General features: G+C 40.8%; 1 protein-coding gene and 1 non-coding gene across 2 annotated transcripts; one reads left to right on the top strand and one right to left on the bottom strand.

Annotated features, from left to right (window-relative positions):
• Window positions 1–10,875: 10,875 nt before the first annotated feature.
• On the top strand, window positions 10,876–11,034 carry LOC122807870. The gene has a single exon (XR_006365734.1). It is a non-coding gene; the product is annotated as a U1 spliceosomal RNA (small nuclear RNA).
• Window positions 11,035–17,127: 6,093 nt separating this feature from the next.
• On the bottom strand, window positions 17,128–109,587 carry PDE12 (phosphodiesterase 12). Its single transcript, XM_044078770.1, has 3 exons — window positions 107,991–109,587; window positions 83,977–84,055; window positions 17,128–17,697 (listed from the first exon to the last, which is right to left on the bottom strand). Exons 1-3 carry the CDS (start codon window positions 109,209–109,211, stop codon window positions 17,249–17,251), a joined length of 1,749 nt encoding a protein of 582 aa, XP_043934705.1. The 5' UTR covers window positions 109,212–109,587; the 3' UTR covers window positions 17,128–17,248.
• Between the last annotated feature and the right edge of the window lie 22,888 nt (window positions 109,588–132,475).

The raw sequence follows: 132,475 nt of genomic DNA, 5'->3' as shown, positions 1-132,475 counted from the left end.
AAATAATATTATGACAAAAAGAAGGAATTATATAAAATAAATTACAAGAAAGATAAAGAAACTTTATATAAACAAAGGTATTTATTACAGGGTAAAAAAGAGGTATCAGCTTATTTAAGTAAAATAGTAAAGCTGGAGAGTAGCACAATGACAGAAATGAAAGATAAACAATGAGAAATAAAAATAATTCCATCTCAAATTATGAAAATTATAATAAAGAGATGTTTAAAACAAAGGAAAAATATAATAAAATATGGAGAATCAAGAATGTTTCAGGGCAAATGAACAAGGAAATTGAAAAAGAAATTACTTTAGATGAATTAGAGTATTTAAACACTTATTAAATACAGCCTCAGCAGCAGGCCCTGATGAAAATTACTTTGAAATATATAAAAATCTAGAGACGTGGCAAAGAAAATATTTATTAATGGTCTTAAAAGAATGGTTGAATGATGGATTTAAGCATAAAAGTTATATGAAAGTAATATAGATTATAAAATCTTTATGAAAATAATACAAAGAAGATTTAAAAACAAGGCAGAATACATTATGGAAGAAAGTTTATATGGTATAAAAGGAAAGGGATGCGAGGTGTTAATACAGCATTTGACTCAATTGAATATGAAATGTTATGAGACATAATGAAAGGATATAATTTCAGTAATAAAATCAAAAATGTTTGTATGTCAGCCTCTCGATTTAATAAAATAAAGGTTTTAGTAAATGAATGGATAAGTAAGGAAACAGAAATGGTAAAGAAATAAGACAAGGTTGCTCTAGCAATAGTATTTTGTTAGTTATGAATGTGATTGCAAGAAAAGTAAATACTAAACTGAAGAAAGTGAACTATACTATGTATAAAGATGTTGGGATACCAATATTCATGACATATGGCTATGATAACATTTTAATAGCTAAGCTTATTTTAGGGATGAGAGAAATGATAATTTGTGTAGTTGATTGCTTGAGAGATATAGGTCTAACATTAAACAAAGACAAAAACAAAGGAATGGGAGAAACAGAAGTAATATTAGACATTGAATATACAGCAAAAGGTCTTAATGTGTTTGGTATAAATTTTGGTAAAAATCCATATTACACACAATGGGGAAATATTATTGAAAAAATCAAATAAATTTGTCTGTTAAGGAAACCATATTGACTGGTATATAGGAAAAAAGTGAATTTGATAATCACAGTAATGGTGGATAGAATTGCTTATTTATTAACTGTGTTTATTATTCCAATAAAGTATGTGAAACATTTATTATAGATATTTTTTCATTTATTTGGGGTTTTAAATTAAATTTAGTGAAAATGGAAATACTATACATGAATAGAAAGGAAGGAGGTTTAGGACAGTTAAAACCATTACTTTATGCAGCTTCCTTGAAATTGTATAATTTATTGAAATAGATAAACGATAAAGAGAAAAAAATTGTTTCTAAAGAGTTTAAATATAAGATAAACTATGGAATAGAAAGACTGATCAGATAGAAGATAATTTGGGCATTGAAAGATCTAACTGGGAAGGTTTTTAAAATCTGCAACATCTGAAACTAGACTACCAATCACTGGAGATTGCTCCTCATGAGGGAAGGAGAAGAGGGACACTGATTCCTGCTGGTCTGTGACTGGGCAGTGTGTACAGTATTTACCTAAGTGGTCTGCTGCAATTCTGGGGAGAACCTCTTTACGGCCTTTGTGCAGCTTGGCTTTCTGCTGCATCCAGCTGCTACAGACTCTATCCAGGGTATTTACCATGAGAAGATAACAGCAAAATACTCAGCCTCAGCCCTCATAGGTGGTTCTCCCATTTCAGCCTACGTTAGTAAGCAGATGGAAACTTTCTAACTGCCTCTGTAGCCAGCTTAGTTGAAATAGGTATTCTGAGCAATTTTCTCATGTTTACTGATGCTGCCTACTACTTAAACAAATTGAAACAGTATGTGAGAGATGTAGTTATACAATGTTATTGGAGGCAACAATTTCACATAAAGCTACTGCAAACAGCAAACAAATTTATCAGTAACACACACAGTACCTATCACACACAATACAGACCAAACATATATATTTACAGATGGTGAGTTTTTTTAAAAGTAACTTACCTAAACTACAAAGGCCTCCTAAATGTAATCTAAGAAACAAGTAGCCTCAGCCACCTCTCACTCAGCTCAGGCAGCAACCCAATATGAAACAGACATCTAAGACACAGTGTCTCAACTCAAATGCCCATAAGACAAACCTCCACACCATCCAACAGCCTAGTTATTACTGACTCCATTGTGAGACACACTGATGCACCACTTACCAGACTTCATAAATAGAGGGTTACAGTTAACTGGCTATTGGGTGCCAGGATTCACCATATCATGCATCCACTCAAGTCCTTGCACCATAAGTATACTTGACACACTGACAGTACACATGGGAGTAAATGACTTGAGACATACCTCCCTGGAGTATATGAAGACAGATATGATGGAGCTCTTGGAAAGTGAACCAAAACAGATAAGAACCTAGTCTTGATCAAATTTTAAAACCACAAGAATGATTCCACAAAATAAACAAAAGATTATTGACTTCAAATTCATTTGGCTTCTGGTGTCATTCAAGGGGGTACAAAATATATCAGCATGGTAGGAGATGGTAGACATTTCTAACTGCTTTGCCAGGGCTGGTCTGCACTGATCTCTCCAAGGCTTTCATATAGTGGCTAAAACCTTGTCCACACATAATGCCTTTTTTAGGCAATATTGGTCTTTAAAAGCTTCCAACTTAACAAAACAGAATCTAATGGTATTGCCGCTCAACATAAGGAGCCTCAACAAAAACTGTACTCCCCAAAGGAACTGCTTACCCTGAAATGCATAGTCACTGTTACATGGTTCAAGAGCATTAAGATCACCTCATCAGTACAGGGTGTCAACACCTACCACGTTCAGAATCACAGCACTACATTAAGGTGGTGGTGTCTCTGTAATCAAAAAACAAAATCTAACCAACAGGAAAATGATCTGGAACACTTCCACATCCAACTCATCATTAGAAAAATCCCCAATTATGTCAGGACTTCCTCTATGTCCCCCTTAGCCCATAATTCTTAGTACAAAGTCATGCATTAGGCCAACACACTATTCTCAAAGGGAACTTCATCTACCCCTCCATCCCCTAACATGTATGCCCAGAGATTTCCAGATTTCATAAATACAGACTTTTGGAACAGTTAGTCTATAGCTCAACTAAGGAAAACAAACTCCTGGACTTGAACCTCAAAAATATGGTACAGCTTTGTTCCCCACCAGTTGCAACGTCCTCCCTAATCAAATCAGACCATAAATTATTCACACTAACCATATGACTGAAGCTGGAAGCATATTCAAATACCTCAGTATTCAGAGATTATGCAAAGACTAAGCTACTAAAACTAAGTGATGACCTGGCTAAATTCAACACCTCCTCCAGTCTGATGACCCAAATCTGTATGCAGAATCCCTTATTGTCAAATTTTATGCATGTGATTAGCCATACAAATCTATCTGCCCACCAAAAACCCCTGTGGTGGCATCCAAACATAAATGAGCTCAATAATAAAAGAAAAAACCTTACTGCATGCAATAATAAATGTAACGCTGAAGATGTTAAAAATGCACTAATAAGCTTAACAAGGAAATCTAGTCCCTGATCAAATCAACCACAGCCAGATATGAGATTAAAAAAACAGCCTCCCAGGAAAAAAACAACCAGCGACTTCTTTAAATGTATTAGAAACCTTAGAAACATTGCCCAGCACTGTACAGAGCTAAAAGTACATATCACATATTCAAACCAATCTACTAGCAGATAAATCTAGCTGTAACTTCAATCTCCTCTCTCTCTTCTAATATTCCCAGATTACATACACACATCTAGACCCCATTAAATCTCCCAATTACAAGTCCTCAAAATGCTTTCCAAGGTTAAGAATACTGCTTGTATGGGGCCAGCCTGAAATGAACTAACAGCAACAGTCATCCTCATGAACAAACATGGGGTGTCAGCAGACCCAGGTAATTACAGACCCATAAATCTGCTCAGACTCATTTGTGAGGCTATAGAGAAGATTATTATGGAATTAATAATACAAACTTTAGACCATGCCAGTTCAGTTTTGTCAATGGCAGATCCTGCCTGCGTAACTATTTTGATAAAGTTACTGAAGCAATGATTAAGGGAAAAAATATGTACACATCATATATCTGGACCTCACAAAGGTGTTCAGCACCAACCATATTCAGGTATTGCTGATAAACATTAATTCCTATGCAAGTCATTGGATAGCAAATTGGCTCACAAATAGAACCTAGGATATTAGGGTAGGTGGCTATCTCCACCAAAAGACCTGTCTTTAACTGGTGTATCTCAGGGTTCAGTGCTTGGGTCACTCCTCTTTAGCATTTACTTATCAGAGATCAAAGCTAATGTTGTGTTTATGGCTGAACATCATAAACTCTCCAGAAGATCCTCCAAGGCATCCTCCCTCCCCCCAAAAAAAGAAATAGCTGGTGGCATAACCAAACACCAAAAATTAAATGTCAAAAAACATAGTCTCCTTGAGCAAGAGTAAAATCACCTGTAAATATATTGTTGGCATTCCCTGAAAATCAATTTGGTAGTTAGAGACCTAGGAACCTTTTTGGACAACAAACTGTTCTTTGATCATCATGTATCCACTATTGTAAGAAAGGCTTTTTTCATTGTGCAGCTTGTTAGTAAGGATATGGCATGTAGGTCCATGGATGGGATCATTCCACTGTATTTGGAATTCATTACTCAGATCATTGAGTATAATGCTCCCTTTGGTATGCACCAGTCCAGAAACATAACACAACTTGAATGACCACAATGCTTTCTCATCATGAAAATCAAGAGCCTAAATCATAAAATCTACACTGACCATCTCAAAGCCTTGCACTCTTCTCAGTATTGTTGAAGCTTTTTTAATGATGATATAAATACCCACTCAACATTTCTTAATCCCTTCTAAAACACAAATATAAAATGCTTGAGGGACAGTTATGCATTAGAAAGAATATCACTTCTTTGGAATAGTATTCCTGTCCACATAAAGCAAAGTAATTCCCTTACTCCATTCAAATGTAATCTGAGCAAGCAAATGGGAAACCACAAATTTACTCCCGGTTTAGCACCCTTGTCCCTTATGGATAGATAACATGTAAATGTTCTGCCCAGCTCTCAGTTATTCATACTTAAATTACAAGGACTCAAAATTGAATAGAAATGCAGGGTTAGGATTCATAAGACTGTCAAGGATCAACAGTCTAGTAAGTACCTGTGAACCTAAAAAAAAATCTGCCAACAACTTTGTAAGCTACATTTATTCTGCTGTCTGGCATACAGGTATGAACACTGACTGCAGCACAGATGACCTAGGTTCAAGTCTGGACACTATAGGAGATGACTGGAGATGGAGGGGGGGGGGAGCAGGACAAGATGGAAAGCTCCTGGTAGATAGCAGGAGCTAATGGAAGCATCAACAGCTAAAAATAAGATGGGCCAGACAAAATTAATATATATTCATAGGATCATAAATTAATAGGCTAATAGCCGTAGGGCTCTTACAAGCCTAGCCAAGTTCCACGATCAGCACCAATTGCCCTCGTCTAAGAACACAGGTGGAACCCCCTCCCGGATGAATTTATGGTTACCCATCCAATCATCCAGATTGCATTGGAAGAGGGCCAATGAGGTGCTGGTTAAGTTCTTTAGAGTGAGTAACCTGTGTACCATTTGACTTGTGGATGTACAGCATTTTTCAATAAAGCAGGGTCAAAGTCTGCCCTATATGCAAGGCACAGATCACCTTCTAATAGACTGTATGAAACAGAATAAAGTGACAGTGATTTCAGATGATCCACACAGGACAGATGCTGAAGACCTTGAATTTTCCTTGTGAGGAACATTTGTGGTCTCTCCAATTGCTGCAGGTGCTTGGAAAGGTACATACCAAAAGGGGCGTTGCACTCAATTATTGGCCTGATGAGGGAAGAGTACAGAGAGGTTATAACTTATTTTTTTCTGGATTCAATGCACTTACTTATGAGATGAGTAGAATGCCCTTCTTACCACTGTGGAGACATGGTGATAAAAGGTAAAGTTGCTGTCAACCTGTGTGCCGAGGTCTTTCACTACTGAGTGCATACTTAGGGTGTTATGTGGCAGTTAGCAGGAACATTGCACTTACAGAAAGGGATGATAATACATTTTTTTGCATTGAGTTTAAGGTCATGACTTTGGCACCAATCATTTTCTAAAACCCTCTTGCAGGATGTTGACATATTTAGAGATTTTATAACCACTCCCAATTTGCAGTCATTCAACAAACTTTGTTAGTCACAGACCTTTAGTTTCAGCTTGTACTTCAGAGAAATAGATTCCAAACAGTAGAGGTCCCAAGACTGATCCCTATCGAACACCACTGATTACAGGTCTGCTGTTGGACGTGGATTCTCCTATTTTGACTATATGCATTCTATCAGAGAGCCAGTTAGTGACCCATCTAATGATATAAAGGTTGATGCTTAGCTCAGTGAGTTTGTCAATGATGTCTGAGTGGGGGCTAGTGTCAAAAGCCTTGGCTAAGTCTAGGTAGGTTGTATGCACAGATTTCTCTTTGTCCAGGGCCTTGGTGACTGTCTTGAAGTCCACCAGGATTAACAGGCATGATTCTCCCTTTGAGAAATTCAAACTGAGTAGGGTCAAGTGTTTGGAGGTTACCTATATTTTTGTTGATAGGGTCCATGATGATTCGCTCCATGGCCTTGCAGATAAGGCTAGTCAGGCTAATAGGGCTATAGTTCCTGGGATCAGTGGAAGCACCACCTTTGTGCAAGAGGATAATGATGGCTATTTTCCATTCAGCTGGGACAAAGCCAGTGGTTAGACTATGATTAAAAAGAGTACACACTGGTGTTGCTAATTCTTGTTTGAGCCCATGTAGGATGCAACCTGGCATATCAGGTCCCATAGATACTGTGCTTTTGGCCTTAGAGAGGACATTTAAGAACTGCTCTTAAAAGATACAAGGTAGAGGACAGGTGGTAGGGACAGGGGAGTGAAGTTTTCACATAATCTGTCGGCTAATGGGTTAGCTATGTCCACAGGCTCAGTATGTTTGGTATCAGTAACTACCAGTTTGGCACAAATCTGGGCCTTTCATTCCTTTTAGGTTATGGATGTAACTAAAGAATGCCTTATGGTTGTCCTTAGTTGAGGAAGATAATTTGGATTCAAAGTTTGCTTTGGAGGACTTCACAAGAAGTCTTATTTACTTGTTTAATTTCAGGTGGGAGTGTTTCTACTTTAGGGCTCACTCCTCCTTACTCTTACTCTTATTGTAAAGCCTAATGGTAGTTATCCACCAGGCAGGTTTGCTCTTCCTTGAGGAGCTTATTTAGGTCCAATCATGTATGGTCGAATCAATGCAGTTATTTGTATAAAGCATTGGTGTAAAACTCGGCATAGTTGCCAGTTCCATCTGAGGGGAGAGGTGCAGTAAAGCTATTTATACCATCCTGTAAGAGGTAATAATCTGCTTTGGAGACTTTTTTTTTTTACTTTAGTTGCTGCTTGGGGGGTGATAGTTACTTCGAAAGACACTGATTTGTGGTCAGATCTCACTAGGGAAGAGCTTATAGTGGGGGTGCTACAGCAGTCTCCTATATTGATAAGCACCAGATCCAGGATATTGGCACCCCTTGTGGGGGCATCAACCAGCTGGTCCAGGGCATTAGCATTACTACATGAAGGCAGAGATAATTTTCTTACGTCATTGTATGCACCCACCTGGCAATGACAATTAGCGTGCATGGGATACAAAGTATCTTAAGGGAAAAAAAAAGTATGTGTAGCATGAAAGATGCTTTAGGCATGTTCATCTCCTGTTCACCTTTCACCTTTCACCCTGCTATAAGAAATTAACACCATATATCAGTATGAGGGGAGTAACTAGAGAAGGAAACCTGTTAATTTAAGGGCAGCATGGGCAGTCAAAGGTCCCATGGTTAAGAAGGGGAAATGTGTCACAAAAGAAAAAAAAAAAAGCTGTTTATTGGTTCTAAATATCTGCATATCTGCTGCTAAGTCCCAGACTCAGAATCTCTCTCTCTCTCTCTCTCTCTCTATATATATATATATATATATATATACACACACACACACATTTATTTTATATAGAACTGCACAACTACAAAGGCAAGGCAAAATATATAACTGTACAACTACAAAGGCAAGGCAAAAAAAAGGTAACAGAACAGGCTTAATATAACAATATATGCAAATGTTGTATAACAAAGTAGAACAAGGTTATATTTAACTCACAAAATGAAATTAGGTAGAAGTACCAGTGATGATGTCCTTCCATATCACTGTTGCAGTATTCTTTACTAAAGGGATTCCCTGCCTAGGGTAGCCTAACATCTGGCAAATATACCAAAGCCTTAGGAATTTAAGGATGTCACATGTATGCTCCCCACTCATGGTGTAGGGCATAAAGGTGATGTATGTACATACAAACCTCAGAACTTTTGCCACCAGTCCAAACACCATCTTCAATCATCTGTCTGAACTCTCCTTTGTGCTAGTTGCCAAGACGTTTTTCAGATAAGTGCTCCATTGGGGTCTTCTTATCTCATTTTCTTTGGTTTTATGAAGTTAGGTCATCTAGAAAGGGAAAATGTCAGTATGGAATACAGATTCTCCATAAGTACCATCATGAGCAGTGTCTTTTTTGATTGGGTACATCTCACGACCATACTACGTGCTTGATTTGTCAAGCGTTTGTCCCCAAGACCCTTCATAGGTGTCTCTTCTCCTTGTCCATCTATCTGGAGAATCACCATCTTAAGTTGTTGGCACAGGGTGTGATGGTGGAATCATCTTGTCCCAACAGTCAGCCATCTGCCATGAAGGAGACCAAAACAGTTAGGTCAGATTCAGTTGCTGTACTACCCCTCCGACAGATCTATCTGTTGAGGCTGGTAAAAGCCTGGAGAATCATCCTGTTGTTCCATCAGATTCCTCTGCTGCGACTGCGTCAGAGGCAGGCATTGATCTGGCTTCTTGCACATCCTCAGAAGCTCTGCAGACATCTGTTGTGGATGATGAGGGGGCAACCTCGGCTGATAAAATCCAAGGGACCGAGGGGTGTTCTGCATATTCTTGTTTGGGAGGAGATTCCCACTACATTGAGTGTCTGCAAGGGTCCGAACCTACTCAAGTATTTAGGGCTGATATCCCTCAAAAGAAAAAGCAAAAAACTAAACTCATTTCCCCTGCTCCTAAGGATCCCCCAAGCATGAATGGCAAGATTTTACACAGGGATTGTTTATTGCACTTATGGCCTTGAAACCCTCCCCCCAGGGAGTTTCTGTTCCTGACCCCCCCCCCCCTTGGTCGTCTACTCCACTTAAGAGGCCTAGGGAGCAGGATTCTTCTGATGAGGAATTAGACTCTGGGGAATAGTCCTTGGCTTTGACTATGGTTCTGAAGACGACGACTCCATTAGATTCTACCTTCAAAGAAGCTTCTTTTATGGATAGTCCCTCTCATATGATGGATTTTTTTAATTGGGACTGTATTCAGGTTCCTGACATCCAGAAGTGGTATTATGAACTTCTCCAGCTGGAGTTCCCTAAGCCCTCTGCTGTCCTCCTAATCCTAGCTGCTCTGCTAGACACTATTTCAGTAGCTTCTCAGGCTCCTGATTCCCTACCTCCAAGCCCCTTAAAAGCCTGACAGATTTTATAAGGTGCCTGATGACTGTACGTTTTTCTACAAATGTCCTTCTGTTGACCCCTCAAGTTCTTCTCTTCTGACAAACCTTCCAAGCTCTTGCCTTGTACTAAATTGTGTCCTTCTGGTAAGTACAGCAGGCCCATGGAATAGATGGCCAAAAAATGTGTACACTGCTGCCACCCTGGACTTTTAGGCTATTAATAATCAGACCCATATGACCAGATGCATCTCATCTCTTCATTCTCAGGCCTATTAGGCTATCTCTGACCTTACTGAGTTTTGAGGGGAAGCTTCTGGACCTCTCCTTATTGGGATCCTTTTCTCAAGTGACTCACCATTGTACTAAATGTAGTTATGATGCAGCTGATGCTTCTTCTAGAGCTGCTACCTTTGGTTCTGTGTTGAGGCATTACTCTTGGCTTTGCCTCCATCCTTTGCCTTATGATAACAAGGCTAAATTGATTTTGCTCCTCTTGATAATAAAGATCTCTTTGGTTCTGCAGTGGCTGAGCATTTTAAGTCCCTGCAAGAAAAGGGCATCACCTTACAGGAATCAAAGCATATTTTTGCTTCCCCACTCCTAATTTTCAGAGTAATTATCCCTCTAAACCTGTCTTGTGTGTATAGATACTCTCACCCTTCTCCCAATGGTAAAAAATGTTCTAGATGAGCTCCTTCTGCTAAGTCTACTTAAGACTCCTACTACTCAGAAATCTCCTTTTCCATACAAGCCAGTTTTTGTCTAGTTTCTTCTCTCCAGCCTAAGTCAGGTTCCTTTGTCTCTTCATCTTTCCCTCTCGCTTCCAAATTGGTTAAGGATCACTCCAGATTCTTGGGTTCTGTCCATCATCCATCCAGATACTTCATGGTGTGGAAATCCCTTCCTCCTTTTCTGGACAATCCACAACCTCCCTCAGGATCAGCTGTAGTTTATTTCAGATGTAGTTCAGGGCATTTTTATCCAAGAAGTTTCTGTTCCTCACGGAGGGAAGGAGTTTTATTCCAGAATGCTTTTGGTTCCCAGGAAAGAAGGCACCTGGAGATCCATTCTGGACCTTTCTCAGCTCAACACCTTTGATACTTACTTGGCAGAGGAGAGGCCACTATCAAGAAAGTGGTTTTCCCAAGGTGAGGCTCTTCTATTGCACATCAGAAGGGTGGACCCCTGTGATTTCCCCAAATGCGGGAAACTTAGTTGCATAGTTCTGAAGATTCCTTCCTTTAGAATGCCATTCCTTTGGACTCTGTTTCCTCTTCTTCTACCTCAGGCTTTCCTGGTCTCTTTGGATCTCAAGGATGCCTATCTTCATATCCCTATATTCATCCCTGTTTCAGGAAATTAATGCAGGTTGGTTTCTTCCTTGCATTTTCAGTTCTCTGCTCTGCCCTTTGGCTTCTCTACTGCTCCAATGGTTTTCATCAAATGCCTTGCTTCTGTGATTGCCTTTTGTAGAATGAAGGGAATAGAAATCTTTCCTTACCTGGACAACCTGCTAATTCAGGCCTTCTTTCCCAGAGACCTTGCTTCAACACGTTCACTATGCTATTTGCTGCTTACAAAGCTTAGGGTTTACAATAAACTTACAGAAACCCATTCTGACTCCTTCTCAGGACCATGTTTTTCTCAGTTGCAGGGTCCTAAACATTTCTATGCTGGCTTCCCTGCCACCACCCAAGGCTCTTACTCTGACTGCCTTTTTTCAGTCTCTTCTTCCTCAGGTATCAATTGCAGCCAAAGAATTTCTAAGGGCTCTGGGATTCATGTCTTCCACCATTCCTATGCTACCCTCTTGCCAGATTCCATATCAGAAAGCTACAGTTGTTCCTAAAGTCTGTGTGGCTTCGACACCGCCATTCTTTAGGCTTTCTAGTTTCTCTTATTCCATGCATCAAACTAGAGGTTCAGCGGTGGATTCATCAGCTCTCTCTCAAGCGGGGGCTTCTTTTTCAGCCCCAAATCACCTTTCAGGTACTCCTTTTTGGATGCTTCAGACACTGGTTGGAGTGCTCCTTTCAGCCCTCTCAAGGTTCAGGGTCTTTAGCCCATTCATCAGAGGGCAGGCTATATCAACAAGGAGATGAGAGCTCTCCTTTGGCTTTTCAATCCTTTCATACTTTACTTCTTCCATGCCTCTCAAAAGCTTTACAGACAACACCACGGTGATGTGGTACATCAACAAACAAGGGGGGGGGGGTCTTACCCTCTGTGTATATTAGCTCTTCAAGTTTTGGATCTGGCTGTCCAATATCAGGTGGCTTTTGAGTCTGTTTATATTCCTTCGGAACAAAACATTGTGGAAAACTCTTTGAGCAGGTCCATTACACAGGCTCACAAATGGATGCTTCACAGAGATGCATTTGTGGTCATTGTCCACCAGTGGGGTACTCCTCGGGTAGATCTTTTTGCCTTCCCTCTGAACATACAACTTCCTCTTTTTTGCACCACAGTCCCTAGTCCTCTGACATGGAAGCTGGACCTTGGAAGGGGATACGTTTCTCTACACCTTCCGTCCTCTCTCCTTCCTCTCATACAGAGGATTCTGTTCAAGATAAAGCAGGACTTCCTTAAAATCTTGCTGGTGACTCCCTTTTCTCCCAGACAGCATTGGTTCCCTCTTTTTTTCTGCACCTAGCCAAGGGCAGTCAACACAAGTTACCTCAAAGGGTGGACCGATCACACAAGGCAAGGGATCTCTCATCTGTCCTCCTTGTCCTCTCTTCAGTTGACAATGTGGATGATAGGGTTTTGACCCTGTTTAGGCATCTTTTTTCCTGAGGATGCGCTTTGGATTTTAACTCATTCAATCCAGGGGAGCTTGGGAAGTTTACATTGCAACTTCCAATGGGTGGAGCCTAAGCCTTTTGATAGAATCAAATTGTGTCCTCAGATTTCAAACAAATGTTCATATCTCTAGAACCATAGGAGTTATGAAAGAAGTATAAATGGCAAACCCTTCAGCACAAACTATTCTTATTCTTATAGTGGTGGTATTCTTCAGGTTCTAGGTCTTAAAATCAGATTTTATAAGTCACAGTAAACACAGTAACTATTATGTTTGTAATATTTTGCAAACAACTTACAATATCTCAGCAACCTTCTGGTTGCACACATACTGTCAGCAGCATTTTGTTCATCTAGCTGAGAGCTTTCATATGAGGCTAAGGAGTTGTCTGTTAATTGGTTGTTGAGATATTTAGAAAAATATGAAAATTAGAGCTATATAAATTAATATAATAAAAACATTTTATCTCTCTTTACATGCACTAGACAGAGGTCAAATATTAATGCAGTTGAGCTTGCCATTGTGTAAGCTTTAAGATGAAATATGTTAAAACCTTGTACATAATATTTACATCAATAATTCCAAAACCATGCTAACAAGCAATATTTGATGTCTCTAGGCATCAGTAGGAGTTGCATCTGGAGGCGTCACTTGGATGTAATGAGTTAAAGGAGGCCATAAACCCATTACCAGGAAATCCTGCATGTGTAAATGGAACAGATTTTCTGTCTGGTGCCCTGCTTGTAACCAGGATCCACTTACTGTTGAGATTCCTCTGGTTCTGTCTTACTTGTGTGAATTGCTTCATGCTGGGCCGGAGTATTCTTCAGTTAAAGCTTACCTTTTAGCTATTTCTGCTTGTCTGCCTTTGTTTCCTCCTCTGAAAACAATTTCTTAAAGGCATCCTTTAGATTAAGACATCCCAGAAAATCCATTTCTCCTTCCTGAGACCTTAATTTTGTTCTTGAAAAATTGACTCTGGCTCCTTTTGAACCTGTGGCTTCTGCTTCCTTGTAGCATTTTACATGGAAGACTATTCTTCTTTTGGCCCTTACTTCTGCTAAGAGAGTATCTGAGCTTCAGGCCCTTATGGCTGTTCCTCCTTTTTTAATTTTTCAAAGGGACAGGGTGACTCCATACTAATCCTTCTTTTATGCTGAAGGTAGTTGATAAATTTACTCTATCAACCTATTAATTTATCCACATTTTTTCTTCTCCGTAGTCTGCTAGTGGGAAGGTTCTCCACACTTTAGATTTGTCTAGGCAACTCTGATATTATTTTGATAAGACTAGTGCCATTTATAAGTCATTGTAGCTTTTTGTTTCTTTTCATCCTAGATCTTTAGGTTTGGTTGTTTCCAAACAAACCATTTCTTCATGGAACTCTAAGGCCATCTCTTTTTGTTACTCCTTTCATGGGAAATGTCTTTCTGTCGCAGTAAAGACTATTTTATCAGGGCTGTAGCTTCCTGTGGTGCTTTTTTCATTGGATACCAATTCCATCCATGAAGTTGCTACTTGGACTTCTGTCCATATCTTCACTAAGCATTACAAATTTGATGTTGTTTACAGGGCAAGAGCTGGCTTTGCCAGGGCTATCCTGCATGGGTTTCTTGAGGGCTCTGCTGGGCCTTCCGCCTCTTAAGCTTGTTGTGTAAAATCTTACCATAACAGTAAATGTTCTTCTCCTCACTGTTGCAGTATTTGCTTTCTCTCCATTTTTTCTCTTATCCTTCCTCTTTGCTTCTTGATGCACATTCCTCCTTCTTTCCTTGGACTGTTGTTTCTCCTGCGGCTATTCAGTTCTGAGGTATGTACATATGTACATCACCTTTATGCCCCACTTTGCAAACGGGAGCATATGTGTGATGTACGACTTCCTTAAAATCCTAAGGCTTTGGTACACTGGCTGGACATTGGGCAACCCTAGGCAGGGAATCCCTTTAGTCAAGAATACTGCAACAGTGAAAATATTATCATCTACTGTTATGGTAAGACTTTACACAACCGTACTACATTTGTACTGATCACTGTTGTAGTCATGACATTTGGAAGCTCTGCCTTAGGTGAAGTGTGACGGCCACCTAGGCCTCAGGGTGGTGGTTCTGTTGGGACACTTGGTCAGACCCTTACTCAAATGCCTACTTTTGATATGGCCTCTTGCATTGCCCTTCTTAAGTCTGCTATGCCATTGAGCACATGCATGCCCTCTAGGGCTAAAATAGCTATCCTTTCATTTGGTCCGGATATTGGTTCCTAGACTTCCAAATCCAATACCAGATTCCATATTACTTTACTGAAGGAAAATGGCACATTATTTTTGTTAGCGAGACCACGTAAAACTGTATTAGGGCAGTACGACTCTCAGCCAAGTCTCAGCTCTGAAGGTGGAGCCCTTCGCTAAGTTAAGGACTCAGTCATCCAAAGAGTGGAGGTCTGACATTTTATTAGCCAAGTGGCATTCTAATGCAGTCCCAAGGTGTCTTGTTGGTCCTATCCACCATCCATATTTCCCTGCAACTAACAAAAAAAGGCATAGGACCAGCCGTCCTTCCAATCTCTTCAGGTCTGGCTAAACCAACCACCTGTTGGGGGAGGGGGACACACCAACTCAAAAGAAAAGGCAGTCCTCTCCTGAAAGAAGAAAGGATAATGAAACGGCTTACAGATTTTTTGATACCCTCCTTCACAGTTTTGAACAGAGATGTTTTAGTTGAGGTGGTTTGGGCATCTAGTGAGGATGTCCTTGGATGCTTCCCCACTGAGAAAGAACCAAGCACTGCCTATTGAGAGGGGGTCCCTGGGCAGACCTAGGACATGCTGAGAAAGATTACATTTGCTCAGTTTGTCTAGTAGTGTTTTGGGATTCTGCCTGATGAAGGAGCTGGGCGGGGTATATTTGTCAGTTTGCTTAGTACTGCATTGAGATCCTGTCTAATGAATGAGCTTTGGGGGGCATACTATTGCTGGGGACTAGAAAGTTTGGTCTTCCCTGTTCACCTTGCTACCAATGTGACTCTCACCAGGATAAGTGGTACAGACAGTTAATGGATAGATGGATTCTCAGACTCGCAATGTGGCAACTAACTCAACAGATTTTTTTAGGGTTTTTAACTTGCAATGGATTCAAAAGCCTAAAAAATAAAATCAAAGCAAATTTGTCATATATTTTACATAAAAATCTGTCATACTAGCGATGAGACTTAAGTGGTTAGAAAACAGGATTAGTTGAGTTTCAAGACTTTTAGAACAGGTACCCTTGCAAAATAACTTTCTTGGGTGGCGTAAGAGAGGGAACCTTGTTGGCTAGGCTTACTTACTTAGGCCCTTGGGCCGATAGCCTAGTACCTACCTATGTACTATGCAGCATGTGTTGGAGTTAATTAGATTCTGGTTCACTGCATCACGTGTCATGTGTAATCTTATTTACTGCCATCTTACAAATGTTACCTTGTATACCCATTCACTGATGATTCTCAACCTCAGTACAACTTAAACCCTGTACTACTACTACTACTACTCTAATCTGTCATCATGTAAGTATGTAATGTATATTCATCTATTTTGCTGTTACACTTTACTTAGCTCTACTATATAATATTAAATTTGCTTAATTGTACTATTTTTATTGTGTAATATGGAGCTTTTCACCCCGAGCCTCCACTGAAAATGGGCTCCTTCAGCCCAATGGACCTCCCCGGTCATCAAAGTGGAAATAAATAATGTGTGGCTGTCAAACCAAGGTTTCTGTTAAGATAAAAGAAACAAATACAGCAATGGTCAGACAAATTATAAATTCTGTCCATTTGCCTTAATCTTGGCTTCTACACTTTTCCTTAAAAATCTGCACATTTGAAGCTGTAGTTTTACTTGCACATTTCTAGAAATTGGGAATTCCCATTGAATTGAAGCACCTACAAAATTACTTGGAAAGTATAAATTTAACCTTAGAAACCAACCTGCAAACTGTTGGAAAGCTTTCCACAGCATGCTACCTTAGGCTGTAGTCTACCTACAAAAAAAGTTTAAGAAATGCAATGCACAAATGTGTTTAACACTGAAATAATCACAGATAACACAATTATGTAATCACCAGAAAATGAAACATGAAAAGAAACTTTTAGTGCATAAACTGATAATTTTTCTTACTTCCATCCTGAACCATGTGTATATGTTAATTATATTTTCTGCTCAACTGAATACATAAAATGGCTTATAAATGATTAAAATGGTATAGTGATTTCTGACCATAACCCATTTCCAAGATTCTCTCATTTCAACAAGGAGGAGGATATGTGTTTGATGCCCTTTGCTGTGACAATCAACACCATATAGTTAATTAAAAAAGGCAATCCATATATGATCATGATATAAAAAAAGTCTTTTGTTAGTGGATTATACTAGTACATTAAAGTAAAATGCCATTACAGCTTTGATAGGACTTTCTAAACTGCAACCACTTTTCTTATGAAAATAGCTGTATGCCCTTTGACTTTAAACACTGTGCTAAAAATTGGAAAGCTGTACCAAGAATACAATATACCCATTTTAATAATCATTTTTCATTAAATTCAATTTATTACAAGCACATTTTGCAATTCATTATTTTGTTTACTACAAAGTAAACAGCCATCAGATTAAGCAAAATGAATGTGCCCATAAAAATATTAGATAACATTCTTCCACTTTAAGTCACATACAAGTGCTATATGGTCAGATGGATGTGAAACACTAGGAAGTGCGTGGTGTGTGGTGACTTCATCATGACTTGGCAAAGGAACTACTTGGTCAACTTCAAAAGCATTGGAATCAATAAATATGTAGTCCAGACATCCATTAAAAGCTCCCACATAATTTGTGTATGCGGGCAGTCCACAGGCACTCTGTAGTGTCACATGATGATCAAGGGACATTTGACACTGTTCTTTTTCATTAGAAACCCAGTCTTCATGGTCAGCATCAATATATCCTCCTGTGAGAAAGGTGACAACTCCTGAAGCTGGCATGCTGTTTAAGTCACCACAGAAGATGACTGGTACATTGGGATAGATTTCAGTAATGATGTGGTGAATGTGCTGCCAGGCTATGGCTATCTGAAGGAGACGAATGTTTCCACCTAAAATAAAAGCACAATAGATCAGTAAATTTAGAAGTTCTTCAAAAAGCTGCTAGAATAAACTACTGTATTAAGTGAATCTTACTTTTCGTTTCAGTTTGTACAGGAAACAGTACTCTTCTTCCTGTGTTACTAGTTTTACTGCACTGTTCTTTCACTTACAACTTTTTAAAACTAAAGCAAAGCCATTCTACTCTAATTTTTTTTTTTTTAGGATTAGTGCAGGCTGATGACTGTGATATGTGTGAGGAGCTGGGCAACTCACTCACTTGAGTTAGACAAAAGTTGTCCAGTTCTAGGAGTTTTCCTAGAACTACTAAAGGACACCATTTTGTAGCTGAACTTTGAATTTCTCCATTTTACTCAGTGTGTTATTGAAGTACTATTAAACCCAATGGATCTTAGTCACCTGCCCCTTATGCTTAGTTTCATGTATCCTTCCAACACTCCTACTAATAATCTTTACAAGAGCATCTTAACAAAACCAGACTTTCAATCACCCATACCTTCAAGCCTACTAGCCATGCAGACCACTCTATCCAGAACATCAACTGTGATTAATCAAGACTTATCTTTAAAATGTCAAAACAAAACTCCCCACAAGGAATTAACTGTGCCTGATGTAACCAAACATTGCACAAAAAATAAAACCAACTCTGACACAGAGACTGCAGATATAAAATCACAAGAAATATGTTTATTAAAAGGGGTTAGTGCTTTCACATGGTTTGAAAAAACATCTGTGTGTGTCGGAATTGGTTTTATCTTTTATCTTTAAATTGTCCAGTTAGTACTTTTATGTAGTACTGTTTGATAAATTATCACCTGACCATTATGTCATTCACACTGATTTTATTTTTGGTCCCCTCGGACCTCATGTTTAACAGCCTGGTCCCCAGCACCCAATGCCCATGCCGGGTCTACCAACTACTCTCCACCCCCCCTCCCCACGATTTACTACATTTTCGCTGGGGCTGGTCATGAATCCTAATTGTGTCCTTCGAGGTTGGCTCATTTGTGCTTCCATCTGGGAGGATGTTTCTTAAGACCTACCCAACTCCCTTTCACCATCCCATGCTCGATTACGTCTCTGGGGCAACTCAACTCTTTGGACCATGCCTCCCGTTAGGGTGCGTATCAACAAGTGCCCTCCCAGCTTGGTTGGGCAAACCCATCCCTGCTGCTCCATCAGTTGCCTGAGCCACTAATTGAATCCAGATCTGCTGAGTCATAGTTTAGAGCTTTATCCCTCTGACACCAGAACGGCTTTCCTTCATTTGCTGATCATCCATCTAATCCAGTTCAGGGTCACAGAGAAGCAAAAGCCTATTCTTCCACTCATGGTACAAGGCAAGGAAATACATATCAGATAGGGTGCTGAACCATCACCAAATGCACATTCAAATGTGGCCCACACAACTACAGACTACTTGAGGAGTGGCAGGTCACCGAAGGCCCATTTTTGAGATAGACAAGAAAACAACAGTACTCAGTAAAAACTCAAGCAGACACAGGGTGGGTATGCACACTATGCACAGAAAATACACAGGTAAAAACTGAACTGGGAAAGTTAAATTCTGTGAGGCAGTCACAGTAACTGCTGAGATACTGTGTCCCCTACAGCAATTATGTAGTCAAAACAAATTAGAGGTAGACAGTAAGTCTGACGCTGGGCTGAACACTGTTAGGCCTCAGACAGGACAAGAGTGGGATATTAAAATCTAGCCAAGAACTGCACCACTGTGAGCAATGGTACATCAGGGAGCCAGAGAAAAGTTACCAAACCCTTATATAGGTTCATAGGTGATTACTAAGCTAATGGCTAATACCCAGGATATGACAATATTATGTCTCAATTCGGTCCAAACCAATGGTGTTCAATGCACTCAAAATATAACCGATTAACCAAAAAAAGCACAGCTTTGCGGGTTTTTATGTAATTTGTTCTGATGAAGTCATTCTGTTTGATGAAAGCGCTTAACCTGTGGTTTATTTTTGTTAATAAACTTCTCTCTGTGGACCCGCAACACTGTGCTCTTTTTGGTTAATTAATTATGTCTCAATTCCCCAGATATGGGATGGGAAGTATGAAGGTAGTGGGCCTTATATGTTATAGAGGAAGGATGAAGTAACCCCCTAGGAAGGATATCAGGAAAGAAAGGAAAGCAGACAAATTTACTTTACACATGATGACACAGAACTGGGGAAGATGGATCTTGACTGGACGCAAAATGATGCAGGTGGTGGGGGGAGAAGACTAGGCTGGAGGAGGAGGTGAAAAGGAGAGGAGGGTTAGGTGCTCAGGTCACAGGACAGGGATTTGTTTTATGGAGCTCACGGGGAAATAAAGAAGATATGAGGTATACTAGGAACTATGGAAGCTTCACAGAAGAGTTTGGAAGTTACAGAAAGTATGGCGGCCAGTCCCGACAGCAGGGATCAAAAGGGACTGACAGGACAGAGCAAGATGTACAATGAAGAGAGTAAGAATAAAAAAAAAATAAAACTTGGGGAGAGATAGAGGGCAGGGCAAAGGACACAGACAGGAGGGAGTAGAATGAGGTGAGTCAGTGCAACTCAAAAGTTCAGAAAAGACAAAAGAAGTGCCAATGGGAAGATCCCAAAGAGGACATATATTACTGCAGTAGCATGTCAGGTAGGGCTGTGTTCTCAGAAACACAACATGCACTGACAGCTGACTCAGGAAGTAAAATGTCAATAATTTAACTACTGGGTCATGGATCATGAAAATGACCAGAGGATTAAGCGGAGGTAATTACAGGACCTGGTTTCAGGGGGGGGGGGGGTTGTTGTCTCACTTTGATATTCTGTGTTTAACTCTTAGTCTAGAGGGTTTCTCTTTGCCTTATAAGTGTTAGTCACATATCTATGTATTTATTTCTCTCAATATCTGAGCTGTTTGGCTGGCTGCTGTCTGTCTTCCTGTAATCAACTGAAGTACATACAAGCTGATTTAAGTACACTTTGTTCTGCACTTGCATTGTTTTACAGATTCACTGAATATTGTGTCTCTGCAATTATTTTAACACCCTCCCTGTTCTTGTTGTGGTACTCATTGTGGTGGCTTTGGAATTGCCCACCCCCTTCCCTGTAAATCTGTGTTTGGACACTCCTCCTGGGCCCATCTCATTTGCTCACTCAACTGAGTATAGTATATAGTCAGATCATATTTTGATTTCAGACATCCCTACCAGTCCCACCTCTTCAGCTCCATCCACTGTGTGCAGAGAGAGCATTTGGAAAGGACAACCCATGTAGTCTCTTAATTTTGATCTATTCCATCCCTCTCCACTAACAAAACAAACAAAAAAAATGCTTATACTTTATTCAGCTGCTCTTAGTGTAACGGTCTTCTACATTCTTTATGATCTTAGTTTGCTGTTCTGTGTGCTCTTAAGTGCACTTATTCTTCACTTATTACTTGTTAGTAGCTTGATTAAATGTATATGTTATTCTAAGCATCTTAGTTTTGGTTTTAGCATTTGTGCTTCATACCAGTTATTTTACATTTAGGGCTTTTGTGGACAAACCCTGCTCTCCCCAAGTCGACCAAGTATTCACAGCACTATGTCTGGACAATTCCCTTCAGTTTCCCCTCCCAGTCTGGTCGAAATGGGCATACTGATATAGTGTAGCAACTGCCTCATGTTCACGGATAGTCCCTTTCTCCTAGCACATAATTCTTCTACTTGCATGCATCTACATCAGTAATCTGGAATCCATGCTCTCTCATACCACATTCAGCACTCCTGACAAAGAGGAGATTGCCAGCACAAACACCACACCACCCACATCACAGAGTCACACACCCACCTATGCAGGGGGTTCTCAACAAAAACTTACCTAAACAGAGACCTGCAAAACACTCTCAAACATTCCACACACAATGCTAATCACATCACACACAGTAGTCAACACACCAGTGTCTCACAAACAAAGCCCGTTAGGCATAATAAACCAACGCAGCCCATAAAGAATAGCAGTAAGCCAAACATACTAGTCACTGGCGACTCAACAGTGAGACAAACTGATGTCCCCTCACCAGGCTCAACATGGAGAAGGTCACTGTCAGCTGTTTGTCAGGCGCTAGAATCTGTCAGGTCATGCACACACACACGTCTTTCCACAACAGGTACAAGTAGGACTCTGTCAATGTCAGTGTTGGTGAATGACTTGAGACGTATCTCTCTATACTATATGATGGCATGATTGAGTTCTCAGAGTATGTGCTCTAGGCAGGTGTGACCCTTGCCCTGAGCAGCATCCTACCTTCACCAAGAATGATGCCACAAAACCAACACAAACTGATGCACTTCAACAAATGGCTTAGTTTCTGGTGTCTTTCCAAGGAGATCCAGTATATGTCTGCCTGGGATGACGATTGACATGCCTCGATGCTTTGCTAGAGATGTCCTCCGCCTGTCACCCCTGGGGTTCTAGATCTTGGCCAAGACTCTTGCCTCCCCCATTGTGCCTTTTTTAGGCTATGTCCCAAAAACAAACCTTCCAACATGAAAGATCTGTCAAAAAGCAAACTGAAGGTCATGCTCAATGTTAGGAGCCTTAATCTGAAAATGCCCTCAATGGAGGCTCTCTTCACACTGGAAGATGCCGATGTCTGTGCAGTCACGGAAACTTGGTTCAGGGCTGCTGATGGCAATTACCAGGCTACACCTCATTCCACACTATCTGACCCCAAAATGAGGTTGGAAAAACTAAGGGTGGTAGAATCTCTATCTTCATTAAAGACAGGCATACCACCAGACTGGTTTACCAGCATTGACGCACTGGAATTGCTCCAGGTGCAACTGACAGTTGGGCAAGACACCCATCCAAGTTACAGTCAGCTATAGACCCCCTCCATGTCTCAGATCACCCACTCCTCCTACCTGAACCTACTTGACTCCATCAAGGTACCCCCTAACACCCTGATCCTTTGTGACTTCAACTACCACACCACAGACTGGGTGAACTATTCCTGCACTAATGCACTCACTCAACGATTCCTTGACTGCATCAACTTTAATGCACTAGACCAGCTGGTCTCATCCCCCACAAGGAGAGATAACATACTGAACTTGTTTCTCACCAACATGGGTGACCGTTGCACCACTCCCATAGTATGATCTTCCCTTGTGAGATTAGATCACGAGTCTGTCTCATTTGAAGTTTCTATCCCACCCAACCCCTCCCCAGCCGTAACCAGACTAAAAAGCTTCTCAAAAGTTAACTACACCCTCCTAATTATTTTATTTTACATTTGTTTACCGGGAGAGTCCGACTGGGCATAAAACCCTTTTTCAGCGGAGACCCGGAGAGAAAAGCTCCATTGTTAGTAAACTATTTTGTTAGTAGAAATAAAATTGTATAATACAATAAAGAAAAAATAGTAACAGACATTCATAATGGTAAAAAGACTAGTACAGAATAAATTGGTCAAGATGGAGACAAGACCAATAATCTTGTACAACAATGCTTTTAGAAGACCGTTCTTACAGTAGTAGCAGATAGTGACACTGTATACAATAAGAGTGCAATTATGATACTTAGTCTTATATAAAGGTAGCATAGCAAACTGAAGACAAAATCTGGCAGATATTAACAGTGAGAAAGAAAAAAAAACACCACAAGGTAATCATATGGCTTAAATCAATGCTCATTACATATGCAATTAAAATTTAAAAAAACTCTAAAGGAGGGTATCAGCAGTTTCATACCACTGCCCCACTCAGAGGATGCAGACAACTATGTTGAACAGTACGCCAGTGCAGTATACAAGCACCTGTACAACTGCATAGAGTCGGCCATACCCAACAGAACTAAAACCTGCTCCTCAAGGAAACATAAACCTGTCTGGTGGACATCCTCTATCTACAGGCTTTACAACAAAAGGAAGAAATTGTTGTCCAAGGGTAAAAAGGAACAAATTCCAAATCGGAAAATCTCCCTCCTCTGCCTCAACAAGCAAATTAGATCACTAGTGGAAAAATCTAAAGCCAATTATGAGTTGAAACTAGCCTCTGAAACAAAGGGAAACCACAAGTCCTTCTTCAGTTATGTTAGGAATCTCCATGGCAAAGCCGAAGTTTGTTCCGAATTATTACTTAATGGTACCGCTTACACTGACCCTGCAGACTTAGCCAACCTGCTAGCTGATAGGTTCAGTGCAAACTTCACCCCCTTATTGCCCCCCAAAGGCCCAGTCGACATCCCCAATACTTGTCCCACACCTCACATCTCCGTAAATCAAAGTGTTAAAGGCCCTATCCAAGGCAAAGAACACAGCTTCCATGGGACCTGATAATACCCCAGGCTGTATTCTGCATCATCTTCAGCAAGAACTAGCTTTGCCATTGAGCACCCTATTCAACCACAGCCTAATTACAGGCTTCATTCCAGAAGAGTGGAGAACTGTCATTGTCATCCCCTTGCACAAAGGTGGTGCTACTACTGACCTGGGAAACTATCGCCCCATTAGCTTGACAAGTCTGATCTGTAAAGCCATGGATTGTGTTATTATGGATCTCATAAACAAGGACATAGGCAATCTCTAAACAATCGATCCCACCCAATTTGGATTTGTCAGGGGCAGGTCTTGCCTATTGAACCTAGTTGACTTCTTTGAGACGGTCACCAAGGTCCTGGATGAGGGAAAGTCAGTACATACAGCTTACCTTGACCTGGCCACGGCCTTTGACACAATCCCCCACTCAGGCATCATTGAAAAGCAAACACAACTTGTGTTAACCCCTATCTCGTCAGATGGGTGGCCAACTGGCTCACACATAGGACCCACAAGTTCAAAATAGGCGCCACCACCTCAGACAGCAGACCTGTCACTAGTAGTGTTCCCCAGGGATCTCTCCTGGGACCCCTATTGTTTGGCATCTACTTCTCAGAGGCCCAGGCAAAGACAAAGGGCCTGTGGCTGACCAAGTTTGCGGATGACTAAGTTGGGTGCTGTCACTGACTCCCCAAATGACGTTAACATCCTGCAAGAGGATCTCACAGCTACAAATAACTGGTGTCAAAGTCATGGCCTTACGTTAAATGCAAAAAAATACCATTTGGCAAAAATACAGCCCTACTGATTATCACATCAACAGCAACCCTCTAAGCACACAACACATGGTGAGACACCAGAATACTCAGGTTGACAACAATCTCACATTTGACCATCATATGGGGCAGTGGTCAGAAAAGCCTTTTACTTGGTTCATCTAAGTAAAGGGATTGCATCCAGAAAAAAGGAGGTTATTACCTCTCTGTACTCCTCCGTCATTAGACCTATAATTGAGTATAACACCCCGTTTGGTATGTACCTCTCCAAATACCTGCACCAATTGGAAAGGCCACAGAAATACCTCACAAAGAGAATCCATGGTCTCCAACACCCATACTATATGGACAGGCTCAAATCACTATCAATTTGCTCTGTATCATGCAGATTGCTTAGAAGTGATCTGTGTCTCACCTACAAGGCAATATCAGACCCTGCCCTACAAGAGATGCTCCACATCCGCAAGTCTAACTCCTCACACATTACCCACTCAATAGGCCTAAATCTAATATGCGGCATCAACAAAACCTGCTGGAGAGACAGGTTTGTCTCACAGAAGCTCCCCCATGAAACAGATTTCCCATACATGTCAGAGTACTTCGCTTACCCTCTTCAAGCGCAACCTTGATGAGTGGATGTGAAACCATAAATTTGGTCCCAGGGGTTCCACCTTTGTCCCTCATTGACAGGGTTAACAGGTGCTGACTGAGGTTTCTTATTTGAGGGATAAACTCTTGGCTAGGCTTGTAAGGGCTCTAGGGCCATTAGCCTAGTAACCTCCTATGATCCTATGACCCTTGGGATGATGAGATGTTCTGCAAGGATAGGTGCCATCTCAAAACACAAGAGTCAGTACTACTGAAACAGGATGGAAATGTACAAGACAGCATTGCTTTTATTCTGCTAGGAATGTAGAGTGCTGTTCTAAGGTAACAGTGCATAATGACAGGATGTCAGAAGATGGGAAGGAACAAAAAAACAGTTGAGAGGGATAGGCCGACAATATACTGTACCATGCAGGCACAACTCCTTAACATATGCAGGTTGTGAATCAGACATACGTTAAAGCAAGAGACCATACACCTGCACAATATATCAATACTATCACCCAGAAATAAACAAAGCCTCCACCAGTTTAGGACAGAAAGACCGAACATTGCTATGTGGGCATATGTGGCGACAGCAGCTGAGGAAGAACACAGGACTGATGAGAGCCTAACTAGACTCCTCAAAAACAGAACACTACATCAGCCACTGATATTGCTTTTGGCCAGGTCCTCTCTTAGGAAAGGTATGGTGCTGGGGATTGAACATAGGTAGTATTGCTTCCCATCTATAATGGCAGAGCAAGTACAAATCCAGGATAATAAACCATATTCCACAAGTGGTCAAGATGATGGTAGTCCTAAAGTCAAGGCTCACAGGGTTCCAGGAGCACAGGAAATTTATTAATGTATTTCTACAGATTCACTGCAGAACAATCTCAAATGACTTACATGATCCATCCAGTTCTATGACTGGGTTACCGGGGCATGGAGAGAGGCAGTTCTCAAGGATGTTACCTATGTGGGGATTTCAGCAAAGTATTTGACTCTGTCCCTTACCCATGGTCTTTTTGTGAAAATCAGATGGGATGATTGTGGGCAGTAAATTGTGGAGACGGATAGAAAAGTGGTGAAAGGACAGGCCTCACAAAGTGATAGTGAGAAGCAACAGCTCTCAGAGCAGATAAAGTGGCAATGGTGTCTTCACAGGGAAAAGGTTCTACATTCTGCCCTCTTCAGTGTGCTCTCCTATGAACACACATAGGGCACATACAATTGGATACATTTCTACAGGTGAGACAAAGGGACTTGAAGAAGACTGAGGTATGGTCCTAATGGTAGCACCCCCCCCCCCCAAGAAAAGTGTGATGCCCCTGAACTGAGGTAAGAAACCTCAGGGGAGTAAAATGCATAGAAGAGGTCAACCTCAGAGCATCTGTACAATGATTTGACAGACATCTACAGACAAAGCATGAACACTGAGGCTTTGTGCAAGAAATTGACAACTTGTTAGGATACACACCCAGAGCTGCAGCATCCAGACACAAAAAAAAAAATGATGGCATCCTTCTATTAGACTACTAAGGTCACTGCTGAAATACTGCACGTGGTTCTGGAGGCCTTACATAAAGAAGCAAGGCTTGTAGGTGGACAGAGTACAGACAAAAGCAACAAGGACAGTATGCAGGATGAAGGGAATGGTGTATTAACAGAGGCTTAAGGGGTCATGATAAACATAACTAATGCATTAAAGGGAATGTGATTAGAATGGACATGAAAAAAAGTACAGTTGTGTACACATCATAAATGTAGATGTTCGAGTGTATTCACTGTTGCAGTCATCACATTTGGGTTATCTGCTTGCAGCAGCCCTCAGTCAGCCTGATTAACAAATTCTTGGGTCCTGCATCAGTTGCGGTCTCATCTTCCATGACGTCAGGTAGTCAGGGGTATAAAGCATGCAGCTGACACCATTACATCAGTTTTTTCTTGCCCCAGAGGTCAGGTGCCCACATAATGGGAAGCAATTATATATACAAGGTTACACCTCCAACAAAAAAGCAAATACACCAAAAAGCATTAAGCATAGAAAGCAAGAATATAGGTATAGCCAACAGAGGTATAGCCAATAGAAGTCAGGGATCTGGGGGGAAGGTAACAGACTACAACAGTGAATACACTTGAACATCTACATTTATGGTAAGTGTACACAACTGTACTATGTTCTTCGTGTTTCACTGTTGCAGTCATCACATTTGGGTAGATTCCCAAAAGCTAAGGATGGGAGGAGGAAATTAGATAGCATTAGGACCAGCTATAAGGCTCTGCAAGACTGCAGTGGCAAAGCCAGCTCTGGATTTAGAAAAAACTGGCAAATGGTAATGCTTGGTGAAGGTATGTACAGAACTCCAGGTAGCAGCTTCTAGGATCTCCCTGGTAGGGACACCTCTGAGAAAGGCTGTAGCGGTAGATGCAGCCCTGGTTGAATGTGGCCTAATCCCCTGTGGGGTAGGTTTTCCATGGTGCGTATAGCAGAAATGAATGCAATGGCCTATCCATTTAGAAATGGTTTGCTTTGAAATGGCCTTCCCCTCTGCCCCTGCAGCAAAGGCAACCAGCAGTTGTTCAGATTTCCTGAGAGGTTTAGTACTGTCCAAATAAAACCTAAGTTGTCTGTGCACATCTAAGGAGTGCAGTATTCGTTCCCCTTTGTTCTGTGGATTAGAAAAGAAGGTTGGCAAATGAATGGACTGATTAAGGGCCACACTGGATACCACCTTCGGCATGAAGGAGGGATTGGTCCTGAGGGACACCCTGTCCGCATGAAAAATGATGAAAGGCTCCACTGCCATGAGGGCCTGTAATTCAGACAACCTTCTTCCTGAAGTGATTGCTAAAAGGAAGGCTGTCTTCCAAGAAAGGAAGGAATTTCAACTCTGCATTAGCAGCTGGCTCAAAAGGAGGTAGAGTGAGTTTTTTCCAATACAAAGTTAAGGTCCCAGGCTGGAGTAGGGGCTCTCCAGGGTGGTCTTAAGTTTTTGTCCTCTCTGAGGAACTGCTTCAGCAGTGGATGAGAGAAGAGGGGTTGTTCTGTGTTGTAATGAGCTGAAATGGCTGAAGCATGAATTTTGATGGAGGAAAAGGAAAGGCCCTTGTGCAGCATCTCAGTTAAGTATTAAATAATCTGAGGTAAATTGGGCGCTGCTGTGCCCATCCCCTGAGTTTGGTTCCAGGAACAGAATCTTTTCCATTTTTCAGCACAGGATTTTCTAGTACTAGGCCTCCTTGCTTCCAGAATGACATCCAACACTTGCTTACTGAGGGATGGTAATGGAGAGATCAGGTAATTAGCCAGGCTGCCAGGTTCAGGGTTTGAAGCTGTGGGGGCAGAATCTGGCCCTTCTACTGGGACAGCAGGGCAGGGGTCTGAGGCAGGTGCCTTGGTGGTGCCAGCAGTGACACACTGCGCGCAAAAGGGGGTATCAGTGTTGGCGTGGCCAGTCTGGTGCAATCAGTATCATCCTTGGTTTGTCCTGTTTGATCTTTAGTAGTACCTTGGAAAGGAGAGGCAGGGGGGAAAAGGCATAAACTGATACATTTTTCCAGGTGAAGGACAAGGCATCCACTTTCCAAGCTTGTTTGTGGGGAGTCCTTGTGCAGAATTTTTCCAATTGGTAGTTCTGGGGGGAGGCAAACAGGTCTATATCTGGGCTCACCCATTTGTTTCTCAACATGTTGAATATCTTTGGTTCCAGCTTCCACTCGTGTGGGTCCATGAGAATTCTGCTTAGTTCGTCTGCCAGTATATTTAGTTTTCCTGGCAGGAATTGAGCCTGTAGGTGCACTTGGTAGCTCAAGGCTGAGTTCCACAGAGCCATGGCTAGTCTGCAGAGAAGGTATGAGTGGGTTCCCCCTGCTTGTTTATGTACCACATAACAGTGGTGTTGTCCGTCTTTACCATTAATTGCCCTGGAAGAATGTGGTTCTTGAAGGCTGTCAGAGCATATTGTACAGCTAACATTTATTTTTGATTGATATGCAGGTGCATTTGACTTTGGTTCCATTTGCCCTGAATGCACTTCCCTGCCAAGTGCGCCCCCAAATACATAGTCTGATGTGTCTGTTAGGGTTTGAGCGGCAGGGGGTAGAGTGAATGGCAGTCCCTTGTTCTGGTGACAGGCCTCTGCCCACCAAAGGAACTCTATCTGTAGACAAGTTATGATAGGAATCATTGCTTCTAGATCCTGAGAATGTTGGACACCATAGGCTTTTTGGATACCATTGTAGTTTCCTCATATGCAGGCTTGCATATGGAATTAGGAGAATGCAGCAGGCCATGAACCCCAGGGCTTGCAGTATTTTCCTTACAAATAGCTGGGTCTTTGTGGCCAGTAGTTTGAAGTAGGCTGCCAAATGAACCTGTTTTTCCTGGCGTGAGAAAGGCCATCTGGGAAGTTGTGTTCACGCTTGCTCCCAGGAATACAATTTGTTGGCAGGGTACAAGATGTGATTTCTTTTCATTTACGGTGTACCCCAGAGAAGTTAATTTCTGTATAAACGCCAGATGATTTAATAGTATGTCCTGGCTTTCTGCCTGAATTACACAATCATCCAGGTATGGATATATTTGGATATTTCTTTGCCTGCAAAATGCAATGACTGGAGGTAGGCACTTTGTGAATACCCTGAGTGCAGTAGATAAGACAAAGAGCAGTGCAGAGAATGGATAGTGCATGTAGCCTGCTTTGAAGCATAGGTATCTTCTGCAAGGATAGAGAGGTCCAGGATAGGACGCCAGGAGTCGTCTTTTCTGGGCACCAGGAAAAGTCTGGAGTAGAAACCTTGTCCCCTTTCCTCTTCTGGAACAGGATGAATAGCTCTGATGCTTAAGAGAGAGAGAATTTGCTTTTGAGCCTCTGCCCACTGATTTGGGGGTAGATCTGGTCAACCGTTTGGGGTTGGTAAGGAGTGAAAGTGGAATCTGTATCCTTGGGAAACTATATTTAAAACCCATTTGTCCTGGGTAATGAGTTTCCAATTTTTTACCTGCCGGGCAATCTTTCCCCCTAAAGGAACAGTTAGTTGTGCAGGGCTTGGAAGACTTAAAGTTAAGTCAATGAGACAGTTTAACATAGGGGGAGTCTTACCACTCCCTGCTTTGGAAGTGGGAGCCCCCCACTGCTTAGTCCTGTGAGTATCTTGGGACTCAAGCCTGGGAGTTCTGCTGGTTCTGGGTTTGGACTGAGAAGGCCTGGAAGAGGCAGGAAAGTGCCAATTTTTAGAGGGCCAATGCCTACTAAATCTGGGAGGCTGTACATGCCGGAAATTTTTAACAGTCTGCATAGATTTAGCTTTTTCCTCCATCTTTTTAAGTAGTACTTCTGCTCTGTTGCCAAACAGGTGGTCTTGATTTAAGGGAGCATCCAGCAATTTAGCTTTAACATGATCTGGCAAAGATTGCTCCTTAAGCCAAGCATGCCTTCTAAGTACAGACCCAGTGACAGCAGCCCTGCAAGATGCCGCTAGTGAATCAAAACCACATTGCAATGTACGTTTTCCAACTTGTTCAGCAGAATGCATTAAATCCTGTAAATCTTTATTTTCAGCACAGTCAGGAATCAACATAATTTTCTGTTTAAGCAATCCAATAATATGCTGCTGATACTTTAACATATGAAACTGGCAGTTTAAGGCCCTAATGGCCAAGGTTGTAGAAGTGTATACCTTCTTACCCCATCTATCCAGCGCCCTGGAATCTCTATCAGAGGGGGGTAGGATTTTTGGCAGTAGTAGCCTTGATGCCCTTGGGTCCCTGTGAAATGGTCTCAGGATCCGCAGTAGGATTTTTAGAGAGGAACTTGCGAGAGTCAGGAAACCCTGTAGTATCCATCAGGTTTTCTGGGAGCAGGAGGTGAAGTGTCAGGGGCTAAGCTAGATTCCGAAAAGGTATCATCAACAATGTCCAGTACAGGGGGGATAGCTTAAGGCCTGTGTTGGGTCAGGAGTAAGAAATCCCTAAGCCTCTTTTTAGAGTCAGAGTAATCCTGGCATTCCCAGCGAAAATGCTCCCTAAGAGTATGCAAGGTTTCCCCAAAAGAGAAATCCTCTGGAGGGGAAGCAGGACCTGTTAATAACAGCCTGCATTTAAATTGGAACCTGTGCACTGAGAGAGAGCCTTACAAGACTATCTGCAAATATATAGAGCAGAGTATATTTTTCTGTATTATTCTGTATTATAGAGCTAAATTGTTGCTTAGATATCTGTTGTCTTACTGTTCTGCAAATATAGAGAGATCAGTGTATATTTTTCTGGTTTTATAAATTTGCACTGTGATTCCTCACATCTCTGTTGAAACCGTCTTCCCCACCCCCCTCCCTGTTCTTGGTTGTAATTTAAATTTGGAGGCTTCTAGGACACTCCCCCAGTCCCATCTCTTTAAGACATTCTACCTAATGAACCCTTTCTGCACTTGCTTTTAGTCCTTTTTAATTTAATTACATTTTTTCAAACTGTGTGGACTAATATTGCTACATACTCAAGTGTGCCAGCTTGCACTGCATGTGAATTGTTTTTACTACTGTTTTTGCTACTTTTCTGAAAAAAAAAAAAAAAAAAAAAAATTGTAAGCCTGTTTCCTACCTTTCCTGTAATTAGTGTTCCAGATACAGATTTGCTGTATCCAGGACTGTTTGTAAGCTTCTGTGCCCCCAAGCCTTTCTGTGTTGGTGGGAAGCCTTCTAGCTTATCAGTGGGAGTGGTAAGCATTAGGTAACCCTGTCTACCACATAAGGAGTGGTTCTGGCCCAGAATTTGCAGTTATTGGCCGTTTGGGCGGTCTTCCATCTCTCTCAACTTTCTGATTTGAAGGCCTGCATTTGCACTTGTTTCTGTCCTGTAACTCCTGGGCCCATCTCATTTGCTCACTCAAAAAAAAAAAAATTTTTTATCTGCTTTTACTGTATTTGTGTTTCTTCCTAATTTATTTTGCTTTTGCGTCATCTCAGTAGTACTCAATTGTATTTATTACTGCTTGGTGTAACTCATTCTAAGCCTTTTAATTTAAGCACTTGGGCTTCAAACCAGTTGTTTTACATTAAGAAGGTTTGTGGTCTGCACTGTAGTGGCAGAACAGGTAGCCTACATCCTTCGAAGTTGGGAACTGCTGATTGACGGCTCAGTGTCTGTTATTCTAAAAGTGTATTAATTCTGGTTTAAGCACTTGGGCTTCAGGACAGTTATTTTACATTAAGAGGGTTGGTGGTCTGCACTCTTGTGGGAGGAGAGGCTGGACTCTGCCCTTCTGAGCTGGGAATTTCTGGTTAAAGGCTTATAGTGCCTGCATATTTGAAATGCTTCTTACTGAAATTGGTACACCTTGTTTGCTGTAGCATAGACTAGATCCGGGCCTGCTGAACCTAGCTTTGTTTGTATGCTTGTTGTTTGTTTGCTTGTTATTTCCCTGAAATGCTAATTCCACCTAAAATGCGGCTTTTCAGAGCTTCTGTGGATCCCTAGTGATATCTGCATTGCTTACTGTACTTATTTCCGTGTTACACTTGAAAGAAAGTTACTGTTTGTCATTTTAAGTTACCTGTAACACAATGCATTTAAGTTACCTGGCACTTGCTCACTAAAGCAATTATATAAGTCAGCACTAAAAAATTAAAAGCACTACACCCTCACAAACTCCCCTCTTCAGTACCTTGTTCCCCATTGGTCCTTATTTTCAATTATAAAGGAATTCCCAATACTATTCTAGCATGTCCAAAGGTCAGTTGTCAATCTCCTCTCTGGTCCAGCTGGTGAATCTGGGAATTTTGAGGCAATGTTACAACTGCCTCATGTACACAGACAACCCTCTCCTCCTCCCAACAAATTCCAACACATGTGAGAGATGCAACCATATAGCCAAACTGGAGGCTAAGCTCTCTCAACTCAGTACTGGCGTAACCAGTCAGGAGGAGAAGGAAACCACACTCACTACAATTCCAGTCTCACATAGACCTACCATGACAGCAAACCAAACACAAACACACAAAAACATACTCGGAGGCTCTAAATAAAAATCTGCCGAAGCAGCAGAGACCTCCAAAGCAGACACCCAGGCAACCGCTACACCAAAACAAAACACGTGCAACACATAGCTCACAAAGCCAGTGTGCCGAACAGTCACAGCCCTTAAGGCTAAACAACACACCTGATACACTTGTAATAGGTGACTATCGTCAGGCACACTGACGTACTGCTCACCAGGCTGAACAAGGAGAAGGTCACGGTGAGCTGCCTGTCGGGCGCCAGGATCCGCCACATAACACAAGCACTCGGGTCACTCCAAGGCAAGTACAAATATGACTCGGTCATTGTCCATGCTGGTGTGAATGACCTGAGATGTACCTCCCTGGTCTACATGAAGAGAGACATAGAAGAGCTCTCTGAGCATGTAGCCCAGGCCGGTATGACCCTGACCTTGAGTAGCATCTTACCCTCACCAAGAATGATGCCACAATATGAAGACAAGATGATCAATTTCAACAACTGGCTTAAGTATTGGTGCCATTCAAAAGGGATCCAATGCCTGTCAGCCTGGGATGACATGCTCGACAACCCACGATGCTTCGCTAGGGACGGCTTGCACCTGTCACCCCTGGGCTTTCGGATATTGGCAAAGGCTCTTGCTTCCCCCATAGTGCCTTTTTTAGGCAAGGCTTAAAAGACAAACCCACCTCCATAGGTATCACAAGGGATAAGAAACCAAGAGTAATGCTACTCAAATCCAGAAGTCTAAACCTCAAGATGCACGCACTCGAAACTCTCCTTAGCATGGAGAACATCGATATCTGTGCAGTAACAGAAACCTGGTTCAAGGCTCCCGAGAGCACCCCAGCACTACCAGGTTATACCTCATACCATGCTTTCGCCCCAAAACTTGGAGCGAACCACAAAAGGAGGGGAGTATCAATATTCGTCAAAGATACCCACACCTCCAGGTTGGTGGCACAGCACGAAGCATCAGAGACTATCCATGTGCAACTAACAGTGGGTAAAACTGCCTTCCAGTTTATAGCCTGCTACAGACCACCCTCCCAAACCCAGGAACCCCACTCGGCCTTCCTGAGAACACTGGAAAATATGAAGGTCTCTCCAAACACCATTATATTGGGCGACTTCAACTACCCAAACATAGACTGGGAGCATTACTCTAGCTCCAACACCCTAGCCCAAAGGTTCCTAGAATTTATAAACTCAAATGCTATGGAACAACTTGTTACCACTCCCACAAGAGGGGAAAACATACTGGACCTGATCATCACCAACATGGGGACTCTATGCTCCACACCAGAAGTGTATCCCTCACTGGTAAGATCAGACCATAAACTAATCTCACTGGATATTCACATCCTGACCCCACCCCTGCCCAGAAAACCACAGTGAAAAACTTCTCTAAAGCAAATTTCACACTCCTCAAAACAGAGGTGGAATCCTTCAAAGCCTCAGAGCCTGTGGAAAATACGGCCCATACCGCAGAATCCTTTATAAACGCATTCTATGAACACCTTCAGGAATGCATGGATCATGCAATCCCAAATAAAACCAAGACCCAATCCTCCAAAGGCAGACGTCCTGTCTGGTGGACCCCAGCCATAAACAAACTATACAATAGAAGGAGGAAGCTACTACATGATAGAGCAAAATCCCAAAAAGGGAAGGCATCTCTGATCAGTATTAGCAAAAAACTACGGGCACTCATAAAATTGTCTAAGGCCAGCTTCGAGAGAAAAATTGCACAGGACACTAAGGATAATCACAAGGCTTTCTTTAGTTATGTTAGGAACCTGGGTGGGATTTCCCAGATATGCTCAGAATTACTCCAAAATGACAAAAAAATACATCAAACCCACAGACATTGCCAACATCCTAGCTGACAGGTTCAGCGCAAACTTACCCCCACCAAAAGGGCAAATATCTATCCCAGCAGAGTGCTGCCCCCCTGACATCTCAGATGCTCAGGTAAGAGCTGCCCTCTCCAAAGCAAAAAACACAGCATGAATGGGACCAGACGGTGTCCCGGGCTGCGTCCTACATGAACTCCAAGAAGAGCTAAACCCAAACATAAAACTACTGTTCAATCTCAGCCTTACTACAGGATATGTACCCAAAGAGTGGCATACAGCAACAGTGGTCCCTCTCCACAAAGGTGGTGCCTCAAAGGATTCTGGAAACTATCATCCAATAAGCCTGACTAGATTGTTCTGCAAAGCTATGGAAAGGATCATCATGGACCTCATAAATAAAGATATTGGGAACCTACAGACACTGGATCCTACCCAGTTCGGCTTTGTTAAGGGCAGATTCTGCCTCTTAAACCTGGTCAATTTCTTTGAAACAGTCACCAAGGCCATTGACGAGGGGAAGGTGGTCCACACAGCCTACCTGGACCTCGCAAAAACCTTCGATACAATACCCCACCTCGGGAATTATAGATAAGCTCACCAGCTTAAATATAAACCCCTATGTCACTAGATGGGTTGCAAACTGGCTCAAGGACAAAACACACGTTTAGAATTGCTGGAACCATGTCGGACTCCAAACCCAATTACAAGTGGCGTCCCACAAGGCTCAGTCCTGGGACCTCTCTTGTTCGGTATATATTTCTCGGAGGTACAGGCCAACACGGAAGGACTGTAGCTGACAAAGTTCACAGATGACTGCAAACTGGGCGCCATAATCGACTCTCCAGCTGACACAAGCATCCTCCAAAAGGGCCTCATAGAAACAGACAACTGGTGCCAGAGCCATGGCCTCAAGCTAAATGCCAAAAAGTGTATAGTCATCCCCTTTGGCAAAAACAAAGTGCCCACAAATTACCACATAGGTGGTAATCCATTAAGTACAGAAGAAGTAATTAGGGACCTGGGGACCCAAGTTGATAGCAATCTCTCATTTGACAACCACATGGCCAAAGTGGTTAGAAAACATTTTATATAGCCCACCTAATCATGAAGGGATTCACATCTAGATCAGGGGAGGTCATCGTGCCTCTTTACTCATCCCTCATCAGGCCCATAATTGAGTACAATGCCCCTTTTGGGATGTACCTTACCAGACACCTGCAGCAACTGGAAAGACCCCAAAAGTACCTCACCAAGAGGATCAAAGGGCTCAAACAGATGCCATATGCTGCCTGGTTAAAGAAACTCCAGCTCTACTCAGTTGCATACCGCCTGCTCAGAGGCGATCTGTGCCTGACATATAAAGCCATGTCCAACCTGGAATTAATGGACATGCTGCACCTCAGAAAATCCAAATCCCATCGAGCTATGCACTCGACACTTGAACCTCAGCACTGAAATAAATAGGAAATGCTGGAGGGACAGATTCATAACCCAGAGGCTCCCTTCACTCTGGAATAAAATCCCAGTCCAGGTTAGGCAGAGTCCCTCAATGACTCTCTTCAAGAGGAATCTTGATGAGTGGATGGGAGATCATAGGTTTACCCCGGGTATCACTTCTGTGTCACTGTTAGACAGAGGCACAGTATACTAACCTCGAAAAAGGGCATAGCAAAATTAATTTAAAATGGGTGGCGAAAGCCAAACACACTCTGGCTAGGCTTATAAATGCCCTAGGGCAGATAGCCTAGTATGAACCTATGAATAGAGTCCTCTGCACCAGAATCCTCATAGGTAGATAAGGGTAAATCCTGGTCATCAGAGGAAACAGAAATGTCAGAGTCCTGATCAGAAGAATCATAAGCAAACTCAGTCCTAGGTATCTTAGAGGGGGAAGGGTGGCTTTCCCTGATTAAAGTAATAAGGTCTTTAGCCATTCTTATCATTTGTTTTTTAGGCATAGAGGCCTGACCATGCGGTCTGGGCGTTGGTTTTCTAGGCATGGATCGAGATTTAGGCCTTGAAGAAGAAGATGGCGTCGGTTTAATATGAAAGTCATTAGGCCTGAATACACCCTCAGAAGCCAGTGCCTGCACAGCGGCTCCGGATCCATCCAAGGTAGAGACATCCACAGATTCCACAGTTGAAGCATCTCAGAGCATACCAAACTCTGAATGGGTCTCAGTAGAGGCCTGCGAATCTGAAGTGGCAGGTATCAGGGGCTGCAAAAGCACCTCACTGAGTACCGGCGAACTGGCGACTAGCTTAGGAGAAGCATCGTCGGCAGCTTTGGACCTATGTGGTCTGTCTCTGTCTTTATCATTGCATTTTTTCAGAATGTCGGTAGACGGGTGGCTTACTGAAGCCATATCTGGCTTACTGAAGCCATATCTGGATAATTGAACAGAGTACAAAAATATTTAGAAGCGTAAATAAACCAACAACAAATAGTTTGTTGTTTAAATAAGGCACAAAACTGACTAGGTACGTCATGGTCAGGGCCTAAGCAAAGAATGCAGTATGAATGAAAATCTTTATGAGGTATTTGCTTTCCACAAGAAATACGATTATTAACTTTTACTGACATCGATTTAGATCAAGAAAAAGTTTCCCCAAAGGGGTACTTAGCTTAGTTGAAGACTTCGGTTCTGAAACGCGAAAACGAAAATTTCAGGAGTTGGCCGACCGGCACTTGCGAACTGCTTCGCACGGCAAGAAAGACTGATGTAATGGTGTCGGCTGCATGCTTTATACCCCTGTCTACCTGACGTCATGGAAGATGAGACAGCAACCGATGCAGGACCCAAGACTTTAACAATCAGGCCAACTGAGGGCTACTGCAAGCAGATAACCCAAATGGGATGATTGCAACAGTGAAACACGAAGAACATCAGGGTGTGTAGGAGCTGAAATTATAACAAAACAAAAGGAATGCTGCTCACCCTAAAGAACAGAATAGTCTTCTTCCAGAGAGAGTAGTACCAGAATGGCCAGTAGAAGCTAAGAGAGTTGGGGGATTTCACCAAGAGGAAAAGAAGGGAAATGAGACAGACAACTGCTGTGGGCATACTGCAACACTCTTGCAAACAACACAAGCTCCGAATCTCTTTCTGCTGACTTGTAATATACTGTACTTTTTGATCAAAAGAACTTGCTGGAATCAGACACAATGATCCCATGAATAGAAGACCATATCCTTTGTTCTCAAGATACTGAGAAAGAAACACAAATTGTGGGAAAGTAAAACTCTTGTAAGGGGGCTTTGTTGTTTACCACTTTAAAAGCATGCTGGCATGCATAACTAAGAGCACTGCAAATAAAACGGAATTAACAAATTAATTTTTAAATTCCTAATGCTGGCTATCTTTAATGATCGGAATGAAATACAATAAAAGCTATTTAAAACATTTGCCATATTATTACCCTAGACCGGGAAAATGGCATTACTGTTTTAAGGGTATGTAGCAGCCTTTCATACACCTAAATGCAGTTCTATTTTCTGTTTCTGGCCACAGTAATGCATTTTTAATACAAACTTCCCGTTTACTCTGTCATATAATTCTGCTCCACTCAGTTATTAGTATCTGTAGGGTTAATTTGTGGACCAAACAGGGAAATGTCCTGCTAGCCATATGTACAGTTAGTAGTAGTAGTAGTCATTTTTTCAGATACTGCAAATTTTTTACAGATTTGTTTGAGATCACCGATGTGAGATTATGCTTCTCCAAATTACTGTGAAATGCCTGCTGAAAATGCTTCCTTCCCTGCCTACATCTTGCAGCCGCCCAGTTTCCAGCCTCTATAGCAATACAACTCATCTTCCTTGGAAGAGAAAAGCTGGATGGTTACTGCTCAAAATTACTACTCCCTTGGTGACCAAGCATCATTTTTAAACTCAGGCCAGCAATAAGCTGTTAGAAACTCAAATGCCATAAACCTACTTGCCTATGGGCCAATATCAACTGTTATTTGTGACAGAACTTTAATGTTTTGTTTTTAAAAACTGCATACAATATCTTTTTAGAAAAGACGGTTCATTTCCATCTATGCCAAATCCCTTATCACCTCACCGAGAACCAGTATCATCATATTAAATGCAGAAGATATTATCATCTGGAAATCAGATAACTGCTGTACATTAATCTGTAACACACTTATCTCCTCATCCAACCCTGTCAGGCTTTTGCAGAAAGAAAAGTGTAAAACACATGCTAAGGTATTTAGAATATAAAATAATCTTGGTCTATGTAAAAATAAACAGTGCATAATAGGTCTAGATAGTAATCCTTTAAATGTGGTGCAGAGTTTTAAATACCCATGAGTTTGGCTGGATCCTACACCACAGTTTGTAATGCAAGTCAATTAGGGTGTGTGTATGTGTGTGTGTGGGGGATTTTTCACCCAACAGCCCGGTTAAATTTCTAACCACGGAAGGTAGGCTGGTAGTTGGTAGAAATGTTCTTCCTATTGAGGAGTAGGTTAAATTTCTAACCACGGAAGGTAGGCTGGTAGTTGGTAGAAATGTTCTTCCTATTGAGGAGTACTTGTTTCATAACATTAAAATGGAATGAAAAAAACATCCAGGGAAAACGAAGCATTCTGTTGTGCTTTTATTCCAACTTGCAGAACAACTCAATGAAAAGCATAAACGCAGAAAATCTCCTACACATTTTTCGTCACAGTAGCTGTAACTTCTTCAGATAATGACATTACTGAATCAGTTTTTATTTAAACACATTGGTTTCCCGCTAAAAACATTCCAACCTATCAGGCTTGAACAAAACCATTTGAATGACATTCACAATTACCACGTAAAAACTTTTTTATAGTCTTAAATAAACATTGAAAACTTGTCCCTATTAAAAACGTAATGATACATAGTCAGAAAACTTGAGTTAAAAACATGTTAAATAACATAGTTTAAAAACCATAATATATTAATTTAAAATATGCATTTGCTGTGTTACATTAAGAAGTGTTCAAGCTCCCTCTTGTGGCCAAACATATGCACCACTGTTAAACACAATGAAAAGAAAGAGATAGAAAAAGTATTCTAACATTTTTTTCTTTTACAATTTAGCAGCTCTCATTTTTAACAAAGATTTAATCAAAGATTTAATGCAAGTTGGAATAAAAGCACAACAGAACGCTTCGTTTTCCCTGGATGTCTTTTTCATTTCATTTTATTGGTTATAGTTGTGGCTTAACCATATGCTGCTGTTTCGTTTGAGTTTTGTGTCATTACAAGCAGCAGGGCAAGGGAATCAGAATCTATAGTTTCTGGAGGCTTTACCAACCTAAAAGAGGAGGCGGGGCAGCTTCACAAATGTGTTGGGCAGCTCACCCAATTGATCGAGCTTATGGTGCCTGTCAGCCAATCATTAATTGAATTTGTCCACCTCATCAAGGAGAAGGGGCGTGAAGCAAGAACAGAGACAGGCACAGGGAAACCTCCACAAAGCCAATGAAATGGCAGAAAACGGAAAATGGATGCTGGAAACAACAAAAAGGATTTTACTGACACTCCTGCAGTTTTAAAAGAAATTAAATGTTTCTGACAACGGAGAAGGTGGTTCTCATGTTGTAATACCACCAGGACAGAACATGCTCGTATGCAGGAGCGGTTGTTAATCAAGACTGTGGACTGAGAGACTGGCTTCAGGTTAGCTTTAAAAGTAAATTTTGTGACCATTTTAACCAACTACCTGAAGTCAATGAGTCTTACAGTAATAAACTTGATATGTTATCAAAGTATATGATGAAATTTAGAAACTTAGAGATTGAGAATGCATATTTAAAATGCTGTGTTTTAAAAGAAGTGGTGCCTAAGGGCTTAAGAGTTTACAAGTTCCCTAACAATGTATTAGAAGGGAGTGATTACCACAAGGATTTATTAGAATTCTTTAATAGATGTGGAATTGATGTCTTGAGACTTATGATCAAGGTAAATGAAAGGGTAAAGGATGAATTAAATAAATAAATAGAAGTACTAGATAAATGTATTAGGGAAGATTTAATATTTAGTACTGAAGAAGACAAAGTTAAATATTACAAAATAAAAGATAGTATAGATGCTAAATGTGTTGATTTAGTTAATATAAAAATTAAGAAGCTAGAAAGAGATATTCATGAATATCAGAACAACACAAGTTACCCTAAACCACATAACCAGCATGTTTTTAAGAGGGATTATGGACAGAAAAACTTCACTGGAAACAATAGAGAAACTACAAGAGTTGGGGAAAATATTAATGACCTGGATGAGTTTGAGGAAGAAAGGCCCTTGCGTAGATCAGAAAGGATAAAGAATAAGGGTGATTACAATTATCAACACCCGAATTACAAACAGAATTATAACCAGAACCAGAATTTTCAATGGTGAGGTGCGAAGAAGGACAGATATTAAATGGAGAACAACACACACAAGCCCCCCCCCCCCCCCCACCTCTGCACACTTGGTGAATGAAATAGGAGAATACAAAATTTCTTTCAACAATTTTACTATCTATAATTTCAGCTCTTTAAAATTGGAACAGGAACATTTTACTTTATTTTCCAAAGGGCTTAAATACATTCCTAGGAAAAAAGGAGATGTGGCAAGGACACTTATGGATCTTAAAACTTTTTTTTAGAAAAATTTATTTAGGTTTGCTTGTTAATCACGACAATAACACTAACTTAAATGAATTATACAAATGAAGCATTACTAACCCACCATTACATCCCCAATCAAGAAATTTGGAAAACGTTATAGAGAAAGAAATCAGGAAAAAGTATCAGCACATTCACTTCAAAGGAAATTTAAGTGAAAAAGAAAAACAAGTATTAAACAATTTAAGAAGGGATAAAGAAATAAGGGTTATGAAACCCGATAAGGGGGTGGAATGGTGCTTATGGACAACATGTCATATGAAGGGAAAATGAATGACATGTTAAAGGACATTACGAGATACGCTATTGTGTCAAGAAATGAAATTAACATTGGTTACAGCAAAATAGATATTGTTTTGAAGGACCTTTTGTTGGAAGGACTAATAGATCAAAAAATATATGGTTACTTAACAGTAGAGAAACCTAGAATTCCATCAGTATTTGGAATACCTAAGACCCACAAAAATGAGAGAAATCCCCCATTGAGATTAATAGTTTCTCTAGACAGTTCTAAGACTTTACCTTTAGCCAAATACATTGACAAGAAATTGAAGAAAATATGGCTTAAAAGGAAAAATATTCTTAAGGATTCTTGGGACCTGTTAAAGGAAATAGATAGGAATTTTGAAGTTTCAAATACTACATTTGTTACTATTGATGTAATAGATCTCTTTTTTAATATTCCAAATTTAGAAGGGTTACAAATGTTAGAAGAAATACTATATGAGGATACTGAAATTAATAATGAAGAAAGGTTGACATGTTTACAGCTTATGGACTTAGTATTAAAGCACAACTACTTGTTTTTTCATGGAGAATTTTACCACCAGATTAAGGGCGTAACAATGGGGGTGGCTTGCACCCCCCCCCCCCCACGTATGCTAACCTTGTACTGGCTACACGGGAGGAGAAATTTATTCTGAACTCCCCTTTCAACACCTGTTGGCATCTTTACAAGCGTTTTCTGGATGACATATGTATTTTTTGGACTGGAGATACTGATGTCATCACAGAATTCATGAAAATGATGAAAACGTCCACAACTTTTCTTGATTTCACATGGAATATAAAGAATGACACCCTTCAATACCTAGAAGTAGAAATATACAAAAAGGAAGGGTGTTTGCATTCAAAGGTATTCAGAAAAAATACATACACAAATTCTTTTTTACACTTTAATTATGCCCAACCGTTTCACTGTAAGGAAAACATAGTGAAAGGGAAATTTGTCAGAGGAAGCCGAATGACATCAGAGTAATATGAATTCAACAATGAGATAGATTTCCTCACCAAGATGTTTAGGGGAAAGAGGTTACCCTGAGGAAATGCTGAAAGAGTTGAGGAAAGAAGTGAGCTTAAAAAGGGACTCACACTTTAAACCAATTTTAGGGGATATGAATGATAAAAATCAACACCAAAGAACTTGATAATGGAAATCAATACACTAAAGATTTCAACCATGCCATGGTTTTGGAATTTAATGCGAGTACCCCACATATTAGGAAAATTATTGAAAAAGAATGGTCAAGGTTTATAAGTATTACAGACCTAAAAGGGCTTCCATAGAGTGATATAAGATTTGTGTATAGTAATTCAGTAAATCTAAAAAACTTGTTAGAGAATGTTACAGAAAACAATAACAGACAAAGAATAGGCACTTTTAGATGTGGACGATGTAGTCGGTGCAAATATGTAATAAATAAAAGTGAAATTAATTTAAGTAGTAGAGGTAGATTACTGACAAGTAAGGGATTTTTTAATTGCGAATCTTTTGGATTGGTTTATTTGGTTACATGTGAGGTATGAGGGTCCTTCTACATTGGAAAAACAGAAAGAAAACTAAAAAGAAGGATCTACGAACACTTAAATGACATCAAGAATAAGAAAGAAACCAATGCCATGTACAAACATAGCATGGAATGTGGAGACGCAAAATTCTACTTTTTTGTCCTTGAGGGGGTGAAAAAAGACATCATTTGGGAGGAGAGGATTGAATACAAAGAAATGTGGTGGCAATTAACACTGGAGGCAGCATCTCCCCCGGCCTAAATGAGACCACCTCTATTAAATCTTTGCTAAAAATGAGAGCTGCTAAATTGTAAAAGAAAAAATGTTAGAATACTTTTTCTATCTCTTTCTTTTCATTGTGTTTAATAGTGGTGCATATGTTTGGCCACAAGAGGGAGCTTGAACACTTCTTAATGTAACACAGCAAATGCATATTTTAAATTAATATATTATGTTTTTTAAACTATATACTGTGGTGGTGGTGCTGCTGTAGCGTTGTCGCCTCACAGTAAGACGTTGTCCTGTTCGATTCTCAGCTAGAGCGTCTTCTGTGTGGAGACATGCGTGAATGGGCGTACCTTCGTTGAAGGTTGTGCGTCAGGGCTGGCAACACGGCACATAAAAATCTACTGCCAATCATTAGCGGACTGGAGTTCCGCTGTGGCGACCCCTAACCAGGAAAAGCAGAGACACACAACATGGTTTTTAAACTACGTTTTTAAACTGTTATTTAACATGTTTTTAACTCAAGTTTTCTGACGATATATCATTGAAATTAAGTTTTTAAATGGGACAAGTTTTTAATGTTTATTTAAGACTATAAAAAAGTTTTTTTTTGGTACGTACTGGGAGCTTTAATTTTTTAACGCGGTAATTGTGAATGTCATTCAAATGGTTCTGTTCAAGCCTGATAGGTTGGAATGTTTTAGCTAAAAACATTCCAACCTATGTGTTTAAATAAAGACTGATTCAGTAATGTCATTATCTGAAGAAGTTACAGCTACTGTGACGAAAAACGTGTAGGAAATTTTCTGCGTTTATGCTTTTCATTGAGTTGTTCTGCAAGTTGGAATAAAAGCACAACAGAACCCTTCATTTTCCCTGGATGTTTTTTTCATTTCATTTTACTGGTTATAGTTGTGGCTTAACCATAGGCTGCTGTTTCGTTTGAGTTTTGTTTCATAACATTGCTACAATAAGTAACTTACTTGCAATCCAGGGATCACAAAACCACATTTACTGCTCTATTATCAGAGCTGCAAGGAGGCTCCACCACTGTATCACCATCAAAAAATATAGTTGGCTTTTGATAAAGCTAAGAATTATCTTTCTTATTTGCAAATACATAGATTGCTTTACCTGGTTCACCACAAATGACTGCATCTCCTTATTTCCTTGAAACAGTTCCATAGTTCACTAAGATCATCAGATCCTTCTGCCATGACGTTCGATATTCCATAATATTCACTCAACTGTATAAAGACAGCCCTCTCTCATTTGGGTCCTACAATCAGGAATTCACTCCTATACACATGCTACAATTTGACAACTTCTGACCTTCAACTGCTTTAAATGGAAACTTGGATTAGAACTTCCAACAGCAAGGCTGGCTCTCTGGTGTACAGGGTTGAAGTCATGGCCATAAATGAAATGATGTAGATTTAATTAGCAGCTCAGGAAATGGAAGCACTGAGAAAGGGAGGGTGGGGTTGAGCAACTTACATCAGCTCATCCACCCTGGGGTAGGAAGACGATGGTACCAGTCATGCCAAACTGCACCCATGCAAATGGAAGCCTGTGTATTACCAGTGGCTGTGGAGCTTGGGGATGTGGGTTTTGTGAAATGAAACCAGTGTTGGCAGCCCTAGCAGGTAAACACATACATGTCAGGGAGAGCACAGGTCTCACGCCTCATGAATGAAGAAAGGCAACAGTCATCCCTCTGCACAAAGGTGGGCCATCTACAGACCCTGGAAAGTACTGACCCATAAGTCTCACTAATCTTGTATGTAAAGCCATGGAAAGAATTATCATGGAGATGATCAAAAGAGATATAGTAAACCTCCAAACACTGGACCCAACCCAGTCTGGTTTCATCAAAGGCAGATCATGCCTACTCAACCTGGTGGACTTCTTTGAGAAGGTCAACAAAGCAATGGATGAGGGCAAAATCATTCACACTGCCTACCTTGACCTGGCCAAGGCATTTGACACAATACTCCACTCAGGCATTGTTAAACTCAAAAGGTTAGGTACAAACCCGTATGTCACCCAGTGGATAGCCAACTGGCTCACAGACAGGACCCAGGAAGTTAGAATTGGGGAGTCCACCTCTACAAAGAGGCAAGTGGAGTTCCTCAGGGATAAGTCCTTGGACCGCTCCTTTTTAGCATTTACTTCTCAGAAGTCAAGGCCAATGTCGGTGGTCTCTGGCTGACTAAATTTGCAGATGATTGCAAATTAAGAGTTGTCATTGAATCTCACACTGACACAAATGTTCTCTAGGAGGGGCTGACAGACAAACAACTGGTGTCAGAGCCATGGACTAAAACTAAATGCCAATAAATGCATAACAGTATCCTTTGGAAAGTCATCTATCCCTGGTAAATATCATATTGACAACACACCTCTTAGAGTTGACCCAGTAGTCAGGGACTTCGGGACACACATAGATATTAATCTAGTCATTGACCATCATGTGTCTACAGTGGTGAGGAAATCCTTCTACATTATGCAACTTGTAAACAAAGGTATGGCATCTAAGTCCAAGGAAGTCTCTGTTCCACTGTATTCGGCATTCATCAGACCTATCATTGATTACAGTGCCCCCTTTGGTATGTACCTAACCAGGCATATGCAAAAATTGGAATGTCCACAGAGGTTACTCACTAAAGGAATACAGAGCATAAGTAAAATGTCATATGCAGACTGCTTCATATCCCTGTATTCTGTCTCCTACATGCTTTTGAGGGGAGATCTATGCTTGGCATATAGGGCATTGTCAGAACCCACTCTGACGGATATCCTGCATACCCACAAGACAAACAGCACCAGAATTACCTGTTCTAAAGACTTAAACTTTGCCTGTGATATAAACAGGACCTGATGGACAGAAAGGCATGTATCCCAGAGACTACCTAGTCTATGGAACAGGCTCCACATCCATGTAAGGCAGAGTTCCTCCCTAACCCAATTCAAGTACAACTTGGACAACTGGATGGAAAAAGTACAGTTGTGTACCTACCATAAATGTAGATGTTGAGTATATTCACTGTTGCAGTCATTACACTTGGGTTATCCTGCTGGCAGGCTACCCACAGTCGGCCTGAATTCCAAAGTCCTGGTCCGGCGTAGGTTGCTGTCGCCTCTTCCCTGACATCAGTGCGCCAGGGGTATACAAGATGCAGCCGATGCCATTTTCTTCAGTTTTTCTTGCCCCAGATGTCAGGTGCCCCCAAGAAGGTAGGCAATACATATTGCTAATAAAAAACATACAGTAAAATAAACAATACCTTCATCTACAAGCAAATACACCACATAGGTTGTATAGGATAGAGAAGAATAAATAAGCCCCAGCAAAGAAAGGGGGGTGGTGGGTGGGTAACCTGGACTGCAACAGTGAATACACTCGGACATCTACATTTATGGTAGGTACACAACTGTACTATGTTCATCGTGTTTCACTGTTGCAGTCATTACACTTGGGTTGAATCCCAAAGCTGAGGTTGGGCAGCTGGGTCTAAATAGGATTAGGAGTGGCTATGAGGCCCTGCAGAACTGCAGTGGCAAAGCCTGCTCTGGATTTAGAGTCAAGAGGTAAGTGATAGTGCTTGGTAAAAGTGTGCACTGAACTCCAAGTTGCAGCCTCCAAAATTTCCTTGGTTGGTACTCCTCTGAGAAAGGCTGCTGATGTGGCTGCTGTCCTGGTGGAATGTGGCCTAATATTCTTAGGCACTGATTTGCCATGCTGTGCATAGCAGAAACAAATGCAGTGTCCTATCCATTTTGAAAGAGTCTGCTTTGAGATAGCCTTGCCTTGTAATCCTGCAGCATATGCAACAAATAGTTGCTCAATCTTTCTGAAAGCTTTTGTTTTGTCCAAGTAGAAGCGTAGCTGCCTGTGTATGTCCAATGAGTGCAGAAGTCTCTCCCCTTTATTCTGGGGATTTGGATAAAAAGTTGGCAAATTAATGGTTTGGTTAAGAGCCACACTGGATACTACCTTTGGCATTAATGTTGGGTTTGTCCTTACAGAAACCCTGTCCGGATGGAAAATGATAAAAGATCCCACTGCCATTAATGCCTGTAACTCTGAGACTCTTCTTGCTGAAGTTATTGCTAGGAGCAGAGCAGTTTTCCATGATAAGAATTTTATCTCAGCTGTATTGGCTGGCTCAAAAGGAGGCAGTGTGAGCTTTTCCAAAACAAAGTTGAGGTCCCATGTAAGTATCGGTGCTCTCCTTGGGGGTCTTATATGTTTGCCCCTCTGAGGTACTGTCTTAGCAGTGGATGTGAAAAAATAGGAGGTTCCGTATTGTAATGAGCTGAAATGGCAGAGGCATGGATCTTAATTGATGAGAAGGATAGGCCTTTGTTCAGCATCTCAGTCAGGTATTGTAAAAGCTGAGGAATATTTGGAACAAGAGGTTCAAGTCCTTGTGCCTGGTTCCAAGCACAGAATCTCTTCCATTTTTCTGCATAAGATTTCCTGGTGCTGGGCCTCCTGGCTTCCAAAATGACATCCATAACAGCTTTAGAGAGAGGTGTGTTCTGAGTGGTTATATTATTTGCCATGCAGCCAGATTTAAGGTTCTGAGTTGGCTGTGCAGGATCTGACTGTTTTGCTGAGTCAGAAGATGAGGAATTTGAGGTAAAGTCCAGGCTGGGCCTTGAGACAAGCTCTTTAGAATTGGGTACCAGTGCTGGCATGGCCAGTTTGGGGCAATCAATCATTTTTGGCTTCTCTTGTCTGACTTTTAGGAGTACCTTGGGAAGGAGAGGCAGTGGTGGAAAGGCATAAACTGTTAGGGTTTTCCAGCTGAATGATAGAGCATCCACTTTCCATGCTTGTGAGTGATAAGTCCTTGTGCAGAATCTCTGTAATTGGCAGTTGTGAGGGGAGGCAAAAAGATCTATGTCTGGGCATCCCCATTTCCTTATCATCATGCTGAAGACCTGTGGATCTAGTTTCCACTCGTGAGGGTCCATGACGTTTCTGCTTAGTTCGTCTGCCAGAGTATTTTTCTTTCCTGGCTGGAATTGTACCTGCAGATGTACTTGACAGGTCAGTGCTGTGTTCCACAAAGTCATGGCTTGCCTGCAGAGGGGGTAGGAATGTGTGCCCCCTTGCTTGTTTATGTACCACATAACTGTAGTATTGTCCGTCTTTAGTAATAGTTGTCCTGGATGTAGTAGATCCTTGAAGGCTGTCAGTGCATTCTGTACAGCCAACATCTCTTTTTGACTGATATGAAGATGCATTTGGTCTGCGGGCCACGTGCCCTGAATACATTTTCCTGCCATGTGTGCCCCCCCAGGCATAATCCGATGCATCTATTGTTAGTGTCTGCCTGGCTGTGGGTAAAGTGAAAGTAAAGTGTTGTGGTGACAGGCCAGTGCCCACCATCGAAACTTCTGTTGCAGGCAGGGAACAAGAGTTATTGTTTCCAGGCTGTGGCAATGTTGAGTCCAAACACTTTTTAGGTACCATTGTAGCTTCCTCATATGCAATCTTGCATATGGAATTAGCAGGATGCAGGATGCCATGAAGCCCAAAGCCTGCAGAATTTTTCTTGCAGGTAGCTGGGTCTTTGTTGCCATCATCTGAAAGTAATGAGTCAGTTGCCTTTGTTTGTCTGGCGTGAGATAAGCCATCTGGGCAGTTGTATTTAAGCTTGCACCCAGGAATATTACTTGAGAGGGCACTAGTTTTGATTTCTTTCTGTTTACTGTGTACCCTAGGCAAATTAGTAATCTTCTTACAAATGCCAGATGCTTTAGTAGGATGTCCTTGCTCTCTGCTTGAATAAGGCAGTCATCCAAGTAGGGATATATTTGAATTCCTTTTGTCTGCAAAATGCAATTACTGGTGCCAGGCATTTTGTGAAGACCCTGGGCGCAGTACATAAGCCAAAGGGCAGTGCAGAGAATTGGTAATGCATTGAGCCAGCTATGAATCTGTAGTATCTTCTGCAAGATTGTCTGATTGGGACATGCAGGTATGCCTCTTTGAGGTCCAAAGTAACTAGCCAAGCCTTCTTGCCCAGCATGGGTAGAAGTTGCTGCAGTGTCAACATTTTGAATTTTGGAACATCCAGGAAAGTATTTAGAGTAGACAGGTCCAGTATTGGTCTCCAGGCTTTGTCCTTTCTGGGTACCAAGAAAAGTCTCGAGTAAAATCCTTGCCCCTGCTCTTGTTGTGGTACTTTTTGAATAGCCCTCATGTCCATGTGAGCAGAAATTTGTTTTTGTGCCTCTGCCCATTGATTGTGTGGCAGGTCTGACATACCTTTTGGCCTTGGTAGGGTGTGAAAGTGGAACCTGTAACCCTGAGAAACAATATTCAGTACCCATTTGTCCTGGGTGATCATGTGCCAATTTTGTGGGAAAAGTGCTAGTTTTCCCCCTAAGGGGGCTGCCAAAAGGTAAGTGCTTGGCATTGGTAGGGGAATGTCATTGAGACTGTTTCCTATAAGGTTGTGATTTGTCTTCTCTGCCTTTGGGGGCTGAAGCACCCCATTGTTTAGGTCTGTATGAGCCTTGGGGCTGAGATCTGCCTCTTGGGCATCTGTATCTGCCTCTTTGTGGCCTGTCTGACACTGGAAAGGACCAAGTTTTAGAAGGCCAGTTTCTGCTAAATCTGGGTGTCTGAACCTGTAAGAAATCCTTTACTGTCTGCATTGATTTTGCTTTATCCTCCATTTTCTTTAACACCTCCTCTGCCTTAACACCAAACAAAGTATCATGCTGTAATGGAGCATCTAATAACATGATCAGGCAAACTCTGTTCTTTTAACCAAGCATGCCTTCGAATGACAGAACCTGTAACTGCGGCTCTGCAAGAAGCCTCTATTGTATCAAAACCACGTTACAAAGTATGCTTTCCCACTTGTTCAGTTGCATGCAATAAATCCTGCATTTCCTTGTTTTCAGGACATTCAGAGCCTGTAATCATTTTCTGTTTTAGCAGAGACACTAGGTATTGTTGATATTTAATCATGTGAAACTGGCAATTTAAAGCCCCTACAGCTAAAGTAGCAGAGGTGTAAACTTTTTCCCCCATCTGTCCAGTGCTCTAGAATCCCTATCAGAGGGAACAGGGTTCTTTGCGGTGGAAGCCTTGACCCCTTTGGGACCCTGAGAAATAGTTTCTGGATCAGCAGCAGAGTTTTTATAAAGGAATTTATGGGAGTCTGGAACCCTGTAGTACCTATCTGGCTTAACTGGTGCAGGGGGTAAAGAATCAGGAGACAAACTGGAATCAGAAAATACATCATCAACAATATCTAGCACAGGGGGGATAGCAAGAGGCCTGTGCTGAGGCAATAAAAGAAAGTCTCTGAGCCTTTTCTTGGATTCTGAATAATCCTGGCTCTCCCAATGGAAATGCTCCCTCATGGTGTGCAGGGTTTCCTCAAAAGAGTAGTCCTCAGGAGGAGAGGCTGAAGGGATAGATTCTTCAGCATCAGAGTCCTCATAGGGAGGAAGAGAATATCCCTGTTCTGAAGAGGAATCAGAAGAAATAGAAACCTGGTCAGAGGAGTCATAATCAGTGTCTTGTCTAGGCCTTTTATCAGGAGGGGGATGGGAACCCCTGATCAAATTAATAAGGTCTTCGGCCATTTTAAGCATCTGTTTCTTTTGGCATGGATGACTGTCCAGGAGAATGCTGTACTTATTTCTTTGTCTTTAATGGTGTTTTAGACTTTGTCTTGGCTACTGAAGTGGTCTTGATAGGGAAAAGGTTCATAGGTTCATACTAGGCTATCTGCCCAAGGGCATTTATAAGCCTAGCCCATAGTTATGTGGCTTTCGCCACCCCTTTAGTTTGAATAAAACTATGCCTATTATTTTGCTGTGCCTCTGTCAAGCAGTGACACTGAAGTAATCCCTGGGGTATATCTGCGATATCCCATCCATTGGTCAAGATTCCTCTTGAACAAGGCCAGCGAGGTGCTCTGCCCCTGAGCCAGTGGTAAACATTACTCAAACCGCTGAATCACTTACAAATGCCTTCTACCAGCACCTACAGGACTACATGGATCAGGCAATCCCAAACAAAACTAAGACTCTTTGTACCAAAGGCAAGCGTCCAGTCTGGTGGACCCCAGCCATAAACAAGCTCTACAACAAAAGGAGGAAGCTACTACAAGATAGAGCAAAATCCTTGAAAGGTAAGACACCTTTGATCATTATAAGTAAAAAACGAAGAGCTCTCATAAAATCATCCAAGGCAAATTTTGAGAGAAAAATGTAAGGACTCAAAAGACAATCATAAGGCCTTCTTTAGCTATGTTAGAAACCTAGGAGGAAACTCCCAGATATGCTCAGAATTAGTTCAAAATGATGTGAAGATTACTGAAACTACATTGCCAACATACTGGCTGACAGGTTCAGTGCAAACTCCCCTCCCCAAAGGAGAGATATCTATACCAGAGGATTGTAGCCCCCAAACATCTCCAACTCCCAGGTGAGAACTGCTCTCTCAAAGGCAAAACACAGCATCCATGGGACCGGATGGTGTCCCCGGCTGTGTGCTCCATGAACTCAATGAGGAATTAAACCCGCAGTTAGGACAGCTGTTTAATCTTAGCCTCACCTCAGGATCATTACCCAAGGAGTGGCGGCGACTGTGGTCCCATTTCACAAGGGTGCCTCCACCGACCCTGGAAATTACCGTCCCATTAGCTTGACAAGCCTTATCTGCAAAGCCATGGAGAGGATCATAATGGAACTCATAAATAAAGACATAGGGAACTTGCAGACTTTGGATCCAACCCAGTTTGGCTTTGTCAAAGGCAGATCATGCCTTTTAAACTTGGTTGACTTTTTCGAGACAGTCACCAAGGCCATTGATGAGGGAAAGGCAGTCCATACAGCCTACCTCGACCTGACAATACCCCACTCAGGTATCATCGAAAAACTCATCAGCTTGAATGTAAACCCATACATCACAAGATGGGTTGCAAACTGGCTAAGTGACAGAACCCACAGGGTCAGAGTTGCTGGAGCCATGTCAGACTCAAAGCCTGTCACAAGTGGTGTCCCACAGGGCTCAGTCCTGGGTCCACTCTTGTTTGGCATCTACTTTTCTGAAGTACAAGCAAACACAGGAGGGTTATGGCTGACAAAGTTTGCAGATGACTGCAAACTCGGCCCCATGTCGAAAACCATCTGACACAGATATCCTTCAGAAGGGCCTCACAGAAGCGGATAACTGGTGCCAGAGCCATGGCCTAAAGTTAAGCCAAGAAATGCATAGTCATACCCTTCGGGAAAAACAAGGTTACTAGCTACCATATAGGTGGCAATCCACTGAGCACAGAAGAAGTCATCAGGGATCTGGGGACCCAGGTTGACAGTAGCCTTTAGTTTGACACTCATGTTGCTAAAGTAGTTAGGAAAACCTTCTACATTGCCCACCTGATCATGAAGGGATTCACATCTAGATCAAGGAGGTCATCGTCCCCTGTACTCATCACTCATTAGACCTATGATTGAGTACAATGCCCCATTCGGAATGTATCTGACCCGACACCTGCAGCAGCTGGAAAGGCCCCAAAAGTTCCTCACCAAAAGGATAAAGGGTCTCAAAAATATGTCTTATGCTGCCCGACTGAAAGAACTCCAGCTCTATTCAGTCTCATACCGCTTGCTCAGAGGTGACCTGTGCCTGACATATAAGGCCATGTCAAATCCAGATTTGATGAATATGCTTCAAAAAATCTAGATCCCTCAGAACCACAAGGGCGGGAGACTTAAACCTTGACACGGTTATTAATAGAACGTGCTGGAGGGACAGATTCATTACCCAGAGACTCCCTATGCTGTGGAACAAAATCCCGGTACATGAATAGTTTCCATAGGCCCAATACCTTGAGTTTCCAGAGGCCTAGTTGTCTCCACGTGGGAGTCGGAGGCGGCCTGTGGCTCTGAGGTAGCGGGTTGTCAGGGGCTGCGAAAGCGCCTCACTGAGAACTGGCGACTGGCCTAGAAGAGGCTTCATCGGTTTTGGACCTCGGATGCCTGTCCCTTTCTTTGTCCTTGAGCTTTTTATGAACTCCAGTCGTCAGTTGTTCCGACTGCATTATATAGTTAAACCTTTGGCCAAAGTAAAGTAAAGCAAAATCAAACTGACGCTTAATAGTGCATTGCTTAAATCTAGCACAAAACCGACAACTAGCAACGTCGTGGTCAGGGCCCAGGCAAGGAATACAGTAAGAATGAAAATCCTTATGAGGTATTTGCTTCCCACAAGAAATACAATTGTTAACTTTTACCGACATCGGTCTGGAGCAAGAAAAAGTTTCTAACGGGTACATAGCTTTATTGAAGACTTTGGATCTGAAATTCAATTTAGAAAATCTCAGGAGTCGGCCGACCGGCACTTGCGAACTGCTTTTGCTTTGGGCACTGCGCAGCAAGAATGACTGAAGAAAATGGCGTCGGATGCATCTTGTATAACCCTGGCGCACTGACGTCAGGGAAGAGGCGACAGCAACCAACGCCGGACCAGGACTTTGGAATTCAGGCCGACTGCGGGTACCCTGCCAGTAGGATAACCCAACATGACTGCAACAGTGAAACACGATGAACATCTGGAAATCCATCCCTGGTTTGGGTACCTGTGTCTCTAATGGACACAGGTAACCTGTAAATGGTTAATCTCCCAGGCTCATGCTTAATGCTTATTAAGGGTATCAAAACTGGTCAGAGATTTGGGATGCATGGCTAGGCTTAAAAGGGCCCTTGTGGGTGTTAGCCTAGTAAACACCTATGAACTTATAAGGGCACCCCTCAAGTGAAGCAAATGTACATGTTATGCGCAAGCTCTCACTGCCAGATGCTGGGGAGGGCACAGATAATACAATGGCTGTGTGTATTACAGCTCCCTTCCTCGGTGCTCATCTTCACTAGGAAATACCCAGAAAAGAAGGGAACAAATGGGCTATGCTCATAGGAGGAAGGCTCAAAGGTAGTCATACAGGTCAGGAAATGGTTAAAAAAATGCTTTAACAGCAAAGTAAGTATCAATGTGGTGGCTCTGGCTTTCCTGCCACTAACCAAGTGTAAAATGGATGAGGCTATAACTCTTCAGTCGCAAATGTATAAGCTGCAGCTTCTCAAACAATTGGTGCCACTGTTGTTTCTATTACACCATCGGCAATAATTCCTTTTCTTCCTGAGCTTTTAAACTCTGCATCTGTAGGACTGTGGAGTTAGTATTAATGGGGGGGGGGGGGTGAGAAGAATCAAAGTTAATAAAAATGTGGGGTGCAAGGGCTTCTGCATTAAAAAATTCTTCTTCTCATCTGGACAAAATTTTCATTGGTAGGCTTCATCCAGCTGCCCCTTCATCTGAAGATAACTTAGTGTTTAATAGTGGAACCAGTGCCTTCTTGCACAAGAACTGTATTGACTGATATCTCGACACTGACTTTGCTTAACATATAAGAGTACATTTGTCTGATCCATGCTTGAATGTCCCTTCTTTTGAATACTGCATGTTAGCCAAATAGGGAAACAATCTTGGTTCTTACAGACATACATGGGCGACTACCACATTTATGCATTTTCTGAACCTCCTTATGGCAGAGTGGGACTGGGATGAAGAACATGAAACTGATAATGACCGGCTCCAATTTTGAAAGCGTAGGAATCTTCTTGATGGCTTCCTGATATTTATGTGCAGGTAAGCATTTTAAAATCTAAACACATCCAGTCTCTGCAGGATAACTGGGGGGGGGGGGGAGCTGAAGGGCTACTTTACATATAGTTTTCTTTGGCATATGGATGTTAAGGATGCTTGACTCTAGTATGAGCCTTAGCTCTAAAACATTTTTGGCATTTCTATCATAAGCTTTAGATCCCAATTCTTTTTCTCCAATAATATTCTGGAATAGTATCAGGCTCCATCCACATTGGTCCTGCACAATTACCTGGATGGCAGTCTTCCTAAAGACTACCACCACCTCCTTCTTTCCCTGGGTCTTTTCTCTGGGAGGAAGATCTGGTAATACTAGACAGTGGGTGGCAGAAGGGAATAGAACTTTTGGCTACCACGTTTCTGGTCTATGCCTCTGTAGTGATGGCAAACCTCCCAGAGTCAGGGAAGGCACACCTCCCTTTGACCTTCTGGGCATGATCAGAGCAGGATAAAGCCTGCTACTTGTCTTCCGGGGGCTATATGCAGCCTCCCTAAAAGTGCTAAGTTCCTCAGTCTCAAAGTCAGTGCTCTTTTCTTTTTTTTCTGATGTAGGACTGTGGGTTGCATCGGAACCATGGTCTTATCTGACCTGTCTGCATCTTGGTGCTTGAAAAGTGAAACTTCATATCCACAACAATAAGGCTTTGCCCTTTTTTCTTCAATATTTTGAGGAGGTCATCCATCTCAGGTTAGAAGACGAAAGGCCCTTCTCAAAAGGCGAGTCTAGAAAAATATACCTTGATGTTCTTAAACATGGTGAGGCAAAGGATAACATGAATTGTTAAGGGTCCTCTTCAGGTGGTCCTATAAAGCAGGAAAAGGAAAACTATTGGCAGCAGTAGCAAGGAAAATTTCATGGGTTAAGCAGAGAGAAATATGGAAAGGGTGAGGGCCTGGGTATGCTTTCAGGAGGCCACAGTGGAAGAAAACTCTATGGTTTGAACTGCTGAACTAGAAAGTATTACGCCTTCATCCTCAATGTACTTGCAGGAGAGTGGTTACTTGTAGCTCTGTTAGGGGAAAATAAACCGATGCCTATCTAAACAACTCTGGGTAAACCGTCAGCAGGACCAACATCTACATAATTACTGCTGGGCATGTGGGCACTGGTGGAACAGATGTTAGTAGAATAAAGCCCTTTTAAACCAAAGTCAGATGCATCAATGCCAGGTGTACCAGCAGCAGAAGGGCCAACACCTGAGGGAGGGTGTCAAGAAGAAAGGAAACCAGCAGCTGGCAACTGGTAAACACCTGGGCCTCTAGATGTGTGATGGTAGCCACCAGTTTACCATAATCATAACTTTATGAAAAACTGTGATCTGTCTGACTGGGTAGGACAAAATGGGGACCAGAAAGGGATATGGTGCAATGGTGGTAAAAGGGCCTGGGGAAAAAAAAGTACAGTTTTGTACCTACCATAAATGTAGATGTTCGAGTGTTCACACTGCTGCAGTCATCACACTTGGGTTATCCTGCCGTCAGGCGGTCCCGCAGTCGGCCAGAGTTCCAAAGTCTTGGTCTGGCGTCGGTTGCTGTCGCTTCTTCCCTGACATCAGTGCGCCAGGGGTATACAAGAGGCATCCAATGCCATTTTCTTCAGTTTTTCTTGCCCCAGATGTCAGGTGCCCCCAGTAAGTGGTCACTATCTATTGCCAATAAAACATGTAATGAAATTACAAAGCATACGTTCAGCTACAAGCAAATACACCACAAAGGTTGTTATCAGATAGAAAGATATAGAAAGGTTCAGCTAGGTCAGAGGGGATGGAGGGAGGGTAACCTGGACTGCAGCAGGGTGAACATTCGAACATCTACATTTATGGCAAGTACAAAACTGTACTATGTTCATCGTGTTACCCTGTTGCAGTCATCACACTTGGGTAGAATCCCAAAGCTAAGGATGGGTGGTGGAGTTAAACAGGGTCAGAAGAAGCTAGTAGGCCCTGCAAAACTGCAGTGGCAAAGCCAGCTCTACTCTTAGAATATAGAGGTAAGTGACAGTGTTTGGTGAAGGTGTGCACTGAACTCCAAGTTGCAGCTTCCAGAATATCCTTGGTTGGGACCCCCCTGAGAAAGGCTGCTGATGTAGCTGTAGCCGTGGTGGAGTGTGACCTAATGCTAGCAGGTACCGGTTTCCCATGATGTGTGTAGCAGAAACGTATGCAATGCCCTATCCATTTTGAAATGGTCTGTTCTGAGATGGCTATTCCTTGTGATCCTGCAGCATAAGCTACAAAGAGCTGGTCAGATTTTCTGAAAGCTTTAGTTTTATCCAAATAGTAATGTAATTGCCTGTGAATGTCCAAGGAGTGCAGAAGTCTTTCTCCTTTGTTCTGGGGGTTTGGAAAAAAGGTGGGTAAATAAATGATTTAGTTTAGGGCCACAATGGATACCACCTTTAGCATAAAGGAAGGGTTAGTTCGTAGAGAAACTCTGTCTTGATGAAAAATGAGGAAAGGCTCCACTGCCATTAGTGCCTGTAGCTCTGAGACTCTTCTAGCTGAAGTTATTGCTAGCAGCAGGACAGTTTTCCATGAAAGAAACTTTAAATCAGCTGAAAAAGCTGGTTCAAAGGGCAGCAGTGTAAAGCTTTTCCAGAACAAAGTTGAGATCCCAAGTAGGTGTTGGTGCTCTCCTGGGGTCTTATGTTCTTAGCCCCTCTGAGGTACTGCCTTAGGAGTGGATGTGAAAATAAAGGAGGATCCGTGTTGCAATGAACTGAAATTGCTGAGGCGTGGATCTTAATAGATAAAAAGGAAAGTCCTTTGTGCAACATCTCAGTTAAATATTGTAGGATCTGGGGGATGTTTGGATCAAGGGGATTTTGGCCTTTAGCCTGGTTCCAGGCGCAAAATCTTTTCCATTTGTCTGAATAGGCTTTCCTGGTGCTGGGCCTCCTGGCCTCCAGAATGACATCCATAACAGCTTTGGATAGAGGTGTTGGCTGGTTGTTTAGGTAATTTGCCATGCAGCCAGGTTTAAAGTCTTGAGCTGGCTGTGTAGAATCTGATTGTCTCGCTGGGTGAGCAGGTGAGGAATTTGTAGTAAAATCCATGGTGGGCCGTGGGCCATGTTCCTTAGAATTGGATACTAGTGCTGGAGTGGCCAGTCTGGTGCAATGAGTATCATTTGTGGCCTCTCTAATCTGACTTTCAGCAGCACTTTTGCTAGAAGAGGCAGTGGAGGAAAGGCATACACTGTTAATGTTTTCCAACTGAATGAGAGGGCGTCCACTTTCCAAGCTTGTGGGTGGAATGTCCTTGTGCAAAATTTTTGTAATTGGTAGTTTTGGGGGTTGGCAAACAGATCCATGTCTGGGCGTCCCCCTTTTTGTGTCATCATTGCAAATACTTGTGGATCTAGTTTCCACTCGTGGGGATCCATGATGTTTCTGCTTAGGTCGCCTGCCAATGTGTTTTTCTTTCCTGGAAGGAATTGTGCTTGTAGTTGAACTTGGTAAGTCAGTGCTGTGTTCCACAAGGTCATTGCTTGCCTGCCTAGAGGGTAGGAATGTGTGCCCCCTTGCTTGTTTATGTGTATGTCTTCAGTGGCTTACGAAATTTGAGAGTCAGATTCGGAGATTGGAAAGGGTGAGGGCCTGGGTATGCTTTCAGGAGGCCACAGTGGAAGAAAACTCTATGGTTTGAACTGCTGAACTAGAAAGTATTACGCCTTCATCCTCAATGTACTTGCAGGAGAGTGGTTACTTGTAGCTCTGTTAGGGGAAAATAAACCGATGCCTATCTAAACAACTCTGGGTAAACCGTCAGCAGGACCGACATCTACATAATTACTGCTGGGCATGTGGGCACTGCTGGAACAGATGTTAGCAGAATAAAGCCCTTTTAAACCAAAGTCAGATGTATCAATGCCAGGTGTACCAGCAGCAGAAGGGCCAACACCTGAGGGAGGGTGTCAAGAAGAAAGGAAACCAGCAGCTGGCAACTGGTAAACACCTGGGCCTCTAGATGTGTGATGGTAGCCACCAGTTTACCATAATCATAACTTTATGAAAAACTGTGATCTGTCTGACTGGGTAGGACAAAATGGGGACCAGAAAGGGATATAGTGCAATGGTGGTAAAAGGGCCCGGGAAAAAAAAGTACAGTTTTGTACCTACCATAAATGTAGATGTTCGAGTGTTCACACTGCTGCAGTCATCACACTTGGGTTATCCTGCCGTCAAGCGGTCCCGCAGTCGGCCAGAGTTCCAAAGTCTTGGTCCGGCGTCGGTTGCTGTCGCTTCTTCCCTGACGTCAGTGCGCCAGGGGTATACAAGAGGCATCCAATGCCATTTTCTTCAGTTTTTCTTGCCCCAGATGTCAGGTGCCCCCAGTAAGTGGTCACTATCTATTGCCAATAAAACATGTAATGAAATTACAAAGCATACGTTCAGCTACAAGCAAATACACCACAAAGGTTGTTATCAGATAGAAAGGTATAGAAAGGTTCAGCTAGGTCAGAGGGGATGGAGGGAGGGTAACCTGGACTGCAGCAGGGTGAACACTCGAACATCTACATTTATGGTAGGTACAAAACTGTACTATGTTCATCGTGTTACCCTGTTGCAGTCATCACACTTGGGTAGAATCCCAAAGCTAAGGATGGGTGGTGGAGTTAAACAGGGTCAGAAGAAGCTAGTAGGCCCTGCAAAACCGCAGTGGCAAAGCCAGCTCTAGTCTTAGAATATAGAGGTAAGTGACAGTGTTTAGTGAAGGTGTGCACTGAACTCCAAGTTGCAGCTTCCAGAATATCCTTGGTTGGGACCCCCCTGAGAGAGGCTGCTGATGTAGCTGTAGCCCTGGTGGAGTGTGACCTAATGCTAGCAGGTACCGGTTTCCCATGATGTGTGTAGCAGAAACATATGCAATGCCCTATCCATTTTGAAATGGTCTGTTCTGAGATGGCTATTCCTTGTGATCCTGCAGCATAGGCTACAAAGAGCTGGTCAGATTTTTGGAAAGCTTTAGTTTTACCCAAATAGTAATGTAATTGCCTGACAATGTCCAAGGAGTGCAGGAGTCTTTCTCCTTTGTTCTGGGGGTTTGGAAAAAAGGTGGGTAAATAAATGATTTAGTTTAATGCCACAATTGATACCACCTTTGGCATAAAGGAAGGGTTAGTTCGTAGAGAAACTCTGTCTTGATGAAAAATGAGGAAAGGCTCCACTGCCATTAGTGCCTGTAGCTCTGAGACTCTTCTAGCTGAAGTTATTGCTAGCAGCAGGACAGTTTTCCATGAAAGAAACTTTAAATCAGCTGAAAAAGCTGGTTCAAAGGGCAGCAGTGTAAAGCTTTTCCAGAACAAAGTTGAGATCCCAAGTAGGTGTTGGTGCTCTCCTGGGCGGTCTTATGTTCTTAGCCCCTCTGAGGTACTGCCTTAGGAGTGGATGTGAAAATAAAGGAGGATCCGTGTTGCAATGAACTGAAATTGCTGAGGCGTGGATCTTAATAGATAAAAAGGAAAGTCCTTTGTGCAACATCTCAGTTAAATATTGTAGGATCTGCGGAATGTTTGGATCAAGGGGATTTTGGCCTTTAGCCTGGTTCCAGGTGCAAAATCTTTTCCATTTGTCTGAATAGGCTTTCCTGGTGCTGGGCCTCCTGGCCTCCAGAATGACATCCATAACAGCTTTGGATAGAGGTGTTGGCCGGTTGTTTAGGTAATTTGCCATGCAGCCAGGTTTAAAGTCTTGAGCTGGCTATGTAGAATCTGATTGTCTCGCTGGGTGAGCAGGTGAGGAATTTGTGGTAAAATCCATGGTGGGCCGTGGGCCATGTTCCTTAGAATTGGATACCAGTGCTGGAGTGGCCAGTCTGGTGCAATGAGTATCATTTGTGGCCTCTCTAATCTGACTTTCAGCAGCACTTTTGCTAGAAGAGGCAGTGGAGGAAAGGCATACACTGTTAATGTTTTCCAACTGAATGAGAGGGCGTCCACTTTCCAAGCTTGTGGGTGGAATGTCCTTGTGCAAAATTTTTGTAATTGGTAGTTTTGGGGGTTGGCAAACAGATCCATGTCTGGGCGTCCCCCTTTTTGTGTCATCATTGCAAATACTTGTGGATCTAGTTTCCACTCGTGGGGATCCATGATGTTTCTGCTTAGGTCGCCTGCCAATGTGTTTTTCTTTCCTGGAAGGAATTGTGCTTGTAGTTGAACTTGGTAAGTCAGTGCTGTGTTCCACAAGGTCATTGCTTGCCTGCCTAGAGGGTAGGAATGTGTGCCCCCTTGCTTGTTTATGTACCACATTACTGTGGTATTGTCAATCTTTATTATTAGTTGTCCTGGGTGTAAGAGGTCCTTGAAAGCTGTTAGGGCATTCTGTACAGCTAGCATTTCTTTTTGATTGATATGCAGATGCCTTTGATCTGTAGTCCATTTGCCCTGAATGCACTGTCCTGCCATGTGTGCTCCCCAGGCATAGTCCGATGCATCTGTTATAGTTTGTCTGGCTGTGGGTAAGGTGAAAGGCTAACCCTTGTTGAGGTGACATGCCTGTGCCCACCATAGAAACTCCTGTTGAAGGCAGGGAATGAGTGGTATCATTGTTTCCAAGCTGTGGCTGTGTTGAGTCCATATGCTTTTCAGGTACCATTGTAATTTCCTCATATGCAGTTTTGCAAATGGTATTAGTAGTATGCAAGATGCCATGAATCCCAAGGCCTACAGAATTTTTCTTGCAGGGAGTTGGGTCTTTGTTGCCATGATTTTGAAGTATTGAGTCAGCTGTTGCTTGTCTGGCATGAGGCAAGCCATCTGGGCCATTGTATTCAAGCTGGCACCCAGAAATATTATGTTTTGTGAGGGCACTAGTTTTGATTTCTTTTCATTTACTGTGTACCCTAGGCAACTTAAAAGGTGTTTGACAAACGCCAGATACTTTAAAAGAATGTCCTTGCTTTCTGCTTGAATAAGGCAGTCGTCCAGGTATGGGTATATTTGAATTCCTCTTTGTCTGCAGTATGCAATTACTGGTGCCAGGCATTTTGTGAAGACCCTGGGCGCAATAGATAAGCCAAAGGGCAGTGCAGAGAATTGATAATGGGTTGAACCTGCAATGAAGCGGAGGTATCTTCTGCAATTTTGTCTGATAGGGACATGCAGGTATGCCTCCTTGAGATCCAACGTTACTAGCCAAGCCTTCTTGCCCAGCATGGGAAGAAGCTGCTGTAGTGTTAGCATCTTGAATTTTGGTACTTGCAGATAGGTGTTCAGAATTGAAAGATCCAGAATGGGTCTCCATGCTTTGTCCTTTCTGGGGACTAGGAAGAGTCTTGAGTAAAATCCTTGTCCTTGCTCCTGTGTAGGTACCCGTTGAATGGCTCTCATGTCCATGAGAGCTGTAATTTGTTTTTGTGCCTCTGCCCATTGATTTGGTGGCAGGTTTGGCATTCCTTTTATCCTTGGCAAGGTGTGAAAGTGGAATCTGTATCCTTGTGAGACAATGTTTAGGACCCATTTGTCTTTTGTGATGATGCACCAGCTGTCTGCAAAAAGTGCTAATTTTCCTCCCAAGGGAGCTGCCAAGAGACTTGCTTGGTAGTTTGAGGGTTAAGTCATTGTGTTTGTCTTCTGCTAGCTTGGGGCCTGTCTTCTCCTCCTTTCTGGGTAGCGGCACCCCATTGGCGAGGTTCGTAAGGGCCTTGTGACTGACCTCTGCCCCTTGGGCGTCTGTATTTGCCCCTCTGTGATCTGTCAGAAGCTGGAAAGGACCAGTTTTTTGTTGGTCAATTTCTGCTGAAACGAGCGGGTTGTACCTGTAAAAAATCCTTGACCGTCTGCATAGACTTTGCCTTATCCTCCATTTTCTTTAAAACCTCTTCTGCTTTGACACCAAATAAGACATCCTGCTGTAAAGATGCATCCAATAATTTTGCTTTAACATGGTCAGGTAGGGTTTGTTCTTTTAACCAAGCATGTCTACGTATGACAAAGCCAGTAACAGCTGCTCTACAGGAAGCTTCCAATGAATCAAATCCACATTGTAAAGTATGTTTGCCCACCTGTTCAGCTGCATGCAACAGATCCTGCATTTCCTTGAATTCAGACTGTTCAGAATGTGTGCTCATTTTTTGTTTTAATTGAGACATTAGGAATTGCTGATATTTCAGCATGTGAAACTGACAATTTAATGCTCTCATAGCCAGAGTAGCTGAGGTGTATACCTTCTTTCCCCATCTATCTAGGGCTCTGGAATCCCTTTCAGAGGGTACAGGATTTTTAGCCCCTTTGGGACCCTGGGAAATAGTTTCTGTGTCAGCAACAGGGCTTTTATAATGGAATTTGTGTGAGTCAGGTACTCTGTAGTATCTGTCTGGTTTGGCTGGAGCAGGAGGTAGAGAGTCTGGATTTAGACTAGATTCTAAGTAAACATCATCCACAATGTCTAAAACTGGAGGGATAGCAAGTGGTCTGTGTTGGGGTAGTAAAAGGAACTCTCGGAGCCTTTTTTAGAATCAGAGTAGTCCTGACCTTCCCAGTGGAAATGTTCCCTCATGGTATGTAAAGTTTCCCCAAAGAAGTAGTCTTCAGGGGGAGATGCTGAGGGAATAGAGTCTTCAGCATCAGAGTCTTCATAAGGGGGAAAAGAGTAATCCTGTTCCTCAGAAGAATCTGAAGAAATTGAAACCTGGTCAGAGGAAGCATAAGCCTCCTCTTGTCTTGGCCTTTTATCTGGAGGGGGATGGGAACCCCTGATTAGGGTAATCAAATCTTCAGCCATCTTAAACATCTATTTCTTAGGCATGGGGCCTTGAACTGAAGACTGATGTGCAGTCTTTTTTGGTTTTAATGGAGTTTTAAGCTTAGCATAAGATTTAATGGTGAGTGTAGTCGGTCTGAAGACACCTTCTGCAACTGAAGGTGTTTCTACTGCACCGGGATATCCTTCTGCTCCGGTGTCGGAAGGGCCTAATGAAGATGGCTGCGACGGCCTAGTACACTCTGCTTGAGAATCCGAAGCTGCCTGGGGTTCCAATTCTGAGGTTGTCAGGGGCTGCATAGGCACCTCACTTGAAAACCGGAGAACCGGCGACAGGCCCAGCAGAGGCCTTGGAGCCTGGCTTGGTTCTAGGCTGCCTGTCCTTATCCTTGCATTTTTTATGCATGCCGGTCGTCGGCTGCTCCAATGGCATGATATAATTAAATTTCCTACCAAAGTAATGTCGTGCGAAGTCAAAACGGTGTTTGATAGTTCATTTATTAAACCTAGCACAAAACTGACAACCTATGACATCGTGGTCTGGGCCTAGGCAAGGAATACAATAAGAATGGAAGTCCTTATGAGGTATTTGCTTCCCACAAGAAATGCAATTGTTAACCTTTTCTGACATCGGACTGAGGCAAGAAAAGTTTCCCAATAGGGTACCTAGCTTTATTGAAGACTTTGGACTGAAATTCGATTCGAAAATCTCAGGTGTCAGCCGACCGGCACTTGCAAACTGCTTCTGCTTTGGGCACCGCGCGGCAAGAAAGACTGAAGAGAATGGTGTTGGATGCCTCTTATATACCCCTGGTGCACTGACGTCAGGGAAGAAGCAACAGCAACCGACGCCGGACCAAGACTTTGGAACTCTGGCCGACTGCAGGACTGCCTGACGGCAGGATAACTCAAGTGTGATGACTGCAGCAGGGGAACACGATGAACATCATAAGTTCTAAGGCATGGGATGGAGCAACCCACACAGCCTTAGGAAGCTCAAACACTAATAATGCGTGAAGTTTGACTTGGGTTTGTTTGACATTCTGCAACATTATTTCCTGGGCTTCTCAATTTTCACAGCTGAGGAGCATGAGTTTCAGCATGGCTTCACTACCAGAACCTGAAACATACAACAAACACACTTGCTCTGGATATCCCTACTTTTCTATTTTCTCGCTCGGTTGGTAAAATGTGCACTTGCTTTGGATACTGGTGTACTCTTTACTGTTAAATACAGCAAATGAGTAACATTTAACTACGTGGCGTTCCAGGTCCTATTCCGGAGCTGAGGTTTTTTTGATACAACAAACACAGCAATGGATATCACAAACTAACTGAAAAATAAACTTGACAAAACGATGTGTGAAATTTATTGTTTCATTGGTGCACACATAACTCCATGATTACATGACCACAGGGGAAAAAGAACATCCTACGAAGGGGGAGGGGGGAAAGTCTCACGCAAATGTGATCCTGCTGTGAGCCAATAAAATATTCTGAGACTTCTGTAGTTGAGGAGTGAGAAGTAATATGACTTGTGTTCTGTCAGTTACCATTTATTGCATAGCAGTTCTCCCAGTTCTAATGCATCAATTTTCTGACTTTCAACACTCTTAGAGGTACAAGGCATGGAAGATTTAATGGAGGAGGATGAAGGCTAACGTTCCAAGTTTTGAAGCTTTTCGGGTATCAGTTAACTTTGTAGGGCCTTCCTATGGTGCATTTTGGAGGTACTACAAGATTCACATTCAAGTATCATGCAAAACAGAGGAGCAAATGAAGCATTTAAAAGTATTTTAATTGCGAAAGGTTATATGTTTGCCCCAAGGGCACTTGCATAAAAAAAACAATGACATATCATAGGGCAGAAGACTGCCTAACAATATATAGGCAAAAATGTAAAGGGAAAGCAATGGAAGACAAGATAGAAAAACACCATCAAAAGACATAGAAAAGTCAAAAGGAAGAAATATTACTTCAGATACTACAAATTTACCTTAGATAATATCAGAATTATCCAAAATTAATCTACAAGCAGCTTAGAAATTGCTGTATGTTCCTGTAAATTTTCATGGTGAGAAAAACTTCCAAATGGCGAAGAGTAGTGCACTGTGGGATTAAACAGTCTCAGGTTGGTAAAGTCTGTTAATGTGCCAAACTAGTCCTAATGTTCAAGGCTTAAGTCATACCTGGTCCTGCAGCTGCAGCTCTATGAATCACATCTTTTGTTGTAATGTTGCGTCTATCTGCCTAAAAGTACTTTAACTCTTTAGGTCTGTATATATGCACATGGTACGTGGTACGGATACTCTGCAATTCTGGTACTTGTATCATTACAATGTGCATGGAGTACTGACTTCTGCAAAGGCTACTTTGTCTCTAGGCAGGACTGAATCCTGATCAATGAATTTGTTTCATTTGCTGATTTTTTTAAAATACTTTACAGCAGCTGTTATTCCAGTCACACATATCCAGTAAACTGTGCAAGCTAGCTGGGTGGACTGGCTAACTTCTGCTGCATTACTTAATGAAGACTTAACACTTGGTGAATAATTTGTGAATTTCACTGGAACTAGGTTTGTGTAGCAACAATAACAGAGTAAGTCAAATTAGTTGCTGAATTAAGTATACAAATTATATAAAGGACCGGTTTCTGCCTAGCACCAAAACAAATCTATAAAGTGAGTATGCTACTTTTGTGGCTATTCCTTCTGTGCCTGACTCACCTGGGTTCTCCTTCACTTAATGTGTGGATAAATTGACTTAAAAGTATGCCACCAAGACAATCTGATATTTAGAATGAATGTACTAAAATCAAGGAAACTCAGAACTCCAGTTAAACACATCAAACACCATCTTGATTCCTAAAGTAAACACATATGCACAAGGCCCTGCCAATTATAGACCCACTGCCATTATCACTTTTAACAACTTTATTCAATTTTCACTTAAGACACAGGCAAACACATAATCTTACGTTTTCAATTGGATTTTATTCAATCCAGACATATTAGATCCCTCAAATCTTAAATAGCTTACACAAGCTTAATGACTTTGCATTAGCTATCAACACATCTGAATATGTTAAAAAGAATAGACAAATTTTATTCACCTTCTGCTGCCACTGGAAAGATGAACAAATTAGTAGCTGAGTTTTTAAGACAAGTGAAATTTAGTCTCTTGGAACATCTAAGCTGCAAATGCAGCACTACAGAGATACACATAGACACGCACACAGACACACGCACGCACACAGGCACAGACACACAGACAGACACACATGCGCACACAGAAACAGGCACACACACAGAGAGACAGAGAGAGAGAAACAGACACACACAGGCACAGGCACAGACAGAGACAGACACACAGACAGACAGACACGCAGACACACACAGACAGACACAGAGACACACACACAGACAGACACAGAGACACACACAGACAGACAGACACAGACACTAGGGGATTTTGGGGTGAAGGCCCCTATATGGAATCATGCAGAGAATACTTGACCTCGCTGCAAAAAACTCTTGACTCAAGGTGTGCAAATGGTTTGCAAGGTGAGCTATGTTCTTGATCAGATATGATCAAGCAACTGGTTTTCAAACAACTGTATCATCGTGTTTCACAAAAGAAGCCACTGCGGCAGGTGAACATTAAATGTACACAACATTTGACAAGGAAAAACAAAGCAAGATTACACAATTAAGTAGGGCAGTAATATAAGCCTACATGAAAATATACATACATATAATATAACACAACTGAATTGAGAAATATGAGTAATACATATTCAACTAATAACTCCATGACTAAAAAGTGAAAAGATGTTTTTTTTTTCCAACACACAATTAAAAACACTTTTTAATGTCTAAGCTCAAGTGGAAGCATGTTACATATTTTAACACATTTCTAGGAAAACTGCAATTGGCAAAGTAATATTTACACTTTGGAAGAGAGAGAAGGTTAACCCGAAAAGACCTGTGTTTAGGACAGAGGTCTGCAACCTGCGGCTCTGGAGCCGCATGTGGCTCTTCCACCCCTCTGCAGTGGCTCCCTGTAGCTTTGAAAATTAATGGCCACTTTACCGCACAACACACACACACACACACACACACACACACACACACACACACACACACACACACACACACACACACACAAAGTGGTCGAGCGATGGACTTTAAATATTGCTCTTTTAAACTTGCTAGAATAACAAACTCTGCTGTCATGCATTCCAGACACACAGAGATCCCCTGGCAGCAGCAGCATCTCCTGAAAGGTTTTCCATACCTCTCAAAGTCTTACCACAAGAAATCTGGACAAAGTCACAAATAAAGGGGAACAAAGGAACAAAAATAGGGACGGACTTTAAATATTGCGCTTATAAGGACCTCGAGAGAGCACGCCTGCACTACCAGGCTATAACTCATACCACAATTTTCGGCCATGTAACCTGGACCAAAACACCAAAGGCGGAAGTGTGTCCATATTCATTAAGGATATCCACACCTCCAGGCTAGTTGCTCAGCATAATGCATCCAAGGTTATCCAAGTGCAACTAACTCTGGGCAAAACTGCAATCCAAATTGTAGCTTGCTACAGATCCCCCACCATGCCCCAGGATTCCCATTCCTCTTTTCTTGATGTACTGGAGAATATTAGGGTTCAACCAAACACCCTAATAATGGGCGACTTCAACTACCCCACCATTAACTGGGAAAACTACTCATGTACCAACTCCTTAGCTCAACGCTTTCTGGAATTCATAAACTCCAATGCCCTGGATCAACTTATCGACACCCCCACCAGGGGCAACAATATCCTAGACCTAGTCATTACCAACATGAGTTACCGGTGTTCCACACCTGAAGTCAACTCCTCATTGGTTCGATCAGACCATAAACTAATCCCCTTTGATATCCACATCCCGCCCCCACCACCCATTAAGGAAACCATGGTAAACATTTTCTCCAAAGCCAACTTCATGCTTCTTAAGACAGAAGTGGTGAACTTCATGACACCCATGCAGATGGACAATACAGTTACAACTGCTGAATCCTACACAAATGCACTCTATAGGCACTTACACGAGTTCATGGATCATGCTATCCCAAACAGAACCAAGACGCTATCCTCCAAAAAAGGAAGCCAATCTGGTGGTCCTATGCCATAAACAAACTGTACAAGAGAAGGAAGAAACTGTTGCAAAAGAGAGTAAAATCCCATGAGTGGAGGAGCTCCCTGGTCAGCCTCAGTAAGAAGCTGAGATCCCTTATAAGATCCTCCAAAGCTAGCTACAAAAGCAAAATCGCCACTAATTCTAAGGACAACCACAAAGCATTCTATAGCTATGTCAAGAATCTCGATGGCAACACCCAGATCTGCTCTGAGTTACAACACAACGGGACGAAAATTACAGAACCAACTGATTGCCAACATCCTGGCAGATAGGTTCAGTGCTAACTTTACCTCCCCAGCCCCTAAAGGCCCCATATCTATACAGGAAGAATGCAGAGTCTCTGTAATCACAACTACGCAGGTAAAAGCTGCACTCTCTAAAGCCAAAAACACAGCATCCATGGGACCGGACAACATCCCAGGCTGCATTTTACACGAACTTCAGAACAAATTGGCTCCCCACTTAAGCACCATGTTCAATAATAGCCTTGCATCAGGCTTTGTGCCCACTGAATGGCACAAAGCAAAAGTTACCCCACTCCACAAAGGGGGAGCCACCACTGATCCCGAACTACTGACCTATTAGCCTGATGACCCTGGTCTGCAAGGCCATGGAACGCATCATCATGGAGCTCCTAAACAAAGACATTGGTAACCGCCAAACTCTGGATCCCACCCAGTTCAGGTTTTTGAAAGGCAGATCATTCCTCCTGAACCTGATCGACTTCTTTGAGGCAGTCACCAAAGCAGTAGAGAAGGATAAGGTGGTTCACACAGCCTATCTTGACCTCACCAAGGCTTTTGACACCATCCCCCATTCTGGAATTATAGCTAAACTCACTAAGCTAGGTATAAATCCCTACGTCACAAGATGGGTTGCCAACTGGCTCACTGACAGAACCCACACTGTAAAATTTGCAGACTCCAAATCTGACCTCAAAGCAGTGACAAGTGGAGTACCACAGGGTTCCGTCCTGGGACCGCTCCTGTTTGGTATCTACTTCTCTGAAGTACAGGCCGACACAGAAAGCCTCTGGCTAAGTAAGTTCACAGATGACTGCAAACTAGGAGCCATAGTCAAGTCCACAAATGATGTGGACATCCTACAGAAGGGCCTCGCTGAGACAGATGTCTGGTGTCAGAGCCATGGTCTCAAGCTCAATGCCAAAAAGTGCAGTGTCATTCCCTTTGGTAAAAACTCTGTACCCATGAACTACCAGATAGGCAGCAATCTACTTAACACCAAATGTGTGGTAAGAGACCTTGGGACTCAGGTGGACAGTAGTCTCTCCTTTGATAGTCACATCGCCACAGTAATCAGTAAGTCCTTCTACATGGCACACCTCATCATAAAAAGGGTTCTCATCCAGGAAAAAAAGAGGTCATTGTTCCTTTCTACTTGACACTCATTAGACCCATTATACAGTATAATGCCCCTTTTGGAATGTACCTCACAAGACATCTGCAGCAGCTGGAAAGGCCACAGAAGTACCTCACAAAGAGGATTACTGACCTCAAACAAATGCCCTACACTGACCGTCTCAAAAAACTCCAGTTTTACTCCATAGCATATCGCCTACTCCGAGGTGATCTCTGCCTAACATATAAAGCTATGTCAAACCCAGAGCTGTTGGACATGCTACACCTAAAGAAATCCAAATCCCTCCGAGCTACATGCTCTAGGGACCTAAACCTTGTCACCACAACAAACAGGACATGCTGGAGGGATAGATTCCTGTCTCAGAGACTTCCCATACTCTGGAACAGGCTACCCATCTATGTCAAACAAAGTTCTTCATTAGCACTCTTCAAGAAAAATCTTGATGAGTGGATGGGAAATAGGAAATACACCTCTGGGATCACTTCTGTGTCTCTGCTCGACAGTGGCACAGCAAAATAACTTTCTTGGGTGGCGTAAGCCAGGGAACCTTGTTGGCTCGGCTTATGTAGGCCCTTGGGCTGATAGCCTAGTACCTACCTATGAATCTATAAACGTGCTAGAATAACATGGTTTCTGCTAACATGCATTTTACACACACACACAGACACATTTTTGGCCCGTGTCTCACAAAATTGTGTTTTTTCTGGCAAATCATTTGAGGGCTGAAGTCAGAAAAAAATAGATTTGAGTTTCAGACTTCATACCTTTCAGAAAATTTATGCTAATGCAAAATCTGTTACTCTATCAACTTTCTAAGTTTGTAAGAGCAATATTTAAAAAAAAAGTGTCCATATTTGTGGGCCTTTGTGCCCCATTATTTATGGCTTTGTCCAGATTTCTTGTTCTAAGAAGTTGAGAGATATGAGAGAGAGAGAGAGAGACACTGCTAGTGATCGAGCAATCCCAACAAAGGAACAAAAATAGGGATGGATTTTAAAATACTGCTATTATAAACTTAGTTCTTTTATATTTAGTATAATAACTATATATAAACTTTATATGCTGTGTCAACTTCATTTTAGGGGTCAAATAGGTTTTGTGGCTCCCGATGAATTTTATTTGGTGGGAGAGAAGCCAAAAATGGCTCTTTTTATAGTGGAGGTTTCAGACCCCTGACTTAGGATGTGGGCTATGCCAATTAAACAATTATTAGTGATAGATATTTAGGTGAAGACAGGAGTCTGCATGCAAATGTTTGTTGGATAAAAAAAAATGTTCAAGCTAGGCCTACAAAAGGTGGCATGTGTTTACTAAATTATGAAAGTGGAAATCAGCAGGTGTATTAGTTCTTGCTCTGACTGGCTGTGAAAGACCCTTTTCAATCATGGCTTGAATAATGAAAAAACCCAGAATAACTATAAATAACCAATTACTGCAAATAATTTTCATATGCAAATAAGTACTTTAGATAACTTCAGAAATGTGAAACAGCAGTACACAGTTCAGACTGCTAGCAGTTACTACAAATGCCCACAACAGGTATCCACAGGCAAGCAGCAAAGGGGTAAGTACACACTAGCTGCAGACACTACAAACCAAGGTTTACTATCATTAACTCAACTCGCAGGAGGTCGGGTCCACATGCACGAGTCCCACACTACGAATGATGAAATGTCGAAAAACATTACCAACGTCCAACCTTGCCCCCTTCTGGACCCATGATAATGCTTGTTCCTGAGTCCAGTGCGGTAGAGAGTTTTGAGGTTCAGTGTTTGTGTTGGATACACTGGAATTCGTCATTCTGACTTTCACAGAATGGTTTTGAGCATATAAAGACGCGACCACATGTGAGTCGAGTACATGACAGTGAAAAAGAAGTTATGTAACCACCATAACGTTTCATCTCAGTTGATAATTTTCATGTATCCTCAATGGATGGGTTCGTTTCCGATCCCACGGAACAGACCAAGCTGCTTGCTAAAGCTCGTGGACACCAAAAACTCTCGAAGGTCCCCCTTTATCCATAATGTACCTGGCTGAATACATCAGATCGAATTTGCTGACAGAATAAGAAGGAAGGAAAATCCCCATGCTTCCAGTGGAGACTATGTCTGGGTCCATCACCACTGTAATAAGCCAGATTGTGAATGCGGGTAGAGACCACCCATTCTTCCAAAATAATGAGGTAGGGGGTTGGAGGGCGGGGAATTGAAGCTACATGAAAACTGACAACAAAGAGTCCCCAGCTATTCTATTTCCTGGGTGGACTAAGGAAGGATATTCCTAAGCACCAATGAGCCAAATGATGCTCTACCGCTGGAGACAAGATCCAATTTGAAACAAGTAATAAAGATATGGGGCTTGGCAAATGTTGCTGCTGCACATCTGTCATCCATGGATGCTCTAGCCTGAAAAACAACTGATGTAGCTACAGCTCTTGTGGAATGAGCCTTTGGGAGTTTTGAAAGAGTAACACTAGATTTGTAATATGTAAAGGAAATGCAGTTAGCCAGATATTTTGCTAAAGTGACTTTAGATACATTTTGTCCCAATATGGTATTTGAGAAGGAGATAAAAAGCTGGTCTGATTTTCTGAAGTCCTTTTCCAGTGTAGGTAGAATCCAGTCTATGTACATCCAAAGAATATAAACAATACTCTTGCTTTATTAGAATAGTTGGGGAAGAAAACTGACAAGTTAATACACTGACTGACGTTCTCAGAAACCACTTTTAAAAGGAAGGAAGGGTTGGTTCTGAGTGAAACCCTATCCTTATGAATGACTAGACAGAGATTTAGATGAAAGGGCTTAAATCTCTGAAATTCTTCTGACAGAAGTGTGTGACTAAGAGAATAGTCTTCCAGGAAATGTACTTAATATCACAAGTGTGGACTGGTTCAAACGGTTGTTGAGTGATTACTTGTAACAACAAGTTGAGGTCGTAACAGAAGAGTACCCTTCAAGAAAGTTTGTGGGAGGCCAGAGAAGAGTCTTGGAAGCCAATGTGGAAGTTGGAGATGGCTACTAGTTGGATGTTGACGGTGGAAGCAGAGGACCCCCTTTATCACAAAGAATGCCAAAAATTAAGTATTTCATGAATTGGGGTTGAGAAGGGTTCAATATTGTTCTGCAGAAACCAGTATACAAACTTCTTCCATTTGCCAGAATACAGTTTTTGTGTGGAAGGCTTATGAGACGAGAGTAGCATGCGTCGAACAGGGGATGAGAGCATAGGCTGTCTAGCTATTAACGGAAGTGGAGAAACCAAGCAGTCAGCTTGAGATTGTGAATGTCTGGGTGAACCATGCCTTTCAGATGGGACAGATCATCTGGAATTGGATCTAGGATCCAAGGTTGTTTGATTAGGTGAGGCCAAAGGGAGGGGAACCAAATCTGTTGAGGCAAAAAGGTAGCTATGAGGACGACTTTGCTGATGGCTTTCTGCATAAATTTGGGAATCAAAGGTATTGGCGGAAATGCCTACAGGAGAATGTAGGGCCAGTTGTGTAGGAGAGCATCCCTCAGGATTTCCCCCACTGGGGGAGTTAGGGCAAAATAGCTGCTGCATTTGTGTTTAGGGGAGATGCAAAAAGACTGCAGCAACGCTGGCCCCATGATTGGAAGATTCTCTCCGACACACTCTGAATGACCACTTGTGAGGTAGCAATTTGACCTGCTTAATTTGTCTGCTATCACACTGTACCTCCCTGGAATGTGCGTTGCTATGAGAAAGCAGTTTGACGAGATCGCCCATTGCCACACTCTTAGGGCTTCTCGACATAGTGGGTAAGACCTTGTTTGTTGATATACCAGACTACTGACATGCTGTCTGTTTGAATCACAATAGTTCCAGAAGTAACAGCATCCTGATACACTTGCAATGCCAAAAGCACTGCTCTCATCTCTAAAACACTGATGTGTAATGAGGCCTCTACTGGGAAGTGCCTTGGATTGTCTTGCCATTGCAATGCCCCTCCACCCCTGTAGGGAGGTGTCCGTGGTCATGGTGGCCTTGGACTGAGGGGGGGGGGGTGGACATACTTGTAGAATTTGTTCTGAATGACTCCACAATGCTGAATCTTTTTTTTGCAAATGTTGGTGATGGAAACTGATGTGGACATGGAATGGGAAAGTACTGACTACTGTGCCACAAGCAACCACTGTAGAATTCTCGGGTCAATATTAGAACATGGAAGTCTTGAAACTTCGAATGTTCTAATATCGACCCCTATTCTGCTGAAAATAGCGAAGCTGCAGAACACCCAATTGTTTCCTAGGGAAAGAATTTGGTTGTCCGTTTCTGTGGCTTCGCTATTTTCAGCACTGTGGTGGAAAGTTACGGGTCAGGTTTAGGTAAGTGTGCGACTGTGTGGATGTGAGGGTTAGGGTGTGGGTCAGGTAAGTGTGCGATTGTGACGGACGTTATGGTAGGGTGGGGTAGGTGAGTTAGGGTTAGGGCGCAGGTTAGGCGAGTGTGTGACAGTGACTGACGTTAGGGTTTGGGTTAAGGTAAGTGGACAGATAGCGTATGTACAGTTTAGTATAGGGTTAGATGTAGGATTTTAAGTGTGTGTGTCTGGATTGCTGTTTTTTTGGTGTGCTTGTGTTGTGGGCATGTGTTTCGGAACAACGCTGTTCTGCACGTTCGATATTTTAAGCGTTCGCTGAATAGGGGTTGATATTAGAACATTCGAAGTTTTAAAACGTCAGTGTTCTAATATAGACCGGTATTCTCATATTATATCTGGCCAGGGGTACAAGAGTTATTGATGCTGCCATGAAGCCTAATGTTTGGAGGACTAATCTAGCAGGCACTTTGTTTCTGCTTATTATAGTTGAGACTTGCCTTTGAATAGTCAATCTTTGTGGAGGAAGAGAGGCTATGGTGGTTTTCGTATTTGAAACAGCACTTATGAGTTCTAGGATTTGGATAAGTTCCAGATGACATTTTTTATAGTTGACTGTTATTCCCAAGTAGCAGCACATTTAAAGGACTTTTTTTCTGGCTTCTATGAGTTGATGCCTGGTCGTGGCAATGACAAGTCAGTCTAGGTATGGAAACACCTGGAATCTGTGCAGTCTCAAGTGAGCTGCTACTATTGCCATGCATTTGGCGAACACACTGGGGGCTGTAGTGAGACCAAACGGCAATACTCTGAATTGGTAGTGACTGGCTCCCAGCCATAAGTGTAAGAACCTCCTGGACTGCCTGTGCACTTTTATACGATAGTATACATCTTAGAGGTCCTATGGACCACATCCAATCATCCTTTTCCAAAAATGGAAGAATGGACTGAACCGTGACCATCCAGAATTTGGTTCAACGAACTGATTTGTTTAGTTTGCTGAGATCTAGAATAGGTCTCATCCCCTGTCCCTTTTGGTACTAAAAAGAACCCTGAGTAAATTTTGGATCCTATATGCTCTGGGGGAGCCTTTTGGATGACTTGCTTTTCTAACAGCTTTTGTAATTCTAGTGCTGCTTGTTCCCTTTGACTGGGTGGAACATCTGTGATTTTTCTGTGGGATTTTGTGAAAAGGGTTCAATATAACCTCTGGATATAATTCCCTACACCTATTTGTTGGAAGTTACCAGTCTCAAAAAAAAAACGAGAACGACAAACTGTAAAAATAACACAAAGAAAATGGCCAGGACTCACACTAAACTCTATATTTTTTACAAAGGTGAAGCGCTTTTCATTTGTACATTCACAAACTTCATCAGTCCAACCAGCCAAATGTTAAAAAAGTTGCTTAGTTATTCCACGAAGGAGATGATGTCATAAATTAAAAATTTCCAACAACATTTAAGGTTACAGGACATCCATAAAACCACTACTACTGAACTAGTTAATTTACTTTCATTAAAAAACTATTAGACATGTTATTGCTAAAATTTGTTGTGCATCAAAAAAACATCAGAGCGCCAACCTGCAGAATCAACATAAAAATAAATACATAAACAAGGAGAAATTCATTTTTCTATCTAAGCAAGGCTTTCAATTTTAATATGCTATTGATTGCACAATTAATCATTAAGCCTAGGCCAAACATAGGAGTATAATGATAGCTGCCACATTAACTCAGCCTTTTCTAAATACAGCATCCATGGGCCTCCTCTAAGTTCCTCATTTACTTGCTGTATACCACAAAAATCAAAACTATGACCATTATACATTTGCACATGCTTAGCAAGGGCATTAGTTAAACTGGACTTTCTTATAGCATATAAATGCTAATATACCCCATCTTTTAGGGCTCTGGTAGTTTTTCCTATGTAATAAGCAGGGCATTAATTACACCTAGCCACATAAACCACTGCGTTTGAATTACAATTCAACATACAATTTATTTCACACTTTTTACCATTAATTTCAACAGACTGTCATTGATAGATAAATTTACAAAAACTGCACATCCCACATTTTTTCATTCCTTGTCCTTGTACGTTAGGTCGACTAGCAGTTTCAAGTAGTGCTTTTAAGTTTTTACCTCTTCTTGCTACTGTTTTGACCCTTCCTGTAAATTTACCCTTTATAGATACTTCCTTTTCAATAATTCTCCAATTTTTTATAATAATTGCTTGTATCTCATAAAATTGTGTATTAAATATGGTGGTGAAAGTATTTATATAATCAATATCCTTGTTACTACAGCCACTTAAACAAGGACCTAAGGAGCCTTCTTGCTGCAAGATTAGTCTAAAATTACCATTATTTCTCGTGTTCAACCTCTGTAAAAAGCTCCTGTAATATTCATTTCGGGTAACCCCTACTCATAAACATTTATATTAAATGTCTACATTCGTCAACAAAATCAGCACCCTTGTTCATCATCCTGGCGGCCAGGACAAATTGCCCTTTAACAACCGTCTTCTTATTAGGCATAGGGTGGGAGCTTGTAAAATGTAAAAAGGAAGTAGAGTAAGTGGGTTTTCTATGTATTTTAGCAATAAATCTCCCATTCTCTCTGTCCTTACTGAGGTTAACATCCAAATAATTAATTTCTTGCTCTCCAATCGTGTGGGTAAATTGCAGAAAATGTGCAGTATTATTAATATAAACCAATAATTCATCTGCCCTTTGTTGGCTACCATTCCATAAGATGAATAAGTCGTCCAGGTAACGCAGATATAATACAATATTATTGGCATATACACCATCCAAAATGTACCTCTTCTCCCAGCATCCCATTACCAAATTGGCAAAGGTAGTGCTTCAAGGTGAACCCATCGCCATGCCCACTTTTTGGAGATAGTTCTCAAAAACAATTTTTTAATGTTTAACAACTACTATCTCAAACAGGTCTACATATAAAAGTTAATTTCTCCCTGTCGCACCCCCTGTTCAAACAAGAAATGTTCAATTTCCTGAATACCTTCCTCCTGAGGTATAACTGAAAACAGGTCCTTAACGTCAACCGTTAAAAACAGGACCTCTTCCTGGTATTCAATGGAATTGATCAAACTAAGAAAGTGCCAAGAGTCCTTACATATTTGGACCTGCCCTTCCAAAAACTTCTCGAGTCTACCATCCAGAAATTTTGCACAAGCATATGTTATCGAGTTGCGACCATCAACTATTGGTCGCAAAGGCGGGTTACCTACATCCTTATGTATCTTGGGAACACCGAAGATAGTCGGGATGGTGGGCAAGATCATATTTAAATAGTTGTATGTGTCAATACTTATTCTATCTTCTAAAACAAGTCATTAAGCATAACACTAATTCTCCTATATGCCAAATTCATCTCATTCCTGGTCACTTCCTGGTATGGGTCAGTGGTGAGAATCTCATACATTCTTTTATTATAATCATGGATGTCCATGATGACCAAACCACCCCCTTTGTCATAAGTTCATAGGTTGGTACTAGGCTATCGGCCCTAGGGCCTATACAAGCCTAGCCATAACAATTCCCTGGCTATTTCTTCCCACACTATTTACTTACCTGGACCCCTGTCTAGCAGGGCGACTGATGTGACCCCTGGGGTGAATTTCCTTTCTCCCGTCCAATATAGGTTCATAGGTTGGTACTAGGCTATCGGCCCTAGGGCCTATACAAGCATTACACAAATTTACTGTTGTGTCAAACATGTGAGTGCCTCTTTCTTCCTTAGACAGGTTATCCTGAAATCCTTTCTGTTCTTTAGTTAATTAGCTTCTTACATCCAACTCGCATATTCTTTCAAACAGTGCTAAAGTCGGATGTAAGGGGGGGGGTTATATGTACTGTTGATACATAATTTAGTAACTCCCTGTGGCTGTGCCTCACCAAATATAATTTTAAAATGAAGCTTTCTGTAGCCAGGCTCTCTGATGCAGGAAAAATGATCCCCAACTGCCTCCAGAGGAGGACAATAGGGCCTCCTTTCAGGAGCACTAGAAGGGTCTATCAAAGAAAGAATCTTGAAAACCCTGGTTTTTGCAGAACCCAATCTTCCATGAGGGCAGTGTCTCCCACTGCAATTCCTCCCTCTGCCCCTGGGGGAAATGTCATTACATGTATCAGGAAAGGACCCTTGGGACTTTTTGAACCACATTTTTTCACCAGTATGTTGGTTCCTTGAAAAGGGTCTCTGAGGGATGGAAAAATGTATGCTCACTGCAGAAAGAGTCTTCCCATCTTTCTCACACCTAGTGAGTGTGTCTTTCACCTTTGGCCCAAATAAGGAAGTGCCGTCAAAGAGAGCATTGACAAACGTAGACTTGAAGGGTTCTGCAAACTCACAAATGCACCCAGGCTACGTCTGAACCAATGGCTCTCGTCTTCCCTTCAGCTGTGTGAGAAATGAGCCTCATGGATAAGTTGGAAATGAAAGTCAGGGTGGCCAACTGAGAAGTTACGGAGTGCCAGACATTGTCAGTGGAGCAAGGAGTGACTTGGCAGGTTGTTCCGAGGGGGGAAGACCCGGCTGATGTCTTAGAACAGACAAGATCCTCTCCATTGCCTCAAAAGATGATCCACCCACAGCAGGAAGGGAGTCCGGGCCCAAAAGAACAGTGGTCAGCACCGTGATTTCCCCTCACACGGAGCAGATGTCTCCTGAAGCAGAAGTCAGAGCAGAGCAGATCCATGCTGAGGCTCCGAAGAGGACAGACTACTCCAAAAAACCTGGGTGAAATCAAACTCCTCGGAACTGGCATGACAGTTACGGCTGCTGGAGGTCTTTGGTTCTGACCGAGCCAGAAAACTCACAGTCACAATTGGCGCCGAAGACGACCACTTCAGAACAGATGCAGTCAGTGACGGGCAACTTGGAACAGAGGTCCCTGAACTTGTAGCAGAAGTCAGAGGAGGAAAGATGCTTGGAGGGGTGGAAGCAAAAGGTCCGTGACCAGACAGGATAGGAGCCCTAGAGGTCCCAGTGACTCCTTGCTGCCATAGAATCTTCCTCTCTACTCTTTCCAGCTTTTCCTCGGTAAAGCTTCTGAATGAGCGGACTTTGCAGGTGAATAAGGTTGGTCCAGGAAGGGGGGGGCAGCAGCCTATCTGAAAAAGGGTCAACAGAAGGGGAATGCCTGGACTTTAGACAGCTATGAAATCTTTAGACAGCACCAAAGTGGACAGTGTCGAAGGTATTGCCTTTTCTGAAGATGGTGCCCAAGAGACTGATGGCGCCGTCTGCTTAGCTGTGGGTTCAGACATAACAGGTGGAACGAACAGTTTTGATTTCTTCATACTTGGAGCAGAGGAAGATATCAGCACCGAAGAACTGTGCTTTTTTTCCCATCCGAAGATTTAAAAGATAGAGGATGAAGCTGGATTGAATCTGGAAGATTTAGTTTTTGCTTGACAAAATCTTTGAAGGTGACCCAGAAATAGCCTCTCTGAAGAAGGAGAGTAGCAAAGCCTTTTAAAATCAATTTTTCCACTCCAATAAAGCCCTGTGACTAAAAAATGGCAAATGGAGCAATCTTCCTGTAGCTGGAGAGGACCTAAGCAGAAGACACAAAGTGAGTGCTGATCAGAATATGGAATTTTGTGCGAACACTTAACACACCTTTAAAACCCAGCAGGGGCTTTCTCTCTGTCTTGATCTGTCATGGCGAGCGTGGGAAAGATGAGAGACTACAACCATACTTGGACAGAAAACAAGCACTCACACACACAAAGAAAAAAAATGTAAAGATAAAGACCCTTTTTTTTGTTGAAAGAAAAGGAAAGGAAGAGAGAAACGGAACACCAATCATGGTATGTAAAGGGAGCTACCACAAAGGTATGGAGAAGATACTAACAATAGCATCTAAGATGTACCAAAAGGTACAAAAGGAGAATTCAGAAGGTGGTCATCAAAATATGAGCGACAGAAGTAAAAGAAAGTACTTTATAAGGGGGAGAAATATGAAGAAAAACTATCAAAAAATGTTACTTCTCTTTAACGAGCTCGAGAGTAAAGGTAAACACGTCTGAAGCTAAAAAGCAGCAAATGAGATCTGAGGTATACAACCAGGTGCATTATGGGCAAGGGGGAAGCTCAGGAGTTTTTGTTGCCCATGAGCTTTAGCAAGCGGCCAGTCGGTTCCAAGGGATCTGAACTGAACCCATCCAATGAGGGCAACATGAAAACTGACAACTTCAGATCTTATACTTAATGGGTAGAAAAATGAAAGTTTTACAAAGGGTAAGTCATATATATCTAAATAAAAAACAAAATGAGATACAAGTCAGTTTATTCACACTGACTGCTACTTGGGATTATTTTATAGGCATTTAAAACTGGTGGTATTCATGAAAAATGTCTGCTTGTATCAGTCCCTGGCTGAGGAGGCCAATGTCCTATGTATTTAAGCCACTGGTGAACAATGAAAGAGTGCCAGGTTTTAATTTTTAAGGGATATGGATAAATACAATGATTCACTGAGGTAGGAAAAGTTCTCTGTTGAAAAAAGACACTAAAATGAATTTAGAAACGTGACGGCCAGCTATTAACACAAATGGGATCAACACCACGACCACCTAATTTCATAACCACACATTATTGATTATCCACCATGCAATCAACTTCAAGCTTTTCAAGTTTAAATCTGTAACACTGTTCTGAGTGGCCACCGACTACGGCAATGGAGTTTCAGAGTTGGAATTTTTATATTTCACCATCCACACCAGATATTTTTCAGTTGTAGAAAAATATTACGGAGTACGTCAAAAATTCTCTCTCACGAGACAAGACATTCTGCAGTTTCAAAGTGGTGTAGGTGTATAGTGGCAAGTAAAATAAAAAGTGGGCATTTCAGTTAAAAATGTGGACACCATGCCACAACAAAAGAAGTCTGCAAATAAACTGTTTGGCTTCTGAGTATACTACTAGTGCTAAAGCTGAGAAATAAAGGCTGCAACAGTTTTTTTTTTTTTTTAAAGAAGGAAGCCTATTATGTTCAACTGCCTTTTGACAGAAGCAATCTAGGAGCGGTGTACAGCTAAATTACTTTACCCAGAGTTACAAAGGAGAATGAAAGAAGAATGGAGAGTGCATGCAGGACGACTGGATGAAGCTCATGAGTATGCCACAGTCTTAAGCCTTATTACTGAACTAACAGACAGCAACTTGTCCCCTTCTGTAAGTTACAAGAACAAGCACACTACATAACAGCTGAAAAATAACTTCCTTCAGCTATATTAAAATAAAAACTAGCTGCACTGCAATGACAGAGGTTGATTTTCTTCTGTGATCCAGGTTCAGGAAAGAATGTTGCAATCTGAATGGCACCATGGGATATGCATGACTAAATTATCACCTGTGGTTTTAACTCCTGGGAAGCACTTAGGGGCAACTTCAGGTGTGGCCATTACCCAACAAATGTTTGGAGTACAGCTGGTTTGTCCTGAGCAGAGCTACGACTGGATATTACCTCTCTAGGAATGGCGAGGGAGATTAAGAAGGAGCTCTTCCCATTGTCTCTGGTCTGGTTAAGTCACAATAACAATCTTCAGACACAACAAGAAATTTTAACAAGCTACTGTTTACTTTCCCAGACCATGCAAAGCACAACTTTTGACAGCCATTAACGCTGAACACTCCAGAAGGATGTGCTTGACCAGAGGGCAAACAAGGGAACAGTGATGCTCTAATAGTCTGTGTGTGTGTGTGTGTGTGTGTGTGTGTCTGTGTGAGTCAGAGTGTGTGTGAGTGAGAGAGAGTGAGTGAGTGAGTGAGTGAGTGTGTGTGTGTGTGTGTGTGTGTGTGTGTGTGTGTGTGTGTGTAGGAATTGCTGCTTGTAGCTTTTAAGGCAAAGGGATACGAGTAAGAATATGGTCTGTGGTGTTTGGCCTGCAAGGATAAAAAGGTGTGTGTGCATGCATGGCAGTATAGTATATGGCTATGATATCGACAGGTGTGCTCATAGAGTATGTGTCAAACAGGGCAGGAGCACTCAAAATAAATATCTTTACTCTGACTGCCCTTTTTCAGAAGTACTGGCAAAAAAAAATAATGACCGACACGAAGACACCAGAGCAGCAAGTCAGGGTCATGGCTGCTGGGTTCACTGTGAAAAAGTAGATCACACTGCACAGACCTATAGAAGTAAGAAGTACAAGCAATGATACAGATAATCATCATACTGGAAACAGTATAAGGAGACACAGCACAGTGAAGTGGCAGAAAGGACTGGAAGAAACTAATAGGAGGAGGTAGTTCTGGGCCTGTAGCGATTGCCAAGGTTATGAAACATGTCTCCAGGTGTGTTTTTAAACGCATCACACTCAAATACATAAAATTCCTAGATAGAAGGATACAGTCTCTCTCGCTCTCTCTCTCTCTGTAGGAAAGAACAGTGCTTACAAGGGACTCCACCTTCTAGTAAAGGAGATGAAGAACAGAAGGCACACACACCAAAGCTGGTAATAAAGATACGTAGTACTATTTTACCGAATTAACCACGTTGGATTGCTGAAATGGTTTTCTAGAAAAATAGATTAGGACACTGTCGGCTCAGAAATACACTGGAAAATTATAAGAGAGCTGGGGATACAGAAAGGTCTATGTGGCGTATCAGGCTTAGAAAACAGACCAGAACGGTAAAGTCAGTCATTATGTGCTGATGAATTCAGTGGTTGAATAAACCATATAAACAGACAAAATGAAAAATAACATATAAAATATTTTTTAACAAAGGGAGAAAAAAGCATACCTTTTGGGTGCCAGTAAAGATGAGTGTTTGCAACACAGACCTTTTTATTAGCATCCTTTGTGGACTGCAAGACAGACACCTGAAATTTTAAACAAACACCCAGTTAAGCAGTTATTTGTAAGACTTGTTAAGTAATGTGTAAAATATATGTGGCAGCCAGGAAACTCCCCTATTCAATATCATAACAGTCATAATATAAATGCATATGGACCCCAGTAAAAAAGTTTCTTTACAGCATTATCTCTCTAACTCAAAACACTGAAGGAATTTGCTCTCAAGAGAAATGAAAAGAATACAGAGCTGTGACCTACATTTAACATCTTGGTTTATAAGAACAATGACAACCTGAATCTGCATGAAAAACAGAAATAAAAATACATGTTATTCAAACACACAGCAGCAGGGTCCAGCTAAAATATTTAGAACCTACATAACCATTTTCAGCTATGCATTTTATTTGATATTCTTGGCATCCATCCATAAACTGGGCCTCTGTTGCACCATTTACTTATTACATTAGCCCAGAATGAAGTATCAAACATACTCACATTTTCAGTAAATGTACCTTACTGCACCCCTCCGGTGCAAATTCTGGTGGTCTTCTCTGTCTTACTGCCAGCCTTCACTGTGAGTCAGTCGGTGACTGATACCTACCCCACCTTTAAAGGACACCTGCTGGCTGGTGGTCAGTCACTTCAGTCTTAATGCACTGAACTAAAGGGGGTATTCAGTTTTAGATGAAGTCAGAAATGAATACCCTACTACAGTCTATCAGGATGAATTATATTTTCTTAACATTTAGAAACAATGACATTTTTGCTCTCTGAACTTTCTAATTTGTTCTCATGTCAAGAACACTATAAAATCATCAGCGCAAAATACTTGAGTACCCAGGAGTAACAGCAACTGAAGTGAAAGTATTTGAGAAGCATTAGGTGGGGCCAAGCAGATGACGCATCCTCAAAAATGAAGAGATGCTAAAAAGCTTGTAAAAAAACTCCCTTACACATACAACAGTGAACCAAACCACAAAATGGGAAAGTCAGAATGTGAATTATAAGGGGGGGGGGGTGGACACAGGGTGACTAAGTATACAGAAATAAGAAGAAACAGTTTCTGGAAAAATCTCAAAGTTTTTTACCAAAGGCTGTGTAGTGAATTTCTGAAATAACGTTTTTGTGGGGGCAATGCCTTACATAACTTCCTCGGTGGTGGGCTTGCCTCCTGTACCCCCCCCCCCCATTTAGTGCATACAACTCAATTTGTCACAGGAGCAATGCTACAAATACAGTGATCTCAGATGACAAAAAAGCAACTTGGTCAACAATTAATAGAAGCATGCCTCGCCAAACGTTTAGCCCATGTGACTGAATAGTTGAGAATGCTAGGTTAATCTTAATTTCACTCTTATTTGCTGATAGAATACAGCCAAATACATAAACAAACCAAGATCAACTGTGGCTGTTTGTGACAACTTTACGTAGGATGACAGAAATTTAATAAAGACTTTAAACTTTTGTTTTGTTAATCAAGGTGGTGGACTAATCTCAGGACATTTTTTAGCCAGAGCCCAGGAAAGAAGGTAAACATAGTAGAGCTGATTTGACATATACATCAAATACAGCACTTGCATTTAATGTATTTGCACATTGAGCATAAAATTTAAATCACATCTCAAAGTATTTTATAAAAAGTTTTAAAACTTGTGCAACTGCACACAGATGTATTGTTTACTGATTATCATTATTTTAAACAAATGTTACAGTCAGCAATCTTTAGAAACAGAGCTGGATTCCCTTACAAGGATCCTTCCTTCTCATCAAAACAGAGGGCCCAAAGAAGTGCCTTGGAGGCAGCAGTTCCAGATATCGGGGTCGGAAAAGTACAGTCAGAAGCCGCAATGTACAGAATTGGCTGGTACAGTACCATCAACCACTCACCCTATGTTATGCTGAGATTTACACAAAAGAATTACACATTGTCTCATTAACAAGCAAAATGACTATGTATATCAGTGCACCGCACAATGCAGATGACTCCAGAGTCAAAGTAGCAATGGCAGTTAAAGGAAATGAGGTGAACAAGTCTGCAATGGCAGTGGGAAGGTTACTGGGGGTAAGAAAGGGACTCCATTTACTACCAGGATGTATGGAAACTACTGCAATTATTGCCAGGAAGAGTAAAGGTACAATGCATGTTCATTCTAGTCATCATCAATATAACCAAGAGCACAAAAGATAGTTAACAATAAAGAGAGGAACTGGTGTAGTGGGGCCTTTGGTGGCTACTACTGTGTGGTAGAACTGCTTAGTGCCAAGAGAGAGTTGAAAGCAATGGACACTATTGGGCTGTCTGGGATCAAAAGTACAGATCACTATCAGGTAAAGCAGGAGCATTTGGGCTATTAAATACCTGACACCAACGTAAGGATTCTGTGCGATTTCATACTGGGAAAAGGAGATATTGATGAATAGTTGACAGGTCTGCACTCCAGCTTTTTCCATCACAACACTAAGCCATTCCTACTGAGAGTTTCTAGAACTGTGCCGTTAAAGCAAGGGTCTTAAACAAGCCAGTAGTCAGAATATTTTGGTTTCAGAACAAGGATACTGTGTCACTTTTTTTTTTTTACATAATACACTGAGAATCACAGACACAACTGCTAGAAGCAAAGTAACCTTATTTTTACATTGGATAACTGACAGTACATTAGCATTTATTTAAATGCAACAAAATTATTACTGCGTAGAGTATGTGCACTGTACTTTGAATCCCTTCGGTGCAGCGGTAGCATTGTTGCCCCACAGCAAGAGGTTCTCCTGTTCGATTCTCGACTGGAGTGCATTCTGTGTGGAGACTGTATGTCCTCCCCGCAGTCGAGTGGCCTCCAAAAGACATGCGTGAATGGGCGTGCCTTCGCTGAAGGTTGGGTGTCGGGCTGGCAACTCTGCACCATAAAAATCTACTGCCAATCATTAGCGGACTGGAGTTCCGCTGTGGAGACCCCTAACTGGGAAAAGCCGAAAAGACAAACAAAAAGACTTTGAATCCCTTCCTCCCGAAGTTACCGATTCCTTTAGGTCACTTAGTCCAACTTCACTTCTTAATATTATACTAACTAATTAAAAGTAAAATACAAACATATACCCCTACCTGCACACTTTTCTTCAAGGTTTAGGTAACTATAACACTGACCTCTAGAAGAACATGAATGCAACACGTAAAAGCAAGAAAATGCTGCTGGGAAGGGCAAAGCAGTAAGGTAGGTACAGAGGCACTATGACAGTAAGTAGGGATGTGAAAGTGGTATTGAATCTAAGAAAGACTGGGACAAGTACAGAAGCCTTAAAACTTCCCTAAGGCTTAAAGAATTCTGAACAGCAGCAGACTGAGGATGATGAAGTTGTTTACACTTGCTTCATGATAAAAATCAGGTGGCTATGGTGAATAATACAGGTAAGGGGGTTGGCAAACTGAATTGGTGACACTCTGAAGTAGAATACTATGAAACAAAGGACTCCAAGGGGTTAAACTTGCTCAATACAAAAAGGGCACAAGAGTGGTGAGAAAAACTACAGTGAGAACTACTGCAGGCATGGTAAACTGGTTAAGCAGACAACAGAAACACAAGGAGCAAGACGCAAGGGAAAAAAAGGCAGGAGCGGATCTTGCAGGAAAACCTGAGAAATTAAGGGAAATGAAAATGGGGGTGGTGTCAAATACGGGGAGAGTGTTGAGGACAGCAGTGTTGTTAATAGGGACTGATTTACTGTGATGACAGTGAAATGAAGAAAACTCCTCAAGCAGTATCTCAAGGAATAATTGGCAAAGTCAGGGAAAGATGAGGGAAAATAATAAAGTCTTGGACAGCTTATGTGATCAAACTGTGATATGCCATTACAAGTGTGTCTGTGTGTGTGTGTGTGTGTCTGTCTGTCTGTGGGGGAGGGTTTACATGGTCTGGCAAAGTGTCAAGTATCACACAAGGCTCAGTGTGATTGAAAACCCGCTGACAGGAAAAACATGGCAGGATAAAGCTCCTGTGATTGCCCATACTGCAGCAAATTATCTGGCTACTAATACAGGTAAGGATGGCACTATGGACAAATAACTTTGCAGGAAAACAACCAATACAATGCCATTCCAATTTGCTGGACTAGAGAAAACAGCACACTTGATTAGTAAATGCATTGCCTCGAGAGCAAAAGAAGTTATAACCCCCCTATACTTGGAGAACACCGGCACCACAAACTGTAACAAACAAAAGCCGGGAGGTAGCAGTAAACAGTGTCACCAGTCTCCAACTAGGAAATAAATCCAAAAGGTTCTTGTCTTTCAGAAACAAACAGTGAAAAATGTTAACAATGCATTTAAAATTAAATTTTTACTACATGATTCCTCATAATAGTGTGTGCATCAAATAGTACAATAATAAACTCAGTAGTTGATAAATAAACTGACCCATTAAAATATCATATATAAAATCAATATATATAAATCCAAATACAATAAATAATGCTGTAAATACATTATAATTCTGTCATAATTACATTAAAAGTTATATACAAACTTACCTGACAGATTATTTAATATAGCTTCTCATTTTTAACACGACTGAGATGTTACAGTTGTCGTTTAATTTGCCATTCTAGTTCACAAAATTCTAACAATAAAGAAAGGGGGCCTCCTCTAATGCTCATGGGAATATGATCTATTCCCATGAAAGAGAACTTATGGTCAGGAAAATTTAACACATGTTTGGCCAAAGCGTTCTCTTGTTTGTTGGTCCTCATGGCATAGACATGCTCGTAAATATGCTGGTCTGTCTTGCCAATATAAAAAGCAGGACATGCATTACAAAATGCTCCATAGATTACTGATTTGGTATTACAATTAATAGTGTGCTTGATATCATATTTTACATCATTAACATGGAAGGATAGACCTACTCTAACCAAGTTGCACCAATTACAGGTTCCGCAAATTGTGGACCCTTTACACTTTGAGAACTGAGGCTTTTGTTTAGAAAAACCACCTACTGCAATTCTATTTTACACTTCACTAGTCAGCACCCTTTCAAGCAGAAGAGAGCGATAATAAAGGGTCAGTTGGTTAGAGCCGTGCGCATGTGTAATACAGCTCTTTCTTTTGGCCAGGAATGTACTTTTCTCAGAAATCAGTTCTTGAATAGAGGTTATCCAGATACGTTAATAGATGAGACTATTGTAGAAATTGAAGTTAAGAGATCAGTTGGTTTTTATAAACCACTACTTAAAGAATTCGAAGAACAAACGACTGTAATTATTCAACCTGATGTTAACTTTTACCTTGATGAAGGAGAGAGAAACCAGCTCTCTGACCCTGTTAACATCAGGAAATATAGTCAAGTGAAAGTTAATTTCCTTACCAGCTTCATCACAACATTCAGTAATGATGCTGGTAAAATTTGTAACATTTTGACTAAAAACTGGCAACTTATTAGGAATGACGCTCTCTTGTTTGAAAAGTTGGGACCTTTCCCTAGAGTAGTGTTTAGGAAGGGTAAGAATTTAAAAGAACTCCTACAATCTAAACAAAAGCCTCAGTTCTCAAAGTGTAAAGGGTCCACAATTTGTGGAACCTGTAATTGGTGTAACTTGGTTAGAGTAGGTCTATCCTTCCATGTTAATGATGTAAAATATGATATCAAGCACACTATTAATTGTAATACCAAATCAGTAATCTATGGAGCATTTTGTAATGCATGTCCTGCTTTTTATATTGGCAAGACAGATTCATGGGAATAGATCATATTCCCATGAGCATTAGAGGAGGCCCCTCTTTATTGTTAGAATTCTAGAATGGCAAATTAAACTTTTATATATGACATTTTAATGGGTCAGTTTATTTATCAACTACTGAGTTTATTATTGTACTATTTGATGCACACACACTATTATGATAAAATGTCATATAAAGTGGAAAAAGCTAGTGAGAAACTACCATCATTTTCACCACTTTTTTGTTTTAATTGTATTTGTTGTCCCCTATACTTGGCACTTATCTGGCTCATAACTGAGTACAACGTACCATATTAAGCACCTGTGTGCAATCAGAGAAACCTCAGAAGTATCTAACAAAGAAGATCAAGGGCCTCCAGCATATACCTTACACAGAACCAACTAAAGTCGCTGTCACTAGACTCCATATCATACAGACTTCTTAGGGGAGACTTATGCCTGGCCTACAGAGCAATCCAAGACCCAACCTAATGAACTTGCCGCATATCCGTAAATCAAATGGGTCTAGGGCTGCCTGTTCCAGGGACTTAAATAGGACATGCTGAAGGGTCAGATTCATCTCCCAGTGACTTGCACATCTTTGGAACAGGCTACCAATTCATGTGAAACAGAGCACCTCTATGACACTGTTCAAGAGGAACCTGGACGAGTGGATGGGGCATCATAAATTCTTACCGGGGATAGTGCCCACAACCCTTCTGGACACTGGCAGTCATCACTAAATGCAATATTGGGTACTGACTAGCACTTCTATGGTATTACATTGGGTTGAAATGGCTAGGCTTAAAAAGACTTCCAGGTCGATAGCCGAGTAATCTCATATGATCCTATGGTATACAGAAAAGATAAGAGCAAAGGAGGTGAGGTGAGTGACAGTGAACAACTGGTCAGGATAACGTACAGTGAGAAAGACAATGATAACAAGCAAATAGAAGAAAAATTTAAAATTGGCCTTGAGGTTGGCAGGGAAGCAGGAGAACCCAGATGGGTAGCTACAATGCAAAGAACATTTTACATGCAGAAAAGATCAAGAAACAGAAAGCAGAGACCACATTCATGGAAGAGCTTTATCTTCCAGCAGTGAAATTGGAAAGGTCTACATCTCAAGTGTGGACAGAAAGACAGGAAGGTAGTATAAGCTTTGATGAAAGCTAGATATACATGTACCAAGATACAGAATTTTAGGAAACAGGTAAAGCAGAGACCCTTATTCATGGGAGACCTTAATTTTGCAGCAGTGAACCAGGAGGTCTTTACATTTACAATAAAGAGGTAGAGAAAACTAGTACACACACTGATGGAAAGTGGACTTTTGCAGGAATAGAGGACAATAAACAGAAAGGAAACTTTCCCTGACCTAGTCCAAACCAATGAGCAGCAGCACAGAAGAGGGCCACTGAATAAATGGTGATACTGTCGTGTGTGGTGTACCATTCCAGAAGTAATGCTCATATAATCCCTAAAAACAGAGATCTGGGGATTACAGGAAGGTAGGCTTAAGTCTTGGGCCACAGTCTGACAAAAATGGGTGACAGGAACTGAGAACAAGGGAAGAGATGTGGGTCTGCAATAAGTGACAGCTACGAAAGGAAATTAGCTACGAAAGGAAATTAAATCCGACATCAGACGTAGCAGTAGCAAAGGAAAACAAACTAGCTTGTCTAAAAAAGAATGGCAAGAGATATAGTGAAAATTGAGAAAAAAAGTGAGAAAGGTATAAGGCTTCCATGCAAAACAGGGCGTCAAAGTTCATTTGGCAAAGCAGGATGGCCCTAGACAAGATGTCCAGGGTGATGATGGATGGGCGAAAGACAGTATTCATACAAAATGTAGGGCATGGAAGGACTCAGTCGATTACTTTACTGGAGGTGTAGGGAAGGGGATTTTTAACATGCTATAGAGGCAAAGAAAATCCTTCACTTCTGTACTCAAACGATGTTAACAAGTTAGACTACCAGAATGAAAAAGCAAAAAAGGTGTGGCTAAGGAAAGATGGGAAACCTTAGTGGACAGAAGGCTATGAGCACTTAATGAACTTCATCATTTAAGCTTGGGTTTATTTATATTTGTTTACCAGGGTAGTGCACTGATCAATACTGACAGATTTCAGACTCGGCCCGAGTGAAATACAAAACATTTCATAAACAAAAAATATAGAAATGTAAGTAATACAAGAGTAGTTCAGACTAATTATATAGAAAAAAACTGTATGTACACTCTAGCAAACAAGCACAGTGCAATGTACAATTAAGTATAATGTACAATACATAGTTTCTAACGTGGGTCAATTTTTAGTGAATCCTGAGAAAGGAGAAGGGACTTGGAATGGAGACAGGTTAGGTGTTTGATTCCTGGCCAATTCCTGGGCCCTTGCGTTGCAAACTGTTACTTTAAACAAATCACTTAACCAGACAGTGCTCTCTGGAGCATTTTCTGAAAAATGATACTTCTAATAGTTTAATCTGTTTAACTAGACAAATAGGAGAGAGAGAGCTCAACATATCAAGTGTTCCTAAAAAAGAAATGCAGAAAGGAACATGGGAGTCTTTGGACAAATAATGTGCACAGCCTGAATGAGCTACCTCTCTGGTACTAAAAGTGTCTAAAGAGAGCATTCCCTCTGTGATAAGTTGAGCGATGCTGCAGGACTTGATTTTGGTGATGGTGTTTCTCTTGCATGATGGTGGATATAGCAAACAGCCAGGTATTACAGATCTGTTTGTTCCTTATTTCATTTACTGATCACGCAGATCCACTGAGACTATGTGCTTTTTCCAGGGATCATCTAGGGCGAACTCTATGTTGTTTACTGGAAAAATGTCCAGGAAGGAACTAAAATAGTAACATCTTTACTAGGACAGCTTAAGTGGAATGATGGAGAACAGCAGTACTTACAGAAGGTAGCCTTGCAGGAGGTTCCATAAAGTTATGTTTGTGGAAAAAAATAACCTTGTAGAGCAAATTTAGGGATGCAGTGGCTGCTGAGGAATAAAATGACATAAAAAGACAGGACTGACAGAACCTTTAAAACAGAAGTTGGAGGATTAACATTAAGGTTAAACATATAAAGAAGTATAACAAAACACAGGCAACCTTTGGATACACAAAGGCATGATTTTCTACAGTAGTCAGCCTGAAATGTGGTGTGTGTGTGTCTGTGTGTGTCTTTTGCTGCCACCTTCTGCCAGCCATTTCTTTTCAAGTCACTTAGTTGGCCCACTAGCTCCCCCTGGGCTACCAGGGAAGGGGACTGGACACCCTAGCAAGAAACCGTCATTAAGTGCTCAGATGACACTAAGCCCTAACCGAGTGTGCTAGTTTCAGGTTTCCTTGATTGGCGGATGGACTCAAAAGAGGCAAAATTCTCAAGATGTGTCTTTCTTGGAGTCCCACCCTCCATTGCATGCAATGTGACACACTGAGGCTATGCCCCACCTCTGTGTTCACACATTACCTCCCCTTGTGACTTGGTGTGCTCTCTGCATTGCGCCCCACCTCTGTGTTCACACATTACCTCCCCTTGTGACTTGGTGTGCTCTCTGCATTACGCCCCACCTCTGTGTTCACACATTACCTCCCCTTGTGACTTGGTGTGCTCTCTGCATTGCTCTCCAGCAACACTAGCAGCATGTCAGCTGCACGCTTCCCTAGCACATCATTCAGCCCTCCCCCTGACAGGAGCAAAGCAGGCACAGCCCCCTTTATTCCCCATTGACTCATCAATGTTTCCTGCAGTGCTGGGAGTAATAACTGAACCCCAGTCACCTGGGTGATAGGGAGGGTTTCATACCTCAATAACAAGGTTAGCTCCTCTAGTGCTGTGGTTCCTAATCAAACCCTGGTCACCTTGGCTGTAGCTAGGGCTCCATCCCTTTGCACCATGGGATCGCCATAAAATGTGATTTAACTGTGGAGAAAGGGAGTACTTGTAAAACTGGAATTATGCTACAACATATATGCAGTGAATTAATGTATGGATCGACTGTCGTCATGCACAGTGCATAAATCTACAATAAAGGAAGGGATTTGTATACCTTACAGTCATCTCCATAATTAGGAAAATGAATAATTCACTGCGAAGTGGATTTCAATGTACATCATGCTGGAAAGAACAGTGCATAGAACAGTAATATGGTGCACACTACTCACTTCAATGGTGCACCAAAAACTGAAGTAAAGATTGTCACTCTACACTGAAGCAGGCAGCCTGGAAGGACGCACTGCAGGAAGGCGCTGTACACCATATTACAAATGAAGGAAAGAAAATCCATGGCAGGTGTGGAGCAAGACAATAGGCTGCACAGATTAAAAACACTGGATACACCTTATGCTCCATACAGCCACTTAAGATGCTTCTACTACAGTGGTATGTGGCATAAGGGCACTGCGGCCTGTACATACAGACAGCACCTCAATGGTGTTAAAAAGTACATCAATAAAAGGGCAAATAGGAGCAACATGTGACAGGCACCTTGGCAGGCTTACCATAACTGTCAGGTTCCACATTAAGACAGCACTGTGTGCCCTACAGTATGAAAATGAATTAAGACACTTCTGAGATGGTCCTATTCTACTTTTAGGAAGTACAGCTTGGGGTGAGAGCATGTCAATTTACTTTAATTTACATTTGTTTACTAGGGTAGTACACTACTCACAGATGACCATTTACAGGTACTGTCGGACAGAAATAATTTCCAAATGGAAAGATGAAAAAAGTGGAAGAGAGAGGCAATAAGCTGTACATATCAAAAACAGAACAGAAAGCAACAATATATTAAAAAAGTGTGCAATAGCAACTAACAGATGTTGCAACAATTATGAGAGAAAGGTACATGATTATATTTCAGGTTTATGTCATGATGGAAATGCTGTGGGGTAAGGAGAGTTTCTGGGGAGGATGTGGGAAGTGGAGTTAAGAGGTCTTAGAAGCTAAGAGACAATAAGGCTACAAGACTGAAAGTCCCTTGGATGATAAAGCCTTCTGTGTGGCAAGTACAAATTGATTTGGTGTGGAGGAATTTTTTTAAGTTCAGCTCTGAAGGTGGGGAAGGAGGCTTGTAGTTCCTTTAGGTAGGGATGGGAAAAGATCCCCACAGTTTAGGAAGAAGGCCAGAGAAAGAGTAGTGGCTAGTGCAGTGCAGCCTGGTTTGTGGGGACTGGAGTGATGGTGGTGGTGGGTTGCTTGGGAGAGGTATCAGAGGTTACAGTCTGTTTTGTTCAGATGGTATAAAATCTGGCAGCAAATGGTGGAAATGAGTCAAGATGGGGAAGCCTGAAGATGAGAAAGACTAGCATCGGGTCTGCTCTCTGCTGCAACAGGAACCATTTGGCTTTTCCGTATCTGCTGCAGTGGTGTTCATAAGAGGGTGAGTTAGTGATGAAGCAACAAAGTTTGCACGGAACAGTTGTTCTTACAAGGCTGTGGCTATTATGGGTAGTTCATATTCGAGTTGGGCCAGATGGACTCCTTTATCATTACCTTTCCTGGCTGGGTAGGATAGATAGGCGAGTTTTTAAGCCCAGAAGAGAAGTGATTTAACGTTTGCATTTGATTTCCCAATATTAGTATGGAATGTTAATGACTTGTCTAGCCAGAAACCTGGGTATTTGAAGGAGTTGGTTACTTCTATTGGTGTGCCACAGACTATTGACATTTAGTGAAGTTTTGGATGATGCCAAACATCACGTGTTTTGTTTTGGTGAGGCCAAGTATTAGTCTGTGGTTAATGACTAGAAACTGATGGATATATGTACCTGTCAGTTCACATATGGGTATATGCTGTACTATATAAAATATAGAGACACACTAGTACATAGTTTGGACGACCCAGTGGCAATGTGTGACCCAAAAAATGAATACAATTAGTACAAAGTTTAAAGCTTTGTAACAGAAAGGTCCGAAATGGCTATGATCAAGCAGCAGGCTACGGATAAAAAATAAATAAATAAAAAAGGTCCCCAGAAAGGAAGCTGGAGAGGGAGTGATAATAAAGGTCACATGTCCACTGGTTCAAGACAAAGCATCTCATGTAGAAGTGAAATGTAAATTTGTAAACATAAAATATCAAGCTTTAACGTGACATCCAGAATGTCTGTTAATTTGAAAATAAAATAATCACTACCTTACTATGACTAGTAATTCTTCTGCAACAGTGGCAACAGAAAACTCACTGTTGATAAGGGATTTTACCACAATGTCATATTTCACGTAAATTTATTTATTTAACATTTGTTTACTGGGAAAGTCCGACTTGGAATGAGGCTAAGGCCCAGGGAGAAACACTCCAGACGCATGTCTTTGAATGTGAGAGGAAACCGGAGGAAACCCAAACGAATACAGTGAGGACATGCAGACTCAGCACAGACGGTACTTCAGCCGAGAATCGAACCGGAGAACCTCTTGCTGTGAGGCAACAACGTTACTGCTGCACCACATGCACGGTGTTAAACTGCAAATGCGGACTACTTGTGACAGCAATTTAAACATAAACAAAGCTGCTAAGAAATAACAAGTTTTCCATTCCAATACACTAAGCTTATTAGAAAGGAATAAAGACACTCTGCTTTGGACATTACGTGTACCTTTCTCATGAGTTAAGAACTTTATTCTGAAGTAATTATTTGGTTTAGAGGCTAGCAAAAGAAAATGAACAGTGTTTGTGAACTGAACTAGGGAGAACATAAACAGGAATGAAGTGAAGGAAAACCAGTCAAGGTCAGGTTTACTGGTATTTAAGGCCACCAAATGAGCAAGAGAGATGGCAGTCTGTGAACAGAACTGACATACACATGCAAGTAAACTGCTGTACTTAGGGATTTCAGTTGTGACATGAATGATAAAGGGTGGTGAGTGGAATTTCTCAATTTATTTAAGAAAAACGGCACTCAAGTAAAAAGAAAAAAAGCGTACTTTTACTTAAAGTAAATATAAGATGTACAAGTTATATGTCATTTTCAGAGGAGAAGCAGAAATGGGATTTCAAAAGTGAGGTCAGCTGTTTATTTGAACATAAGTTGCGTGACAACAGTAAATGAAGAAATAAGACACCAGGAAAAGTGATTGTTGGCAAGTTAAGTAGGGGGCCATACAAGGTTGCTAAGTGTCAAAATGACCACACTGGATAGAAAGCTTTAATGGTGATCTAAATTTAAGAGACTGTAACTTGCTTAGGACCATTAGGGACTGGGTAATGCAAGACTTCTTATTTCTTTTCGATGGACTGTTTGATTTGTAAACTAGAGCCAGAGAACCGAACATGCTTCAGCAAATAAACAAATAATGGTAGACAATTTGCCATGCAACAACTACCCTTTCTCTGGAACAAGATTCTTCTTCAGATCAAGTAGTATGACACACACGCATCTACCTTTAAAGGAGGAATTAGACAACTGGATGTGCATTCATAAATCCACCCTGGTACGAAAGGAGGTAATTGTAAGAGTGGGTGCTTGGCAAGGCGTAAATGGCCATATGGCTCAGTTACCTTGTACATTTTATGATTCTGTTAAGAACTGTTTTGGGGAGGGGGGGGAATTGTATAAAATGATTGCAAATATTCAATGCAGATGACAATGCTAAATGTAGTTGTGAACTGCTATCTCTTTGTTTAGTCAGTAGAAGAGAATGTATGCTAGACTTCTTTGTCTTCTTTCGGCTTTTCCCGGTTAGGGGTCGCCACAGCGGATCACCTGTCCGTTCATGATTGGCAGTGGAGTACATTCCACAGAAGCCACACACTCATGCCTAGGGCCAATTTAGAGTGTCCAATCCACCTACAGCAAGTCTTTGGGATGTGGGAGGAAACTGGAGCACCCGGAGGAAATCCACGTGACCACAGGGAGGACATGCAGACTCCACACAGAAGGCACCCCCAGCCGAGAATCGAACCGGAGAATCTCTTGCTGTGAGGCAGCAACGCTAACCGCTGCACCACCAGAAAAACTATTACAAACAAAGAATACAGAGTTTCTTACTTTAAAAACATGCAATCTACCTTTGCAATTAGGGATGATTACTTCCATTGAAAATAGCACAAAAAAACATGAATCCAAAAAAATTATTCTATTAACAGGTGTTGGGAATGGAATACAAGGAAAGAAAGGCATTATGCAATTATAAACACGTGAACTAAACACATCAGACCTTTCTAAAGAAAAAAGGTCACAAAAACAGTAAAAAGAAAACAGACTTCCTGAGAAAGCCAGACTATTATAAACTGGGACAGGAATTGCTGTTGACTGTATTTTAGAGAACAGTAAGAGTAGTGACCTTGATGAACTTTAAGTAGATTTTTTTGTTTTGCTTTTCTGAAAAAGTGATAAACTAGCTTGAAAATAATATGTTTATTAAATATTGACATTTAAATACATTATAGCAAAAATGCTGTACATTGGACTGGCTTCTGTTTTTCTTGAAATTATTACAGAGTATCAAAACTGGGAATTTTTAGGGATACAACAAAATACCTGAACAGTATAGAACAGGTATACTGATATACAGACAGGGAGAAAGGAACTGTATGAACGAAGGCACGACTTCGATAATAATCTGTAGACAAGAAAATGTTTATTCAATGGATTCAAAAAATATAACAGTTCAAGTACTAATATTCTAATATATTTTTACACTTAATAAAGGAGTGCTCCCAGAGACCTTTCCTTTTTACAGTTAATAAAGGCGTGCTCCCAGAGACCTTTCCTTTTATCATGTTCAAGCATACGTCTCAACCTCTTAGTGCAAGACATACAGACAGAACCTAAAATAATCCAGAGACAAATGCCCCAAAGCATATTTTAAATACTGTACTTAGAAACTTAAAAAGTTGCTAGAATAATGCATATTCTAAAGTCTGAAACTCAAATGTTGGTCATTACTTAGTGACTTCAATCAGTAGTTTTGTCAGAAAACCAAACATTTTTCTTTTATGAGGAACCGTCCAAAATTGAGGCAAAAAAGTAGACATTCTGAGAAAATATGGACAGTTGAGAGCTAAGTATTACCTTTTTTAATTGTCATTATAACAGAGACAGGAGAATGTTCAACAAACTTTAGGGGAAGACTTTTGAAAGTATTTACTTATTTGGAGATCTATGCTTACCCCTACAAGACAGGTGGAGTACTAGGAAAGTACAGGATACATGGATAGTATCCACTAAATCCACTAAGAGGCCTCTGAAATTCTCTGCTTTACAAATGAACTGCAATAACAGCTCAAAACCCAAAGCTCAAGTACGTGTGCTCATAAACACACGAGACTGTAATGTTTAAGAAAAAAATGTACAAAAAACAATAAGTATTTTTTCTGCACAGGAACAAACCTCCTTGCAGCCTTTAATTTTGTTATATTTATTACAAGGACACTACACCTTAGGGAAATGTCAGTTAGCAACAGACAGTGAAAAGCTGTCTCACAGTTTCTCTAGAAGGCCAAGATCTTAAGAACATCAGCATACTAAACATGTGCCAACAAATCATTTCTACAAAAAGCAAGCACCAACACCCATGCAATTACAACCTCAAGGTGTAAAGCTCAAATAACTGCGATACGAGCAATTGTGTATCACACAACAGCACATACCATGGAATACTGTAGAAGAAAGGAGGAAGGCATGCATAACTAAAGCTGAAGGTATGCAGGGACAGGGAACATGCTAAAGAGATGGAGTGCACATACAGTGGAAAATAGACACACAAGACTGCTGTGGAAGGTATACTTTTCTCAAATGAATGTAAGAAAATCCTAGAAACTTAGTTTCGGGGTAATGATCCTAAATCTCCTGGATACCTAAAATAGTTACGGTCATAGCACTGTTAAAATTGGGTGGTCCAACAAATAAGGAAAAATGAAATAAATACATATACATTTTATTTCTTGCTGAAAACTGGATTCTTCTGACTATAATGGCATAGAATAGTATATTTTTTCCAGCTGCCTAACGTTTAGAAACCAAGTTGATAAAAACTTTCTGGTGAAATAGAACTAGTTGAATGTAATGAAGGAAACCATAAATTTATAAGCCTAAGACAACAGGCTCTCAACAAGGCGTGGATTTTCTTTTCCTTTACTTACATAAAGAAATCTGGTGGAATAAGTTGCGCACAATAATGAAGAAAGTGTTCCATTACTGAGTGAGAAAAATAGCTACAACTTGGAAAACAAAACAATCAAAATTATATAACCAATACAGAAGACAAAAACCTTGGATGAAGGTATATTTTTGAAAGCTCAAGGTGCAAAATATTAAAATGGCAAAGACTGCATGCTGCACAGAGATTATACGGAAAAATTAAACTTACTTTTTTGACAGACTATAAAACAGCAACATACAGATCTTGGAAAAATTATTTAGAAGAAATAATTCCAAATTACATGCAAGATACTAGATTTTTTCATTTGTGTAAGAAAGAGATAAAGGCAAACACAAAACATGCATACATGTGGAGAAGAGAAAGTACAGGTGGCAGGCATGTACTGTACATTTAAGTTCTGAATATTCTTATAGTGTTCCTTTTTAAAACAAGTTAGCAAGAGACTATGACCTGACCCTGACCTGGGCATATATCATATGAGAATACTACTATGGATGGGAAGGTTGTCCGAAATGTGTGTGTGTGTAGGGGGGGCACCAAACCTACATGGGTGCCTAGTATGTTTTTTTTTTTTTTTTTTTTTTCTCTTACAAGCAATGGCTTAGATACAGAGCACCTGAGAAAATATAGATGGCTAAGAAGTGAAAAGTGAGAGTAAAAGAAATGAATACAGTTAAGAAAAAATATTCTTTGGGGAGCAGTGTAAATACACTTCTACTGGACTTTTAAACAAGATAAGAGAAAAAGCAGCACTCACCTAATGGTCATCAATAAGTGCCAGAAAATCTACCAACTCATGCAAATGAAAGTTCATTTTAGTAACTCATTCTGTCTCACTTGCATCTCAAGGAAAGTTATAATAGACATTTGGTGGAAAAAGGCTAGTTGATTTCCTGGAGGCTAATTCTCTTCAGTTGTGAAGATATTGTATAAAACAGATTTTGCTGGTTCAGCTTGATCTTGATCTTAATCTAAAAATCAAGTTACTCCTGGGCTGGACAAGGATAGATCACACTGATGTATTGTATTCAGATTCAAGATCTTCGATACCATATTGCAGGCAGGATCTGAATGGAGAGATGGTGGGAGTACAAATAGAAAGACAGATAAGTCAGCAAGCAAAGGAGAGTAGTATTGTTGGAAATTAATTCATCCTCAAGTCTTGGTGAGTACCTTCACGAGGTGGACCCTATTTTTCACAAAATCTCACCAAGACGCATCTGATATATAATATATATTTATTAAGCATACATACATTATGAAGTAGGGTTAAAAAATACTCAAATGATCAACTAAAGTTGGACCCCTGCCCTAAAACAAACAAAAAAATTTATATATATATATATATATATCTATATATATATATATATATATCTATATCTATATATATATATATATATATATATATATATATATATCTACATCTCTACTATATTGTAATAACTTTCTCCTTTTCACCAAAGTGTCTATTGTATATTGTACTTTCTTTATTGTCTCTAGATATTTCTGTTAAATTCTATGTAAAACCAACACAGTACCTGTCAATGTTATTCTTGTTTTATTGGAGTTTTTCTCCCCGAGCCTCCGCTGAAAATGGGCTCACACCCAGATGGACTATCCTGGTCAACAGATGTAAAATAAATAAATATTTGTGCAAAGGAGAAAGCAAAATTCACCAACACAAAAAGAGGAACACAAAAGATATTTGAAAAGAAATACAGGCAAATGCATCCAGCCATGGAAAATTTTACAATATAAAAAACAAGAAAACAGAGAGAAAAAGTAGACAAGAGAATTAGTAATGCAGAAGTTAAACAAATACAAACTAAAGTTATGGATTACCTGTGAAGTAAGGATTTAGTGTAGCAAACCTAACTCTGATAAGATCACAGCAGGATAGAGCAATGGATCCCCAAATTAAGGAGAAACCAGTGGAGGTTGGCAGGAAACATCTGAGCATTTGCCATATGAACATACTTAGAGCCTTCCATAGGAAACTAGTACATTCAGTTGTAGTTGCACAGCAACGGACAGAACAGGAAACTGTGGCAACTCTGACACAGTCAACATTGTGGCGTGAAAAGCCAGCGAGTTCCCATATGAAAGAGCAATGGATGACGCAGGATGAAACTGAAGAGAATGTGGCACAGGAAGATGCTCTGGAACTTTCTATAGAATGCTCGCAGGAAATGGAGAACAAAGAATGTGCCCTCAGTTTAGTAGAAAATGCTCTAAGAAAAGAGTTGCTTGACTTGTAAGAGATGGACAGACATTAATATCAATGAAAGAAACAGACTACAGAAAGTCAATAAAACCCAAAAAGTTAGAAGTTTGATAAAACAAATGAACACAGTAATTAAGACTGTCCATAGAGATTCATACGATATAACAGAAGTAAATAGGATACAAGACTGTGCAGCTAAATTAACAGATAAAGTCTTACCACAAAAACCCAAGGTAGTAAAGGAAATGAAGGGGAGAAATCGAATGCCATCATGGAGGTATCGAATAGAGAAAACTATAAAGCAATTAAGACAAGAAGTGTCACTGTGAGAAGAGTACAGAAGAAGGAAGAGATCACCAAAAATACTCAAAGATAGATGTCATAAAAGCAATGCACAGTATGAAAACAGATCAGGATCTACTGTGCACTTAGCACAAAAAATAAACTAAAAATATCAAACGTGTAGAAAAACTTAGAAGATATGCCGATAAATTCAAAGGAAAAGTAGAAAAGAAGCAATTTACTGATGACCCAAGAAAGTTTTATAGAAAATTTTGAAATAAGGCAAAAGGAATTGAAACACCACCAAAAAAGAAGAAGAAACCGATACATTTTGGAGAAATATCTATGAAGATGTTAAAGATGATAAATGGATAGAAAAAGTAAAAGAAAGAATAAGAAGTTCAAATGTACAGGATATGAAATGGGATGAAGTAACAGCCAGAGAAATTGAAACAAAGTTAAGAAAAGCTCCTAATTGGAAAAACCCAGACCCAGATACAGTACCCAACTTCTGACTAAAAGTATTAACATCTTTACATAACGATTTAGCCATAAGTAAGAACTATTTATATGCACACCCCAAAGAGACACCAGCCAGCCTGGTTAACAACAGGAAAAACAATTCTCCTACTTGCAAACCTGCAAGCTATCCTAAAAACTATAGACCAGTACCTCGCCTTCCAATGACATATAAATTATACACTGGAATTGATACCAACAGACTTTATAGTTATTTTGAAGAAAATTCAATTGTGGCAATAGAACAAAAGGGTAATAAAAGAAAGTTGTATGGAACAAAGGATCATTTGCTATTAAATAAAGTCATAATGGGGAACTTTAAAAAGTGGAAGAATCTAAGTATGGCATGGATAGACTACAAAAAAGCATTTGACAATATCCCACATTCATGGATAAAAGATGCTTAAAAATGTGTAAGAAACACTCTACACTGATCGATTACATTACAGCAACCATGAAACAGTGGCAATTTGCAGTTAAGCAATGATAAAAGACAAATTATTACTCCAGGGATAAAAATTCAAAGTGGGTTATTCTAGGGTGACACTGTCACCACTGCTGTTTTGTCATGCCCTTAACCCATTAAGCCGGCTACTTACCAGATTAGGTCATGGCTACAATTTGGCTCACAGAAAACAACAAAAGTGTAAAGCCTTTCATCTTCTTGTAGACGATGTAAAACTGTATAGTTCCATCAGATGATGAACTGAAAGCACAGCTGCAAGTGGTCAAAACTTTTTCAGATGATATAAGAATGTCATTTGGTCTTGATAAATGTGTAAAAGCAACCTTTAAAGCAGGAAAGCTGCAGCACCAAGAAAACATCAGTTTGGGACACGAATGTGATCAAATTGGTTTATAGCTTGGACTTTGTTTTATCTTCCTGTCCTAACCTACAGTTTTGGAGTGAATGACTGGCCCCAAAAGGTACTGGATAGGTTGGGACAGGAAAACAAAAAGGATGCTTCATGCTCATCAAATGATTTCTAAAAATCAGTGCCTAACAAGACTATATATTCCCCATTCTGAAAGAGTTATGTGCCTCCTCGAAACTGATTATATACACACATCTGCAACTGTGGGACACACACCTACTCACAAGACCCAAGCACAGTGAAAGTTTTAAAACATAAGGAGAATATGTCCAAAATGACTTCCCTGCTTAGTTTAGCAGAAGCATATCAGCATCAAGCAGCAGGGGAAATCAAACCAGAAGTAGATAAAAATCAGGCATCAACTGAATGTGCCAAAAAAAAAAAAAAACAAAGGAAAGAATATAAGGTGAAGGATCAAATGAGAAGACAAGAAATGTGGAAAATGCATAAACATAGTTACAAGTATAGAAAACTCTTGGAAAAAAACTCATGTTAATCAGGATCTAATGCAGGAATAGTTAAGGAAAGGTGAATTTAAACCAAAAGACTGATACTGGCAGCCCAAGATAGTGGACTATGTACACGTTGGTTTACAAAGTCCATCGAACACATGGGAAAAACAGACAAATGTAGGTTTTGTAAAACAGAAATGGAAACAGTTTTACATCTTGTTGCGGATTGTTGTACACTAATGGCAAGAGGACCATATACTGAAAGTCATAATAATATGGCAAGACTGTTGCACTGGGGATTGGGCAAACATTCTAATATTGAAGCAGCTAGAAAAGTCTGGAAACATGAGCCACAAATCATAGAAAATTAAGTTTATATCACATGGGATCACCCATTCCAGACATTACAAAAAACAAATACGAGAAAACCAGATATAGTATTCCATGAAAAGAAGACAAAAGTAGCATTGATCATTGAAACTGCTAAATCCAGTGACGATAGTGTCTTATGTAGAGAGAGACACAAAGTCAAAAATACCAGGATTTGCAGGAAGAAACAAGGGCAACATGGAAAATGGATACCCAGACAGTTCCAATAGTAGTAGGAGTAACAGGTATTACAAAAAAAGAATTTACAGTCATACTTAGATGTGTTACCAATAAATGTAACTATGTATGAATTGTAGGAGTAGTCATTACTGGGCACATTGCGAGTGCTGCAAAGCTTCTGGCTAACATCAAAGATTTAAACAATACTAATTTTATGAACTTTAATCATATTTAGTCTAAGGAATGGGGTGCATTCCCATCATTGTATTAGAAACCCAAAAGACTTGGAGAAATTAAAAAAAAAAAACAAAAAAGGCAGGACAATTAAATGGTGCAGACTGGTGCCTGAAACGACTGGCTAAGAAACTGTCAAGTCAGGCCAAAGGTAAAGGGTAAGAGAGAGGAACTAGCAACAAAACAAACAAAAAAATCAGTAAACAGTGAAGTGTTCTAGGATTAGTGATGAAACACAACTTGAGTTTTTGTGTTGGATGCAGATATGAAATTGTAGTGCCAGATCAAACTGTATGGAGGCACATAGCTAGCTGCAGTGACAAATGTATAAAAAAATGCAGTTACTAATTTTGGTAATGGTGTTTGGGAATTTACATACCTAGCTAGTTGGGTGGATATACATAGGATAGCTCACAGAAACAAACTAGTAAACACAAGCTAAATCACACCATGCACTGTAAAAAGGCAGTAGTGAAAGGTCAGTAAAATGACGGGGAGCATAACACAGGAAGTACATTCTACAGATGCTAAGCTCATCATTCTATTGTAAACAGCACTGGCAAGACCACTGTGTTCAGTTTTAGTACACAAAGGAGGAAAAGTAAATCAGGCTATGCAAAGCTATTAAAATGCTGAAGGAAATGGTGGAATTTGGTGTGTGAAAAGAGCAGTAGACATGCATATGTATATTTGAAAAGAAAAGAAAGATGTGACCTAGACAGATCACATTGCTGGCAGGACAACTGGTGCCCTAGGCAAATGGGCTGCACGGCGCCCCCACACACCACCTTGGTGCCCCCATCCTGGTCTGCCTACACCAAATAAATACTGGAAAAACATCCCTGCTACAGCGGCGCCCGCCTAGTTGGCCTATGCCTAAGGCCGGCTATGATTGCTGGGGTGGAACTAAAGAGGAAAAAAAATCTCCTGGAGGAAAAGGATGGTTTAAAAATGTTTCTATTAATTTAATTTTGTTTTTAACTGGGCAAGTGACCCTTTTCAGTCATTAGTTGGTACACAAGAAGGGTAAGTGCAGTACTTGTTGACAATCTGCAACAGTCAGTTAACTAGCATACCATTCTGAGAAAGACAGAATACTCAGAGGAAGTTATATCAAGAACCTCCACGGTAATACCCAGATTTGCTCTGAGTTACTGCACAATGGGTACCTCATACTGAGCCAACAGATATTGCCAACATATTGGCAGACAGCTTCAGTGCCAACTTTACCCCCCAAAGGACCAATCACAATACTAGAGGAATGCCAAGCACCCAGCAATACTGCAGCACAGGTTAAAGCTGCACTGTCCAAGGCCAAGAATACAGCTTCCATGGGACCCGATAATATCCCTGGCTATGTTCTACATGAACTACAAAGTGAACTGGTACAACATCTGTGTGCCCTGTTCAGTCACGGGTCTACTTCATGTTGTCATAAGCTAACAATATCGAGTCTGATATTGTCGGCACGACAATATCGAAAGTGAAGAATATTGTGCAAGTAAATGGAAATCTCCGTAAGGGGAGATTTCCATTTACCTCAATGTAGTGCGGTCTCGGAGTTGGTATATTTAAGTAGGGGGGTGCGGGGGGCACAACCCCCCCATATGGGGGTGCAGGGGGGCTTACCCCCTGCCTACACCAGTTAGTTTTTTTTGGTTTAATTTTTTTTTTTACGTTATTCGATGTTTTACTTAATTGATCAATAAAGTTTGACCTTTATTGATTCGATTAAGTAAACTTTCGATAACATTATATAGACACTCAGTCACAGTCTCACCTCAGGCTTTGTCCCTACCGAATGGTGCACTGCTAGTCATCCCTCTCCATAAAGGGGGAGCAACTACAGACCCTAGGAATTATCGCCCCATTTGCCTGACGAGTCTGATATGTAAAGCTATGGAGAGCATCATCATGGACCTGATTAACAAAGATATAGGAAATCTCCAAACTCTAGACCCCATGCAATTTGACTTTGTAAAAGGGAGATCATGCCTGCTCAACCAGATTGACTTCTTTGAGTCAGTCACCAGGGCTGTGGATGAAGGCAAGAAACACAGCCTACCTCGATCTGGCCAAAGCCTTTGACACCATTCCTCACTCGAAAATTATTGATAAACTTACCAAACTAGGCATCAACCCCTACATCACTAGGTGGGTAATTGGCTCACAGATAGAACACACAGTGTGAAAGTGGTAGACTCCCAAGTCAGACTGCTGACCAGGCACGAGTGGAGTCCCACAGGGATCGGTCCTGGGTCCTCTCTTGTTCAGCATCTAGTTCTCATAAGTCCAAACCAACACAAAGGGACTCTGGCTGACCCAGTTCGCAGACAACTTCAAGCTAGCAATCATTACTAACTCCCCAAGTGCTGCAAACATCCTACAGAAAGGCCTCACCAAGACCAATGACTGATGTCAAAACCATGGCCTTAAGCTTAATGCCGAAAAATGTGTCGCCATCCCCTTTGGTAAAAACTCAGTTCACACTAATTACCACATTGATGGGTGCCCAATGAACACTGAAGGTGTTATAAGAGATCTAGAAAGTTCACCCCGGGACCACTCCAGTCTCTCTACTTGATAGAGGCATTGGGAATCAACGTCAGGCACCATGGTGCAAGGGCACTTCTATGGGCTAGGCTTGTAAAGGCTCCAGGACCATTAGCCTAGTACACACCTATGAACCTATGACTGTTGAATCACAGCAACTTAAGACTGATATGAGAAAACATGATCTTTGCATAAGTCCTGCAAAGCACAAGAACTTCAAAACAGCAATTTTCATTCTCACCAAACCAACAGCCAAATTAATATATTTTATCCAATGATGTTGAGAACAGGAAAATTAATTAGTGATGTTGAGGAGGACAGCGGCCATATGAAAATGAAGCAAGTGATCCCAAACTAAGACTTCTTTACAAACATTCCTTGTCATGCACTAATCGCTGTACTGCCCATGATCAATACTATGCCTTCAACAGTTATTTTAATTTTTTTAAATGTCACCTGTAAAGCAGCTGACCGCTGTAGAAATTTTTCTTTGACATTTGGATACACAGAAATCCTTTCCAATAGTGTGCTGTGCAAAGAGTCTGAAACCAAAGCATTACCATAAATTATGTCATGTTGACTTAGCAAGTTAAACTTGGCTGTCCTAAAGAATGTGGCCAAACCTTCATGTTGCTTCTCTTTGATTTTAAAAACCCCTGCTAAACCAAATGCATCCAATGCAGGTACCAGGTCATCTAAAAAAACATGCTTATCAACCTCCTGCAGGCAAACGATGTCAGCATTATAGCCAGAAAGTTCCTTTTTAATTAAATGTTGCCTGTAGTCGAGTTCAAGTGCATAGGGTGGACAATACGGGTATAGAACAGTTTTGGAAAGTTCAGTTTGGGCATAAATATCAGCTAAAATGTTGTAGGATACTGTTCTAACTATTGAATCAGGTGCAACCATTTTAGTGTACAAGTGCCTACTGTCAAAAGTACACGTGCCAGGTCCAGCTTCAACAGTGCAGGCAGTTTCCAGTTCCACAGGTACTCCAAATCTATTGGAACTTCTAGGTGTGCATTTTAATTTAATTTTTAGACCAACATCTGAGTTTGAAGGCATGAAAACTCTCTCAGAACCAGCTTCTTCCCAACTAGTTTCTTGGCTGCTCTCAGTAGCACGTTTGCTTTCCTTGTACCACTGATAGGTCGACTGATTGACGTCTCCAAACTCGATATCTATCTTTGGGCAGACTGGAAAGCCTGCCATAACAGATCGCGGTAAAGACACATTTAGAAAAGTGGGGGGATTCCTTTCCACATCATATTTAATATCTCCGACATATAGTACCGACCCATCTTGCCAAGCATCAGAATTTACAGTGTCCTCAGCTACAGGTTCATCGCGGTAATACAGCTTTACGGTAGGTTCTGAAGGCACCGATTCCTCATTTTTACTTTTTTTGCCCCTTTTCCCCTGACTTTTGACAGCGTTGTGGGCGATCCTTGCCAAAAGTTTGCCCAGTTTTTCCTTCTGATCCCTAAGCATGTGTTTTTGACTGCCAGACAAGCTGAATGAAATTGTCATTTGGCTCTCCGTAGGAACACAACGCACCACTGCCCTCTCCATTTTAGGGGACACGCTCTGAAGACGAACTACAAAAATTTGGGTACTGTTCTTCAACCCCACTCTCTCCAAATGTCTGAACAGACTTTTTGCCACAGTTCTTATCATGGAACCGTTTAGACGCCTAAAGGGTCACTTTACACCCACTAATTATAATTATTCGTGACAGCAGGAAACAGGATGCTCCGTATTATCACAAGCAACGGGAACTACATAAGTAGAATGGATTACAATCCTAACGAAGCGGGTTTCAACAAAATCAGTTTTAAAAAGAACAGACTTTCTGGAGAAATCGTGGAAGTCAACTTAAAATAAAGGGATCTTCGTTATACCATCCGCGGCTTTAAACGACAAGCCACACCAAAATAATTATATCACGATAAAAGACACTCTAGTAAAATAGAGAGAAACAGCAGACAGTACAAAACAATAAAATGAAAATTTCTACATCACGTTGACACCCCGGCAAAAACCGGAAGCAAGCCCGTACATTTTAATGTCGACAAATACTAAGGCTGCAGAACAGGGAAGCACGACTACAAAGGCATTTCACACAGGCAACATTTGTTACTGCCATCTAGCGGACATTAAGCCATTGTGGGCTGTAAGCAAGTGAAGTAGCTCGCGCACGTATTTTGATGCTATTTACTGTTTCTCCTCACGTATGGCAGTCCCAAATTGGGCAGTTGCGTCCTGTGAAAAACTTGAAAAATTAGTACGTGTCTTAGATTATAGTTCTTAAGTTTCCTTTATCTGTTACAACAAATATTCGTAACTGAGACACTTGACCTTGTATAAAACGACATAACTCAATCCAATAAAAATTAGTTGCATACATCTCAACCTCAGAGCAAGAAATCTAGACATAAAAGTGGGACAAAAAATATGGACAATTTTATATATTGCTCTTACAGACTTAGAAAGTTGATAGAATAACAGGTTTTGCATTAACATGGCTTTTCTGAAGAGCATGAAGTCTGAAATGTCTGTCATTATTTTATAACTTCAATCTTTAATGATTTGCCACTAATTTACCATAAAAACACAATTTCATGAAAAACACACCAAAAATATGAGGCAAAAATCTGGACATACAGCTGATAGGTATGGTTTTATCAAAAAGTGAACAGCAGTCCTTTATGGGTTTGGCATGTCCAGCAAAGGCTCACACATTTTCTTAAAAGAATGTCCCACTTTAGACATTTGAAGATCGCATGCATTATCCCCTCATAAAAGGAGTGTTCATTTTGAATCATAAAAGCTCATGTTCCATGTTGTTCAGTATTCATATGATGATAGAATATTTATTTATCAGTTGTTGACGTGGTTAGTCCCAATAGGCTGGTAGCTTCTTTTTAGGGGAGACCCTGAGGTGGTGTTTATACTATTAAGGGAAAATTGGCTAGGGCATCAGGAAATTCCCCTTCTCCTTACGAGAGTGCTTGCTCCGATCCTAGTGCAGTGGCAGCTGGGAAAACAGCATTCAAGGACGTCCAAGATGGCGGATAGCTCACAGGTGAACATTGGTGCAGTGTTTGAGGCTTGACAGGATTTTGAGGAGCTGTTTCAGCAAAATTTGTTTCATGGGAAGCAAAGGTTCAAAGCAATGATTGATGTTTGGAGACCAATAGTACTGAACAATGCAGATTATAAGAGTTTTATGAAAATAATTCAGAAGAGAATGAACAATAAAATGAAACATATTATGGAAGATAGTATACATAGATTAAAGGGAAAAGAATGTCAGGAATTGTTAATAGTAAGGGAAATTGAGGATGATATTATAAACAAGTCTGAGAAAAACAGGATCAATGATAGGAGATTTAACACAGCATTTCATACAGTACAACATGAACTTTAGTGGGCAATTATGGAGAAGTATAACATTAATGAGAAAATTAAGAATGTATGTTATTTTGCATATGATAAAAAATAAAGTAAGCATTTTAGTGAATGGATGGTTAAGCAAAGGCATTGATATAAAGAATGGCATATGTCATGGATGTCCTATGAATAGCATATTGTTTGCATTAGTTCTGAATGTATTAGTTAGAGATTTAAATTTGCATATGGAAAGTGCTACATATATTACTAATGAAGGGATGGAAATTCCAGTTATGTTTACTTGTGCAGATGATATTATATTGATTGTGAGAAACAAAGTCTAAAAAAGGCTAAAAGAAGTTATACAATAGGTACATCAATGTTTAAACATAATAGGCATGACTTTAAATAAGTGTTTTGGGGAAACTGCAAGTTATAATTTAATAAAAAAAATTTGATTAATTCAGTTATACTGGGAAAGACTGCATATTTAGCAATTTCTATATGTTACCAATAATCTATAAAAAAGAAATCTATAAATAATTCTCTCTTTTATATGGGATTTGAGACTGAATCCAGTAAAGAGAGGAGTCTTATATATGGATAAGGAAGATGGAGGTTTAAGATTAATAAACCCAATTGTTTATGCTGCTTCTTTGAATTTGTATAAAGTTTTGTTTTTTATAAATGATAAAAAATGAGAATTTAGTAGTAAATTTACCAGAGTACAAATATGAACAGCACTGAGATATGTTAAAATGCAAAAGAGAAAAAATGTATAAGTGAAGAAATGAGATGCTATCAAAAAAAATATTTTATGGAAAATAAAAACTGATGAAATTGAAAATGTGAGGAAAGTGTGGTATAAAATATCTTGATACAATATTATGTTAATCCTTGGGCTGAGTTAGTGAATGAAAAAGTTAAAGCTATAAAAGTATGAAAAGCACTGTGCAATAAGCAAGTAAATAGTCAAGAGTTTTAAAGGAGATTAGTGATTAATAAATAACAACTAAAAGGAAATATGCTGTATAAAAACTTAGTGAAAGAGTTTGTATATATTGTGGAAAAGAATAAACTACAGAACATGTTTTCCTACAATTTATAAGGGTTGCAAAATTGTGGGGAAAAAATATGTGAAGAATAGTTCTTTGAAAATATAAAGGAGATACATGAAATACATATGGTCATGATCATGTATGGATATTGTAGCCATAAAAATAAGGAATATGTTAATAAAACAGATAAAAGATTATTTTATGTTGTGTGGCCCATTTAGAATGAATGGAGAAATTAAATCATATTTAATGGTAAATGGGGACTAGGAGTCATTTAAAAAAATATATGGTGGTTGCAGTAAAAGGAGTGGTGGTCAAATAAGGATAATTAAGATAGAAGTTTAACACAATAATGAAAAGTTAGATATTAATGATTATTATGACAATAAAGGAAAAGAACAGAAAATTGAACACTGTATACATTATAAAGATGTAAATTTGTAAGTTTATAAATAGTATTGTTAACAATGTTTTAAATAAAGAACCCATACTCTTTTTGATAGGTGTCATGGGATCTTTTACATCCACCTGAGCTACCACCAACAAAAGCAAATGATGCTTAGTTTAACATCTTATACAGAGGATGGCACACTCTGGAGTTCAGGACCTCCGTTTTGCTGTTCTGCAGTGCCAGCAATCAATCTACTACATGTGGGAATAGAACCCACATCCTTCTGCACCAAAGGTGAGTATGTAACCTGTTATGCCACTGACACTGCTGTATACAAGGCAAGTTTGACCAGAGGCCATGCACATTACCAACACCCACTTTCAGACTCTTTTATCCTTTGCTAAAAGGGTTTCACCTGTAAGTCCAGGGGCAAATTTAAGGGCAAACATCCAGCTATCCAAGTTATAATGGTGACAAATAATAAAACTGATTGACATGCAAGGGGAGTCTATTTCAGAGCAAGGGGAGGCACAGGGTGATGAACCTATCTCTTCACCTAATTTTGTTTTTTCCTTGATGAATATCTGGTTTTGGTATTGGCTGCACAATTTGATTTGTTGATGAAAATGCAGTTCATAAAAATTGGATCCCTAAAGACATGGTAACCTAGGCACAGGTCACCAGTCAGGAGCCTGTATGATGCTGAATTCAAGGACAAAGACTCCAATCTCGCCTGGTAGCTTAAGTTTTTGGGACCGGGTATCCTGCTTGGAATGTCTGCAGATTTTTTAGTTTTTAATGTGCCAAAGGTGCATTGTATTCTAAAATATATCTGCCTAGAGCAGAATATAGGGGGACTATGATTTCTATTCTAGTAGAAGAGATGCCTTTGGCAATTAATTGTGAAATGCAGAACAGTTTCCTAACTACAGTCACCATGTGTTGGTCAACGGAGAGAGATCTATCAACCCAGGTGCCCAGATTTCTGATCACTGATTCATAGCCACAGAAGGCACTCCAGCAGTAGAAAGCTATAATGCCTCCCACTCATTTAGACCAGCAACCACACAAGAAGGGACAAGAGGTGGAGGTGTATCAAGCTACAAAACAGGTAAGTACACCAATAAAATTGCTCAAATATGCACGCTCAAGCTACTCCATGTCCAACTAACCTTAGGTGACATCTAATACCATGGCCTTGCTAGCTATAGGTCCCAGTCTGTGACCCAGGATACCATACCACATACTTGAATGTACTGGAGTTATTCAGAATTCATCCCAACAAAACTGGGATACATACCCAACCACTAACATGCAGGCTCAAAGATTCCTGGATTTTGTCAATGCAAACACCCTGAAAGGGCTAGTCTGCACACCTACTAGGGCTACAAATATTCTGGATCTGGTATTCACAAATATGAGGGAACATTGCACCTTCCCTTTGTGTAATATCTTCACTGGTCAGATTAGATCATAATGTGTTAACCCTTGAAATAAATACATTTAAAGGCTGAACTCCCAGCAAACCCCAGAACCATTAAGAATTTTTTCCAAGGCTAACTATCTCATTATTAAGTGAAGCATAGCTAAATTACAAACTCCTCAAACTCAGGGAACATGGTGGAAGTGTTTGCAGAAATCCTGTCCAAGCATGCAAATAAATTCATAGAAATAATGGTACCAAATAGAAATAAACTTAGGACAAACTCCAGAAACAAACCCTCTTGGAAGAGTCCCAGTATTAGTAGGTTGTACAACAAAATAAAGAAAATTCTGTCCAGAAATGGGAAGTGCTATGCCCAAAAGACATAAAAAACTCCCTCATCAGTCTCAACAAGCAATTCAGGGGACTAATCAAGTCCACTAAAGCCAACTTTGAGTGAAAAATAGTCTCCCAGACTAAAGATAACCTTAAGTCATTTTTCAGTTCTGTATGCAACCTTTAAGGGAACACTCAACAGTGTGCTGAACTATTAATAAGTGGAACTTCCCATACCAAATTGGGGGATAAAGCATATTTGCTATCTGATACATTTAGCTCCAGTTTCACCCCCTATTACCCCAATTCCCACTCAGGAAATACTGTCTGCCATTTTCCCCCAACTATCATTAAAGAACAGGTCCTCACTGCACTTTCCCAAGCTAAAAACACTGCATCAGTGGGTCCCATCCTGATAATATTCCAGGATACCTCCTAAATAGCTTGAAATATGACCTATGAGTTCCACTAGACCACAGCCTCCAGACAGGCTTCATCCCCAGAGAATGGAAGGCTGCAGCTGTCATTTCTTTACACAAAGGCAGACCATCAATGGACCCAGCAAATTACAAATCCATAAGTTTGACTAGTCTTATGTGCAAGGCCATGGAAAGATTTATTATAGACCTGATAAACAGAGATATAGGAAATCTTCAGACACTGGACCTATCCCATTTTGGTTTCATCAAGGGCAGGTCATGCCTACTAAACTTGATGGACTTCTTTGAGAAGGTCACTAGAGCCATGTATGAGGGCAAAATGGTACACACTGCCTACTTTGACCTGGCAAAGGCATTTGACACAAAACTTCACTTGGGTATTATAGGCAAACATACAAATTTAGGTGTAACTCCCTATGTCATCCAATGGATATCCAAATGGTTCACAGATAGAACACATGGAATTTGGGTGGGGAATCCATGTCCACCAAGAGGCCTGTAACTAGTGGTCTCCCACAGGGCTCGGTACTGAGTCCTCTTCTTTTTGGAATATACTTTTTTAGAGTCAATGTAAATATAGAGGGCCTTCAGCTGACCATATTTGCTGACAACTGGAAGCTGGGTACAATCACTGAATCCCCCAAAGATGTAGATATCCTCCAGAAGGGTCTGACATAGACAAAATAACTGGTACCAGAGCCATGACCAAAAACTCAATGCAAAAAGTGTATAATTATACCCTTTTGGAAGATGACCACCCCTGCAAATTACAACATTGAAAACACTCCCCTAAGTGTAGATCCAGTGGTTAGGGACTTGGGAACTTGGCTTGACAATAACCTGAACTTTGATCACCATGTGTCCATGGTAGTAAGAAAATCCTTCTATGTGGCACGACTTATAAGTCAGGGCAGGCCACTGAGGCATCCAGATCTAAGGAGATCATATCCCACCATACTCAGCCGTCATTAGACCAATAATCAGGTAAAATGCACCCTTTGGCATGTACTTAACTAGGCATTTGCAACAGCTGGAGTGGTGACAGAGGTTTCTCACTAAATGAATACAGGGTGCAAATAATATGTCCTATGTGGACTGCCTCAAAGCCCTGTTCCTGTACTCAGTCTCCTACAGTCTACTGAGGGACGATCTATGCCTAACCTACAAGGCATAGGTCACCCCCTCAGTAGTCTGTAGGGGCAATCTATGACTTGTAGGTGGGGCATAAATTGTCACTCACTTGTCTCTAGGAGATTGAGGGCCGATCTATGCCTAACTTACAAGGCATTCTCCATTCCAGCCCTGATGGATCTGCTATACATTCACAAAACAAACAGCACTAGAATTATGTAATTAAGGGTCTAAACCTCATTTGTGACATAAACAAAACATATTGGAGGGACAGGTATGTGTCTCAGAGATTACCCCTTCTCTGGATTCCCCATTTACGTGAAACATAGCTCTTCCCTAAGCCTTTTCAAATGCAATTTAGGCCAATGGATGGGAAATCACAAATTTACTCATGGCTTATCACCTGTGGCCCTTATGGTCAAGGGCAGTTTGTAGATGCCCTAAGACACAGGTATAAACCAAAGCCATTCTAGTCTGTGGGCATTGATAATTAGGAAAATTGGGGCATGAATGGCTAGGCTTAAGAAGGCTGTCAGGCCATTAGCCTAGTAACCTTCTGTTATACTATGATCCTATATGGTAATGGAATGCTGTCAATGCAGTAGAATTGACAGTATTTCTGCTTCCCAAAGGGGGTGATGTTACATTTCTTGGCATTTAGTTTGATATATTTTTATAAGCACCATGAAATGACTTGGTTCTTTTTGTAGAGTATGTGTATCCAAAGGAGATTTGACAACCACACCCAACATGCAGTCATCAGCAAACTTTGTTAACAAGAGGTCATTGTTAACAGTCTGGAAGTCTGAATACTAGATGCTAAATCAGAAGGGGCCCAGTGCAGATCCATGGGGGAACACCACAATATTTTCTCTCTGCTGAGAAGGTGTCACTTGCAAATACAATGTGCATTTAATGGGTATCCATCTACCATGTAGGGATTATTATTTAAGGTCATCAACTTATAAGCAATACCATCAAGTGGTCAAGGTAGGTAGCATGAATGGTATAACTGTGCCAGTCATCTGAATAAACTTATATGCAAACTAAAAACAATTTGTTGAATTAATTTTTCTTGTGTTTGTCACTTGGATGATCTTCTCAAAGAAGCTGACAAGATTCAACAGGCAGGACCAGCCCTTACAAAGCTATATTGTAGTGGGTCAAGCTTAGTCAGATTTTTTGGTGTCATGATGATATGCTCCATGGATTTACATATAAGACTCATAAGGCTTATGGGTTTATATTTCTCGGGTCTGTGATGGGTCCGCCCTTATGTACAGCAGTGTGTTTGGATTCAGGAACATAACCTGTAGCAAGACTTAGTTTAAACAGTTTGAGGACTTCTTTAAGAAGTGATAATGGGGGATGGGATGACTCGGGGATGGTTTGTGAAGGGCTGGTAATTTCAATGGACAAATATATTGCAAATATATTAGCCAGTTTGTTTGCAATATCTTTTGGGTTTGAGTAGGTGGTCATAATTATGGAAAAGTTTGGATCAGTTTTTTTTGTCTTTTCGGCTTTTCCCGGTTAGGGGTCCCCACAGCGGAACTCCAGTCTGCTAATGATTGGCAGTCGATTTTTATGGTGCCGAGTTGCCAGCCCAATGCCCAACCTTCAGTGAAGGTACACCCATTCACGCATGTCTTTCTGAGGCCACTGAACCACGGGGAGGACATGCAGACTCCACGCAGAAGGCACTCCAGCTGAGAATTGAACAGGAGAACCTCGTGCTGTACCACCACGTCTTTTGGGTTTGAGTGGGGGTCACAATTATGGAAAAGTTTGGATCAGTATTGAGTTATTTCTTAGATTTTTGACATAACCGAAGAAAGACTTTGGTTATCCTTTGCTTCAGTTACTAGTCTTAATTCATGTAATGTTCCTTTCTGAGGTTGGTAATACCATTCTGATTATCCATCACTACAATGTAGTTTAAGGAGTGTCTTCTTTTTGGTACACAGTTTGTTTATATCAGCTGACCACTAGGATAGCCATTTTTGAATGTACAACCATATCTGATTTTGGAAGGAGCTGCCAGGTCAATACATTTATCTAAATGGGCATAAAAATCATTAGTGTAGCTGGCTGCGTAACTGTGGAAGGCCATGGAGTTGACATGCGTTGCTGCATATTCACTGTTAATTTTAACTAATATCCATGAAAATAATACAAATTATATTAATTCATTAGCCCATTTATTTCCTAAATTTCCACTAATAGCTGCATTAAATAAGTATTTTGTATCTGAAAAACATTAACATTACATGAAACGCTAGAAACAACATAAGGAGTAAAAAGACTGGTTTTTACTTTAGCAAAAATATGAAGTCTCCTCTTTAGTACTGGTTGTGAGTATGGTTTGTCTTGCAACATTTCACATTTACATAAAATAGTCCCACTTTTGGCATTTGAAAAAGTGGCCACCCCAGCTGCTCCACATTGAAAGGGTCCTCATTTTGTAGGTATAGCTCCTTTTCCTGCCTGAGTTCAGAGCTTCCCACTTCCCCATCTTGTGAGATCTCTGAACGTGCAAATCAGTTTTCTCTTTCCCCCCAAATATCCCCTATTATTATAGTGTCTTTACTAAAGAGTCACGTATATTTACATTCATCAAAAAATACACTAATTTTTGTTGTATCTCATTGTTCCTTTTCAAAGGAAAACTTTTCTCATAACTTTACTCCACAATAATTCTGTATTATCCAGTGTTTGTCTTCAAACTGCCTATTTAAAAAGTCATAACCTGTATTTTGTTGACATTTTCTTTACAGTTATCCGCATTAGAAACATTTCAGCCATTGAAGATTAAGCATTGCTCTCTTCTAGAACATTTAGTTTAATGCTGGTATATTTTTCCAGTATGAAAAAAAAAAAAGAGTAGGAGAATTTCTCAAATTCCATAGCCACCTTGGGCCTCGCATGAGACTAAGCCATTGACATAGGTTGACTCAATCAGCCAATAATCATTCAATAAAACATTAACAAAATAAAATTAAAACATGAGATTAATGCCAATATCATAATTAGGTGCTGCTGTCATATAATGAGAGACATATTTTGATCCATAACTACAAGACATGCTGATATGCTATGGACATTATATAAGTCACTTATCAAACCCCACATTGGATACTATGACTCATTATGCATCTACAGCATGAACTCTTTTAAAAATAGAGAGACAATACAGAACTCCTTTACCAGCTAAATGTGGTCCATGAGAGTATCATTAATAAAGAGTGCTGGTTTAAGCTGCAGTTACATTCACTCAGTTATACTCTCATTAAATGGGATTTGATTTTAACCTACAAATGCTTTCATGATAAAAGTTTAACCTCTGCAATAGGGATTATCTTTAGAAGACATACTTTGGCAACGGGTATTAACAGCTTGTTAATGCAAGTGAACTCCTTTTGTACTTTGAAAAAAAAATCACTCAGAGGCAGCTCAAATTTGCAAGCCTCTGGCAGGTTCAGTGAGATTGGTGAGTATATTAAACATTTCGGGACAGAACTGGATGGATAGTTTGGTAAATGAAGTTTTAAGCTCTATATTTTTAGGATGCAGTCGTTGTGGTGATATATATTTTTTGAGTCTGTCTTTCAGCATACGTTATAGAATTGTAATATAAAACATCACAAGCCCTTTCTTTGCACTTACTCATGTCTAAATATGAGTAATAAATTCTATTAAGTATGTTATCATGTGTAATAAGCCTTGCCTTTACAAATCTTTACCACCATAAGGAAAATGTGTTCTAAAATAAGATGAATTAGATTACCATTATCAGGCTATAATGACACCATACAATAAAGGAAATTCAGTCTTAAGTTACTGTAACTTCTCTTTGTCTGACAAGCCTTCCTTACTCTCCTGAATGTATGCCCTGTCCAATGTATCAGCTCAGTGAATTACCTTTCTAGGTTTGTTTTGAACTTGCTGGTCATGCTTTTTCAATAGATGTACCATCCTGATCAAGAAACTTCAAAATCTTAGTGTCAGCCCCACTGTTCCTTCACAGTTCACTTACTATCTCACACAAAGAGCATCCTCTATCACTAACTCTACAACTCTTAGTGAAATGGGAACCTTCTCTACTGGTATCCCACAAGATTCAGCTTTGGGTTGCATATTATATGCATTATTTATCACCACAAAGAGGAGAAAATGCTGAGAGAAGAAAGGAGCCACTTTTGAGATTTTAAGTATTTTTCCTCTGTTTATTTGATAAGTTTTTCTGCATAGCTGCCTAGTTTGAGCATTTTCTGGCTTGTTAAACTTGATTTCTGCATTAGTATCTGTATTTAGAGCACAACCAAAAGCTGTTTACTGAATTTCCTGTTTGCACTTAATTTTAAAATCGTTTTTTTCTCAAAACTTGCATATTTTCTGTCTTTGGCCCAGCACTCTTGTGTGGGGTCATTTACTGCACTGTTATAACTTGATATTACTTGTGAACCTCTGCTATCTCTGAAAAAACAAAAACAAAAAAAAAATCTTACTTTTTTCCCACTTTTCTGAGATTTAAAAAAGTTCAAGTTACAGGCTTGCTGTTCTTGAACTGTTTTGTAAGTTTCTGTGAGGCCATTTTTGCTTGGGCTAAAGGAAAGTCTCTCTGTTGATCAGTGGCAGTGAATAACATTGAGCTGCTTCCCTGCCCCCCGTGGGAGTGGTTACTGACTTGAAACTGTAGTTTTATTGGCCAAAAGGGGTCATTTCCAAAACTCCTTCATCTTCCTCTCTTGAAACCTAGTTGCCTCATGGTTTTGGCATCTTTTCAGGCTTGTTGGCTGTTGGTGAAGCACCCACCAAGAGGAGAAACGCTGAGAGAAGAAAGGAGCCACTTTTGAGATTTTAAGTATTTTTCCTCTGTTTATTTGATAAGTTTTTCTGCATAGCTGCCTAGTTTGAGCATTTTCTGGCTTGTTAAACTTGATTTCTGCATTAGTAGCTGTATTTAAAGCACAACCAAAAGCTGTTTACTGAATTTCCTGTTTGCACTTAATTTTAAAATCATTTTTTTCTCAAAACTTGCATATTTTCTGTCTTTGGCCCAGCACTCTTGTGTGGGGTCATTTACTGCACTGTTATAACTTGATATTACTTGTGAACCAATGCTATCTCTGAAAAAACAAAAAAAAATCTTGCTTTTTCCCACTTTTCTGAGATTTAAAAAAGTTCAAGTTACAGGCTTGCTGTTCTTGAACTGTTTTGTAAGTTTCTGTGAGGCCATTTTTGCTTGGGCTAAAGGAAAGTCTCTCTGTTGATCAGTGGCAGTGAATAACATTGAGCTGCTTCCCTGCCCCCCGTGGGAGTGGTTACTGACTTGAAACTGTAGTTTTATTGGCCAAAAGGGGTCATTTCCAAAACTCCTTCATCTTCCTCTCTTAAAACCTAGTTGCCTCGTGGTTTTGGTGTCTTTTCAGGCTTGTTGGCTGTTGGTGAAGCACCCATCAAGAGGAGAAAATGCTGAGAGAAGAAAGGAGCCACTTTTGAGATTTTAAGTATTTTTCCTCTGTTTATTTGATAAGTTTTTCTGCATAGCTGCCTAGTTTGAGCATTTTCTGGCTTGTTAAACTTGATTTCTGCATTAGTAGCTGTATTTAGAGCACAACCAAAAGCTGTTTACTGAATTTCCTGTTTGCACTTAATTTTAAAATCGTTTTTTCTCAAAACTTGCATATTTTCTGTCTTTGGCCCAGCACTCTTGTGTGGGGTCATTTACTGCACTGTTATAACTTGATATTACTTGTGAACCTCTGCTATCTCTGAAAAAAAAAAAAAAAAAATCTTGCTTTTTTCCCACTTTTCTGAGATTTAAAAAAGTTCAAGTTACAGGCTTGCTGTTCTTGAACTGTTTTGTAAGTTTCTGTGAGGCCATTTTTGCTTGGGCTAAAGGAAAGTCTCTCTCTGTTGATCAGTGGCAGTGAAAAACATTGAGCTGCTTCCCTGCCCCCCGTGGGAGTGGTTACTGACTTGAAACTGTAGTTTTATTGGCCGTTTTGGGTCAATTCCTGGCTCTTTCCAGCCCCTGCTATCAAGCACGCTTTAGAGTGCTTTAGCGCGATTTAGCGTGGAGTTGCCACTAGAGCAGCATCGGGCAGCGCCGGTTTAACAAGGTTAAACTTTTTCTGGCTCCATAAAGTCTGTTCTTCATTTTTTCCCTTAGAACTGCTCTACTAGTAATCTAAACAGTATATCCTTTAACTAAAAAGCACAGCACTTGTTCCTAAAAGCTTTTTTTTTTTTTTTTTATTCTCAAAAAAAAAAAAAAAAAAAAAAAGCTCAGCACTTGTTCTAAAAGCATCTTCTTTTCAGGTTTAGCACTTCTGTATTATACAAAGTCCCTCACTAGCAAACCCCCCCCCCAGGAGTACCCACTTCCTTACTAAGTCCTCTCTTATTCAGTTACACCCCTAACTTCTAAATTTCTCTAGCATGTCGAAGGGCCAGATGCTGGCATCCTCTCCTGTCCAGTTGGTGAATTTGGGAATATTGAGGCAATGTTACAATTGCCTCATGTACACTGACAACCCTCTCCTCCTCCCACATAACACAAATACTTGCGTGAGATGCAGCTATTTAGCCAAACTGGAGGCTGAGCTCTCTCAACTCAGGACTGGCAAGACCAGACAGGAGGAGAAAGCAACTACACACACCACAAAACCAGTCTCACATAATGCTATCACAACAATGAATCAAACACATAAACACACAAAGTCATACTCGGAGGCTCTGAGCAAAAATTTACCTAAACAGCAGAGGCCTCCAAAGCAGACACCCAAGCAACTGCCACCTCATGACACACCACAGGCAACACATAAACCACAAAATCAGTGTGCAAAGCAGTCACAGCCCTTAAGGCCAAATACAACACCAAACATACTTGTCATAGGTGACTCCATAGTCAGACACACTGACGTCCCACTCACCAGGCTGAACAAGGAGAGGGTCACAGTAAGCTGCCTATCGGGTGCTAGAATCCGCCACATAACACAAGTCACTCCACAGCAAGTACAAATATGACACAGTCATTGTCCATGCTGGTGTGAACGACCTGAGACGTACCTCCCTGGACTACATGAAAAGAGACATAGAGGAGCTCTCTGATTATGTAGCCCAGGCAGGTATGACCCTGACCCTGAGCAGTATCCTTCCTTCACCAAGAATGATGCCACAACATAGAGACAAGATGATCAGCTTTAACAATTGGCTTAATTTCTGGTGTCATTCAAAGGGGATCCAGTGTCTGCCTGCCTGGGATGACATGCTTGACAAGCCACGCTGCTTCGCAAGGGACGGCTTGCACCTGTCACCCCTGGGATTCCGGATATTGGCTAAGGCTCTTGCCACCCCATAGTGCCTTTTAGGCAAGGCTCAAATTCTAAACCTACCACCCTAGAAAACAAAAATGGGAAGAAACTAAGGGTAATGCTGCTCAATGCCAGAAGTCTAAATCTCAAAATGCACACACTCGAGGCCCTTCTCAGTATGGAGAACATCGATGTCTGTGCTGTGACTGAAACCTGGTGCAAGGCTCCTGAGAGCACCCGGCACTATCAGGTTTTACCTCATATCATGCGTTCGCCCCAAAACCCGGACCACACCACAAAAGGAGGGTGTATCCATATTCATCAAGGATACCCACACCTCCAGGTTGGTGGCAACGCATAAGCATCAGAAACCATCCAGGTGCAATTAACCATAGGCAAAACAGCTCTACAATTTGTAGCATGCTACAGGCCACCCTCTCAAACTCAGGAACCCCACACAGCCTTCCTGAAGACACTGGAGGGTATAAATGTATCTCCAAACACCATTATATTGGGTGACTTCAACTACCCGAATATAGACTGGGAACATTACTCAAGCCCCAACTTTCTAGCCCAAAGGTTCCTGGAGTTCATAAATTCAAATGCCATGGAACAACTAGTCACCGTTCCCACAAGAGGGAAAATATACTAGATCTCATCATCACAAACATGGGGACAAAATGCTCCACACCGGAAGTATATCCCTCAATGGTGAGATCAGATCACAAACTAATCTCACTGGAAATCCACATCCCGCCCCCCCCCCAAACAAAAAGACCACAGTGAAGAACTTCTCTAAAGCAAACTTCACACTACTCAAGACTGGTGTGGTATCCTTCAAGGCCCCGAGCCAGTGGAAACCACAACCCAAGCTGGAAGCCCTTACAAATGGCTTCTACGAACACCTCCAGGACTGCATGGATCAGGCAATCCCTAATAAAACCAAGACTCTTTCCACCAAGGGCAAACGTCCAGTCTGGTGGACCCCAGCCATAAACAAACTTTACAATAAGAGGAGAAAACTGTTACATGATAGAGCAAAATCCATAAAAGAGAAGACACCCTTGATCATTATTAGTAAAAAATACGAGCACTCATAAAATCATCCAAGGCCAACTTTGAGAGAAAAATTGCCATAGATTCAAAGACAATCATAAGGCCTTCTTCAGCTATGTTAGAAACCTGGGTGGAAACTCCCAGATATGCTCAGAATTAGTCCAAAATGATACAAAAATCACTGAACCCACAGACATTGCCAACATACTGGCAGATAGGTTCAGTGCAAACTTCACCCCCCTCTCCCCCCCAAAAGGAGAGATAACTATCCCAGCGGAGTGTAGCCTCCCAGACATCTCAAATGCGCAGGTGAAAGCTGCTCTCTCTAAAGCTAAAAACACAGCATGAATGGGACCGGATGGTGGCCCCGGCTGTGTGCTACACGAACTCAACAAGGAACTAAACCCGCATATAAGGCAGCTATTTAATCTTAGCCTTACCACAGGATACGTGCCCAAGGAGTGGCGTACGGCAACTGTGGTCCCACTCCACAAAGGCGGTGCCTCTACAGACCCTGGTAATTACCGCCCCATAAGCTTAAGAAGCCTGGTCTGCAAAGCTATGGAGAGGATCATAATGGAACTCATAAACAAAGACATAGGGGACTTGCAGACATTGGACCCGACCCAGTTTGGCTTTGTCAAGGGCAGATCATGCCTTTTGAACTTGGTTGGCTTCTTCGAAACAGTCACCAAGGCCATTGATGAGGGAAAGGCAGTCCATACAGCCTACCTTGACCTTGCAAAAGCTTTCGACACAGTACTCCACTCGGGTATTATAGAGAAACTTACCAGCTTAAATGTAAACCCATATGTCACAAGATGGGTTGCAAACTGGCTAAAGGACAGAATCCACAGGGTTAGAGTTGCTGGCACCATGTCAGACTCCAAGCCGGTCACAAGTGGTGTCCCACAGGGCTCAGTCCTGGGCTCCCTGTTGTTCGGCATCTACTTCTCAGAAGTACAGGCAAACATAGGAGGACTATGGCTGACAAAGTTTGCAGATGACTGCAAATTGGGCGCCATAGTGGAAAGTACATCGGGCACAGATATCCTTCAGAGGGGTCTCACGGAAACTGATAGCTGGTGCCAGAGCCATGGCTTGAAATTAAATGCCAAAAAATGTATAGTCATACCCTTCGGGAAAAACAAGGTAACCCCAAGCTACCATATAGGTGGCAATCCATTAAGCACAGAAGAGCTTATCAGGGACCTGGGGACCCAGGTTGACAGTGGCCTTTCTTTTGACACTCACATTGCTAAAGTGGTTAGAAAGACCTTCTACATTGCCCACCTGATCATGAAGGGATTCACATCCAGATCAAGTGAGGTCATTGTTCCCCTGTACTCTTCACTTATCAGACCAATGATCGAGTACAATGCCCCATTCGGGATGTATCTCACCCGACACCTGCAGCAATTGGAGAGACCCCAAAAGTTCCTCACCAAAAGGATAAAGGGACTCCAAAATCTGTCATATGCTGCCAGACTGAAGAAACTCCAGCTCTATTCAGTCGCATACCGCCTGCTCAGAGGTGACCTGTGCCTGACATACAAGGCTATGTCCAACCCGGAATTAATGGACATGCTCCACCTCAAAAAATCCAAATCTACCAGATCCACTAGAGCAAGCGACTTAAACCTTAGCACGGATATAAATAGGACATGCTGGAGGGATAGATTTGTCACCCAGAGACTCCCTATGCTGTGGAATAAAATCCCGGTCCATGTGAGGCAGAGCACCTCGCTGGCTCTGTTCAAGAGAAATCTTGACCGGTGGATGGGAGATCGTAGGTTTACCCCGGGAATCATCTCTGTGTCACTGCTGGACAGAGGCACAACAAACTAATGGGCACAGTATTTTTTAACATAAGGGGTGGTGTAAGCCACAAAACTTTGGGCTAGGCTTATAAATGCCTTAGGGCAGATAGCCTAGTATAAACCTATGAACCTATGAACCTATAATGATAATATCCATATCTACAGACCCCTCCAAGATTATGCTTTATGCTTATGACTGTGATGAATGGCTCTAGCTCTAGAATCGATACTCTTTATTATATTCTGCAATCAAATCCTAATCTTCTCTGTAACTGGCTATCAAATAATCATCTCAGATTAAAAGTTACAAACACTGCTATAATGGCCTTTCACTGAAATTAAAAACAACCAAGCATGTTGCAATTAACAATCAAATCTTCAGATAATATGTGAATTTAGGATATAAAGCAAAACAAACACCCACATCTTATTCTGTATCCTTCATTGTCCTTAAGTCACATACAGGCTTAATATGGTCCAAAGCTGTACATCATATTAAGACTTGCTACTCTGTTTTAATCACTTAGGCAATACTACCCCATCTGCTATAGCAAAAAAAAAAAAAATGTTCTGTCTAGACTTGACTATGTATTACCACTTATTGTCCTAAGTTCAGCCCACTGTTAATGCCATAAGACCACATCATTCCTCTTTGCCCATGGAATGATCATAATTGTATTATTCTGAAGAAGGCACACTAGCTACTATTAACTACACATGCTGCTCTCTTAATGTGATAATTACTCCAGGATAGATACTGCCCGTACTAAAAAACAGAATTATTTTACACTGCAGAATACTTATTATATGGCAATAAACTTCTAAAGGTCACAATTCTAAAAAGGCTGTAGGTGAAAATAATTTCACTAGAGTAGCAGCAGACAAATGGAATCATTTTCCAACAAAATTTGTGGTGAAATGCAAACTTCAATTTTCAGGAAAAATACTACAGTGTGACAGCATGTTAAGAAAGCATGCCCCTGCTGTAGTTTGACTGATAAAGGCTGAGAATAGTAAATGAGCATTCCTCAATTATACCTTCCAGGTTCAGCCTTGAAACTTAAGATTGAAACAGAGTGACAGCAGCAAATTTGTAAATATGTTTATCCATGTCTGTAACTGTTTGTTGCTTCTTAATTTTTACTTGATAATTTATGATGTAAATATATTGTGACTTTTGCTATTTTAAGCCTGTCAAAACTTTAACTTTGCATCTATGTTATATTAATGGTTATGTATCTGTTTTTCACCTTAGTGTCTGGGTTGTAACAAAAAAAGTCCTTGGACCAGCCTATCCATTTTATTTGCAAATCAGTAAATAAAAATAAATAAATAGATAAAACAGTAACATTCTTGGACCCTAGCAGGTGCTTTAAGTAAAGATTGTTGTCGATATGCCCTGAAGTGGCTTATGATCTGATTCTACTATTACTTTTAACATGGCTACAGTCATGACATTTCTCATACCAAACCCTATGGCTAGCATCTCCTTCTGAATCTGAGCATCCATTAAAGTCTTAACCCATAAGCCTTTGCTTTACCTTGTTAAAATAACAGGTCTGACAGGTGGCTTAGAGCATTAAGGAGCTAAAGAGTTGTTTTCTGTGGTCCAGTGGTGCAGGGTTTGATTCCTTCAGCCTCCATTGCCTATCTGTGCGACTGAGCAAATCACTTAACCAGACACTGCTCCCAAGCTAAATGTGAAAATGGTCCAAGGCAGTCACTGCTCTACCCCAGAAAACAAATACAAAATAAAATTAAAAAAAGGTCTGTGCTTGGCAAATGGAAAGAAACACAACAATCATTGAAATACTTTCCTTTACGCTGACCTCTGCAACAAGCAAATAAGTCTTTTAGAGGGCAAATGTCAGTTTACATACATCAGAAACAATCAAACACCCTACAAGATCCTTTCCCCCCAAAAAACAAATCTGTGGGAAGTTAACAAAGCTGCTGGTAGGAACAACAATTCCATTATGCTCTCATTTAACCTTGTAGAATCTGAGAATTTTCTACCCTTACAAACCCACTCACTACTATGTCTAGTAGTATCACCCCATTTCAAAGACAACCCTTACCTTACCTCAGTGTACATAAAAAACTCTGTATAATGAGCCACAAAATTCTTAGAATCACTTCTTAATTATAGGAGGCCAAGAATTAATGATCTGCATCCATGATTCCTCCAATTAAGCATTGAGGACATTGCCTGTCAGCACTGCTACCTGTTCAAATGATCCCTAACCCGAAATTACTATTCTCTCCCATTCCTCTGGATACAAGGAACCATAATTCCTATTCTTAAAAACCCAACCCTCTCAAATTTCTAATTACAAGACTATCTGCCTTCTATTTCACCATGGAAGACTAGTTGAAAAAGCCATTATGGTCAAAGCACTCTGTATGTTTACTATATACATATATATATATATATATATATATATATATATATATATAAAATAAATAAATAAATAAATAAATAAATATATATATATATATATATATATATATATATATATATATACATACATACTATATGCTATATATATATTTATTATTATTATTATATATATATATATATATATATATATATATATATTTCCTCTCAATTCATCATCATAGTTTTGTGAGGGGGAATAGCATATAAATCACACTACTTACAGATGAAATCATCACTAGGTTTAACCTAGGTCAGTTAAGAAGTGTCCTGTTCACTGAACTAACTCATGCTTTTTGATGCTGTCAATCATTCTTTTTTACTTAACTCCCTGCTCTGTGCCAGCTTCAGTAGCTCCACAATAGCTTATTTCAGATACTACCTTTCCTAAGCATCATTTTCAGTTCATGAAAATGACACTCTCTTTGCACCCCATTTTATCTCTGTATAATGCAGCCTAGAGACAAGTGACCTTTGCTTAAAATACAAGGTCATATCTAACCTAATCTTATTTGAGAGCCGATTTTAGAAAATACTGCAGGGTAACAAAAAAAAGTAATGGTAACCAAGTATTAAAAATTAGCATGAATAATAGAAAAAGTTGGAATGATATATTACTCAGAGATTTTACAAACTATGGAATAAGTTATCACTCACAATAAAGTTAAGTTCACCACTAACATTTCCAACAATATTTTTTTCTATGTCCTTTTTACCCTTCCATCTGCTGATCATCAAACCTCCTAATTAGACTTAAGCATATTCATTCCCTCTGTAGTGGATAATCCCATTAATGAGGTATGAGCCATCCAGACTGACTGTCATCTAGGCAGTTGTGAAGGTGGTTTGTGCCTCTCCCTGTACTGCATCATATCAACTACAAGCTATGTGGGTGCTTTCTTTATGGCCATAATCACACCTATAGTAACTCACTTTATGACCATATCACCACAGATATCTACTTCACCCTCCTGTGATATGTACTTGCTGACACACACACACACACACACACACACACACACACACACACACACACACACACACACACTTACAAACATGCGTACATACCCACAAAGGTTGTCATCACCAGCTTGAGAACATCAATCCCATCTTCCTGGTCATACCCTTACTTTCACAGGAGTAACTGAGGGGTCCAAATGGAGAGATGATAAGTCAGCAAGTAAAGGAGAGTAGTATAGTTGGAAATAAATTCATCCTTAAATCTTGGTGCATACCTTCATGAGGTAGACCCTTTTTTTCACAAAATCTCACCAAGATGACACTGATATATAGACTGTATTTTATATAGCATATGTTATGGACTGAAGCAGGTTAAAAAATAAAGAAAATAGCTGAGTGTACAAGACCCAGGATGGAAATATGCCCAATACTGGTAGGCGCACTGGTACCAGGAATGGAAAAAAATGACAGTGTAGAATCCACAAGACACAGAAACATTCCTACAATGGGGCTAGACCAGGTCCAGGGGAAGGATACCCCCCCTGTTGTAGAAGGAAGCACCAGTCCACAAAAATCACAAAAAACTGATAGGGCAAAAAAGAGCCATAAAGATGATACAGTAGACTTTTGAGGATAAGAAAGAAATGATATATCATTACTATTATACAAGGTCTAGAATTTCCAGATAGAAGATATACAAAAAGATTAAGAGAGAAATTAAAGGAAAGAAAAATACTTCCACAAGAAAAACTGTCAGAAGCTTCAAATAAAAATTTGTGTTCATTTATACAACAGATTTATGAAAAACATTATATAGACCACGAAACCATGGGCTGTTTGGAAAAAGAAGTGACTGAGGAAGTGTGGAAGTATAAAGAACAAAATCTGGAGACTTTTGAAAGGTATAAAAAAGAAATATGGACATGGGAAAGAAAGAGAGATCTGATATGGTGCAATATTTATGCAAAGGAGAAAGTCAAATTAATTAACACAAAAAAGGCAGCCGCAAAGATATTCAAAGATAAATACAGGCAAAGGCATCTAGATATGGAAAATTTCGTAATACAAAAAATAAGATCACAAAGAGGGAACATAGAACAGAAAAGTCATAAAGTAGAAGTTTACAAAATAGCAATTGAAGTTTTGGAATACCTGTGAAGTGAAGGATTTAGTGTAGAAAGTCTAACACATGTTATGTCACAGCATGATGACATCAATCACACGTTATATCACAGCATGATGACATCAATCACATGTTATGTCACAGCATGATGACATCAATAGGACTTGGTGGGACAGATTTGTGTCCCAGAGACTCCTGCTTTTGTGGAATAGGCTCCCTCTCCATGTAAAGCAGAGTACCTCATTAAACCTTTTAAGCGCAACCTGGATAACTGGTTGGGGAACAGAAAATATGGTCTATATTAGATCAGCGAACGCTTAAAAAAACGAACACTGATTGATTGAACTTATGTAAGAGAAAGCTTACAATCTTGGACTGTCAGCACAGCGATTTTTTTCCTAGGGAAAAAAATCGCTGATCCAAAACACATAAACACAACACAAGCACACCAAACAAACAGCAATCCACACACATACACCTAAAATCTGACACCTAACCCTACACTAAACTATACACACACCACTAACTATCCACTTACTTTAACCTAAACCCTAACCCTAAGGTCCATCACTATCGCACACTCACCTCACCTGCTCCCTAACCCTAACTCACCTAACCCGCTCTAACCCTCACGTCCACACAATCGCACACATACCTAACCCGCGCCCTAACCCTAACTCACCTAACCCGCCCTAACACTCACATCCACACAATCGCACACTTACCTGAACCCGACCCGTAACTTTCCACCACAGCACTGAAAATACTGAAGCAACAGAAACGGACAACCAAATTCTTTCCCTAGGAAAAAATTTGGGGTTCTGTTGCTACGATATTTTAAGCTTTCACCTACATAAGTTCGATCAATCAGCGTTCACTTTTTTAAGCGTTTGCTGATCTAATATAGACTGAGAAAATACACCCCTAGGATTCCCTGCTTGACAGTGGCATAGGGTGCTGACTTGTTGGAATATGGACTAAATTCTTGGCTAGGCTTGTAAGGGTCTCAGGGCCAATAGCCATGTAACTTCCTATGATCCTATGATACTATGATGGAACAACAAGTCCCCAAAGTAAGGAGAAGCAGGAGTCATCTGAAGAAGAAATAAGGACATAGGAAAGAAAAAGAGATTTAATATGGTGCAATACGGGCGAGTGAATTTAAAGACATGCAGGTAGGTGAGAGCGTGTGTGGTGTGCCTTCATTGAAGGTTGAGCACTGGGCTGGCAACTCGACACTGTAAAAATTCACTGCCAATCATTAGCGGACCAGAGTTCTGCTGTGGTGACCCCTAACCGGGAAAAGCCAAAAGACAGTTTTTATGCAAAGGAGAAACCAAAATTAATCAATACAAAAAGAGCAGCACTAAAGACATTTGAAGACAAATACAGGCAAAGGCACACACATGGGTAATTTTAGAATACAAAAAATAGGAAAACAAAGAGGAACAGTAGAAAAGAGGATTAGTAATGGAGAAGTTAAAGAAATAGTAATTGAGGTTATGAATTACCTGCAAAGTGAAGGATTTAGTATAGAAAATCTAACTCTGATAACATCACAACAGGATAGAGAAATGGATCCCCAAATTAAGGAGAAACCAGTGGAGCAGGAAACATCTAATCAGTTGCCATATGAAGATACTTTGGAGTCTTCTATAGGAAACCATTACAAATGTTGAGTTGGAGTTGTACAGCATGGGAAGGAACAGTCAATGTTGTGGAGTGATAAGCCAGTGAGTTCCCATATGAAAGAGGAATGGATGACACAGGATGAAACTGAAGAGAATGTGGCACAGGAAGATGTTCTGGAAGTTTCTATAGAATGCCCGCAAGAAATGGAGTACAAAGAATGTGCCCTCAGTTTAGAAGAAAATGATCTAAGGGAAGAGTTACTTGATTTAATAGAGATGGGCAGACATTAAGATCAATGAAAGAAATAGACTACAGAAAGTCAATAAAACCCCAAAAGTTAGAAGTTTGATAAAACAAATAAATACAGTAATTAGGACTGTTCATAGAGATTCATGCACTATAACAGAAGTAAATAGGATATA

Source organism: Protopterus annectens, chromosome 7.part1 (genome assembly GCF_019279795.1).
Source record: "Protopterus annectens isolate FY-2018-M chromosome 7.part1, PAN1.0, whole genome shotgun sequence".
Classification (NCBI taxonomy): Eukaryota; Metazoa; Chordata; order Ceratodontiformes; family Protopteridae; genus Protopterus; species Protopterus annectens.
The sequence above is the reverse complement of the archived record's forward strand: the minus strand, read 5'-3'. Positions and strand labels throughout refer to the sequence as shown.

What these genes read in the sequence shown, in the direction of transcription:
- PDE12 (XM_044078770.1), bottom strand. Translation starts at nt 109,211, where the DNA reads ATGATAAGAACTGTGGCAAAAAGTCTGTTCAGACATTTGGAGAGAGTG. An exon ending in AGCGGTCAGCTGCTTTACAG is followed by an intron (nt 84,056 to 107,990) that starts GTGACATTTAAA and finishes TTAAAATTTCAG; the next exon opens with GTGTCTGTCTTGCAGTCCAC. An exon ending in TCTTTACTGGCACCCAAAAG is followed by an intron (nt 17,698 to 83,976) that starts GTATGCTTTTTT and finishes CTTTTATTTTAG; the next exon opens with GTGGAAACATTCGTCTCCTT.